General features: G+C 41.1%; 1 protein-coding gene across 1 annotated transcript; it reads left to right on the plus strand.

Moving 5' to 3' along the window:
• The first annotated feature begins 703 nt into the window (after positions 1–703).
• On the plus strand, positions 704–90,704 carry zc2hc1a (zinc finger, C2HC-type containing 1A). The gene is made up of 9 exons (XM_059983497.1): positions 704–758; positions 33,683–33,750; positions 43,832–43,948; positions 45,664–45,805; positions 52,859–53,001; positions 54,723–54,819; positions 56,141–56,264; positions 67,083–67,184; positions 78,981–90,704. The coding sequence occupies exons 1-9, from the start codon at positions 734–736 to the stop codon at positions 79,168–79,170; spliced, it is 1,008 nt and encodes a 335-aa protein (XP_059839480.1). The 5' UTR covers positions 704–733; the 3' UTR covers positions 79,171–90,704.
• Positions 90,705–144,179: the final 53,475 nt, after the last annotated feature.

Consider the following 144,179-nt stretch of genomic DNA (forward strand, 5'->3'; position numbering starts at 1 on the left):
TCAAAGGAGCACCCTTCATACTGGTGCCCAAAAAGAGGAAAGATGAGCTCCCTCAATGATAGTCACCCCATAGTATTCACATCTATCATGTGATGAAGAGGCTGGTCATGGCTAGAATTTACTCTGCCTGGGCCAGTTGCAATTTGCCTACTGCCAAAACAGGTCTGCAGCCTCAGGAATGACACAGCTGTTGCTGGCAGAATGGCGACAAGAGGCCCTTTATAAAGCAATTGACCTGAATCGCCAGCTGGTTCGCTGTCCACAGACGCTGCCTGACCTACTGAGCATTCCCGGCACTGTACCGAATTTCCTGGCTCTTCCAGTTCGCCATGAAAGGGACGGGAAAGGGGCTGCAGAAAGATAGGTGTACCTCTCTGTGGCTCTGCCTCTGCCTCTGGCGGCGCTGGTTGCCCTAGTAACGAACCAGAGCCTCCGCCGCGCGGGCTTTGCGGGACACCGTGGGGAGGGCGAGGCACGAGAGCCATTTGGTTCCTGCCCTGACTATTAAGAAGGGTATGAAGCCAGGTTAGAAACTTGAACGGCGACACATGAAACAGATATGTTAATTTCCAATACATTTTGGGTGTGTTATAAATAAAGGGACTGGTGCGCATGCCTATCATCGGGGTCCCCCCCCCCTCCCGACTGGGCGGGGCGGTGTCTAGACGCCATCCAATGGCACTGCTCGATGGTGTTGGGTGAGGACGCACTTTGTGTTGCCATTGACGCGAAGATGGAGGGTGTGCTTGGTGAGGAAGGTAGGCGAGCGAGTGAGCGACAAGGGTGGGGAGAGGATGCGACAAGCGGGACGCATAATTCTTACCCGATTATAGTTTCATAAACCAGAATGTGAGGAGATTTGTACACACGGTGCATAGACTGAGCTCCTAACCGTTGCTGTCCCTCTGTTCTGTTGTTAGTGATTCTACCGACGAGGTTTCCTTTGCTGCTTCAGGTTATTTTCCACTCATTTGTTAGAAGGCTCTCCATAACCGTGAATTCCATATTTGAAATACGTGTACACAGCTCACAGCGCGCTAATGTCCCCACCCTCCTTGTTCATTCTTGCATCGATTCAGTTAGCGATATTCACATCGTACCTTTTGATCTGGTGTCCTATCCAAAAACCCAAATTAGACGTTTTTGTTATGTATGCGAGTAAAGCTAAGGCATATTTTATATCTATAATCCACAACATTGCTATCAGAATCAAATATCATTGAATGTGTTTAGTTACTTGAGCGGTACATTTATTACGTCGATGACCTTTGTAGTAATGCTATTGATAAGTAATATTTCAAATAATTTGTCCTCGGTGTACATAGCGTTTAAGTTGATTGTCCAAGTGCAAGAGAGTAAATATTGGCGAAAATTTCAGTTTGAGGTTTTAAATTTGAAATGGAAGCCCTTTGTTTAAACCAGAAAGTCTCCAGCCTGTTTGGAGGCTGCCCCGATGAATGCGGTCGATCGTATCGTTAGGAAGCCAACTAGAGCTGGGAACGATGATCTTTCAATTTATCTGTTCATGTCTATTGGCAGATCAATATATTGACTGACTTGCACATTTACACATCTATCATTAGTTGCATTAATCATAAATCATTAATTTAGAGCTGTTAACTGTGTGGTAGTTTTAAACCATCAATTACTACAAATCTCCATTCAATGGATATTATTTTTTACTTTGAGTTATTAGGTTCTTCAATTCAGACTTTTTCCTGACGTCATCCAGGTACCTGCAGCTAACCCCAACGAGTTACCTAATATAAGCTTCCTATAGCTGTTGTTTCAAGTGGCCAAAGAGAATGAGCCAAATAGAGGTACCCTAAATGGAATCCTAAAGTGCCTTTTTAAGAGATTCTCCAAATTGTGGGCTACAGCAAACTGTGGCTACTCCACAACTGGTATTGAGTTGTAAATACTTGTGAACACTGGTTTTGTTCATATTGTGACTCTTAAATTTTCCACTGACTAGTTAGCATCCAGTTCTGTCTGATAAATTCCAATTATACCACTGCAGTGTAATACATATTACATTATTGTAAAATTCGCTTCACAGAATTTTGATTAATATATTGTGAACCTCATGACGCCGGTTTTTAATATTCTGTCTTCTGACCCAGAAAATAGAGTGAGTTAAGATCAAGGAAATTGTGTCCTTGAGCACAATGTTTTGCTTTTGCTCAATTTACCATCATTATTTCACAGAATGCAATAGTCCACTTCATAAATCACCTCTTTATTGAACTCTTACAGTAACTTTTGAGTCAAATAAGAGAAGAGGCCACATGATTATAGTTTGTTTGTAGACATAAGAAACCTGGACCTGGCTCTTGCCCACAATCAGCCCTATGTGAAACTACAACCACATTAACTTTTTGCAGACCATAAGAGGTAAGAGCAGAAATAGGCCATTCAGCCGATCAAGTCTGTTCAGCCATTCCATCGTGGCTGATCCCAGATCGCACTCAACCCCATACACCTGCCTTCCCGCCATATCCTTCAATGCCCTGACCAATCAGCAAACAATCGACTTCCACCTTAAATAAGCGTACACATGGACTTGGCCTCCACTGTAGTCTGTTGCAGAGCATTCACAGATTTACTACTCTCTGGCTAAAAAAAAATTCCTCCTTACCTCTGTTCTAAAAGGTTGCCCCTCAGCTTTGAGGCTGTGCCCTCTAGTTCTGGATATCCCCACCATAGAAAACATCCTCTCCACATCCACCTCTTTCAGCTCTTGGTAGGTATCAATGAAGTCTCCACGCATACTTCTAAATTCCAGTGAGTACAGATCCGAAGCTGCTAAAAGCTCTTCATATGTTAATTCTTCATTCCTGGAATCATCCTCGTGAACCTTCTCTGGACTAGGTCCAATGACAACATATCCTTTCTGAGATAAGAGGCCTAAAAGTATTATCAATACTCCCAGTGTAGCCTGACCAGTGTCTTTTAAAGGCTCAACATTATCTCCTTGCTTTTATATTCTAATCCCTTTGAAATAAATGCCAACTTTGCATTTGCCTTCTTTACCACAGACTCAATTTGTCAATTAACCTTCTGGGAGCCTTGCATGAAGACTCCACTGTGCACCTTTCCTCTGCACCTCTGATGTTTGAACCTTTTCCCCATTTAAATAATAATCTGCGCTATTGTTCCTTTTACCAAAATGCATTTCCAACACTATTCCGCCTGCCACTTTTTTGCCCATTCTTCCAATTTCTTCCAAGACCTGCAATCACACTGCTTCCTTAGCACTACCTATCTCTCCACCTGTCTTTGTATTATCTGCAAACTTTGCCCCAAAGCCATCAATTCCATTATTCAAATCATTGACAAGGTGGTGCAATGTGCCACCTTAAGACCTTTGAATTTGCCTAGCACTTTTTCCTTTGAAACAGTGATGGCACTCACTCTGCCCCCTGACACTCACGGAACTCTGGCACACTGCTGGTGTCTTCCTCAGTGAAGAGTGATGCAAAGTACTCATTAACTTTATCTGCCATTTCTTCGTCTCCCATTACTACCTCACCAGCATCATTTTCCCTTTTCAGCAATGGTTGCCTTCCCCTGCCATTTGAGAACTACTTCTGTGGGACATATTTATCCCGTGCCTTGTGAACTTTTCCTGAAAACTTCTGCTCTGTCATCATCCCCGTCAGTATCCCCCTCCAATCCACCTGGGAAAACTAGTTTTTCATGCATCTGTAATTCCCTTTACTCCATTATGAGACTGATACATGTGACTTACGCTTTTCCCTCTCAAATTGCAATAAGAATTCAATCATATTATGATCACAGCCTCCTAAGGATTTCTTTACATTAAGCTCCTTAATAAGATCGGGGTTATTACACAACACCCAATCTAAGATGGCCTTTCCCCATGTAGACTGAAGCACAAGCTATTCTAAAAAAGCCATCTTGTAGGCATTCAACAAAGTCCTTCTCTTGCGATCTGACACCAGCCTGAATTTCCCAATCCCCTTGCATATTGAAGTCCCCCATTACAGTTGTGACATTACCCTTGTTACATGCCTTTTCCAGCTCCCTTTGCAATATTTATCCTATGCCTTAGCTACTATTTGGAGCCCTATATATGATTCCCATAATTTTTTTTTTACTATTGCTGTTTCTTAACTCCACCCACAAAGATCCCAACAGCTCTAGTAAACCTGTCTGCAAGAATATTTGCCCCCCCCCCTCAGATTTAAGTGCAACTGATCCCTTTTGTACAGGTCCCACCTGCCCCAAAAGAGGACCCAATTATCCAGAAATTGGAATCCCTGCTCCCCTCCCCTACTCCAATTCTTCAGCCACAGATTTATCTATCAACTCATTCTATTCCTATCCTCACTGTCACATGGCACAGGCAGTAATCCCAAGATTACTACCGTTGAGGTCCTGTGTCTTGGCTTCCTTCCTAACTCAATGCATTTTTTTCAGGGCTTCCTCCCTTTTTCTACCTATGTCATTGGTACCAATTTGTATGACAACTTCTGGCTGCTCACCCTACCTTTTCAGGATATTGTGGATGCATTCAGAAGCATTGCAGGCCCTGGCATATCTGCAAGTCTAAACAAATTCAAATTAACCTGGTTGTCCCACAAGCATTCATTGGGACTGAAGTGAGAGATCCTGAAATTCTGCTTCAGGTCCACCTTGATAGTTCCAATAGTCAAAGGTGTGCTTTTCAAAAAAAGATGAAGTGGATTTAAATATAAAATTTTGGAAAAATGAAAACACATTTTAATTTATGTAAATTAAATCAAACTCCAAATCAAACTCATCACTTACTCCATTTACCTTTTCTGTCCTGGGTCAAGACCTGATTCAAATAAAAAGAGAGATCAGTGGCAAAGTGTACCTGCTCTCCTCATCATGCCTATCACCATGCTTACTTAAAGTGGAGAACATATTTAGGATACTATTGATAGCTTCAGCAATGCACTGAAAGTACACAGAAGCATTGCACAAATGTTCACACAGTCAGAAATCTGCTCCATGTGTGGAATAATTTGTGCTTTCAACATTGGCTTCTTAACCACCTCGGAACCCTTGAAACAGGAGTGGAAGCCCGTCATCCTGAGAGACTGTCTTAAAAGATAGATAGGCTGGAATACTGATTCTAACAGTCTTCTGTTTTGATGTAGAACAGTGAAAGTTTGGATGGCCTCTTTCACTTTAACCAATCATTACCGATAGTCATTTCCTGTAGTAGTACACTGTTGGAAGCCTAAACTTTCATGTTGTAATGCCTGGAACAAGAATTGGTCCTGGAACGGGGTACTGCCATAAAATCTGCAGTGGGTGAGAACTACAAATGTCTTTCACCTAATGGAAAGTTTTCCTTCTGATTCTCATTGGTGTCATGTTATCAGAGCTCTTTAATGATAATGAAATACTTGCACCTTAACTCTGGAGCTGTACATTTTATTTTTGCGGTTCTTGGTCCAAATCCACAGTGAGGCTGAAGCTGAGGCATTGTTAGTGGAATCAAACAGCAGATGTGTAAGCAATATTTAATAAACAACATCTGGCAGCACTTGTAGGCTGAGTTAACTGGATTGGATTTTTTAGTCTGTCATAAGTAGGGAAAAACGTTGTAATCAGTTATTCACTTAAAGGGTGGAATTGACATTTACATCAATACATTTTAATCTCTTGTCTTAATTTCTGGCATATCAAAGGAAATTTAGTTTCAAAAATCTTGGGTTTTATTTGAGATGGTAACCATCAAAGAGGAACAGTGAATGTGGTGTATTTTAACTTTCAGCAGGGCTTTTATAAAGTCTCACAGAGGAAACAACTGATATTAGGGACAGTATATTAGTGTGAGTGACAGCTGGCTGAAAGACAGAAAATGGAGATTTGGGCTGCATTAGTGATCCAGGGAGCATGTATTATATGAAAGCTTGCTGATGACAGTGCAGTTTGTGAGAAGAATGCAAAGGCTTCAAGAGATTGTGAGCTGGCGTGGTGAATGGCAGGGGACATGTTTAGACTGAATATAATGTGAAAAGTTTGATGTCATACACTTTGATATGCCAGAAATTAAGACAAGAGATTAAAATGTATTGATGTTCTGAGAAACCTGCATCTCCTTCCACACAAATTGCTGAAATTTAATAAGTTGGTTCAGCAAGAAATTAGGAAGATAAATGGCATGGTGCCCTTTATTGCAAGAGAATTTGAGGAGACTGCAGGGGACTCTAGGGTTAATGGCAACTCACTGTTATAAAATTCATACATTTCCCAAAAATCTGAAATTTGGAATGAAACTTCCTCTGTGTTAGGAAATAAAATTAGGACCATAAGACATAGCAACAGAAATAGGCAATTTGGCCCATCAAATCTATTCCACCATTTCACCATGGCTCATTTATTATACCTCTCAATACCATTCTCCTGCCTTCTCCCCATAACTGTTGATGTCCTGACTATTCAAGAATCTATCAACCTCTGCTTTAAGTATACTTATTGACCTGGCCTCCACAACCATTCGTGGTGATGAATACCACAGATTCACTATCCTCTGGCTAAAGAAATTTCTACTCGTCTCTATTCTAAAGGGACATCCTTCTATTCTGGGGCTTTGCCCTCTGGTCCTAGGTGCTCCAACTTTGGAAACATCTCCACATCCACTTTGTCTAGGTATTTCAATATTCGATAGTTTCAATGAGATCCCCACTAATTCTTCTAAAGTCCAGTGATAACAGGACCAGAATGATCAAATATTCCTTATGTTAACCCTTTCATTCCCGGAATAATTCCTGTGAACCTCCTTTGGAACCTCTATAATGCCAGCACATCTTTTCTTCGATAAGGGGCCCAAAACTGCTCTCAATACTCCAGGTGGTCTGACCAATGTCTTTTAAAGCCTCAACATTACATCCTTGCTCTTATATTCTAGTCCTTCTAAAATTAAAGCAGACTTTGCATTTCCCTTCCTCACCACCAACTCACCTTGCAAGTTAACCTTTGGGGAATTCATGAGGACTCCATATTCCCTTTGCACCTCTGATTTTTGAATTTTATCCCAGTTTAGAACATAGTCCACTCTTTTATTCCTTCTACCAAAATGCATGACCATACATTTCCTTGCACTATGTTCCATCTGTTGTTCTCCCAGTCTAAGTCCTTTTCCACATTCCTTTCTTCCTCAACACTACTTGCCCCTCCATCTACCTTTGTATCATCCACAAACTTGGCCACAAAGCCATCAATTCTGTCATCCAAATTATTGACATACAACATGAAAAGAAGTGGTCCCATTACCAACCTCTGTGGAACTTTACCAGTCACTGGAAGCCACCCAGAAAAAAACCTTTTATTCCGCTCTTTGCCTCCTGCCAGTCAGCCAATCTTCTATCCATGCTAGTATCTTTCCTCAAAGAATTCCAACAGATTTCTCAGGCAAAATTTCCCCATGCTGACTTTGGCTTATTTTATCACGTGCCTTTAAGTATCCCGAAATCTCGTCCTTAATAATGAACAACATCTTCCCATTCACTGACATCAGGCCAAATGGCCTATAATTTCCTTTCTTCTGCTTCCCTCTCTTAAAGAGTGGAGTGACATCTGCAATTTTCCAGTCATAGAACATAGAATAGTACAGCACATTACAAGCCCTTCGGCCCACAATGTTGTGCCGACCCTCAAACCCTGCCTCCCATATAACCCCCCACCTTAAATTCCTCCATATACCTGTCTAGTAGTCTCTTAAACTTCACTAGTGTATCTGCCTCCACCACTGACTCAGGCAGTGCATTCCACGCACCAACCACTCTCTGAGTGAAAAACCTTCCTCTAGTATCCCCCTTGAACTTCCCTCCCCTTACCTTAAAGCCATGTCCTCTTGTATTGAGCAGTGGTGCCTTGGGGAAGAGGTGCTGGCTGTCCACTCTGTCTATTCCTCTTATATCTTGTACACCTCTATCATGTCTCCTGTCATCCTCCTTCTCTCCAAAGAGTAAAGCCCTAGTTCTCTTAATCTCTGATCATAATCCATACTCTCTAAACTAGGCAGCATCCTGGTAAATCTCCTCTGTATCCTTTCCAATGCTTCCACATCCTTCCTATAGTGAAGCAACCAGAACTGGACACAGTACTCCAAGTGTGGCCTAACTAGAGTTTTTTAGAGCTGCATCATTACATTGCATCTCTTAAACTCTATCCCTCGACTTATAAAAGCTAACACCCCATAAGCTTTCTTAACTACCCTAACTACCTGTGAGGCAACTTTCAGGGATCTGTGGACATGTACCGCCTAGATCCTTCTGCTCCTCCACACTTCCAAGTATCCTGCAATTTACTTTATACTCTGCCTTGGAGTCTGTCCTTCCAAAGTGTACCACCTCACACTTCTCTGGTTTGAACTCTATCTGCCACTTCTCAACCCACTTCTGCATCCTATCAATGTTTCTCTGCAATCTTTGACAATCCTCGACACTATCTACAACACCACCAACCTTGGTGTTGTCTGCAAACTTGCCAACTCACCCTTCTACCCTCACATCCAGGTAATTAATAAAAATCACAAAAAGTAGAGGTCCCAGAACAGATCCTTGTGGGACACCACTAGTCACAACCCTCCAATCTGAATGTACTCCCTCCACCACAACCCTCTGCCTTCAGCAGGCAAGCCAATTCTGAATCCACCTGGCCAAACTTCCCTGGATCCCATGCCTACTGACTTTGTGAATAAGCCTACTGTGTGGAACCTTGTCAAATGCCTTACTAAAATCCATGTAGATCACATCCACTGCACTACCCTCATTTATATGCCTGGTCACCTCCTCAAAGAACTCTATCAGGCATGTTAGGCACGATCTGCCCTTCTCAAAGCCATGCTGACTGTCCCTGATCAGACCACGATTCTCTAAATGCCTATAGATCCTATCTCTAAGAATCTTTTCCAACAGCTTTCCCACCACAGACGTAAGGCTTACTGGTCTATAATTACCCGGACTATCCCTACTACCTTTTTTGAACAAGGGGACAACATTAGGCTCCCTCCAATCCTCCGGTATCATTCCCATGGACAACGAGGACATAAAGATCCTAGCCAAAGGTTCAGCAATCTCTTCCCTTGCCTCGTGGAGCAGCCTGGGGAATATTCCGTCAGGTCCCGGGGACTTATCCGTCCTAATGTATTTTAACAACTCCAGCACCTCCTCTCCCTTAATATCAACATGCTCCAGAACATCAACCTCACTCATGTTGTCCTCACCGTCATCAAGTTCCCTCTCAGTGGTGAATACCGAAGAGAAGTATTCATTGAGGACCTCGCTCACTTCCACAGCCTCCAGGCACATCTTCCCACTTTTATCTCTAATCGGTCCTACCTTCACTCCTATCATCCTTTTGTTCTTCACATAATTGAAGAATGCCTTGGGGTTTTCCTTTACCCTACTCGCCAAGGCCTTTTCATGCCCCCTTCTTGCTCTTCTCAGCCCCTTCTTAAGCTCCTTTCTTGCCACCCTATATTCTTCAATAGACCCATCTGATCCTTGCTTCCTAAACCTCATGTATGCTGTCTTCTTCCACCTGACTAGATTTTCCACTTCACTTGTCACCCATGGTTGTCACCCTACCATTCTTTATCTTCCTCACAGGGACAAATTTATCCCTAACATCCTGCAAGACATCCTTAAACATCAACCACATGTCCATAGTACATTTCCCTGCAAAAACATCATCCCAATTCACACCTGCAAGTTCTAGCCTTATAGCCTCATAATTTTCCCTTCCCCAATTAAAAATTTTCCTGTCCTCTCTGATTCTATCCTTTTACATGATAATGCTGAAGGTCAGGGAGCAGTGATCACTGTCCCCCAGATGCTCACCCACTGACAGATCGGTGACCTGACCCAGTTCATTACCTAATACTAGATCTAGTATGGCAATCACCCTAGTCGGCCTGTCAACATACTGTGACAGGACTCTATCCTGGACACACTTAACAAACTCTGCCCCATCTAAACCCTTGGAACTAATCAAATGCCAATCAATATTAAGGAAGTTAAAGTTGCCCATGATAACAACCCTGTTATTTTTGCACCTTTCCAAAATCTGCCTCCCAATCTGCTCCTCGGTATCTCTGCTGCTACCAGGGGGCCTATAGAACACCCCCAGTAGAGTAACTGCTCCCTTCCTGTTCCTGACTTCCACCCATACTGACTCAAATGAGGATCCTGCTACATTACCCACCCTTTCTGCAGCTGTAATAGTATCCTTGACCAGTAATGCCACCCCTCCTCCCCTTCCCCCCCTCTATTCCTTTTAAAGCACTGAAATCCAGGAATATTGAGAATCCATTCCTGCCCTGGTGCCAGCCAAGTCTCTGTAATGGCCACTACATCATAATTCCGTGTATGTATCCAAGCTCTCAGTTCATCACCATCGTTCCTGATGCTTCTTGCATTGAAGCACACACACTTTAGCCCTTCTACCTTACTACCTTTATACCCTTTATTCTGCTGCTCTTTCCTCAAAGCCTCTAGAATCATTCCAGAAACTAGTGATTCTTGAAAGATCATTACTAATCCCTCCACAATCTCTTCAGCTACATCTTTCAAAACCCTGGTGCATTACTGGTCTAGGTTATTTATCTACCTTCAGATCTTTCAGCTTCCCTTACCACCTCCCTTAGTAATAGCAATTGCACTCACTTCTGCCCCTAGACACACTCAAATTGCTGGTATATAGCTATTACTTTCCACAGCAAAGACTGAAACAAAATACTTATTAAGTTCATGTGTTATTTCTTTGTCCCCATTACTACCTCTCCAGCATAGTTTTCCAGTGGTCCGATATCATCTCTCACCTCTGTTTTACTTTTTGCATATCTGAAAAAACTTTTTGTATCCTCTTTGATATTATTGGCTGGGCTTACTTTCATATTTTATCTTTTCTCTCCTTGTGACTTCTTTTGTTGCCTTTGGTTGGTATTTAAAAGCTTCTCAATCCTCTAGCTTTCCATTAATTTTTAATATATTAAGGAGCATCATAAACAAGGCGGATGAACTTGGAGCGTGGATCAGTATTTGGAACTATGACATTGAGGCCATTACAGAGACTTGGATGTCTCAGGAGCAGGAATGGCTGCTGAGTGTGCCAGGCCTTAAATCAGTGGTTCCCAACCTTTTTTTGGCCATGTCCCACCTAATCACCTCTAAAATCCTGATGCCCCCTGTGGTGATATATAATTCTTATTATTCAGAAAGTGAACTCCTATTCACCTGGAGAAAGCCTAAAAGACCATTAACTTGGTTTAAACAAGCTTCCAAAGAACATGGCATTCATGAAAGAGAAAAATAAAAGAACCAAAGGACTGTTAAAGTTCTGAGGAAGAAATTACTAAGAAATTGTAAAAAAAAGAACATTGTGATATTAAAATAATAATAATAATAAATAAATAGGACAATGCCGATTCGTTTCTACAGCATACAAAGACAGATACACCGTTTAAAAGAGATGACGCAATGTACACACCTTCACACCACCAAGAACCGAAAGCTACTGCAAAAAGCAGCATTGGCACGACCTCGTACGAGTTTCTTACGCGTTTGGACTTGTTCATTCGTTCCTTCCTACATCAGTCAATTCATTAATTTAATTATGAAAGCCATTTGATGGTTGTAATGATGGTAAATACACTATATACAGTACATACACAATTACACATGTACATACACACAAGTATTTTTATGTATTCATACTGAATATACACATATGTATTAACTTGCACACACACTCGTACTCACACAGACTTACTAGAAAAAATTCACTGTTAGTAACCCATTCTCGAATTGCCCCCACTTAAAAATCAAATTACCCCCCTGTGGGGCGTAGGCCCCACGTTGGGAACCACTGCCTTAGATGTTTCAAAAAGAATAGGGAGGGAGGCAAAAGAGATGGGGGCGTGGCTTTGCTAATTAGGGATAGTGTCACAGATACAGAAAAGGAGGAAGTCATGGAGGGATGGTCTGCTGAGCCAGTGTGGGTGGAAGTCAGAGACAGGAAAGGGGCAATAACTCTTTTGGGTGTTTTTTATAGACTCTTCTCCCCCCCCCCCCCCCCCCCCAATAGTAACAGCGATAGGGAGGCAGATTCTGGAACGCTGCAATAATAATAGTGTTGTTATAATGGGATATTTAACTTTACTAATATTAATAGGCATGTCCTTGGATCAAGGGGTTTAGATGGGGTGGAATTTGTTAGCTGTGTTCAGTAAGGTTTTCTTATGTAGATAAGCCAACTAGAGAACCTGGTCAGGTGTCAGATCCCTTGGTGGGAGAGCATTTTGGAAGTACTGACCACAACTCAATCTCCTTCACCATGGCGCTGGAGAGGGATAGGAGCAGATAATTTGGAAAAACATTTAACTGGGGTAGAGGGAAATACGGTGCGATTAGGCAGGAACATGGGAGCATAAATTGGGAGCAGATGTTTTCAGGGAAATGCATGGCAGAAATGTGGCAAATGTTCAGGGAACATTTGCATGGAGTTCTGCAGAGTTATGTTCCGGTGAGACAGGGAAAGGATGGTAGGGTTAAAGAAGCATGGTGTACAAAGGATATAGAAAATCTTGTTAAGAAGGAAAAAAAGCTGATGAAAGGTTCAAGAAACTAGATACCGTTAGAGCTCCAGAAAGTTACAAGATTTCTAGGAAGGAGCTTAAGAAAGGAATTAGGAGAGCCAGAAGGGGCCATGGGAAGGCCTTTGTGGGCAGGATTAAGGAAAACCCCAAGGCATTCTACAAGTATGTGAAGAGCAAGAGAATGAGTAATATGAGAAAAGGGCCATTCGGGTGCAATTCTGGAGACGTGCATGGTTGGAGGAGGTAGCAGAGGTACTTAATGAATACTTCGCTTCAGTATTCACCAGGGAAAAAGACTTTGGCAGTTGTGGGGATGTCTTGCAGAGGACTGAAATGCTTGAGCATATAGACATTAAGAAAGAGGATGTGTTGGAGCTTTTGAAAAGCATTAAGTTAGATAAGTTAAGGACTCTCCTACACCCACCGATGACCCCTTCTCCTGTCTTCAACCCTCCTCCACTTCCTGGACACCCTGCTCTCGATCTCTTTATTGCTAATTGCTGACGGGACATCATCCAACTTGACTTCACCACACCCTGTTCCAATTCCAACCTCTCTCCTTCTGAACGCTCTGCTCTCCGCTCCCTCCGCACCAATCCCAACCTCACTATAAAACCTGCTGATCAGGGGGCAGCTGTTGTTGTCTGGCGTACTGACCTCTACCTGGCCGAGGCACAGTGACAATTCTCTGATACCTCCTCTTATTTACCCCTTGATCATGATCCCACTAAGAAGCACCAGGCCATTGTCTCCAAAACCATCACCAACCTTATTAGCTCTGGGGATCTCCCATCCACTGCCGCAAACCTCCTAATTCCCTCACCCCACACTTCCCATTTCTACCTGCTACCCAAGATCCACAAACCTGCCTGTCCAGGTAGACCTATTGTCTCAGCTTGCTCCTGCCCCACTGAACTCATTTCTGCATACCTTGACACTGTCTTATCCCCCTCTTGTTCAATCTCTTCCCACCTATGTTTGTGACACTTCTCATGCTTTGAATTTTTTCAATGATTTTAAGTTCCCTGGCCCCCTCCGTCTTATTTTCACCGTGGACATCCAGTCCCTATATACCTCCATCCCCCACTGAGATGGTCTAGAAGCTCTTCGGTTTTTTTTTTGAATTCCTGACCTAACCAAATCCCCTCTACCACCACTCTCCTCTGTTTAGCGGAATTAGTTCTTACACTCAATAATTTCTCCTTTGGCTCCTCCCACTTCCTCCAAACCAAGGGTGTAGCCATGGGCACCCGTATGGGTCCCAGTTATGCTGCCTTTTTGTTGACTTTGTGGAACAGTCCATGTTCCAAGGCTATACCGGTATCCATCCCCCTCTTTTCCTTCACTACATCGATGACTGCATTGGTGCTGCCTCTTGCACACGTGCCAAGCTTGTTGACTTCATTAACTTTGCCTCTGACTTTCACCCTGCCATCAAATTTACCTGGTCCATTTCCGACACCTCCCTCCCCTTTCTTGATCTTTCTGTCTCCATCTGTGGAGACGGCCTATCTACTGATATCTACTATAAGCCTACAGACTCTCACAGCTACCTGGACTATTCCTCTTCCCACCCTGTCTCTTGCAATAGGCTATCCCCTTCTCACAATTCCTCCGTCTCTGCCGCATCTGCTCTCAGGATGAGGCTTTTCTTTCCAGGACGAATGAGATGTCTTCCTTTTTTAAACAAAGGGGCTTCCCTTCATCCACCATCAACTCTGCTCTCAAAAGCATCTCTCCCATTTCCCGCACATCTGCCCTCACCCCATCCACCCGCCACCCCACTCGGGATAGGGTTCCCCTTGTCCTTGCCTACCACCCCACCAGCCTCCAGGTCCAACATATAATTCTCCGTAACTTCCGCCACCTCCAACGGGATCCCACTGCCAAACACATTTTTCCCTCCCCGCCCTTCTGCTTTTCGCAGAGATCGCTCCCTACGTCACTCCCTTGTCCACTCGTCCCCCCCATCCCTTCCCACTGATCTCCCTCCTGGCACTTACCCTTGCAAGCGGAACAACTGCTACACCTGCCCTTACACTTCCTCCCTCACCACCATTCAGGGCCCCAGACAGTCCTTCCAGGTGAGGCGACACTTCACCTGTGAGTCGGCTGGTGTGGTATACTGCGTCCGGTGCTTTCGGTGTAGCTTTTTATATATTGGTGAGACCCAACACAGACTGGGAGACCGTTTTGCGGAACACCTACGCTCGGTCCGCCAGAAAAAGCAGGATCTCCCAGTGGCCACACATTTTAATTCCATGTCCCATTCCCATTCTGATATGTCTATCCATGGCCTCTATTGTCAAAATGAATCCAAACTCAGGTTGGAGGAACAACACCTTATATACCGGCTGGGTAGCCTCCAACCTGATGGCATGAACATTGACTTCTCTAACTTCCGTTAATGCCCCTCCTCCCCTTCTTACCCCATCCCTGACATATTTAATTGTTTGCCTGTTCTCCATCTCCCTCTGGTGCTCCCCCGCCTTCTTTCTCCTGAGGCTTCCCGTCCCATGATCCTTCCCCTTCTCCAGCTCTGTATCACTTTCGCCAATCACCTTTCCAGCTCTTAGCTTCATCCCAACCCCTCTGGTCTTCTCCTATCATTTCACATTTCTCCATCCCCCCCACTACTTTCAAATCTCTTGCTATCTTTCCTTTCGGTTAGTCCTGATGAAGGGTCTCGGCCCGAAACGTCAACAGCGCTTCTCCCTATAGATGCTGCCTGGCCTGCTGTGTTCTGCCAGCATTTTGTGTGTGTTGTTGTTTGAATTTCCAGCATCTGCAGATTTCCTCGTGTTTGCAAGTTAGATAAGTCAGCAGGACCGGATAAGATATACCCCAGGCTACTATGGGAAATGAGGGTGGAGATTGCTGAGCCTCTTGCCATGATCTTTGCATCATCAATAGGGACAGGAGAAGTGCTGGAGAATTGGTGGGTTACCAATGTTGTTCCCTTGTTCAAGAAAGGGATTAGAGATAACCCAGGAAATTATAGACCAGTGAGTTTGACTTCAGTGGTAGGCAAATTGTTGGAGAAGATCCTGAGAGGCAGGATTTATGAACATTTGTAGAGACATAATCTGATTAGGGATAATCAGCATGGCTTTGTCAAGGGCAGATCATGCCTCACGAGCCTGATTGAGTTCTTTGAGGATGTAACAAAACACATTGATGAAGGTAGAGCAGTGGATGTAGTGTATATGGATTTCAGTAAGCCATTTGATAAGGTTCCCCATGCAAGGTTCTTTCAGAAAGAAATGAGGCATGGGATCCGAGGAGACCTTGCTTTGTGGATCCAGAATTGGCTTGCCCAAAGGGTGGTTGTAGATGGTTCGTATTCTACATGGAGGTCAGTGACCAGTTGGTGTTCCACAGAGATCTCTTCTGGACCCTTCCTCTTTGTGATTTTTATAAATGACCAGGATGAAGAAGTAGAAGAGTGGGTTAGTAGGTTTGCTGATGACACAAAGGTTGGGGGTGTTGTGGATAGTCTGGAGGGTTGTCAGAGGTTACAGCAGGACATTGATAGGAATCAGAACTGGGCTGAAAAGTGGCAGAGGGACTTCAACACAGATAAATATGAAGTGGTTCATTTTGGTATGTCAAGTTTGAAGACAGAATATAATATTAATGGTAAGATTCTTGGCAGTATGCAGGATCTGAAAGATCTTGGGGTCCGTGTCCATAGGGCACTGAAAGCTGCTGTACAGGTTGACAGTGTTGTTAAGAAGGCATATTGAGTGTTGGTATTCACCAACCATGGGATTGAGTTCAAGAGCAGTGAGGTAATGTTACAGCTATATAAGACTCCACTTGGAGTACTGTGTTCAGTTCTGGTCACCTCACTACAGGAAGGATGTGGAGAGTCTAGAGGAGTTTTCAAGGATATTGCCTGGATTGGAGGGTGTAACTTAGGTTGAGTGAACTTGGCCTTTTCTCCTTGGAACAATGAAGGATGAGAGGTGGCCTGATAGAAGCCTGGGAAAAAGCCTCTGGCTATCAAAACGATCAATGCCTCTCATCGTATACACCTCTATGTCATATGTCATCCTCCACAGCATTATCCAAAGGGGATATTTATTCCTGAGGGGAATAGGGGAACCCAGCACTGACTGCTTACTCTCCTTGTTTATCCTGGTACTCATCCATCTACTATCTGGAGCCTGCGCTCTGGGTTTGATGATCTCAGTAAAAGTCTTATGTATGAGGTTTTCAGCCTCTCATAGGGTCCTGAATATATCTCGCTCCAGCTCCAGTTTCTTGACCTTGTCAGCCTAGAGTTGAAGTTCAATGCTCTTAATGTAGATGTAATCATTAGGGAGACCATTAGGTACCCTGCAATTCCATATCTTACAGGAGAAGCATTCCACAGTCTTAGCAACTATCCTATCTACACTTATCATACCTTTGGCTCTAACTGCTTGAGCTTAAGTTCTGCAATCATCTAAATGATTCAGAATGACTCAGCACCCTCAGCTGCCACCTGTTCTTGGTGAAGCCTATTGAGCCAAAGCCTGACAACTCCAACACTGTCCTACTCCAACAAAGGCTGCTTTGCTTACACCTCACTTCTTTTTAATTGGCCTCTGTTAAGCTACTCATAACACAAGTAATCTCCTGCTTGGCAGACAAAATAGAGTATATAATACCAGAGGATTAATGATTAAGCATCAACTTTATTCATTATATACATTCAGATGTGGTGTGTTGGCATTGTGAGAGTGTGGAATGAGCTGCCAGCACAAGTGGTCCATGTGAGCTCAATTTCAGAGTTTAAGAGAAGCTTGGATGGGTACATGGATGGTAGAGGTATGGAGGGCTGTGGTCCCAGTGCAGGTCAGTAGGAATAAGCAGTTTCAATGGGTTCATCATGGGTTAGATGAGCCGAAGGGCCTGTTTCTGTGCTGTATTTTTCTGACTCTGATACGCAACAAAAAGTAATATTTAAGAATTGCAAAGAATTATACAAAATAAGTTAGAAGTATAGAAATGGAATAAAATGTGCATAAATACATAAATTACTTAAGCCCATTATCCCTACTGGGGTATGGGCCACCCACAGCAGCTTGGGCTAGTCTTTCAAGTTACCCCAGGTGTAGCCCATCTTGTCCTTCGTCTCCCAGGGATGAGCTCCTTTTGGTATTTCTGTAGCATTTCTAGGGTTTTTACGGGATGGGTTTGCCAGTCCAATATTTAACCCTCCTTCTTTCACTGCCAGGCTTGGGACCCTCAATGGTAGAGTTCTGAATACATAAATATCAACATATATTTACAATGTAAGCAACACTATAAAAAGTGGCTTATAAGGTGTTTACAGTGCAGTGTCTGAGGTAATAGAGGAGGGTGGCAGCTAACTGGAATGATTGATTACATTTTAAAAATTGAAACAATTTTTCCAACTCTTATTTCTTGACATAGAGATAATGTGACATATTTAGTGATGTAGATTTGTTTTGGTGTAGTTTTTTTTCAAAATTTTAATGTTGGTGTAGAGCATCTGACTTGTTGCTGTTACATATCCCGTAACTGGATAACTCACCAGCAAAGATAGAGAGGTCCGTTGGAGTCTGATGGGACTATTTTCAAACGTTTTATTCAAAAGGGGAGCACAAAAAGCAAGGTTAACACAAACATTCAGATCGTATATATCAGTAAAAACTCAATCTAAAACGCGGGTATAGCAATAATTATCATTATGAAATCATCTCGGCTGTTGTCTAAGGGATAATATATTGTCCGTTGGAAATATAAAAGTCACTCAGAAGTCTGCAGACTTTTGCCTTCCGGCTGGGTTTCACGTGTTTTAGAGGGATTGGTGAAAACGAAAAGAAAACTTGCCCGGGTCTTTACGCAGCCACTCCGTTAAATCAGGGGAGTGTTGTTTTCCCCTTTGTTAGTGCGAGGTCTTTCTCAGTATCATCAGCCACCCACTCCCTAGGCCAAAGGAGTTAGGAGCGCACGTGGCGTTGCACGGCTTCCAGCTCTCACGGGAGCATTGAGCGATCGAGTTCTTCGGGAGCGTCTCTCTCTGGGGGTACCGCCTCTTGCAGTCCCCTTTTATCTTTACTTGCAGAGTTGTGGCTGTCCATCAAAGTAGGGTGATGCAATCTCCACCCCCACATTGCTCGAGGGTATTCATGTCCATGGTAGTTGTCACATAGCCGGGACATGCACGTGACACAGGTGCCCCTACGAACAATGGTCAAAACCGTTGCATTGTCTCTCACTTCCGAGTCCCGAATTAATAGCGATCTTGCGATTCTCCGGAAGGAGGGGGCTGCTCCCGCTCCTTCGGCCCCTCAGAGCTGTGGTACCTTCATAACACCTCCCCTGTAAACAGCGTTTTTTTTTTACCAGCGGTTTAAAAAAAACGAAGTTGTACAGTGTCTTACAGAGTTTTTTTTTTACAATACCCAAGCTTGCTTTTTTTTTCCACAGAGCCATACAGTTACACCTTTTGTTCAGCATCTAGATAAACAATCCGCTAGCACATTATCACTCCCCTTAATGTGCTGTATCTTAATATCAAATTCCTGCAGCATCAGACTCCAGCTCAATAACCTCCTGTTTTTATTTTTCATATTGGCCAGGAATACCAATGGGTTGTGATCGGTATAGACCACTAGGGGTTTTTGCGTGGGACAAATGTACACTTCGAAATGTTGTATCACCAACACAAGTACCAACAATTCCTTTTCTACGGTAGAGTAATTCCTCTGGTGTACATTGAACTTCCGAGAGAAATATGCTACCGGGTGCTCCACTCCATCCCCTGCTTGCTGTAAGAGGATCGCTCCTGCCCCCTCATCACTGGCGTCCGTTGCCAAGGAGAAGGGTGCTAACAAATTGGGTGCTTTTAACACCGGGTGATGGCACAATACGGCTTTTAACTTTTCAAAAGCACTCTGACAAGAGGGACCCCACTCAAATCTTTCCTCCTTCCGCAGGAGTTTTGTAAAGGGGAGCGCAATGTCCGCAAAGTTTCTACAGAATTTCCGATAGTATCCCACCATGCCCAAAAACCTCCTCAGAGCCCTTTTATTGTAGGGTACAGGAACCTCAGAAATAGCCTGTACCTTCGCCTGCACAGGAGCCAACTGTCCCTCTCCCACCACATACCCCAAATAGGTGATAGTGGCATGACCAAATTCACTCTTGGCAAGGTTTACTGTAAGGTGGGCTGTCGACATTTGGGTAAACAGATTTTCCACGGCCTCCAGGTGCTCCCCCCAGGTGTCACTCCACACTACCACATCGTCAAGATAAGCCTTGGTGTGGGTTAGCCCCTTTATCACAGCGTCTATCATCCGCTGAAATGTCCCTGGTGCATTTTTCATCCCAAATGGCATAACGTTGTACTCGTACAACCTGGACGGGGTGACAAAGGTGGAAATCTCTCGAGCCCTGTCCGTTAAAGGAACACACCAGTACCCCTTTAGCAAGTCAACTTTTGTGATGTACCTCGCCTTCCCCACTTGGTCAATGCAATCATCCACCCGGGGAATAGGGTAAGCATCTGTCTGGGTGACCGCGTTGACCTTCCGGTAATCGGTACAGAATCTTATGGTACCGTCCAGTTTTGGGACAAACACGCAAGGAGAAGCCCACGCGGAAGAGGATTCGCGGATTATCCCAGCAGCTAGCATATGTTCAATCTCCTTTCTTACTAGCTGGCTCTTTTCGGAATTCATACGATAAGATGCCTGTTTTATGGGCTGAGTTGAGGTAACTATCACATCATGTTGCGTCCCACTGCACCTTCGGGGAACATCTGGGTATAAGTCTGCATGCCGGTGAATAAGCTGTATTATCTGCTCCCTCTGTTCAGGCTGTAAGTGTATAACTTTATCCGCAAGGCTTGCCAATACCATAGAGTTCTCCAATCTGGTGGGGACTATACCTATCTTTTCAAACCGCTCTGGTCCCTCCTGACCATCCCCCCCTACCTCATCGGTTTTCATGGCCGCCCCGACCACCGCGGAGGGGGTGTCATGGTACCTTTTCATCATATTCACGTGAACTAACTGGGTCAGCTTTCGCCGATCGGGGGTTTCAATCACGTAATTCAGTGAGTCTATTTTCTTACGCACGGTATATGGTCCTTGAAACCTCGCCTGAAGGGGATGGTTAACTACTGGAAATAGGACCAAAACCTTGTTGCCTACATTAAACTCTCGTTCTCTCGCTTTCAGGTTATACCACTGACTCATCTTTTCCTGGGATTCTTTAAGGTTTTCCTTTGCCAAGGCGCATACTTTATGCAGCCTCTCCCGGAATAGTCCCAGAATAGTCGATCACACTGACTTGAACGGTCAGGCTAGACCACTTTTCTCTCAGGAGGGTTAGAGGGCCCCTGGGCCTGTGACCGAAAACGAGTTCAAACGGACTGAACCCCAGTGAGCACTGGACTGTATCCCTGACGGCAAATAACAGAAGGGGTAAAGCCTCATCCCAGTCTCGAACGTTCTCCTGACAATAAGTTTTAAGCATGGTCTTTAGTGTAGCGTGGAACCTTTCCAACACCCCTTGGGATTCCGGGTGGTACGCGGAGGCTAGAATTTGTTCTATCCCTAGCTGGGTCATCATCTGCCTAAATACGGTAGATGTGAAGGTACTCCCCTGATCCGATTGTATCTCCTTAGGCAGCCCCACTGTGGTAAAGAATTTAATGAGGGCCCCTACCACCACAGCGGTTCTAATATTACCCAGAGGCACAGCCTCCGGAAATCGTGTAGCGGCACACATCATGGTCATGATATACTGCTGCCCCCTCGCCGTTTTTGGTAGGGGTCCCACAAAATCCACAATGATTCGGGAGAAGGGCTCTGCGCACGCGGGGATGGGTCGTAGGGGTGCCTTAGGGATAACTTGATTTGGCTTACCCACCATTTGGCAGGTATGACAGCTTTTACAATATTCAATAATCTCCTTTCTCAGGTTTGGCCAATAGAACTCTCTTTGAACCCGATCCACTGTCTTCGTTATTCCCAAATGCCCACCTAACGGTCCCTTATGAGCTAAGTTAAAAATTTCTTCCCGATACACTTTTGGGACTACTATCTGATGTACCACCGCCCAGTCCTCATCGACCGACACCTTGGGGGGCCTCCACTTCCTCATCAACACACCCTCCTTCAGGTAGTAACCTTCGAGCTCGGTTTCAACCTCGGTCTCCGAAAGAACCAGCTCTCTCAAGGCTATCAGCTCCTCGTCACTTTCCTGTTCCCGTACAAACTCTCATCTGGCTAGTGGCACGTCTACCTCCCCCCTCCTTTCTCTCCAGTTTCTCTTCCTCTGACCCTCGCTGGTACAGAGTCGGTAAAAATGTGTCGGCCAAATCAAAACTGGCCGGATTTAATCTGCTCTCTCTCTCAGCTGTCTTTTTCGACATGCTGCGAGTGACCGTGCAGGCGGGGTATACCTTCAGATCTGAGGGAGGGGCCTCAATCCTCGCAGGCTGGGTTGTTAGCTTCACTGCTGCTCCCATTTTTCCTCCCGCTAGGTCGTTCCCCAGAAGGACATCCACGCCTTCCCCCGGCAACTCCGGCAGGACCCCCAGCTCTACTGGTCCCGACACCAACTCACAATCTAGAATGACCCTATGCAAGGGTACCACTTCGGTCCCTTTTCCTATGCCTTTCAGGGCTACCTCTCCCGTCGGAGGTCCGAACTCTAGCACTTTACGGCTTATCAATGATAGCTCAGCCCCACTGTCTCTCCAGATCCGTACTGGAATTTGTGGGCCCCCCTCCTCCAGGGACACGGTTCCTTCGGAACTAAACGTCTCACGCCCCTCCTGTACTCCATCTACCAGGGGCCCTCTCGCCGATTTCCCGATTGACGCAATACATCCTACAGGAATAGCTGCTTTCCCTTTTTCTGGCTCCCTCTTAGGAGCGGAGCACTTTGATGCAATATGCCCCACCTTTCCACAATTAAAACAGGTCAAACCAGGAAATCTCCAGGTTTCTGGCCTGGTGTCCTCACTTTTTCGGCTAGCTCCCGGCTGAGTTTCCACCTTAGCCGGCGGGCTTTCCCTACCGTTCCCACGGTCTCACGGGTAACTTTTTGTCGAGGAAAACCTTGTCTTGTGAGTGAGGGCATATTCATCTGCGAACCTAGCAGATTCTGAGACGGACTTAGTCGGCCTCTCGGTCAAATATATCCGGATCTCCTCCGGAACACAACTTTTAAATTCCTCAATCAAAAGTAACTCCCTGAGATGCCCATAATCCTCGTCCACTCCTTCCACGGTGCACCAACGGTCCAAGAGCACCCCCTTCTCATGGGCTAGCTCGGTATATGTTTGATTCCACTCTTTCCTTAAATTTCTAAACTTTTGTCTATAGGCCTCAGATACCAATTTGTAAGTCCAGAGAATGACCTTTTTTACCTCATCATAATTCTCCGCTCCTCCCTCCTCCAGGGACAATGCCGCATATGCTCGTTGGGCTTTCCCCTTTAACACACTTTGTAACAACGCCACCCACTCATCTTTTGGCCACTTCTGATTTACTGCCACCTTTTCAAAAAGCAAGAAATAGCTATCGACATCTGTCTCCTCGAACGGGGGCACCAATCTCAACTCCCTACTAACACTAAACCGCTCTGCTTGGTCTAACCCTTGATCTCTTCGCTCGTTCTTCATCTTCTCAATTTCCCGGTCATGTTGCCTCTGTTTCTCTTTCTCGGCCCGTTCCCTCTCTTTCTCTTCTGCTTCTAGCTTCTTCAGGTGAATTTCATGCTGTCTTTGCCTTTCTCTCTCTCTCTCTCTCTCAGCCGCTTCCAGCTCTTTTAACTTAATTTCACGTTCCAACTTTAATTTCTTCACCTCTAACTGAACCATCCCACTTGATGGTACTTTGTCAAGGATATCGTCCAATACCTCATCTTCAAACACATTCTTCCCAACGTAATACTGAGTTATGGCCCTTCGTACCTCCCGCTTTTTCATGGACGACCTCACTTCTGTGAGGTTCAACCCCTTCACCAAATTTAACAAGTCTGATTTGGTGGCCGCCTCTAGCGCCCCCACCGTCGGGTTTTCCATAAATTCACCCACGTCCATCTTTGCTGGTTTCCCATCTGGCTACCCGCGTAACCAGATTCACGTTTTTGATTTACAAGCCCGATTCACTGGCCTCCCAATTTGGTGTCAAATCTCAAGACGAGAACCCCCAAGTTGTTACATATCCCGTAACTGGATAACTCACCAGCAAAGATAGAGAGGTCCGTTGGAGTCTGATGGCACTATTTTCAAACGTTTTATTCAAAAGGGGAGCACAAAAAGCAAGGTTAACACAAACATTCAGATCGTATATGTCAGTAAAAACTCAATCTAAAACGCGGGTATAGCAATAATTATCATTATGAAATAATCTCGGCTGTTGTCTAAGGGATAATATATTGTCCGTTGGAAATATAAAAGTCACTCAGAAGTCTGCAGACTTTTACCTTCCGGCTGGGTTTCACGTGTTTTAGAGGGATTGGTGAAAACGAAAAGAAAACTTGCCCGGGTCTTTACGCAGCCACTCCATTAAATCAGGGGAGTGTTGTTTTCCCCTTTGTTAGTGTGAGGTCTTTCTCGGTATCATCAGCCACCCACTCCCTAGGCCAAAGGAGTTAGGAGCGCACGTGGCGTTGCGCGGCTTCCAGCTCTCACGGGAGCGTTGAGCAATCAAGTTCTTCGGGAGCGTCTCTCTCTGGGGGTACCGCCTCCTGCAGTCCCCTTTTATCTTTACTTGCAGAGTTGTGGCTGTCCATCAAAGTAGGGTGATGCAATCTCCACCCCCACATTGCTCGAGGGTATTCATGTCCATGGTAGTTGTCACATAGCCGGGACATGCACGTGACACAGGTGCCCCTATGGACAATGGTCAAAACCGTTGCATTGTCTCTCACTTCCGAGTCCGGAATTAATAGCGATCTTGCGATTCTCCGGAAGGAGGGGGCTGCTCCCGCTCCTTCAGCCCCTCAGAGCTGTGGTACCTTCATAATATTGGCCATGATTGACAGTGAAACCCCCTCGGTTTCCTTGGGCTGCATAAGAATAGGGAATATACACTCCAATCCCGCCAAACCCATGAGATGGCTCTTCCACCCCAAAGACCAGTTTGTGTGGATACTGTGTAATTTGCTACCCTGTTACAAATTCAGTGCCAAGAAATAACGGACAGCACACTACATACAGACAGACAGACATACTTTATTGATCCTGAGGGAAACTGGGTTTTGTTACAGCGGCACCAACCAAGAACAGTGTAGAAATATAGCAATATAAAACCATAAATAATTAAATAATAGTAAGTTAATTGTGCCAAGTGGAATTAAGTCCAGGACCAGCCTATTGGCTCAGGATGTCTGACACTCCAAGGGAGGAGTTGTAAAGTTTGATGGCCACAGGCAGGAATGACTTCCTATGACGCACAGTGTTACATCTCAGTGGAATGAGTCTCTGGCTGAATGTACTCCTGTGCCTAACCAGTACATTATGGAGTGGATGGGAGTCATTGTCCAAGAGTATTGGCCTTCATTAATCATGGAATTGAATTGAGGAGCCGAGAGGTAATGTTGCAGCTATATAGGACCCTGGTCAGACCCCACTTGGGGTACTGTGCTCAATTCTGGTTGCTCTACTACAGGAAGGATGTGGAAACTTTAGAAAGGGTGCAAAGGAGATTTACAAGACATTGCCTGGATTGGGGAGCATGCCTTATGAGAATGAGTTGAGTGAACTCAGCCTTTTCTCGGAGTGACAGAGGATGACAGGTGACCTGATAGAGGTGTATAAGATGATGAGAGGCATTGATCGTGTGGATGGTCAGAGGCTTTTTCCCAGGGCTGAAGTGGTTGCCACAAGAGGATGCAGGTTTAAGGTGCTGGGGAGTAGGTACAGAGGAGATGTCAGAGGTAAGTTTTTTACTCATAGAGTGATGAGTGCATGAAATGGGCTGCCGGCTACGGAGGTGGAGGTGGATAAGATAGGGTCTTTTAAGAGACTTCTGGATAGGTACGTGGAGCTTAGAAAAATAGAGGGCTGTGGATAAGCTAGTAATTTCTAAGTTAGGGACATGTTCAGCACAACTTTGAGGGCCGAAGCACCTGTATTGTGCTGTAGGTTTTCTATGTTTCTTAAAGTCATATTCACCGATCCTCAGTCAACTGCAGACCCTTGCTCCATCGAATCACAGTACGCCACCGGGTCAAATCCTACGACTGGTTCTCTTCAGTGCTTTCCCTTTTCTGAACCAAGACCCAGCTCAAATTCCAAAGAACCTGTTATCTCTAACCATAACCCAAACATGGCTTCGACAGAAAGACCATTACGTTAGCAGTGAAACCTTTTCCAGAGTTACACTCTTTACCTCACCAAAATTAGTCATGTCCTCATGAGTTTGAGATAATTTGCCACCCCTTCATTACAAAGCACAAAGTCCAGCCCAGGTGTAAATGACAGTGACATGGGTCACCAAGGGAATAGGTGCCACACTCTGTTCCCCATCTGTTTGTCTGGGGATCTCTTGACTGACTCTTTGGGACCTCCTTACCCCATCATCTACCTCTTCATCTACTCTTTCCTGTCTACCTGTGGAGGCCTTTGTCTGTCCATTACTCGTACCTCTGCACAGCTCGGGTCCCCTCATCACTTGTCTGAGCTCATCCTCATGCCCAGTTACTTTATGCCTCATGCCTCCCGTTATTTTCTAGCCACAAACCTGCCTGTCCACCGCTTGATTTCCCCCCACCCCCCTTTCACTTGCAATGCGCAAGAAGGGTTTAGAATCTCTTCATCAATTATGGGGGAGTTTGTGAAGGGCAGCATATACCACACCCTCACTTTCTCAACCTCCACGTCCATATCACAATTGGGTAGGGTCCGGTCTAACCCTTCCTGCTGCCAGTACTTCGGTTCCCCCACATCGCTGTAGAGCCCTGTTACTAGGTGTAGGGCCCAGCTCAGGCTCTGGGTCAACATGTACCTCTTGTCTCAGGGTTAGAACATGGTTCCAATAGGGAATCTTGACAGGTCCCTTCCCATCCTCTAGTTTCACCTGGAAAACTGGTACATTTGGCATCTGACTCTCTACTACACTGGGTATATCTGCCCAGCAATCAGCCAACTTGTGCTTCCCGGGTAGCCCCAAATTCTTTATGCAGACTCCATCTCCAGGCATTAGTTGGGAGAACCTAACCTTTTGATCATACCTCCTCTTATTTCCTATATTCTGCTTATAGTTGAGACCTCAACTTGTTCATAAGCCTTTTTCAGCTCCCTTCTCATATCAGGCACATATTTCAGATAAGTCTTCTGTTGTAGATCTTCCCCACCCGTCCCAAAACAGAGGTCAACAGGTAACTTAGCTTGTGCCTGAACATCAGATAATACGAGTACCCAGTAGCATTATGCTGTCTACAGTTGTAGCAGTGGACCAGATGTCCAATATGTTAGCTCCACATGTTCTTTTTACTGATGTCCAAGGTTCTGAGCACATCTAGCAAGGGCTGATTGAACCTTTCGGACTGGGGATCATCATGTGACCAATAAGGTGTAGTCCTTGACTTCTGGACTCCAAACATGCTCAGTATCTCCTGTACGAGCCTACTCTTGAAATCCAGTTCTTGGTTGCTATGTATCCACCTAGGGAGACCATAATAAATGAAATGCTTCTCCCATAACACTTTGGCCATGATGGATGCCCTCTGTTCCTTGGTAGGGAAGGCATACGCTTATCTGGTGTAGTGATCCGTAATGATTTGCACCACCGCTCAATCCCTACAGCGTCCATAACTATGAAACTTGATCACTTTACTGAACAATAGTTGAACACAGGCTTAAGCACACAATGCACTGGATCAATGCTCAGGGCAATCGGACAGCATCCAACGAAATCGATCCCGAACGAGCCCCCACAACAGTTAAAATGCTACCTCAATTCTGATTACAGTAAATGATAACATGATTCATGAAACGGTAACATGGAAAAACCAACAGTGTTGCCAAAAGCAACCCAAGTCTAGGATAAAGCTACTTGACATGATATCCTGAAAGTGAAGCTCAGACAATATAACACAAAATACAGGAAATTTTCGAGGAGTTGGGCTGTTTAGTTACAATTTGACAAATGAGAGTGAGTGAAAATTTGAGTGGAATTACAGTGCCTATAAAAGGTATTCACCTCCCCCCCCCCCCCCCCCGCAGTGGAAGTTTTCATGTTTTACTGTTTTACAACATTCACGTTAATTTGGCTTTTATGGCATTGTTCAACAGAAAAAGTGAAAACAGATCTCTACAAAGTGATTAAATTAATTACAAATATAAAACACAAAATGATTAAGTATTCACCCCGTTCAGGCCAGTATCTTGTAGATGCACTTTTCATAGCAATTACAGCCTTGAGTCTGTGTGGATGGGTCTCTATCAGCTTTGCACATCTGGACACTGCAATTTTTCCCCGTTCTTGACAAAACTGCTCAAGCTCTGTCAGCTTGCATAGGAATCAAGAGTAAACAGCCCTTTTCAAGTCCAGCCACACATTCTCAATTGGATTGATAACTAGTCTCTGACTTGGCCACTGCAGAATATTAACTTTATTGTTTTTAAGCCATTCCTGTGTCCCTTTGGCTTTATGTTTGGGGTCATTGTCTTGCTGGAAAACAAATTTTCTCCCAAGTTGCTGTTTTCTTACGCACTGCATCAAAGTTTCCTCCAGAATTTCTCTGCATTCAGTATTTTGCTACATTTATTTCACCCTTCACAAGCCTTCCAGGGCCTGCTGCAGTGAAGCAACCCCACAGCATGATGCAGCTTATCACCATGCTATACAGAAGGGATGATGTGTTTTTGATGATGTGTGGTGTTTGGCTTATGCCAAACATAGAATTGTGTCTGATGACCAAAAGGCTCAATTTTGGTTTCATCAGACCATAGCACCTTCTTCCAGCTGACTTCAGAGCCTCCCAACTGCCTTCTGGCAAACTGGCCAAGATTTCATGAGAGTTTTTTCAACAGTGATTCTCTTTGACTTTCTTACGTAAAGCTGCAACAGGTGAAGCACCTTAGCAACAGTTGTTGAATGTGCTGTCTTTCCCATCTCCGCCACTGAAGCTTATAACTTCTTCAGAGTTGTTATAAGTCTCTCGGAAGCCTCCTTCACTAGTCCCCTTCTTGCTTGGTCACTCAGTGTTTGAGGATGGCCTTCTCTAGGCAGGTTTACAGCCGGGCCATATCCATTCCATTTTGTGATAATTGACTTTACTGTACTCTAAGGGATATTTGATGGCTTGGAAATTTTCTTGTATCCATCTCCTGACGTGCTTTTCAATAACCTTTTTATGTGGAGTTGCTTGGAGTGTTCTTTTGTCTTTATGATATAGTTTTTGCCTGGATATTGGTCTGCCAGGAGTTGGACCTTCCAGTGCAGGTGTATTTTCATTGAGACGCCTTGACTGTGCACAGATCTCCATTTAACTAATTATGTGACTTCTACAACCAGTTGGCTGTAGCGGTGATGATTTGTTGTTTCATATTAAAGGGAGTGAATACTTGTGCAATCAATTATTTTGTGTTTTATATTTGTAATAATTTAGATCACTTTGTAGAGATGTTTTCATTTTGACACAGAAGTCTCTTTCTGTTGATTAGTGTCAAGAAACCCAAATTAAATCCACTGTGATTCAGTGTTGTAAAACAATAAAACATGAAAACTTTCAAGGGGGGTGAATACTTTTCATATGCACTGTATTTTAAAAATAACTGATAGCCAGTTAAAGGTTTGTGGTAATTATATATAGAACGTAAGACATGTAAGAATGCCTTACAGGCCAAGTCTAATTGAGGGATTCTGAAAGTTTTTATATTGAATACTAGTCAACCAAGAGTGAGTTACAGGTGGATCTAGAGATGGGGCAGTGTTGGATCTCCTGTTAGGGAATGTGATAGGTCACCTGACAGATGTATGTGTTGGGGAGCACTTCGGGTCCAGTGATCACAATAGCATTAGCTTCAATATAATTATGGAGAAGGACAGGACTGGACCTAGAGTTGAGATTTTTGATTGGAGAAAGGCTAACTTTGAGGGGATGCGAAGGGATTTAGAGAGAGTGGATTGGGTCAAGTTGTTTTATGGGAAGGATGTAATAGAGAAATGGAGGTCATTTAAGGGTGAAATTATGAGGGTACAGAATCTTTATGTTCCTGTTAGGGTGAAAGGAAAGGTTAAAGGTTTGAGAGCACCATGGTTTTCAAGGGATATTAGAAATTTGGTTCAGAAAAAGAGGGATGTCTACAATAGATATAGGCAGCATGGAGTAAAGGAATTGCTCAAGGAATATAAAGAATGTAAAAGGAATCTTAAGAAAGAGATTAGAAAAGCTAAAAGAAGATACGAGGTTGGTTTGGCAAATAAGGTGAAAGTAAATCCGAAAGGTTTCTACAGTTATATTAAAAGCAAGAGGATAGTGAGGGATAAAATTGGCCCCTTAGAGAATCAGAGTGGTCAGCTATGTGTGGAACCGAAGGAGATGGGAGAGATTTTGAATGATTTCTTCTCTTCGGTATTCACTAAGGAGAAGGATATTGAATTGTCTAAGGTGTGGGAAACAAGTAAGGAAGTTATGGAACCTATGACAATTAAAGAGGTGGAGGTACTGGCGCTTTTAAGAAATTTAAAAGTGGATAAATCTCCGGGTCCTGACAGGATATTCCCCAGGACCTTGAGGGAAGTTTGTGTAGAAATAGCAGGAGCTCTGACGGAGATCTTTAATATGTCATTAGAAACGGGGATTGTGCCGGAGGATTGGCGTATTGCTCATGTGGTTCCATTGTTTAAAAAGTGTTCTAGAAGGAAGCCTAGCAATTATAGACCTGTCAGTTTGACATCAGTGGTGGGTAAATTAATGGAAAGTATTCTTAGAGATAGTATTTATAATTATCTGGATAGACGAGATCTGATTAGAAGTAGCCAGCATGGACTTGTGCGTGGAAGGTCATGTTTGACAAACCTTATTGAATTTTTTGAAGAAGTTACGAGGAATGTTGACGAGGGTAAGGCAGTGGATGTAGTCTATATGGACTTCAGCAAAGCCTTTGACAAAGTTCCACATGGAAGGTTAGTTAAGAAGGTTCAGTCGTTAGGTATTAATGCTGGAGTAATAAAATGGATTCAGCAGTGGCTAGATGGGAGATGCCAGAGAGTAGTGGTGGATAATTGTTTATCGGGATGGAGGCCAGTGACTAGCGGGGTGCCTCAGGGATCTGTTTTGGGCCCAATGTTGTTTGTAATATACATAAATGATCTGGATGATGGGGTGGTAAATTGGATTAGTAAGTATGCCGATGATACTAAGGTAGGAGGTGTTGTGGATAATGAGGTGGATTTTCAAAGCCTGCAGGGAGATTTATGCCGGTTAGAAGAATGGGCTGAACGTTGGCAGATGGAGTTTAATGCTGAGAAGTGTGCGGTTCTACATTTTGGCAGGAATAATCCAAATAGAACATACAGAGTAAATGGTAGGGCATTGAGGAATGCAGAGGAACAGAGAGATCTAGGAATAACTGTGCATAGTTCCCTGAAAGTGGAGTCTCGTGTAGATAGGGTGGTGAAGAGGGCTTTTGGAACGCTGGCCTTTATAAATCAAAGCATTGAGTACAGAAGTTGGGATGTAATGCTAAAGTTGTACAAGGCATTGGTAAGGCCAAATTTGGAATATTGTGTGCAGTTCTGGTCACCGAATTATAGGAAAGATATCAATAAATTAGAGAGAGTGCAGAGACGATTTACTAGGATGTTACCTGGGTTTCAGCAATTAAGTTACAGAGAAAGGTTGAACAAGTTAGGTCTCTATTCATTGGAGCGTAGAAGGTTGAGGGGGGATTTGATCGAGGTATTTAAAATTTTGAGAGGGATAGATAGAGTTGACGTGAACAGGCTGTTTCCATTGAGAGTAGGGGAGATTCAAACTAGAGGACATGATTTGAGAGTTAGGGGGCAGAAGTTTAAGGGAAACACGAGGGGGTATTTCTTTACTCAAAGAGTGATAGCTGTGTGGAATGAGCTTCCTGTAGAAGTAGTAGAGGCCAGTTCAGTTGTGTCATTTAAGGTAAAATTGGATAGGTATATGGACAGGAAAGGAGTGGAGGGTTATGGGCTGAGTGCGGGTAGGTGGGACTAGGTGAGATTAAGGGTTCGGCACGGACTAGGAGGGCCAAGATGGCCTGTTTCCGTGCTGCGATTGTTATATGGTTATATGATTTAATTGTGAGATTCTCAGGATTATATGTTGAATAACAGAAAATCAGAAAAATTGGCACTGCAAAGGTTAGCATCTGGAACAACAATATGCTGAATGAACTCAGCAAGTCAAATAATATCTGCATGGGTGAGGGTGGGTGGGAGAGGAAGAGTCAGCATTTCAGATCAAAACCGTGTATTAGGATTAAGAGTGGGGAAAGAAGAGCAGAGAAGGAGTGGTGAGGTGGGCTAGTAGGTGATTGATGGACCAAAGAGCATGGCAGCTAGATCAAACCAGGAATGGGAAGGGTAGAGTTGAGAGATGGAGGCAAGTAAATAACAGAGAGAAGCAGGTTTTTAAAAAAATGCAGATGTAGCCAGCTGGGGGCAAGTGAAGGTGGAGTCAGCTAGGAAGATGGTAAGCAGGAACAGAAAGGCTACCATTGTGATTTGATAAATAACAAGAGTCTTTTGAGGAAAGGACCAAGAACTGGAGGCTGGATGTTGATGAGTTAAATATATAGATAACAGGTGGATGGAAACCAAAGGAGAAAGGTGGAGGGGAATGAAAATTAACTATGGAGAGATGGGAAGGGGGGAGGCGGGAGAGAGTATCTAGGAAAAGGGTCAAAAGTAGCAGAGGATAGAGGGGAGGTTAATACACCAGAAGGGAGGGTAACCTGAGATTGAAAAACCCACAGCAGGAGGAGTCCCTGCAGAAGGCAGAGGGAGTGGGGAGGAGAAGATGTTGGCTTGCATTGGGATTGTGTTGCAGCTGGTGGAAGAATGATGGGCTGGATGCAGAGACTAGTGGGGTGAAAAGGGAACTGTGTCTCTGTTTTGTTTGGAGGAAGGTGGGGGGGGGGGAAGAGAGAAGAACCTTATTGAAACAGGGAATGTGAGAGCATTCTCTATCAGTGACAGTAAAAGGAAAGCCATTTTTCATGAAAAAGGCATTTTAGATATATTGGAATGCAATGTCTCATATTGAGAGTAGATGGGGGCAGAAGCGGAAGATCTGTGAGAAAGAGGTGACATCCTTAGAAGGACAGGCTGGAAAGGAGTGCAGTCTGGATAGCTATAGGGGCTAATAGGTTTATAGTAAATGTCAGTGGATAATTTGTCTCCTGAGATGAAATTGGAGAAATCTAGAAAAGGGAGAGACGATATCCAAGTGAATTCAAGAGTGGGTTGAAAATTAGTAGTGAAGGTGATAAAATTGACAAGTTCTCCATGGTAATGAAAAAGGAATTAGGGAATGAAAGTTTGTAGCAGGCATTGTTTCAGATAGCCAATTAAGGTGAGTGTCCTTTAATTTGTAGGAAGTGATTTGAGACGAAAGCAAAGCTGTTCAAGGTAAGAATAAGTTCGGCCAGGCAGATGAGTGTTTGTGGAGGGGAACTGCTTGGATTCCGATAATCAGGAATGAGTTAAGGACTCTTTTGTGGCCAGTAACTGCAGTTGCTTGTGTTTGAAACATACCTGCTGACCACATTTTGTGCATCTTTTGATAGTTCATAGAATAGTTGAGGTAGATTAATCTAAATATCACAAAATGGTAGAATCATTTATCACAAGTACATAATATCGGCAGAATATTATAGTCACCTTATTAAATTTGTCTTTGTTGTGATTCCGTTGTAAGAAAGGTTTGTTAAACCCTGAATTATGCTTTCCATTTGAAAGATAATAAAATCACAAATTTTAATTGGTCTTGAAATTAATATGATTTTTGGGAAAACATACAAAAACCATTTAGGAGATAGAAGACTGGGGTTAATTTAATAGTTTGCTTTTATAGATAATTAGTTTCTTGTAGTTTAATGTTGGTTTTCTGATTTTAAAGGTGGAAAGGTTGAACGTAATTTGATACCTTGCAGAATTTGTGGAAGAACTTTTTTGGCAGCAGCACGGGTGAGTTACAATATCATATGAATTTCCTTGTATTCTTTACTATTCCTTCATGATTATTCTGTTGTCAGATAATTCAGCTCCTTTGAGACTACGAATTGTTAATTGGATATGATAAATACAGTGGATTCCGATTAATTGGGCCATTGATTCATTGTGGCAACTGCTTATTTGGGACACTATGCCACTTCATTTGGGCAGGTGACTGTTGCCCAACAAGTTCTAACTAGTGTCAGTTTGTGTGGCGGTTAGATACTACACTGTGCTTAGGGCAAACAGTTTTTAAAATAGCGTCAGTTGTATGTTTTTGTGTTCAAAAGCAGTGATTTTTGTCACTGATAACAGGTGAGAAATAAGCAGTAATGTAGCGGTATGCTACACGCAGCGCTAAAATAATGACACGGAGTTAGTAAACTGCAGTTAAAAGAAAGATTTTATTCGAACTTCACAGCCTTGCTTTAAAGTCTCCCTGATCCCGCCGTCCCTGGACGCGGATGCCGTAGGGGCATGTACTCACAATCCCCCGCAGGCTTTCCCTTTGTTGGTGAAGCAGACCTGGCGCCCTTTTGGGACTGGCCTTTGTGCCAGTGCGCTGGCTATTTGTGAGCCGGTCCGAGTGCACTAGAAAGTGGGTCGCCACATAACCCCCCCCCCCCCAGAACCGGCGATACACCCCCCAATGTCCACAGTCTGTGCCGGACCCTGTTTGGGAGGTCGGCCTCTGCGCCGCGGTGCCAGGAACTCGACCGTTTGCGCCACATCCACATGGGCCGGTTTGAGTCGGTCCACCATGAAAACCTCCTCTCTCCCCCCAATGTCCAGAACATACGTGGACCCATTGTTCCTGAGCACCGTAAACGGCCCCTTGTAGGGCTGTTGCAGCCGTGGCCGATGCCCGCCCCTTCATACAAACACAAACTTACAGTTCTGCAGGTCTTGGGGTACACAGGTCGGGTTCTCCCCATGCTGCGCAGTGGGTATGGGGGCCAGGTCACCGAGCCTCTCGTGTTGTCTGCCCAGGACTGCTGTGGGTTCTTCCTCTTGCCCCCTTGGGGCTGGTATGAACTCCCCGGGGACGACCAGGGTGCGCCGTACACCAACTCGACCAACGAGGCGTGCAGATCGTCTTTGGGCGCCGTGCGGATGCCGAGTAGGACCCAGGGAAGCTCGTCCACCCAGTTAGCTCCTCACAGGCGGGCCATGAGAGCCGACTTCAGGTGACGGTGGAAACGCTCCACCAGGCCATTTGACTGTGGGTGGTAGGCAGTGGTGTGGTGCAGCTGAGTCCCCAAAAGGCTAGCCATAGCTGACCACAGGCTGGAGGTGAACTGGGTGCCTCTGTTGGAGGTAATGTGGGCCGGTACACCAAAGCGGGACACCCAGGTGGCGATCAGTGCCCGGGCGCAAGATTCGGAGGTGATGTCGGTGAGCGGGATCACCTCTGGCCATCTTGTGAACCGGTCCACGATAGTCAGGAGGTGCCGCACTCAGCGCGACACTGTCAGGGGGCCCATGATATCCACATGAATGTGGTCGAAACGCCGGTGGGTGGGGTGGAATTGCTGCGGCAGAGCTTTGGTGTGCCGCTGCACCTTGGCCGTCTGGCAGTGCATGCACGTTCTGGCCCATTCACTGACCTGCTTGCGGAGTCCGTGCCAAATGAACCTGCTGGAGACCATCCGGATGGTTGTCCTGATGGAGGGGTGCGCTAAGTTATGAATGGAGTCGAAAATGCGTCGCCGCCAAGGTGCCGGGACGACGGGACGGGGCTGGCCAGTGGCGACGTCACAGAGTAGGGTCCTCTCACCTGGGCCTATGGGGAGGTCCTGGAGCTGCAAACTGGAGACTGCGGTTCTGTAACTCAGGATCTCCTCATCTGCCTGCTGCGCCTCTGCCAGCGCCTCAAAGTCTACCCCTTGGGAAAGGGCATGAATATTAGGGCGAGAGAGCGCGTCCGCCAAGACATTGTCCTTACCCAAGATGTGCCGGACATCCGTCGTGTATTCAGAGATGTAGGACAGATGGCACTGCTGGCGGGACGACCAGGGATTGGACACCTTCATGAATGTAACGGTAAGCGGCTTGTGGTCCGTGAACGCGGTGAAGGGCATACCTTCTAAGAAGTACCTGAAATGCTGGATTGCCAGGTATAGCGCCAACAGTTCCCGGTCAAAAGCACTGTATTTGAGCTCGGGTGACCGCGGGTGTTTGCTGCAAAATGCCAGGGGTTGCCAGCGACCCGCGATGAGTTGCTCCAGTACCCCACCGACTGCCATGTTAGAGGCGTCCACTGTGAGGGCAGTAGGGACGTCCATTCTGGGGTGCACTAGCCTTGCAGCATTTGTCAAGGCTTCTTTCGTTTTAATGAAAGTGGCGGCGGACTCCTCGTCCCAGGTAATGTCCTTGCCCAGACCTGACATCAGGGCAAACAGGGGGCACATGATTCGGGCAGCTGAAGGGAGGAAGCGGTGGTAGAAATTGACCATACCTACAAATTCCTGAAGGCCTTTGATCGTGGTGGGTCGGGGGAAATGGCGGACCACGTCTACCTTAGCGGGCAGAGGGGTCGCCCCGTCTTTAGTAATCCTGTGGCCCAGGAAGTCAATGGTGTCGAGCTCGAACTGGCATTTGGCCAGGTTGATTGCTAGACCGTACTCACTCAGCCGGGCGTAGAGTTGACGGAGGTGGGACAGATGCTCCCGACGACTGCTGCTGGCTATGAGGATGTCATCCAAATAGATGAATGCGAAGTCCATTGTCCCACCATGTCCATTAACTGCTGGAACGTCTGTGCGGCATTCTTCCGGCCGAACGGCATGCGGAGGAACTCGAAAAGGCCGAATGGGGTGATGAGAGCCGTTTTGGGGACGTCGTCCGGATGCATCGGGATTTGATGGCGTCTCCAGACGAGGTCCACCTTGGAGAAGATCCGTACGCCATGTAGGTTTGCTGCAAAGTCCTGAATGTGCGGCACAGGGTAGCAGTCCGATGCGGTAGCCTCGTTCAGCCTGCGGTAGCCGCCGCATGGTTGCCAGCCCCCTGTTGCTTTGGGCACCATGTGCAGGGGGGAGGCTCATGGGCTGTCAGACCGCCGGATGATCCCCAATTCCTCCATCCTCTTGAACTCCTCCTTCACCAGTCGGAGCTTGTCCGGGGGAAGCTGCCGAGCACGGGCGTGGAGGGGTGGTCCCTGGGTCGGGATGTGGTGCTGTACGCCGTGTCGGGGCAAGGCTGCCGTGAACTGCGGTGCCAGAACCGATGGGAAATCCGCCAGGACTCTGGTGAAGTCGTTGTCTGACAGTGTGATGAAGTCGAGGTGTGGGGCTGGCAACTGGGCTTGTCCCAGGGAGAACGTCTGAAGGGTCTCAGCGTGGACCAGTCTCTGCCTCGGCAGGTCGACCAGCAGGCTGTGAGCCCGCAAAAAATCCGCACCCAGAAGCGGTTGAGCTACAGCGGCCAGTGTGAAGTCCCACGTGAACCGGCTGGAGCCGAACTGTAGCTGCACCATATGGGTGCCATAGGTCCTCACCGTGCTGCTGTTCACGGCCCTCGGGGGGGACCCGGTGCCCTGTTGCGGGTGTCGTAACTCGTCGGAGATAAGACGCTGATCTCGGCACCGGTTTCGATCAAAAAATGGTGTCCCGACCTCTTGTCCGTTGGTCCATTGTTTGTTGGTCTCCTCACCCCTGCCTCTGGGGTTAGCGGGCTCTGTGGCTGGTTTGCTGCTGGGAGCGTGGTCTGGTGATCTGTGCGATGGATGCCCCACTCTCCTTCTTGGCATTCCACAGTAAGTCCACCTGAGCTGCCACCTTCCAGGGGTCGCTGAAATCCGTGTCGGACAGCAGCAGCCACATGTCCTCGGGCAGCTGCTCCAGGAATGCCTGCTCAAACATGAGGCAGGGCTTGTGACCTCTGGCCAGGGACAGCATCTCGTTCATCAAAGCAAGGGCTAGCAGATCTTTATTCATGAGTCTCTGTGTGGTTAGCAGCATTCATCTTCACATCAATCCTGATCATATTTCCAGTCCCTGCTACTGAAAAGCATCCTCATAGCATGATGCTACCTCCACCATACTTTGCAGTAGGGATGGTGTTACCTGGCTGATGCGCAGTATAACATGTACTGCTTGGTGTTGAGACCAAAAAGTTCCACTTTAATTCGACAAACCACAAGACTTTCTTTCTCATTGTTACGGTATCTTTTAAGTATTGCTTTACTAAGTTTTTACAGGCAGCAAGGATATGCTTTCTTTTAAAGCTAGGGCTTCTTCTTTGCCATTCTTCATAATACCGTTTTGTATTAGAGTTCTTAGAGATTGTGGAGCCATGAACTTCATCTCTAGTTGCAGCCACTAACTTGTGCAGCTCACTCAGAGTGACTTGGTGTCACAGTAGCCTCTCTTACAATTGCCATTCTTTTCCAGCAAATAAGTTTAGAAGGGTGCCCTGACCTAGGCAGTGTGACTGTGGTTTCATATTTTTTCCAATTTTTCCTGATGGACTGAGGTCCAATGTATGTTCAATGCTATTGAGATGGTCTTGTACCCTTCTCCAGATTTATGTTTCTGTATTATCATTTCCCTGGCTTGTTTTGAATGCTCTTTTGTCTTTATTTTGGTTTTGTCTGTTGAAAATCCACAATACTGTTGGACCTTACAGAGAGAGGGGTTATGAATTCATTGAATTCATGATCCTGGAAACCAAATCTGTGTAAAACTCTGTAAAGAAAATTCCAATTAACTGAATCAAATGCCACAATTATTAAAACTATACAGACACTATATGACAACCCTACTGCTAGGATTAAAATCAATGGATATTTATCAAATAGTCTTACCCTAGAAAGGGGCACAAGACAGGGTTAATCATGGTCACCGCTACTCTTCGCATTATAACTGGAACCATTAGCTCAATACATCAGACAAAATGAAGATATCAGGGGAATTACTATTAAAGGGACAGAGCATAAATTGGCTTGTTACGCAGATGACATTTTGATCTATCTAGGGCAACCAACATACTCTTTACTTAGATTGATGCAATTCTTTGAACAATGTGGTCAATTATCAGGATGCAAGATCAACAAAGATAAAACCCAATTACTTTCATATTACTATAGCCCACCAAGAGAAATTGAAAGTAGATATCCCATGGCAAACAGAGTCTTTTTAATATTTGGGCATCATTATGCCAAAAGATTTGGCAAAATTATCAGAATGTAATAATCAGCCTTTTTATTAAAAAAAAATTAAGGAAGATATGCAAGATGAAACCTGATTCCTTTTTTCAAGGATTGAGTCTATTAAAATGAATATACTGCCGAGACTATTATATCTCTTTCAGACCCTACCAATAGAGATTAATCAAAATCAATTCAATGAATGGAACAAGATGTTACCAAGGTATATTTGGCAGGATAAAAGGCCTAGAGTTCATCTCAAAACTTTGCAATTAGCAAAGGAAAAAGAGGGATGGGGTCTACCTTCTCTTAGAGATTATTATTTTGCAGCACAGTTGAGAGCTGTGATATGTTGGTGCAATCCATCATATGACGCTCAATGGAATAACATTGAGGAGTGGGTACTTCCCATCCCCATACAAGCAATTTTGGCTGATAACAACCTAAAAAGGTACATAAGTATTATTGATAACCCATGGGTGAAATTGACTCTTAAAATATGGAAACCTACTATAAAAGAATATAATCTAGAGGGAGATATTGCAATTCTTAAATGGTGTGCATATGACTCGGATTTTACACCAAATAAATTGGATGCTAGATTTAAGGACTGGACAGCTAAAGGAATAACAGTTCTTTGCAACATAATGAAAGAAGGAACACTGTTCAGTTTTGAAATGCTTAAAGAGAAACACATTAGAAAAACAAGATTTTTATTGGTATTTACAGATGCGACAATACGTTAATAAGACACTTAAAAATGTAACCAAGGCAAATACATGCTTTATAGAGCTCTTTAGAAAAGCATATAATTCAGATAATAGTAGTAGAATCATTTCAAGCATGTATAAGGGGTTGTCAAATCTTAAAACACATTCGACTTCATACATTAAAACAAAATGGGAGAAGGAAGGAGGGATAATTATATCTGAGGAAAAATGGACAATAATATGGAGGTATCAATGGAAGTGTACCAATTCATAGAAATGGAGGGAGTTTGGATGGAAAAACTTGGTAAGATATTTTATCACACCCTCTCAGAAATCCCATTATGATAGTAACCTCCCTGTTTGCTGGAGAAATTGTGGAAATCAAAATGCAAACCATTATCATACTTTTTTGGGACTGCCCTGTTATCAAAGACTACTGGAGAGGGATACACAATGCCCTCCAAAACATCTTTAAATGTAAAATACCCTTAGAGAGTAAGACCATATATTTTGGATATATACATCAAGAATGGTTGAAAAGAGATAAATATTTAATGAATATACTGTTGGTGGCTGATAAAAAGACTCTTACTAGGAAATAGTTATCACAGGAGAGCCCAACTTTAAATGCATGGATGGAAATTACAATGGACATTTACAAAATGGAGAAGATAACAGCATCTGTTAATCATAAGCTGGAACAATTTGATTCATACTGGGAAAAATGGTTTAACTACATAATGCCTCATAGGCCTGATTTTATTCTCACAAATCAATGACTATGTTGTAAAAAAAAATCACTCCCTACTTGTACATAGTTTTTTCCTTTTGATTGTTTTTGCTCTCCACTCTTTTCTATAAGATAAAGACTATGTGGAGATTTGTGACATGTATGATTATATGGTATATATGTACAATGTCTGAAATACATTTATTATGGAAAATGTGGAAATGTTTGTTTGATGATGAACTTCAATAAAAAAAATTACAAAAAAAAAGAAAACAGGTGATCCTCCAATTTTCTATGTACTATGTCCTGTGTATGTTACTCAAAATGGCCTCTTTGGTTTGTTACAAGTAGGAATGCTTCTTTGTCGGATAAGTGTTTCTCTCGCCGTTGTTTCGCTTTAGAATGGCTGATATGGTAATTGTATTCAATTGTTAATCAATGGGGAATGTTATTGTGTCTTGTGATGCTGGGAACTTGGGGGAGGGGTTTTCGCAGGTTTTTGGGTGTGAGGAGGAGGCCGAGGAAGGTGGACGTGTGCTGGACTGCTCGTAAGACCACTGGGGTCCCAGGTGCGACGGCCGGATGGGTCGATTGGTTGGTTGATTGAGCTCCAACGAGTGCACTAAACAGACTGAACTTTGATAAGTTGGCGCCTTTTGTTTTTTCCTTGTGTGTGTGTATGTATGTGTGTATATATATATATATATTGTATTGCCTACTACTCTTTTAATTTTAGTAAACTCTTTAAAGTGTATTTCATAACGGTATTTGTTGTGGATTTGATACTGTTGGCGGGCGCGAGGCATAAACTTGATTCTCACAGCACCTGCGTGAACGGGAGGTGGGTTGGTGAGTTGCTGGATCTCCTTTTCCCCTAGACATATACCAGCCTTTTGGGTAAAGTGTTACATCTACATCAACATATTGGGAGAGTTGGTAAGGTAATACAGTCAACTTTCACTAATCCAACTACCTGTAATCCAGTTTCTTCTATAATCCGTCACTGATTTCAAATTTTCCGTGCAACTGTAATTTCAAATTTCCTGGGCCACCGTACCAATCTGCTGTGCATTGTTTTGGTTGCGCTAGATCTGTTCACGTGTTGGCACATTCTTGTAAGCACAGATAGGCGATTCCTGCTTAATTTCCTGCATCTATTAATATCATATGCGTGAGGCGCGGCCGCCCAGCACCCACCCATCTCACCCGCCAACGGTGGTGGAGCTGGCGCGCGCTGGGTCGGTCCACCTTCTCACTCACCTGCTGGCAGTCGTGCACTGCCCTCTGCCGTGGCCCGGCCGGTGCTCCATTCTCTTCTGCCTATGACCTCGGATCAGACATGGTGACCTGAATTTAAGCATATTACTAAGCGGGGGAAAAGAACCTAACACGATTCCCTCAGTAACTGCAAGTGAAGAGGGAAGAGCCCAGCACCGAGTCCCCGGCCACCTGTCGGTCACGTGAAATGTGGCGTATAGAAGACCTCCTTTGTGTCAGTTTCAGCATCAGTTCCTGATGCTTCACTTTTTTTTCAAGATGAAGATGTTGATGATCCTGACAACCCCACACTTGCAGACATGTAACTTTGCCTGAAGGTGTATTAAACGTCTCACTTTAGAAGTGGAAGTGCTCAGCTGTTCTGTATAAGTTAATTCCTGTACATTTATCTGTACGCTTTATTTTATCTGTGCCTGTATAGTACATTATTTTATTAAAATTTCACTTGCTACTCATTTAATATTTCTGTTCCATTATTATCTAGCTTGTACTGATTTACATGTTATTTTAAAGGTATGATGAGGCGGATAGCAATGCTTAATGTGATCCTTCTGTAATTCAGCATTTTCAATAATCCAGTGCTCCACAGGTCCCAGTGGTGCCAGATTAGTGAAGGTCAATCTGTATATTGCACCTGGGGAAAGTTAGCATCGTAATTATGAAAAGATTAATACTTTTTTGGCCTCAATTTTGTTTTTTAATTTTTTGTAAATTACTGACAGGTTTTGGAACTTCTCTATTGATTTGATATGATGCACTCTGTTATGTAGATCTGCTCAAAATCCTCAAATATATTTTAAATTTAGAAAGTGAGATAGTAAAATGTGAAAATATTTGTGAGGTCTGAATACTTTTTCAAGGCACTATATGTTAGATATTGCCAAAAGGTTTTGTTCAATGGAATGCTAGAAATAAACTACTTAAAAGGCTGTGACTATATTCCATTTGGCACATTCTTATAGGCCATTAGGTAACAATATTTTTGGCTCTGGGTTTGAAACCAGCTGGGTTAATGGGAAAAACTGCCTGCTGTCCTACAAGAATTCAGTTTGAGTTATCTTTGTCCAAACTGTGCAAACATGATAAAACTAATATCTATTGGGACTAGTTTGGTACCATGTTGTTATTTTTGTAGTGAATACAAATGAATGCAGGCAGTAAAAATTAGCACATCAAAGCCGGATCGATCATGGAGTTGAGCCACTTTATTTGGAGAGTGAACTTGTGTTTTAAATCTGTGTACATCGAGTTACACTGAATACTTGAGTTGTACTATTACCTTCCTTTGTTCCAAACACTAAAAGAAACAAGAAGCTGAAGGAATTTGGGGTTAAGCAGCATCTAAGCAGCATCAATGGAGGGGAATTAATTGACATTTTAGGTTGCTATTCTTCATTTGTGTCGAGTTGTAATGGTGGCCAGTATAAAGGGGTAAGGGGAAGGCATAGAGTAAGAGCTGACAAGTGATATATGGATCTGTCAGGCAGGTGGAGGAGGACAAAGTTGAACTAGCAGCAGAAGCTGGGTAGTGATAGCTGGAGGTGACTAATCAATGCACACAGGATGTCTTAAGGCCAAATGAATTGGTAAGAAAGGAAGATGGAACATGGAAGCACATAAGAAAAGTAGGGTGAGCAGATTGGTACACTAGGGAGAGGAGACCTAGTGGGAGGAATGGATGGGCAGAGGTGGAGTGGTGGTGAAAGGGAAAGAAACCAGGAATCTATAGTGGTTTTCAGGAAGAACTGGGTAGACCCAGAGAAGAGAGAAAAGAGGGGAAGCAGTTTATCTGAAATGGGAATTTCAGTGTTCATAACCATTGCATTGTAGACTGTCCAGGTGGAATACGAGGTGCTGTCTTCTACAGTTTGTAGTTGGTGTGTAGCCTTACCCCGGCAGTCAAAGAGGCTGAGGAAAGACAGGATGGTGTGGAAATGCAGAGATGAATCAAAGTGGCTGTAAACCAAGAGAAGGCCATGGTGGACAAAGTGGTTGCCAAGTTTGTGCTTTATCTCACTGATGAGACCATGGAAACCAGTTGTGATATTTTCCATTCACAATATTTCCCATTAGATTTTCCACCAGGAAGAAAATTGCTTGGACTTTTTCAGTGCAATCCAATTATGCAAGCTGTGATGTTAATAATGAAGATATCAGCACTAATGACACTAATAATTTTGTTTGCAGTTAAAGCATGAACCCATCTGTCAAAAAAATGCTAACAAGAAGAGGAAGACCTTTGACTCCAGTAGACAGAGAGCTGAAGGAACTGATATTCCCACCCTAAAACCTCTAAAGCCCAGGGTAGGTAGACAACAGTTTATAAAACTTTAGAAGTAAGGTATTATTTATTTCTATCACAAAAAAGCAATAATGTTTTTATTTCAGCTGAATTGACAATTTTTCATTATCATGTAGTGAAACCTCCAGATTGTGTCATGAAGAGCAGATAGTAGAATATATTAATTTTTCAGGGAAACATTGCAGAATGTAGTTAAGTCATATGCTCAGTTGAAAATTTTTATTTACTTCTGGCCGAAAATGCTACCAACATTCAAAGTAAATTTATTATGTAAGTACAGGTGTGTCATCATATATAATCCTGAGATTCATTTTCTTGCATGTAATCACAGTAAGTAAAAGGAATGCAATAGAATCAATGAAAATCTGCACCCAACAGGGTGGATAGCAACCAGTGTGCAAGCCATAAACAGCAAAAAGCAAATACAAAAAAAGAAAAAAAAAATAAGCAATAAATATCAAAGCATGAGATGAAGTGTACTTAAAAGTTTTTCCATAGGTTGTGAGAACAGTTTCATGATGAGGTGAGTGAAGTTTTCCCCTCTAGTTCAAGAATCTGGTGGTTGAAAGGTAATAACAGTTCCTGTAGGTCTAAATAAGGTCACCTTACTAATGGCAGTAGTGAGAAGGGAGAATGGCCTGGATGGTAGGGGTCCTTGGTGTTGGATGCCGCTTTTCTGCAACAGCACTACATATAAATGTGCTCAGTGGTGGAAAGGGTTTTACCCATGAAGGACTGGGCCACATCCACTACATTTTGTAGGCTTCTCTGTACGAGGGCATTGGTTTTTCCATACCAGGCTATTATGCAACCAGTCAATGTGTGGTACTCTTCACCACACATCTGTAGAAGTTTGTCAAATTTTAAGATGACATGCTGCATCTTAATAAACCTTTAAGAAAGTAGAGGCGCTGCCATGCTTTCTTTGTAATAGCACTTGCCTGCTTTACCCAGTACAGATCTTCCAAAATGATAACACTGAGGAATATGTATAGAGTTGAGAAGTTTGGGTAGTGTAGGAAACCAGCAAGGTCAGTAACCAAAGAGTAAAGGTATTTGTTATGAAAGGACCAGAGAAGAGTTGGAGCAGAACAATCCTAAGCAAATTTTACCTACTTGGAGTGTATTTAACTTTCCTGGAATGTGTCACCTGATGTGCAGTTGAAGTGATTTTAATAATAACTCAAAAGGGGAATGAATAAAGATTGTTGGGATGATTTGTAGCCTAATGGGAAGGAATAAAAACTAATGGGTTGTTTCAGTCAGTTAGTGTTTAGTTAATTGGCTTTGTGCCGTAATCTTATTACTGTTTCATGACTGCTTCTGCAAATAAGTTTTTTGCAAACATTATGAATAAGTGCTTTTTGAGAAATTGATTTGGGATATTAAACTAGCTTCTTCCTCTGTCATGAGGTTTCTGAATGGTCCATAAAACCCATGAACACTACCTTATACAAAAAGTGAATAAATACTTATTTCTGTAATTTATAGTGCAGCATGAAGTACATTAGAAATGTTCATTTTTGAAGGGGAAAATAGCTTTTTAAGATGCATTGAAAATTGCCAATGTATAGTTATCCATATTGAAACTGAACTTTTCATTTTGTCATGCTGATAGTGAGTTTCTATTGAAGCATGGAACAGGAAATAAGAATGAATATGACTACATGCAATACCTGTTCAAGTTAATGTGCCAATTCAATTTTATATCCTTTAGCCAGAGCCTCCCAAAAAGCCCTCAAATTGGAGACAGAAGCATGAAAGCTTTATTGCTACCATCAGAGCAGCCAAAAAGGCTACCCTAATAATAAAGGAAGGGGGTACTCCACCACCCCCACCACCACCCTTATATGATCCAGGTATGGCATTTCCAAGTAGTATTTCAATTTATTAGTTTTTAAAGAAGGTTTAATAATTTAGTTATTAATACAGAGCTAATATTTATTTGCCTGTTCTACTTTTAAAATTGGTTGATCCAATTTTGTTATTGTTTTTGCTTGTTAATAATTTTTCACTTTTTCTTTGGTCTGTTTATAGCAATTTCTATTTTTGCAGTTTTTATTCTTAATGACTACACTGTTTTGGTGGTGTTGGCGTGTGGTTAAGGTGTTTGTCTAGATATCTGAAGGTCGCTAGTTCAAGCCTTGGCTGAAGCTCTTAACAAGCACACTGAGCAAGGCACTTAACCACACATTGCTCTGCGACAACACCAGTGCCAAGCTGTATGGGTTCTAATGCCCTTCCCTTGGACAACATTGGTGTCGTGGAGAGGGGGGACTTGCAGCTTGGGCAACTGGAGGTCTTCCATAAAAAATAAAACCTTGCCCAGGCTTGTGCCCTGGAAACTTTCCAAGGTACAAATCCATGGTCTATCGAGACTAACGGAGGCCTACACACACACTGTTTTGGTTTTGTTTCCAAATTTAATTTTCTCTGGGACATTTCAATACATGTAAAACAAATGAAAGTTGTTCACTGTATCTTACTAGATATGTGTACAATAAAAGATTATCTTTGCTAAGGTCTACTTCTTCTAAAATAGTATTATTTCTAGACCATAACAGTGCAACTTAAGTTTTGTGAAGTTCCTATTTATATTTTGTGTCCTGATCACTGTAACCCATTTCTGTGAACGTATGATTTCCATAGAAATACACAAAAAATGTAACTTAATTCTGCAATACGACATAGGAAAATGTCAGTTTTGCAGAACTCTGGCTAATGATCAGATTTTGTTGTGGAAGTAGGTAGAGCAAAAAGACTCAAAAGGACACTTGAAGACAGGAAGTAATATTACAAAACATGGAGCTTGAAGAGGGAATTCTGAATGGTAGGGATAGTACGTTTAAAGAATGCCATCTTCAGACCCAACAATGGAATAAGGTGAAAAGAATCTATCAGCACCCCTTAATAAGAAACTTCAAATAGATCTTCACTTCACTTTCAATTTCAAAGAAAACGATCATAGCAGGTGTAACTTTTCTTCAGGACTATTTTATTCTTCCTGGAATTGTTTGTCTGATTTACAAGTACGTGTATGAAGTAAAAAACTTGTTTATAGCATCATCACTAGCACATATCATCATATATGGAGCATTCACAAGAAAAACATTAATTAATCATAAATTATCCACATTTTTTACCAAAAAAATGCAATTAGAGCAAAAAAAGTCTGTTTTAATGCAGGGCTGTTGAAGTGGTCACACTGCTGCTAAGCTGTAGTGATCAAGTTTTTGCTAGTTGGTTCAAGAACACATGGTTAAAGTGAAGTAGCTATAATAGATGGGAGCAAAATGAAGTAACTCAATCATGGCTGATTTATTTTCCTCCTCAACTCTTTTCTTTTTCCTATACTCAATGACTTGATCTCCATTGTCATTTGTGGCAACAAATTCTACAGATTCATCACCCTCTGGCTAAAGAAATTATTCCTCATCTCGCTGATAATGAGGGAGCTATTGTAGTCTGACATACTGACCTCTACCTGGCCGAGGCACAGCGACAACTCTGATACCTCTTATTTACCCCTTGATCATGACCCCACTAAGGAGCACCAGGCCACTGTCTCCTATACCATCACCAAACTTATCAGCTCTGGGGATCTCCCAACAACTGCCACCAACCTCATAGTTCCCACATCCCGCACTTCCCGTTTCTACCTCCTATCCAAGATCCACAAACCTGCCTGTCCAGGTAGACCCATTGTCTCAGCTTGCCCCTGCCTCATGGAACTCATTTCTGCATACCTTGACACTGTTTTATCCCCCCTTGTTCAATCCCTTCCCACCTATGTTCATGACACTTCTCATGCTTTGAATTTTTTCAATGATTTTAAGTTCCCTGGCCCCCACCATCTTATTTTCACCATGGACGTCCAGCCCCTATATACCTCCATCCCCCACCAAGAAGGTCTCAAAGCTCTCCGCTTCTTTTTGGATTCCAGACCTAACCAATTCCCCTCTACCACCACTCTCCTCCATCTAGCGGAATTAGTTTACTCTCAATAATTTCTCCTTTGGCACCTCCCACTTCCTCCAAACCAAGGGTGTAGCCATGGGCACCCGCATGGGTCCCAGTTATGCCTGCCTTTTTGTTGGCTTTGCAGAACAGTCCATGTTCCAAGTCTATACGGGTATCTGACCCCCCTCTTTTCCTTCGCTACATCGACGACCTCATAGGTGCTGCACTCATGCTGAGCTCGTTGACTTCATTAACTTTGCCTCCAGCTTTCACCCTGCCCTCAAATTTACCTGGTCCTTTTCCGACACCTCCCTCCCCTTTCTTGATCTTTCTGTCTCCCTCTCTGGAGACGGCTTATCTACTGATATCTACTATAAGCCTACAGACTCTCACAGCTACCTGGACTATTCTTCTTCCCACCCTGTCTCTTGCAAAAATGCTATCCCCCTTCTCACAATTCCTCAGTCTCTGCTGCATCTGCTCTCAGGATGAGGCTTTTCATTCCAGGATGAAGGAGATGTCTTCCTTTTTTAAACAAAGGGGCTTCCCTTCTTCCACCATCAACTTTGCTCTCAAATGCATCTCTCCCATTTCCTGCACATCTGCCCTCACCCCATCCGCCTACCACCTCACTTGGGATAGGGTTGCCCTTGTCCTTACCTACCACCCCACCAGCCTCCGGATCCAACATATAACTCTCTGTTACTTCCGCCACCTCCAACGGGATCCCACTACCAAGCATGTCTTTCCCTCCCCTCCCCCCCCTTCTGCTTTCCACAGGGATCGGTCCCTACGCGACTCTCTTGTCCATTCATCCCCCCCATCGCTTCCCACCAATCTTCCTCCTGGCACTTAGCTTTGCAAGCGGAACAAGTGCTACACCTGCCCTTACACTTCCTCCTTCACCACCATTCAGGGCCCCGGACAGTCCTTCCAGGTGAGGCAACACTTCACCTGTGAGTCGGCTGGTGTGGTATACTGCGTCTGGTGCTCCTGGTGTGGCCTTTTATATATGGGTGAGACCCGATGCAGACTGGGAGCCCGTTTCGCTAAACACCTACGTTCAGTCTGCCAGAGAAAGCAGGATCTCCCAGTGGCCACACATTTTAATTCCACTTTCCATTCCCATTCTGATATGTCTATCCATGGCCTCCTCTACTATCAAGATGAAGCCACACTCAGGTTGGAGGAACAACACCTTATATACAGACTGGGTAGCCTCCAACCTGATGGCATGAACATTGACTTCTCTAACTTCCGTTAATGCCCCTCCCCTTATTTAGTTTTTTTTTCTCTCTCTGCCCATCACTCTGCCTGTTCTCCATCTCCGTCTGGTACTCCCCTCCCCCTTCCTTTCTCCCTTGGCCTCCCATCCCATGATCCTTTCCCTTCTCAGCTCTGTATCTCTTTTGCCAATCACCTGTCTGGCTCTCACCTTCACCCCACCCCCTCCAGTCTTCTCCTATCATTTTACATTTTCCCCTCCCCTTCCTACTTTCAAATCGCTTACTATCTTTCCTTTCAGTTAGTCCTGACGAAGGGTCTCGGCCCGAAACGTCGACAGCGCTTCTCCCTATAGATGCTGCCTGGCCTGCTGTGTTCCACCAGCATTTTGTGTGTATTCCTCATCTCTGTTTTAAGGGACATTCAAATCTGGAGCTGTGCCCTCTGGTAGTAGACTCTCCAATTTTTGGAAATAACCTTCCCACAATCACTTTTTCTAGGGCTTCTATAATTGATAGATTTCAATGAGATCACCACTCATTCTTCTAAATTCCAGTGAGTACAGACCCTATTCATGAAACTGTTGGTGTAGGACTTTAGGCTTCTGTACCTTCTATCTGAAAAGATGGAATGGCCTGGATGGTGTGTTTTTTTTTTGATGATAGATTTTGCCTTCTTGAGGCAGTGTCTCCTGCAGGTACTACCAGTGATGGGAAGGGATATGCCCATCATATATTGGGCAAAGTTCAATACTCTTTGCAATTTCTTGTGTTCCTGTGCATTCCTGTACTAGACCGTGATGCAACCAGTCAGAATATTTCCAACAGTACAGCTATAGAAGCTTCTTAAGAGTGTTCAATGACAAGCTGAACATCCTAAGAAAGTATAAGTGATTTCCTTTTGATTATATCTATGTGTTGGGCTCAGGACTGGTCACCTGATATGTTAATACACAGGAATTTAATGCTGTAGACTATCTCCACCACTGACCCCTCGATGCAGACTAGCACATGTTTGCCTTTCTGAAATTACAATCTGTTCTTTGGTTTTGCTGGCATTAAGTGATTGTTCTTGCAGCACCACTCAACCAGGTAACCAATCCTACTCCAGTAAACTGACTTACTTGAGCGTTTGGGGTCTGATGTTCCTGTTGTTTCTCCTTGTGGGTAATCTGTTTGGCTTTTGTGAGAGGGAGGGGTTAGGGGCTACCATATAACTACTTAAATGATTTTCTGTATTTTATGGCTATCTGGAGAAGACAAATCTCAAAGGAGCTGTATTCAGCATACATACTTTGATAATAGCATAAACTTTTGAACTCGTTGTCACCTGTGATCTGGCCAACATCATGTCATTGACAGATTTGAAGATGACATTTGAGTCAGAACCACTCCCAGTTCTGCAAGCATGATTTTATCAGGGAATTGTATAAAATATTTTTTCTTTTGCCTGCCTGTTTTGCAGTTCTGTAGTTTTAAAAGTTCTTCATTCTTTTATCCTTCCTTATTTATGTAGAGCCCCTTGAGTCTTTTCTTTTTTCTTTTTCAATCTCGTTATTGAATTTCATATATAAAAAAAATAATATAATAATAAGTAGGTTATAAATGCATAAGACTTGAAATTGAATTAATAGTAGGATAACAATATCCTATTAAAATATCAACAGAAAAACATAGTATATTATCAATCAAGTCTATAATAATTATATGAAAAAAAATAAAAATAATCATCAAAAGAAAAAGAAAAAATTATAAAAATACAGGCAAAAAATATAAAAAAAATACTAAACTAACATGGGCAATAATAACAGTTTATTTGTATATGATAGTGCCAAAAACTCCGGAACTCCATACCTGAACAAGAATAAGAAAAGAGAAGGTCTGGAAGAGGCCAAATTAATTCATATGAAAATGTCGAATGAACGGTCCCCAAGTTTCTTCAAATTTAATTAATGAGTCAAAAATAGTGCTTCTAATTTTTTCCAAGCTCAAAAAAGAAATAGTTTGAGAGAACCACTGGAAAGTGGTAGGAGGATTTACTTCTTTCCAATTTTGTAATATAGACCTTCTGGCCATTAATGTTACAAAAGCAATCATTCGTCTAATTGAAGGGGAAAACTGATTATCATCCTCATTTGGTATACCAAAAATTGCAGTAATAAAATGAGGTTGTAAATCGATATTCCAAATTGAGGAAATGGTAGCAAATATGTCCTTCCAATAGTTATGTAAAGTGGGACATGACCAAAACATGTGGGTCAATGAAGCCACATCTGAATGACATCTGTCACATTGAGGGTTAATATGAGAATTTGAGTTACCTAAATCTAACTTTTTCAGATATTTGCAAATTAAAAATTTTTTACATAAAATTCTACCATCCTTCCCCAATTCAACTTCAATGGACTTTTTAGGTATGATTTTTACCTTAAATCCCTATCAGAAGGGATTAGTGGCTTTTATTTATAATATGATTATGAAGATACAACCAGAAATTTCAGGTAGAATTAAACAAGAATGGGAAAAAGAACTTCAATATAATATATCAATAGAAAAATGGGAAAAAATTTTACAAATGGTTAATTCTTCTTCTATATGTGCTAAACATGCTTTAATACAATTTAAAATTGTACATAGAGCTCATATGTCTAAAGATAAGCTTGCTCGATTCTATTCTCATATTAACCCTCAATGTGACAGATGTCATTCAGATGTGGCCCTTGAGTCTTTTTAAAGTTCTGATTTTAACTTTTCACTATTTTGAAAGTACTCCACCCCATCTTTAGAATGTCCAAAGTGGATTTGTCTACATTGAAAATAGTTTACTGCAATTTTGCGTATACATTTAATCATTTTATGCTTTCTAATTTTCTGCTTTTTCCTCCACTTTTAGCTGACTCACTTTGTATTTCGCAGTCCCACTACTAACAATACTTAACACAGGCAAGGAAGCAGAATGTGTTTCTAAATGCTACATTAAAGTCATTTGGTCTTGAATTAGAGATTTTCCAACTGTTCTACCCACATCTTCTCTGCTGCTGAAAGCTCTCTTTCCCAATTCTGACAAATGTTCTTGGATCTGAAGCATTAATTCACTTCCTCTTTTTTTTTCAGTGGCTTGTCCAACTTGCTGTTTCCAACCAATCCTAGTTGTGTGTGGGATATGTTTCTTGGCATGGCAGTGGTCAGAAAGGCCAGGAGAGTTGAAATAAGTGGAAATTTGGCAATAAACAATGGGTCTTTAAAGTAACATTATAGAAATTTAGTTGAAGAAATAAGAAGTGAACTACCCTGTAAACAGTTACTGATTATGGAGAGTCAAAGTTGACATACCTCTTTTAATGAGGTTTATTTTCAGTGACCAAAAGTAACCAACTGTGAAACAATATCTCAAAACAAGCAGAAATATAACTTGGAGTTGATTTTTTTTTTCATTTCAGCTTTGTTAGGTCCTGCTCATCTATTGTGAGCCAATTATTGTAAATTACCATGTGCCTCTACAAGTTGTCTGTTTTGTTGTAATGCTGAGTATTTTCTATCTAGGAAGGTTTTAAATAATATCGTGCTTTGGTTAGCTAGGCAAAATTGGGTTGCTTTTGTGAGCTATATTTTTCATATGCACGTGCATCATTGGTTTTGACTTCACATCTGAAAAGCCTAAAGGAATTTAACCTGTATTGACAAATAATCTCAGTTTTCTTAATGCAAATGTCCATTTTTATTCTTAAGATTATGTCCAGTGCCCTTATTGTCAGAGAAGATTTAATGAGAATGCTGCTGAAAGACACATTTCTTTCTGCAAGGAACAGGCTGCTCGTGTGACCAAACCCAAGCATTCTAGTGCAAAAGGGAAGCAAAGCTCTCCAACACAGGTAAAGGACAAAAATATTGTGTTAATTCATGATAATGTACTGTAATTTCTTTTGTTAATTTTTGAGACATTTAAAAGATTTTAGTACCTGAGAGTTTTCTTGCTAGTAACTAGAATATCAGTTTTAAGAATTCATGTACAAGGTTGTAAGTAAAATGGATTTCTTATGGACATGAATTAAAAACACAAAATGCTGGCAGGACTCAGCAGGCCAGACAGCATCAATGGGAGGGGGTAGTGTTGACATTTCGGGCCGAAACCCTTCATCACCCTCCTGATGAAGGGTTTTGGCCCCAAACGTCATCACTACCTCCTCCCATAGTTGCTGTCTGGTCTGCTGAGCCCTGCCAGCATTTTGTGTTTTTATTTATTTCCAGCATCTGCAGATTCACTCGTGTTTCTTATGGACATGTATGTGTGGCTGTGATGATTTTGAGTGCAGAGTCACTGATGAGGAGCTGAGCAGCATTGACACTAGCTTCCTGTTAGAGTAGAACTTCTGTGATCTGGTACAGGACTAGCAAACTTTTTGAACAGCTAGATGGTGCTTCCATCAATAACCCAGCACTTTTTTTTGTCTTAGCATATTACATGACAATACCATAAATTGTTCAGTTTGATTAATTTGATTCAGCATGTCAAAACAAACAATATACAAACGATCTTGTCCAAGTCTCACTTATACTATGAACTAAATTAATGAGATGCAGGCATTTTTGAGTAAAAGATCATGAGCGATATTGTACTTGTATTCACTGTGTGTGCTCCAGAAGCCACTTCCGACTAGCTGCTTAATGATGGTTACTGAAAATAAGTTCCTTGCTTGGCTTATCAAAAAATGTATTCTATATATAATCCAAAATTGATGGGCATTATGAATCCCATTTTATAATATGTCTCAACTGTCATTGAGTTTGGTTAGAATTGTATCAGATGACTGCCCTGAAACGTCCAAATGCTATCACGTTCATTTAAGATTATGATTATGAATTATGGTTGTTGAATGTGTTCATTGTAAAGGACTGGGAAAATAGAACTGGAAAATAGAACGAACAAAAGAAGATGAAACTGTTGAGGATTATCAAATAATTTAATTCACTAAAATCTCTGGTACAGGTAACTTAAAATTAGTTGTAGCCTGTGGCTCCACCTCCTGCTCTCCATTTCTCTTGACAGAAAATAAACGGTTTGCATTTTTTACTAGTCAATTATGCTTGGAACCAATGTCTTGTTTCTTTATTATTTTGTTCCACTTGCTGGGTTGAAGTTTTTATTTTACTGAAACACTGGCTTAGTGACTAGCACTGTCTTCTGATAGTCAGAAGACGGTGCGTTAATCCAGAGACCTGTGCCTCAAAATCTGGGCAGTGGCTCAGTCCTAGACTGCAATGCCTTACGGCTTTCAGATAAGCCAACGCAGTAATTCCTTTGACAGCAGAATCAGCAACTAGTTCCCAAGTTCAAAGCAATTAACAAATGAAATCAAAGAAATATAGATTATGTATTGAGTTGTGATCTTGAATATATTGCCTAATGAATGCTGATTCAGGAGTAGTTTTCTAAAGCAGAATTATTCCAGCAAACTGCAAAACGCAATCAATTGTTACATTCTGGAGGAGAGAAGCAAGGATGAGGGGCAAACTGAATGAGGCCCAATGAGTTCTTTCTGTGTGCCATACTGTGAGTTATGAATAACTAGTTCTTTGACTTGTCTTAATATAGTACAAATCTCCAGTGCTTAAGAAGACTAACTCTCCAGTTTCAACACCTAACGCATCAACACGTATTCCCCAACCTTCTCTTGGAAAAACTGTAACAGGTATATGGATTTTTATTTGTTTCTATTAGAGTATATGTTTTTCCTTTTAATTTTTGAACAGCAAATGTTTAAGGAGATGAGGTTGGTGGGGAGTGGGGTGAGTTGATAAGCAATGGATATGTATTCGGTTGGAGTGAGACAAAGTCATCTCAAGTCATTAGCTGTTGCCAATGTATGCCTCAGGAGTGTTTTAAGATGGGATGAAAAAAACTGTTAAGCAGATTGAAATCAAGTACTCAGGCACAGTTTGGAAGCATGTGAGACCCTTCTGGCCTGAATCAACTAAATTGTGAAAGAAAAAGATAATTTAAGATTTTCAGAATGTTCTTTCAACTATTTTCAATATGATGCTCAAACATAGGGAAAATTTTAACTTGTTTGCCACCTCTTATTAAATATTTAAAATTGAGTCATTTTCTGTAATTATACCCGTGCAAGTTGCTTATTTGATGAATTAATTAATTCTTAAATACAATATTTTAATTGTCAGTGTTTTGAAAACCCAACTGACACCACATTGCTATTGTAGGGGCTGGCTAAGGAGGATCCATTTTATTGTTATTTTCATATTTATATTGATTTGTAAATGTTTTAATGTGTTGTATATAATGTTGTCTGTTTTAATTTTTTTAACTGCATACATCACTTTTAATAACTTTTAAGCATTTTCTAAGACATTTATAAAGATGTTTTCTCACTTTGATGAGAAATAAAACCTGGTTATGAAATGATTGTCATGGTTTCTGGAGAACGTTCAAAAACCTAGTTATCCCTTGGGTTTTATTGCGTAATTCTGAGTGTGGAGAGTCATTTCATGTTTGGTCCAGGTAATTTCAAGAAGCAGGCAGTGTTTAGTCTGAGCTAGCTGACAATCTTTAATTGTCATTCTTAAAAGTGTGCACACTTAACTGTTATCTTCAAACAACTCCTTGGATATTACTTGCTGCACGTGTGCTGAAAATGTGGAGTAATTGAATATGGAAACTGTAAGCTATTAACTATAAACGTGTTTTGCTGCAATACAGCTGTTTCTTCATTCTTCAAACAATTTAACATGTGTGATCAGTTTCTGTTAAACAGCCTAGATTGGGACCTTTGGTTTTAAATAAAAGGTTGGAAGTTATATTATTACTCCAAATGATGTCTTAAGATACTGAATAAGAATTGTATCTTAAGACATCATTTGGAGTAATAGTATAATAAGAGTCGTAAAACTCTGAACTTCCATTTAGATACTGTACATGTGGGGAAAACATCAAAATGACTTGATGTTTGTAGCTGCAATAATTTATCAAAGTTGTAACAAACATTTTGTTTGCAGTATTTTCTACCGCCAAAAGTAACTTGCCATCAGCCAGTGAAAATAAGCTTCGAGATGGGTCACCAGTAAAACGGACTCCCTCTGGTGCTGGTAATATTTCTGGACCAGGAAGTCAACCCACTAGGTGAGGATGGAGCAATGAATATAGAGTAAACTCTATACTAAGCTTGTTGATTTACTTTAAATTGATACAGATCTACTGCAGAAATTTAAATAAAATGTGTAGACTTTTGTATTATCTTTTTGCTCCAGCAATGTGATTTGAACTGGGCAGAAGTTAATGAGTTGAAAGCAGTTTCTCAAAATGGCACGGTTTCTATTTGACTTTACACTTCATAAAGCAGTGCCATAAGACATAGGAGCAGAATTAGGCTATTCACCCCATCGAATCTGCTCCACCATTTCTTCATGGCTGATCTCAGATCCCACTCAACCCCATACATCTGCCTCCTTTGATGCCCTGACCAATCAGGAAACTATCAACTTCTGCTTTAAATACACCTACAGACTTGACCTCCATGACAGTCTGTAACAGAGCATTCCACATTCACTGCTCTATGGCTAAAAGAAAAGTCCTCCTTGCCTCTGTTCTAAAAGGTCACCCCTCAATTTTGTGGCTGTACCCTCTACTACTGGATATGCCCACCATACGAAAAACATCCTCTTCACATCAACCCTATCTAGTCCTTTCAACATTCGGTAGGTTTCAATGAGAACCCCACGCATTCTTCTAAATTCTAGTGAGTACAGGCCTAAAGCTGCCAAACATGCCTCGTGCATTAACCCCTTCATTCCTGGAATCATCTTCGTGAGCCTCCTCTGGACTCAGTCCAATGACGACACATCCGTTTTGAGATATGGGGCCCAAAACTGTTGACAGTACTCCATTTGCAGCCTGACTAGTGTCTTATAAAACCTCAGCATTATCTCCTTGCTTTTATATTCTATTGCCAGTAATTCAGTACTAAATTATTACTTTGTTAGAGCCATCAGCAGTTATGCCAATTCTATTTTAAATACTGGTATAGCAAATGAAATTCAGATCCACAAAAATAAATGGTAAAACTCTATCTAGTCCTTTCAGAAACCTTAATGCTTATTGTTGTTAGGAAAATCTTGGACTCTCCATAAGACCAAAAAAACATATGAGCAGAATTGGGCCATTTGGCCCATTGAGTCTACTCTGCAATTCTATCAATGCTGATTTCATTCTTCTGCCTTCACCCCGTAACCTTTGATACCCCTACAAATCAGGAATATATCAACCTCTGTTCTAAATATACCCAATAACTTGGCCTCCACATCTGTCTGTAGCAATGAGTTCCACAGATTCACTGCCTTCTGATCATAAAGAACGTAAGAAATAGGAGCAGAAGTAGGCAATCTGGCCTGTCGAGCCTGCTCTGCCATTCAATAGGATCATGGCTGATCTGGCCATGGACTCACCTCCACCTACCTGCCTTTTCCGTATAACCCTTAATTCCCCTATTATGCAAAAATCTATCCAAACTTGTCTTAAGTATATATACTGTGGTAGCCTCCAATGCTCCATTGGGCAGAAAAATCCACAGATTCACCACTCAGCTCCTCCTCATCGCCATCCTAAATCTACTCCCCCGAATCTTGAGGCTATGTCCCCTAGATCTAGTCTTAGCTACCAGTGGAAATAGCTTTCCTGTCTCTATCTTATCTATCCCCTTCATAATCGTATATGTTTCTATAAAATCTCCTGGCATTCTTCTGAATTCCAGCGAGTACAGTCCCAGGCAACTCAATCTTTACTCATAGTCTAACCCCCTCATCTCTGGAATCAACCTCGTAAACCTCCTCTGCACCACCTCCAAAGCCAGTATATCCTTCCTCAAGTAAGGAAACCAGAACTGTATGCAGTACCCCAGATACAGCCTCACCAGTACCCTGTACAGTTGCAACGTAACCTCACTGTTCTTAAATTCAATCCCTCTAGCAATGAATGCCAACATTTCATTTGCCGCCTTAATAGCCTGCTGGACCTGCAAACCAACTGTTTGTGATTCATGTATAAGCACTCCCAAGTCCCTCTGCACAGCAGGATGCTGCAATTTTTACCATTTAAATAATAATCTGCTCTTTCAAGTCAAGTCAAGTTGCTTTGATTGTCATTTTGACCGTAACTGCTGGTACAGTACATAGTGAAAACGAGACAACGTTTTTCAGGACCATGGTGCTACATGAACAATACAAAAACGACACTGAGCTACGTAAACCATCACAAAAACTACACTAGACTACAGACCTACCCAGGACTGCATAAAGTACACAGAACAGTGCAGGCATTACAATAAATAATAAACAAGACAATAGGCACAGCAGAGCATAGTAGGTTGGTAGTCCGATGGCTTGGGGGAAAATCTGTTACATAAATAAACAGCTGAATGGCGGTGGCCAGGGATTCTATCCATTTCTGTACTCACGCCGAGTATTTCGTTGCCACAGACGTAATCCAATTTAATGTCAATTGGAGAGCAGTATGGACGGGAGAGCCGGCCAGCTAGGACTTGCTTTTTTCCTGGCACAGACTCCTGCCCGCTCTCCTCGCTTCCGTTTCCTCGCACACTGCTTATGCTGTCCCCACCTCTGGCCACCGGCATCAGGTGACTTCGAGGACTGCAGTCAGCAAGCAGACATTGGAGAGCAGAGTGGACTTGAGGGCCGGCCGGCTAGGGCTTACTTTTTTCCTGGCATGGACTCCTGCCCCCTCACTTTGCTTCCGCTTCCTTGCATACCACTTATGCTGTCCCCACCTCCGGCCACTGGCATCAGGCGACTCCGAAGACTTTCTTTTCTGGACATCCCTCTATTCTGATGCAGTGCCTTCTGGTCCAAGACTTGCCTACTATGGGAAACATCCTCTCCACCTCCACTTTACCTCAGCTTTTCAATATTCGATAGACTGTAGTTCTGAACTAAGGATAAAGAAAACAATAACCTCCAGTGTACCTGCCATATCCCCCTTGGGAGCGAAGCTCATTTTAAACTGTAATGTCCCACTTCATTTTCATATATTAAAAATTGAGTGACTGGAAGGCAAGCAGAGAATGGAGGCAAACATAGGCCAAATATCAGAAGGTTTATAAAACCCTAAGTTATAGGAGCAGCATTAGGCCATTTGGCCCATCAAGTCAGCTCCTCCATTTCATCAAGGCTGATCCAATTTTCTTCTCAGCCCCTAGAACCTTCTCTCTAGACCATAAGACATAGGAGCAGAATTAGGCTATTTGGCCCATTGAGACTGCTCTGCCATTTAATCATGGTTGATCCTTTTTATTTCTGCTCAACTTAAGATCTTCTCTAAGAATTCCAACAGATTTTTCAAACAGGATTTTCCCTTAAGGAAACCATGCTGACTTTGTCCTATCTTGTCCTATGTAACCAAGTACTCCATCACCTCATCCTTAACAATTGACTCTAACATCTTCCCAACCACTGAAGTCAGGCTAACTGGTCTACCTCTTTCAGAAGCCCAAGGATCAGTTCATCTGATCCGGATGACTTCTATACCTTTTAGGTCTTTCAGCTTTCAAAGCACCTTCTCCCTTGTAATAGTAACTGTACCCACTTCTCTTCCTTCACGCACTACAACATCTGGCACACTGCTAGTGACTTCCACAGAGAAGGCGGATGCAAAATATTCCTTTAGTTAATCAGCCATCTTCTTGTCTCCTATTATTATTCCTCTTACCTCATTTTCTAGCAATCTTATGGACCTATATCCATTCCCATCTCTGTTTTATTTTTTTACCTATTTGAAAAAACTTTTTCCACTTTGATATTATTTGCTAGCTTGCTTTCATATTTCATCTTTTTCTTCTAATGATACTTTTAGTTGCCCTGTAGGTTTTTAAAAACTTCCCAATCCTCTATCTTCCCACTAATTTTTGCTTGTGTGCCCTATCTTTTGTTTTTACATTAGCTTTGACTTCCCTTGTCAGCCACAGTTGGACTATTTTATCATTTGGGTATTTCTTCATTCTTGGAATACACGTGTCCTGCACCTTCCTTGTTTTTTCCAGACATGCTAACATTCCTGCCAGCAGCTCCTTCCAATTTACTTTGGCTAACTCCTGTCTCATACCACTGCAACTTCCCTTACTCCACTGAAACACTGCTACGTTCAGCATTCAACACAATCATCCCTCAGGAACTGATTGGAAAGCTGAGCCTACTGGGCCTCAGGAACTGCGTGCTCAGTCCACTGCTGTTCACTCTGCTGACCCGTGACCGTGCTGCAACACACAGCTCGAACCACATCATCAAGTTCGCCGATGACACGACTGTGGTGGGTCTCATCACCAAGAACGACAAGTCGGCTTACAGAGAGGAGGTGCAGCAGCTAACGGACTGTTGCATCTCCTTTCAGTTTCCCCCTTCTCCAGCCCCTTATCACTCTTACCTGTCAGCTTCCCAGCTCTTTACCCCTCCCCCTCTCCCAGTTTCACCTATCACCTACCACCTTGTACAACTTTCTCCCCTCCTCCCCACCTTCTTACTCCAACTTCTCATCTTTTTTTGCCAGTTCTGATGAAGGGTCTTGGGTCAAAACATCAATTGTTTACTCTTTTCCATAGATGCAGCCTGGCCTACTGAGTTTCTCCAGCACTTTGTGTGTGTGTGCTGCTTGGATTTCCAGCATCTGCAGATTTTCTCGTAATTATTTATAGATGGTGGATTCTTGATTCAGAGAAAATAAACTTTTTTTTGTCTTAAATTTCTTGTTTTCGTTCTTGTTTTTCCTATCCAGGTTTTCATATTCATCCAAATTACATTTGCAACAAATATCACAAGAGCTACTGCACATTCCATGAACAATTCCCTTACACTTTCTCAGTCTTGTTTCTGTTGCACCTTTCAATAGTTTTTGGAATTCCACCATTATTGCATTCCACTGTGTTAGCCCTAACATTGTTGTTATTTCATCAGAGGAAGTCCTAAAGTTTATTAATTGTGAACTATATAGTTTTGCCATAGGTCTACAATTATATACCAGCTCTCATATTGCAGAACACATGAGTGTTTTTTTAAACCACATTAACCCAGACCTCTCAATTTTTTTGTCATGAAGTAACTGTGTTTTCTGTTACAAATATATCTAAATTATGTTTTGATGGTGGCTGTGGCAGAGAATTTTGCATCTTGTAACAAAAAAATTCATACTTTTTTTTTACATCAGTTTTGCTTCAATCTCTAGTAATCTTGAATTGAAGCTCTTCTTAACCAGCTGAATGTCACTTTGGTGTGAAAGCAATTGGAGCTTCCTAGATCCAATTTTTTAAAAATTTCTTAATATTCAAGTTCTACAAAAGCTCTCAGAAATGTCAATTAAATGGTGATGTAGAACATAGGTATCTACAGCACATTACAGGCCCTTCAGCCTACAATATTGTGCCAACCATGCAACCTACTCTAGGAACTGTCTAGAATTGCCCTACCACATAGCCTTCTATTTTTCTAAGCTCTATGTGCCTATCTAAGAGTCTCTTAAAAGATCCTGTTGTATCCGCCTCCACCACCGTTGCTGGCAGTGCATTCTTTGTACCCACCATTCTCTTGGTGGAGAACTTGCCCTTGACATCCTCCCTGTACCTACTTCCAAGCACCGTAAAATTATGCCCCCTTGTGTTAGCCGTTTTAGACCTGGGGAAAAAGCTTCTGGCTATCTCTACATCTTGTACACCTCTATCAGGTCACCTCTCATCCACTGTTGCTCCAAGGAGAAAAGGCCAAGACTTAATGATCATATGAACTGCTAAGATTAAATTTCTTAATGTATGAGGTAGCTACATCTTTTTAACACTTAGGTTTTACTAAGGGGTGGTGGTGTTTTGGGTTAGGGACTTCCAGAATTTCAATAACAAAGTTATTTTTCCTGCAAGACCTTTGAAAGTAAAGGTATTTGTCATAGCTGTAAAGTTATTTATAGAAAGATGCATGGGGGAAGGGCAGGTAGTGTTGAGGAAGCAGAGAGTCTGCAGAAAGACTTAGTGAAAGTTGGAATACAGTGTAGGGAAGTGTTTGGTCATGCACTATAGTAAGAGGAATAAAGGTGTAGACTATTTTCTAAATGTGGAGCAAAATCAGAAATTGGATGTGCAAAGGAACTGTGGGAGTCCTTGTGCAGGATTCCATAAAAGTTAACTTGAAGGTTGAGTTGGTGGTAAGGAAGGCAAATGCAATGTTAGGATACATTTCAAGAAGATTAAAATATAAAAGCAAGGCTGTAATGCTGTGGTTTTGTAAGGTATTGCTCAGACCACTTTTGGAGTATTGTGAGCAGTTTTGGGACCCTTATGTAAGGAAGGATGTGCTGACATTGGAGAGAGTCCAGAAGATATGAGAATGATCCCGGGAATGAAAGGGGTAATGTATGAAGCTCTGGGCTTGAACTCACTAGTGTTTAGAAGAATGAAGAAGACCTCATTGAATTGTATCAAATATTAAAAGGTCGAGATAGAGTGGACGTGGAGAGAACATTTCCTGTAGTGAGTGAGTCTAGGAAGGACCAGAGAGCACTGTCTCAGAATACAAGGACCTCCCTTTAGAACAGAGATGAGATTTCATTAGCCAGAGAATGGTGATTCTGTGGAATTCATTGCCCTAGACAGCTAAAGAGGCCACGTTATTGAGTATATTTAAAGTAGAGGTTGATAAGTTCTTGATTAGTAAAGTTGTCAAAGGTTAAAGGGAGAAGTTGTGAAAATGGGTTTGAGACAGATAATAAATTAGCTATGATGGAATGGTGAACAAATTTGATGGGCTGAATGGCTTAATTCTGTCTCGTGGTCTATTTTGTTACTATAGCCTAAAACTACAGAAGGCAATATATTACCTGTCCAAGTATCAATAGAAGTGATTGTTTGTCATTACTGAAGTATCTCAAAACTGATGCTTAATAGTACATACACACTGTTGCTACTTGAAGCAATTCATATTCACCCTCGATATCAATTTTTCAAAATATAGATAACATTCTCTGTGATTCAGATTAATTTATTTATCACATGTACGTCAGAGCATACAGTGAAAGTGTAATTTGTGTTAAGAACCAGCACAACTCGCAAGTGTCAGCACACATTTCAGCACCAAGATAGCATGCTTGGCAAAAGCAGCAAACAAGCCCTGTTCCTCCCAAATGCAGGCAACAGGGGCCATTAGGGAGAATGCTGTGGTTGACATGGACCAGTTGGGCCAAATAGCCTGCTTCCGTGCTATATTGCTCTGACTATGAATATGCTGTCCAGGCATGCAAACATAATGCCTGAGATGTTTGTGCCCTCTGTAATCTTGCCCAAATGACTGTTGACTTTTTACCATATAGTTCAACGTGAGTAACATCACAGCTGATTTCAAGTCTGATCTTGCCCATAATTAACAAAGTTACTTTTCTTTGGAGGCATTTAAATACATTTAGGAAAATGAATGCTGGTTTGTTTTCATCCTTCTGTCTTACCCTCTTTCCTTTGTTCATAACAACCTTGTTAGATCAGTTTTCATCTGATTAAGTGAACATCTAAATATATCTGTTTGCGAATGATCAGAACAGTTACTGAAAATAAACTTTAAAACAAGTGGTGAAATTATTTTCATCAATGTACACAGGTATCATTTTGTGAACTTTGCAGACAATATGAAGATACATGGAGGGGCAGATAGTTTTTGAGGAAGTACAGCAACTACAGAAGGATTAGGAGAATGGGCAAAGAAGTGGCAGATGGAATATAGTGTCAGTAAGTGTCATGCACTTTGGTAGAAAAAATAAAAGGGTAAACTGTTTTCTAAATGGAGATAATATTCAAACATCTGAGGTGCAAAGGGACTTGTGAGTCCTTGTACAGGTTTCCCTAAAGGTTAATTTGCAGGTTGAGTCTGTGGTGAGGAAGATAAATATGATATGAGCATTCATTTCAAGAACACTAGAATATAAAAGTAATGGTGTAATGTTGTGGTTTTGGTGATGCTTCACTTGGAATATTGTGTGCGGTGTTGGGCCTATTATCTTAAAAAAAATTATAAGGTGATGCTGGAGAGGATTCAAAGGAGGTTTACAAAAATGATTCCAGGATGAACGGCTTGTCATATTTCAAAGTGTTTGATGGCTCTGTGCCTATCACTAGAATTCAGAAAAATGAGGGGTGACCTAATTGAAAGCTATCCAATGGTGAAAGACCTTGATAGAGTGGATGTGGGAAGGTTATTTCCTATAGTGAGAGAGTCTGTGACCAGAGGACACAGCTTCATAATGGAAGGGCGACTTTTTAGAATTTCTTTAAACAGAGAGTGGTGGATCTGTGCAATTTGTTACCAAAGGTACCTGTGGAAGCCAAGTCTTTATGTCTATTTAAAGCTGGTTCATAGATTCTTAATTGTTCAGGGCATGAAGTGATATGGGGAGAAGGTAGAAGATTGGGGCTGAGAGAGAAATCATGAAATGTGCGAAGCAGACTCGTTGGACCATATGGCCTAATTCTGCTCCTATAGCTTATGGTCTTATGTTATCTGTGGATATTGTATGTATTGTACGTTCCGTCCATCTTAATACACTATATTTTTTAAAATAGGCCAATTTCTTTCTTTTTCAAACTTTTATTGAATTTTTCAAAAACAGATTCGTAACAGTCATAATAGTACAAAGGGAGTGAGATTACATTGTTGGCAGTTAACACATGAGTAAAAACTATAGGTAACAGTATATAATAGACCTTCCAAACCCTAAATATAAACAGGATACCAGAAAAAAAATTAAAAGATGGAGAAAAACCCCAAATTGAAAAAACAAAAACAAAATATACTGAACACAACTAGAAAAAAGCAAGCTGGGCTATTCTATTACATCCAAAAAAAATTATTAGTGTCATCAACTCCACTGCTCTACTCAAATTAATAATATAAAGGAATTGGAAAAGGTCAAATTACATTCTGTGAAAGTATTGGATAAAAGGCCTCCACATTTCTTCAAATTTAACCAAGGAATCAAAGGTACCACTTATAATTTTTTCTAAATTTAAACAGGATATGGTTTGAGAAAACCATTGAGATGTAGTTGGAGGATTTATCTCTTTCCAATTCAATAAATAGATCTTCTAGCCATTAAAGTAGCAAATGCAATCATCCGCCGAGCTGAAGAGGGCAGATCAATTATTGGTAAGCCAAAAATTGCAGTAACAGGGTGAGGATGTAAAACAATATGCAAAACTGTAGAGAACTGTATCAAAAATATCTTTCCAAAAGAGGGCAAGACCAAAACATATGAGTTAGAGAGGCTACCTCAGAGTGACAATTATCACATATTGGATTTATATGTCCTTCTGGTTGGGCATGTTAACAAAATTTATCCAGGCACTTAATTGGAATTGAGGGAGCGCTTTAACTTCCTCAGATCCATGATATCAGTTGGATTTCATATCCAACTGATAGTATGGAAAAAATTTTAGGCTTATCAAAAGGGTTTAATTGCAATCATCTATAATATGATTATGAATATACAGCCAGATATATCTGATTAAAATTAAAAATGAATGGGAGAAGGAACTTCAACTTTCTTTAGAGAAATGGGAAAAAAAATTTCAATTAGTTAATTTTTCTTCTATGTGTGCTAGACATACGTTGATTCAATTTAAAGTGGTACATAGGGATCATAATGTCTAAAGATAACTTAGCTTGCTTTTTGCCAATTTCTATTATCTGACTGGAAATATGAAATGTGAAACATGAACAGTTAAGACAAATATTGATTCTGTCAAAAGTAGGTCAATGAAAAAAAATGTACAAACCATTAATGCCATACAGAGTTGACAGTGCATCTTAGTGTCATGTTTAATTAATATTTATATTTTAATACTGTATATAATAAAACAATTATTGATCTATTTTGTATTTTAACAATTATGAATATTAACAATTTGGCATCAGAAATTATTGAATCATAATGCAATTGCAAGTTTGATCCATTGATCAAAAACAATTCACTGTATTTTTGTATTGCCCTCAATACTACTATAAGAAATATTGTCTTGCATTCTTCCAAATAATGAATGTTAATACTGGTAAATGAAACACTTCTCCATTCACCCAATGTAAGCATGGACCACTCCAGAAACAGGTCCTCGTACTTAGCCCAGTTTTATGCCATTCCTTTTTGCCCATTATTCCTTCATTTTTAATACTAATTTTCTACTATTTACCATGTTTTTTGAATATCCTTATTTCCCAACTAATTATACATCCAGCTCTCATTCCACATTCTCCTTTCTTTCTGCCCTTGCCTGAATTAATTCTGATTTTTATATTATCAGAGTGTAATGGATTCAACTTCTTCAAGCCAAAAACATTTCCAATGTGTCTTGATTTTTCAATTATTTTAAACAGCAAAATCCTCAGCCAGCCCTTCTATCCCCTTCTATCCAGGCACTTAATTGGAGAGCTTTAACATCCTCAGAGCCAATAAGCTTTCTTCAAGCAAACTAAAATTTTCTCATAATTAATCAACTAAATCTACAGTTCAATCATTGTCCCAACTAGTGCTCTCCATAGACTTCAGTTATATAGTGAATATAGACAGGTTTCTGTCAAAGCCTAAGAATGTGGCTGATGCACCATAAATCTATTTTAATATTGGAGCATTTTATTTCAAACATTACAAACTTATTATGAAGTTGGAACACTTCAGCTCAGAGTGCCCTTATTCAAACTGAAATGGTGGCTTACTGGAGCTCTGCAAAAGTGTTTATTCATAGCAAATCACGAGAATGCTTGTTGGCACTGGTATTCGTTAAAGCATAACACTGAAAAGATAATCCATTCTCTTGTACAAAATCTATCCATTAAACTGTTTTATTTTCTTATCACTTTGGAGTTCTGTTCACTTCCTTTGATGTATACATTAGTCATTTTTTGCTTTTATTCCCAGTAATAGCAGGTCTCGAACACTAGCGCCACCTAGTGGAACTAAAAGTACTGCAGCAGCAGGCTCAGTGAATAGAAAGACCCACAATGCTGAGAATTATGTAAGGTAGGGTGCTGTTTAATTTCATGTAACTTGGAAGGAAAATGTTCTGTGACATTTATTTGAAGAATTATTTTTATATCCAATGTGAACTATAGTGGCAATTCTCCTGTTTACTTTGAAACGCACATATAGGTTTGGGTTTGTGGGATTTTCAATGTATTGGGAGGAATAAAAGCAGAAAATAATTTGTGAAACCCACTGGCTATCGATGGAGTAGCAGCGTTTTTATAGTTGCTCCTACTCTACTTAATTTACTGTTTCCAACTTGTTTTGAATACTTACTTTTAAACATAATATTGTTTTACGATGAGGGGCACCAAAGCTACTGAAGAAAGAAGAGGATCCTTCTATAACTTTGAAATCTATTATGGAGAGACTTCAGAAGCATAAAAAATGAACTTTCAGAGGAATTCCAGCAGGAGTTCCAGCAACTTAGCACTGAATTTAAATGAATGGATGTAAAATTGGATTCTATTCAAAAAACTTTAAGTGAACATGATAAATGGATAAAAGAGAATGAAGACACTTTGACGATGTTGAATGTGAAGATTGATGACCTGGAAAAGATCTGTGATAAACAGTCAAAGGTGAATGAAAAATTAAGACAGAAGATTATCGACTTAGAAAATAGAAGCAGAAGAAATAATTTATGAATTCTGGGTTTTAAAGAGTTAATGAAAGGCAATCAGCCTTCAGAATTTTTTGCAAACCTTTTGGCTAACTTATTTCGGAATATTTTAAGATCTTCACCTAAAATAGACCGAGCTCATAGATCGCCAGTACCCCAAGACCTCCTCCAAAAAAACGACCCCATTCAGTGATAATTTGTCTTCACGACTTTCAAACAAAGGAACTTTTAATTTGTGAATCTCGTCGGAAAGGTATGATTGATTACAAAGGCCAGAAAATCAGAATTGTGGAGGATTTTTCACCCAAGGTGTTGAATAAATGCTTCAAGTTTAAAAAGGTATTGTCAGAATTGTATAATAAAGGTTTTAAACTCTCTCTTCGTTACCCCGCTCGTCTTAGAATCATTTTGAAAAATGGCTCTCAGAAATGGTTCCATTGGACTGGAGAGGTGCAGGATTTTTTAATTTCAAAATCAGTATCAGAAGTTTAACTGTTCAATAATTCCCTCCATAAATCTATATTACATCTGCCTGATGGATCCTTTTTTTTTTAAGAATCAGCAGTCTAACTGTTCATTACTTTATTTTATGAACAACTGTCTTTTTTTACTTTTGCCATACCTTCGCATCTAATTTTTTTGTAGTTTTATTTACATAGAAAATTAAGGATTTAACATCAGTAAGTTTTTATTGTGTTAATACTTTCCAAGTTAATATGTTCTGAATTTTCTTAGTTCTTTTTAATATTTTATACTATTTTTTCATGAGGTTTTTTTTAATAAGTTTTGCTCTGTTTTTTATTGTGTCTTGTTGGAATGCAGTTAGCCTTGAAATCTCTTTGGAGCTCAGCCAGTGGATTATTTTGGGAGGGTAATGTTGGTAGGTTTGGCTGTCGACTGCCCTTTGGTCGACTGTCTCTCTTTGGGTGGGAGGGTGGGTTTCTTTTCTATCAGCTGTTCAGTTCTCTTCGCTTAATTTGTTGCTTGGTTACTTTATCTTAAAGCTCACTGTTTGGATTTAATATACTTTCCAGCAGTTTTTATTCTAACCTCTCTTTGAAGTAATATTTAAAATGGACCATACTATTAATTTACTTAGTTTTAATGTGAAAGGATTAAACCATCCTGTGAAACGTAATATTAAATTATATTAAGAAATTGTCTCACTTTTTTTAACAAGAAACGCATGTTTGTAAATGTGATAATTTACATCTTTTCAGCCATTGCAAGGGCTTATCTTTTCATTCCTTCTTTCAGGCTAAGGCCAGAAGAATTTTGATTCTTATAGACAATTCAGATTTTTTCGTTCAGCATAATGTAGTGTCTGATACAAATGGGCATTTTGTTATAGTGTCAGAGAAATTAGATAATAAATTAATGGTTTTTGCTAATTTGTTTATCCCAAATATAGATGATCCACGTTTTTTTGAACGCTTTTTTTTCCACTTTTACCAGATTTAAATCTGTATTCTCTGTTTTTAGGAGGAGACTTCAACTGTTGTTTAGACCCTGTTTTAGATTGCTCATCTTTTAAATGATTGACTTTTAGTAGATCTGCTTCCTTTATCCATTTTTTTAATGGAATGTGATATTTGGAGCTTTTTGCATCCGACAGATAAAGAGTATTCACTTTTTTTCTCTTGTTCATTATATATATTTTAGGATTGATTATTACTTTGTTGATAGTCAATTGATTCCTTTGGTTCAATCCTGTGAATATAAAGAAATTGCGGTTTCAGATCATGTTCCTTTGTTTTTATCTTTAAATCTTCCGGGTGTCTCCCAAATAAACAGATTCTGACATTTTAATCCAACTGTGTTATCTGATAAGGATTTTTTTTAATTTTTAGAGAGACAAATTACTTTTTTTTTTGAAGAGAATATGCTAGAAGAGACCTCTAGTCTTATTTTATGGGATGCTTTTAAGGCTTATATTGGAGGACAAATTATTTATTTTACCGTAAGTGTTAAGAAAAAAGCTAATGAGGGGATTGAATTTACCAATCAGTTGAAACAATTAGACCAAAAATATGCTTTGGCTCCAGATCCTTTTTTATATAAAAGACTAAGATTAAAACTAAGTACGATCTGCTTTTAACTTATCCAATTGAAACTCAACTTTTTATAAAGATAAAAGTCAGTTTATGTTCATGGAGATAAAACCAGTAAACTATTGGCTAACCATTTAAAGACCTTTATAGTTAAGTGCCAAATTAAAGAAATTTGTAAAGCTAATGGTGATAAAACATCTGATCATTTAGAAATAAGCGATACTTTTAGAGAATTCTATTCTAAACCTTGTAGTTCTGATCCTCCTAAAGATAACACTGTAATGAACAATTTCTTAGATCAATTAAACATTCCTACACTTTCTGATGATAATCAAAAATTGTTGGATCAACCCATTTCTTATGAGGAAATTGCCAAGGTTGTTCACTCTTTGCACTTGGGGAAGGCTCCGGGACCTGATGGTTTTTCTGGAGAGTTTTACAAGGCTTTTTTTCCTCTTTGCTTATACCTCACTCATATTTAGTCCTTTCAGACTCTTTTAAATTAGACAGGTTGCCACAATCTTTTTATGAAGCCTCTGTTTCGCTTCTTCTTAAAAAGAATATGGATCCAACTGAATGTTCTTCTTATAGACCAATTTCCTTCCTTAATGTTGATACTATAATTTTATCTAAACTTTTGGCTCGTAGGATTGAAAATATTTTGCCACCTATTGTTTCTGATGATCAGACTGGATTTATCAAAAATCGACACTCCCACTTTAATATTCATTATTTAATGAATGTTATTTATTCTCCTTCTAAAGCGATATCGGAATATGTGATATCCTTAGATGCTGAGAAAGCCTTTGATCAGGTTATATGGAATTATTTATTTAAAACTTTAAAAAAATTTAACTTTGTGCCCGATTTTACTCAACGGATTACATTACTTTATCTAGCTCCCTCCGCTCAGGTTCTTACTAACTCTCAGAATTCTAAACCATTCAAGCTTCAATGTGGAACTAGACAAGGTTGTCCTTTGAGTCCTTTGCTTTTGATTTGGTCTTAGAACCTTTAGCTATTGCTTTCTGGGAATCTAATGATATCACTGGTATTTTAAGGAGGGGTATTACCCACAAAGTTTTGCTTTATGCTGATACATTTCTAATGTGGAGTCTTCTTTACCTTACGTACTTTCTTTACCCTTCTGCTTTAGTCAGTTTTCAGGATATAAACTTAACTTTCATAAGAGTGAACTTTTTCCTTTGAATAATTTGGTATTAGTTAATACTAACCTTCCTTTTAAAATTATAAGAAATCAATTTACCTATTAACAATTACGAGGAATTATAAATTCCTTTTTAAAGAATGTTTTTATACTTTTGAATTATGTTAAGAAGGCACTATCAAATTGGTCATCTCTTTATCGCTGATTGGCTGAATTAATTTTATTAAAATGAATATTTTGCTTAGATTTTTATATTTATTTCAGGCCATACCTATTTTTATTCCTAAATCCTTTTTTGATTCTCTGGATTCTATTATGTCTTATATATGGAAAAATAAAATTTCTTGATTAAATAAAGTTCGTCTTCAAAAATATAAAAAGAATGGAGGTTTAGCCTTACCCAATTTTAGGTTTTATTACTGGGCAGTCAATATATGGAATCTTAGGTTTTGGTTATATTAATGGAGAGAACTGTCTGGTCTGGGTTTCTTTAGAAGCTAATTCTGTTAATAAATTTTCTATCATTTCTCGGATCCTCAATTCCTTTATCTTTAAGTCATTTAACTGATACTTTTGTAGCTAAACACACTTTGAGGATTTGGGTACAATTTAGAAAATATTTTGGTTTATTGAGGTTTTCACTTTCAAGTCCCATTTTTTTCTAACTTTTTTTTAAACCTATGACTGATGTAGTTTTTAAAGAGTAGAATAGATTGGGTATTAAATGTTTTCAGGATTTGTTTGTTGGAGATAGTCTCTCTTCACTTGAACAACTGTCAGCTTAAATTTACTTGATACAATTTTTAATTTGAAACTCTTCCATAATAGATCTATATCTAATATTTATGGTATGTTGTTGGGAACGAGAAATATTCCTTTAGACAAAATTTAAAAACCTCTGGAAACAAGATTTACAGATTCCAGTTTCTGACGATACTTAGAATGAAATTTTTAAATTGGTTAATACCTCATTGTTATGTACCCGTCATTCCCCATTCCCTTCTATAATTTAAAGTGGTTCATAGGGCCCACATGACTAAAGATAAGCTGTCTCGTTTTTATTCTGCTATACCTCCCTATTGTGATAGATGTAACAATGGAGAAGCTTTACTAATTTATATGTTTTGGACTTGTCCAAGTCTTGAAAAATATTGGAAGGAAGTATTCCAAACTTTTTCGTGCTTTTTAAAGTGAATCTTAAACCTAATCCTTTAACTGCCTTATTTGGTATTGTTGGAGGAAATTATATTATTTTGGAGACACATGATTTGCACATTTTGGCTTTTATTTCTCTTATAGCCAGGAGGGCGTTGTTGCTTAAGTGGAAGGATGCCACTCTGCCTACTCATTGGTTACATGATGTTATGTCATGTTTAAATTTAGAGAAGATTCAATGTTCAATTTCTGAACCTAGACAAGATTTTTTAACATTGTGGGGATCTTTTTTCCATTATTTTCAAAATCTTTGATTTGCTATTAAGCACAGATGTTGGCTAATAATATGTTTTACTATATGATAAGGGTCTTTTCCTTTTCTTTCTTTTAACCAAACAGCTGTTTTTTTTCTGGTAGTGGGTTTAGATTTTTTTTGTATCTCTTTTATCTCTTTTCAATATTATGTTTAAATTTAATTTACATGGATATGAGGTAATGAGACTATATTTGTGATTACAATAAATTGTAATCAATATATTATATATCCTACTGTTCTCTGTATTCTTATGTAAGAAATCAATAAAATATTGAAAAAGAAAAAAAGAAAGAAGAAAATAATTTGTAATATTCAAGGAAATGCTGCAAATGTTTATAGTTAATTATGTCCAACTTCCAATTTGTGAGATGTGGATTCCTCTGGCAAGGCTAGCATTTACTGAGTAAGCCAGGTTCCCTTGAGTAGTTGTGCATTGATTTTATTAAACTAAAGTCACATATGTGCTACTGAAGCTCTTTAATTTTTTTCAACATTAATATTGGGTTTTGAAAATCCAGAACTTGTATCCAACAACTATGTAAAGAGAAATGCTAGACATATGTATCTATATGGCTTGAAGGTACTCCAGGATCTTGTTTCTTTTGTTCATACTTTAAGTTTGTATTTTTGACATGTCACTTTTATATACTGAACCTGGTCTAATTTGTTCTTGTCATATGTATGAAGTACAGTGGAAAAACTTGTCTTGTATACCATTCCTACGGATCAATTCATTACAATGTATTGAAGTAGACAAGGTAATACAATATCAGAATGCAGAAAAAAAATCATTACAGCTGCAGAGAAAGTGCAGTGCATATAGATGATAAGGTGCAAGATCACAACGAGGTCAATTGCAAGGTCAGGAATCCATCTTTTCCCAGTACGGAACCATCAGTAGTGTTATAACAGCGGAGCAGAAGCTGGCCTTAAGCTTCGGATGGTACATACGAAAGGGGAGAAAAGAAGACTTTGAGTGAGTGGAGTCTTTGATTATGCTAGCTGCTTTACTGAGGCAGCAAAAACAATAGGAAAAGTCCACGAAGAGGAGGGGCTAGTTTCTTGCAATCATAGGCACAGCAGTTCCCATACAAAACAATTGTACATCCAAATAGGATTCAGATTCAGTTTATTGTCATTTATAAACCACAAATATAATGCAGTTTAAAAAATGAGACAACATTCTCCGGAATGATATCACGAAAAAGCACAAAACAGACTACGCAAGAAAAACCACAAAACGTTTGGTAATCCCCAATCCAGAGTCCAGAGAGGCTGCTGCGTATCGATATTGCGCTTTCTGGATGCTTTCTGGGGCACCAAAAGAACAAGGTAGAGTGCCTTAGTTTCCACCTCCCAGTGTCTCTGACATCTACCTTCATGAAGTGCTTCAAGAGGCATAAAATACATTCAACCCAGCTGCCCAGACAACCTTGACCCAGTGAAATTTGCCTACTGTCAAAACAAGCCTATGGTGGACACAATCTCAGCTGCAAGAAAAAGTTTGTGAACCCTTTGCAGTTACCTGGTTTTCTGCATTAATCCCATAAAGTGTGGTCTGATCTTCATCTAAATTTTTCATCAAAGCTGAGTACACCATTTAAATAGTCATAGTCAAAAAAGGATGTGAACCTCTGGGATGCCCTGCCGTATAAAAAAGACATACCAAGTCAGGTTACTGACAAAGCTTGCTCTTCTTAAGAAAGATTTGTTTAAGTGCATCACTTAAGAGCAACTTTCAGAGGACCTTAGAAGAAGAATTGTAAAGATGCATGAAAATGGAAAAGGCTACAAAAGCATTTCTGAAGACCTGAGTGTTCATCAGTCCACAGAAAGAAAAGTTGTCTACAAATGGAGGAAATTTCAGAATTCTTCTTACTCTCCCAAGGAGGGGTGTCCTGCAAAGATCACACTAAGAGCACAATGTGCAATGCTGAAGAAGATGAAAAAGAACCCAAGGGTAACAGCAAAAAACCTGCAGAAATCTCTAGAACTTGCTAAAGTCTTTATTCATGTGTCCTATAAGAAAAACACTCAACAATAGTGATGTTCATGGAACAACACCACAGAGGAAATCACTGTTCTCCAATAAAAGCATTGCTGCACATCTTAAGTTTGCAAAAGACCGCCTGGATGTTCCACAATGCTTCAGGGACAATGTTCTGTTGACAGATGAGACAAAAGTTGAACTTTTTGGAAGAAATTTAGAGGAAAAAGGGCACTGCACACCAACACCAGAACCTCATCCCAACTGTGAAGTATGATGGAAGCAGCATCATATTTTGGGGCTGCTTTACTGCCTCAGGGTGTGGACAGCTTGCAATCATTGAGGCAACAATGATTCAAAATTGTAGCAAGATATTTTGCAGAAGAATATCTGTGTAGCAGCCTATCACCTGAAGCTATGTTAGAAGTTGGATGTTGTAACGACAATGATCGAAAACGCAGGAGTAAATCAACAACAGAATGGTTTAAAGAGAAGAAAATTTGTGTTCTTGACTGGCCAAGGCAGGCTCAAGACCGTGATCTAATTGCTGTGGCATGACCTAAAGAGGGCTATTCATACAAGGTATCCCAGAAATATTGATGAACTGGAACAGCTTTGTATGGAGGAATAGTCTAAAATTCTTTCTCGCCGTTGTGAAAGTCTGATCAGCAGCTATAGGAAATGTTTGGTGGAAGGTATTGCTGCTAAAGGAGGTTCTACCAGTTCATAAATCCAAGGGTTCACATAATTTATCCACACACAAAATGCTGGAGGAACTCAGCAGGTTCAGAAGCATCTGTGGAAAAAAACAGTAGTCCATAGTGTTACGTATCCCGTAACTGGATAACTTACCAGCAAAGATAGAGAGGTCTGTTGTCACTATTTTCAAACGTTTTTATTTATAAAGGGACACAAAAGTAGGGTTAATACATACATACAGATAGTGCACATCATCAACATTCAATCTAAAGCGCGGGTATAGTAATAATCATCATTAAGAAGTGAGCTCTGCTGGTGTCTAGGGGTTAATAGATTGTCCGTTGGAAATATAAAAGTCACTCTGAAAGTCTGTAGGCCTCAGCCCTTTGAAAATCGCTGGGTTTTGTGTGGGGCGACCGAGAGAGAGAGATTGGGGGGGAGAAGAGAAAGAACTTGCCGAGTCTTGATGAATCTTCCGTGAAATCGGGGGAGCGTTGGTTTCCTCTCCCCGATGTGAGTTAAAAGCGGTTTTCTGTGATTCCAGCCACAAATTCCAATCCCGGAATCTAACGCACATGGCTTCCTTCAGAATGGCTTCCCGCTGCTGCGGGATCACTCTCTCGTGTCTTCTGGGTGCGTCTCAGGGGCTGTCCCCCTGAGACTCTCCTTTATACTTCCTCACAGGGTCACAGGTGTCAATCAGGTTGGTATGATGCAATCTCTCTCTCAACCAGCCCACCTTGCCCGAGGGCTTTTCACGTGGTCTCCATGAGACAATAGTTGCTGGCATCTTATTCTGTATTCCTGGGGGGGACGTGCAATTTTTCACGTTTCTCTCTCTCTCTCACTTCCTGGGTCTACTGGACCCCCCCCCCCCAAACGGGTGCTCTTGCGATTCTCACAAAGGAGGGGGCTGGGATCATAACAATAGATACTGCCTGGCCTGCTGTGTTTATCCAACATTTTGAGTGTGTTGCCAGCATCTGCAGATATTTTCTTGTTTCTGATTTGACATACTTTTTCCAACCTGGACTGTGAATGATTAAACAATGTGTTCAATAAAGCCATGAAAATTACAATTGCTTGTGTGTTATTAGTTTAGGCAGATGGTGTTTGTTTTTTTATTGTGACTTAGATGAAGATCAGACCACATTTTATGAGTAATTAATGCAAAAAAGTGTTGGCGCATGACCTAGTGGATAAGACATCAGTCTAGGTCACTGGTTCACTGGTTACTGGTTCGAGCCTCAGCTGAGGCAGTATGTTGTGTCTTTGAGCAAGGCATTTAACAACACATTGCTCTGCGACGACACTGGTACCAAACTGCTTGGGTCCTAGTGTCCTTCCCTTGGACAACATCGGTGGCGTGGAGAGGGGAAGGCTTGCAGCATGGGCAACTGCCGGTCTCCCATACAACCCTGCCCAGGCCTGCATTCTGGAAACCTTCCAAGGCACAAATCCATGGTCTATCGAGACTAACGGATGCCTATAATGCAAAAAAGCAGGTAATTTGAAAGGGTTTCACAAATTTTTTCTTGCAACTGTATTTCTGGAAAATCTGGACAGTATAGCTGCCTACATCGGACTATTGTCTATTGACCACAGCTTTGCCTTTGATACTATAACTCGAAGCAAACGCATCATCAAATTCAAAGTTTAAAGTAAATTTATTATCAAAGTGCACCCTTTGTATGCTTTCTTCATGATTGCACTTGTCTGCTGGGCCAAGGCCAGATCCTATGCAATGATAACACTAAAGAATTTAAAGTTGCTTACCATCTCTACCTCTGATCGTGGACCTCCAGTTTTTTGCTGACATTGAGTGAAAGGTTGCTGTTGTGGCACCAGTAAGATTTTCAATCTGCCTGCTATATACTGATTTGTCAACAGCTTTGATTCAGCCAATGACAGTGGTGTCGTCAGCAAACTTAAAGATAGCATTGGAGTTGTGCTCTGTCTTAAAGTCATAATATAGATCAAGTAGAACAGGGGACTAAGCACACAGCCTTGTGGTGCATCTATCCTGGTGGATATTTTGGTGAAGATATTTTTGCCAATCTGAACTGACTGGGCTCTGAAAGTGAGGAAATCAAGGATCCAGTTGCACAAGGTGGCATTGAAGCCTAGGACTTGGAGCTTATTGATTAGGTTTGAGGGGATGATACCATTGAATGCCAAGATGCATCCTGATGTATGCATCTTCACAGTCCAGATATTCCAGGGGTTGAGTGAAGAGCCAATGAATAGCATCTGTTGTTGACCTGTTGTGATGATAGGCAAATTGGAGCGGATTCAAGTTGCTCCTTTGGCAGGAGTTAATATGTTTCATCACCAAGCTCAAAGCACTTCATCACAGTGATGCTAAGTGCTACTAGGCAATAGTTATTGAGCAGGCTACCATGTTCTTCTTAGGCACTGATATAATTGAAGCCTGTTTAAAGCAGGTGGGTATCTCAAACTGCTAAAGTAGAATCAGTGAACACATCAGCCAGTTGAATAGTACAGAACTTCAGTACTCAGCCAGGTACCCCGTCTGGCCAGGATGCTTTCCTTGGGTTCACCCTCTGGAAGGATGTTCTTACACCAGACTCAGAGACTGAAATCACAGGATTGCCGAGGGCTATGGAAGTTCATGAAGATACCTCCATGTTTTATAGACAATAGGTGCAGAAGTAGACCATTCGGCCCTTCGAGCCTGAACCGCCATTCTGAGATCATGGCTGATCAATTCCTATCAATACCCGGTTCCTGCCTTGTCCCCATATCCCTTGATTCCCCTATCCATAAGATACCTATCTAGCTCCTTCTTGAAAGCATCCAGAGAATTGGCCTCCACTACCTTCCGAGGCAGTGCATTCCAGACACCCACAACTCTCTGGGAGAAGAAGTTTTTCCTTAACAAAGTTAAGTTTCCTTAAGTTTTTCCTGACCATCAAAGTGAGCATAAAAGGCATTGACCTCATCTGGGAGCAAAACCTATGTCACTTGGGTTCACTTTGTAGGAGGTGATAGCATTCGAGCCCTGCCACATCTGTCAGCACCTCCCTCTGCAATTGGATCCTTGACTTCCTGACCAACAAACTGCAATCAGCAAGGATAGGCAGCAACACCTCTACCATGATTATTCTCAGCTCTGGTACTCCACAAGGCTGCGCCTTCAGACCCCTACTCTATTCAATCATTGACTCCAGCCAGATTTTGCTCTAACTCCATCTCCAAGTTTGCACTGTAGTCACTGTATCTCAAATAGTGATGAGTTGGAGTACAGGAAAGAGATGGAGAGCTTAGGAGCATCATGTCGTAACAACGTTTCTGTCAATGTCAGCAAGAGCTTGTCATCAACTTTGGGAAGGGAGAGGTGCACGTACTCCTGTCTACAACAATGGTGTAGAGATTCAGAGGCTGGGAGCTTCAAGTTCCTAGGAGTGAATATCACCAATAGCCTGCCCTGGTCCAACCACAGACATCACAGCCAAGGAAGCTCACCAATGCTTCTACTTCCTCAAGAAGCTAAAGAAATTTGCATGTTCCTGTCAACCCTTACCAATTTTTTATCAATGCACTTTGAACAATACTTAAGAGATGTGCTTTCACTGAAAAAAATTATTTTTTGATCTTAATGATCATAAATACTGGAATATATTTACACTAAGGAGATTGGGAATGATTATGGATATGTCGATGTAAGTTATTGAAAATTAATATTTGACATTCTGACTTATTTTTGAAATATTGCATGATGAAGTGTGCTATTCTGTAATTTCATTGATAATAAATTATACTTTTCCTTTTCAGAAACAATATTAAATCAGGTTTGGACACAAGAGATAGTTCCTTGACCATAAGTGATGGCAAAATAAAAGGAAACATCAGAAATTCACCTGGTCAACAACTGCCAAGATTTTGTCATCAATGTGGAACCAAGTATCCTGTGGAAGGTGCAAAGTTCTGCTGTGAATGTGGAATGAGAAGGTTGATGCTTTGATCATATAATATGAATATTTTCCAAAGAAAAGATTAGTACAATTTTCAAAGCATTTTCATAAATGAGCATTGCACTGTTCAACATTACAAAAATTTATCCAAGATCAAAATACATCATTTAAAGACAAATTACAATAACTAAAACAATAGAGCAATCTTTGAATTATATGCAGTGCAATATAAGCAATTATGAAATTGTGTTTTGTAAAATTGCTATTCACAGTGTATCAGGGTGCTTGTTTTTCCAATTGGCTGCTGTACATTGAGTAATCTGTGTAACAGAGAAATTCCTCTGTTTATCAGGTGAAAGTAAAATCTAACATCCTTTGGTGATCTAATAGAGGAGCAATGAAATGTAACATTTGGAAAATGAATTCCCGATAAATATGTTGCAACTCAGTTGTTCAAATATAATGGCAAGTTCATCATTTCTTGAGTACAGTATAAACTTGATAATGCAAATAATACATTGCTCAGCAAATTATAAAAATGGATTGTATCAAATGTAGTGAAGTAAATTCATTCTACAAAAAATAGGAATAGGAGAAAAATGTCAAGATGAAAGCATTCACTTTACCTCTTGTATCAGTTTAGTTTACACACATCACTTCGTCACAAACTATGCTGAATATTTGTATGGCTGCTGCAAATTATACATATACGATGCCAATTTAGGGCTGTTATGTTGGTAAATGTCTATGACCAGCTTGTTGGGTAGATAGCCATTTTCTCTTTTGGCAAGGCATTTTAACTTCTGACACTGAAAATGTAACTGCATGATATTGTGGTGTGAAAGTAAATCTACCTATATGCAGATTATTGTGACAATGCAGGATTAAGATTTAAGGTCCTCAAAAACAAACATTTATACAGAAACAGATTCTATACTGGTACAAGCTTACATATATTTGGTCATTGTGCTGAATCACATTTCTCTTGTAATTAAGTGTTAGAAATTGCAATTTAGTGTTCTGTTAGTACCAGTGTGCAGTGTTTATTCATGTAACTAGAGATGTTTTATGTAAATGATCTGATATTTCTAAATATCAAAAGGTAAACCCAATGATATTGAAATGTTAAAACACTCAGCCCTGCAGACCTTTTTGAATAAAATGAATCCTGAAAACCATCCAGCAACTCTTAAATATAGAAAGAAGACAATATAGATGTTTTCTTTTGTTCATGATGTATATTTATTTGAATTTGTTATCTCAGTGTAATGAAAGTTCACCTATCAGAAAGAATCTTTTTTTATTTTTGTTTTTGGAATCTCTAGAAATAGTTATTTAGGGTTCCAGTCCTGATCTGATATGAATCATGAATCAGAAAGTTATGGACCATACAGTACATTGTTCCCAAGACATAAGAATGTATTGAAGCTGGCAATCATTGCAGTACTGGGTTCAGTAATCAGTGGTGCTGACTTACTTTCACATGAGACTTTCAAGGACGTGTTAACCTTCTCAGATGAAATTAAAAGATTCCATGCCACCATTTAAAAGTTAGTAGCATTTGTCTTGCATCCTAGCCAATGTTTATACCCCAATCAATATCACATTTGTTTTTACTGATTATCTGCTCACTGTTTGCCATGTTTCTCTAAGAACACTGACTCCATTTAAAATGTATTTTTGATGTGAAAGTATGGCAAGACACCTATTGTCTTGAGCCAAGTGGCTTAATTCTGCTCCTATGTCTTATAGTCTGTAATATAAAAGGGGGTTGGCTGATTGTGAAAGTAACCTAGTAATGAATTACATCACATTTTGGTAGTAAATGCATTAAGTACCACTGAAGTTGCTCAGTGGAACAATTTTATAAGGAACTTTGTTTATTTTAATGGAATTCCTTGTAATAACTTGTTTATTTATTAAAAGAGTAGAAGATAGAATTTTCCTTTTTGTACACTGGTATATTATAGGGACAGGGTTTTATATATGGGAAAATAATCTGTGTTAGGTTAACTTAATAGTTGTTGTTCCTCTTCACCTTAAAATCACTTCGTGCTTGTTCAGCCTTAAAGCTTATAAGAAGCACAGCACTGTGAAAAGGTCTGAATTTAAAAGAATTTGCGGATCTTGAAGCAAGTTTCTGGAGATGTTCATGAATCTGTGATGGCCGCACTTGCCATTATGTTATATCTAGATACTTAGTAATTGAAGATAGTGCTTTATTTTTAAAAATGGGCTTTCAATCTGCCTACTTCATGGTGTCCAAGAAGAGCTGAAGCACTGGGGAATGTTCGTTTAGGAGAATGTTCAGAGGTGTCACATACAATATTTAGTATAGGAAAAGGCTATACAACCCAATTAATATCTTTCGGGGTTATCCAGCATGAAAATAGGCCTTTCCACCCAACTGGTCCATACCAACCATGTTGCCTACTTGAGCATTTTCCATTCGCCTGCTTTTGGCCCATGTCCCTCTAAAATCTTTCCAAACCATGTACCTGTCCAATTGTACCCATTTCTACCGCTTACTTAGACAGTTCATTCTATACCAACCTCTGTGTGGGAAAAATCTGCCCCTAGGATCTGCTTTAAATCTTTCCCCTCTTACCTTAAACCTACATCTTTAGCTTAGACTCCCCTAGGAAAAAGGACTGTGTCCCTCATGATATATCCTTCTGTGAGGTCACCTTCCAGCTTCCTACACTGATGTCCATATTTATTCTCCATGCAGGTATCTTTCTTTCCATTTCTCATCTTCCTCATGCCAGCCTTTGAGGATATCGGTATTCCCAGTTCTCTCTTACGTACACTCGATTTCATTGTGAAAGTGCCTCAAGCATTTGCTGAGATAGGGAGTACCAAGTTTTTTGCATTCCTGAGTAAAGAAAGCTTCTATTAGATTCATCAGCAGTATTTATACTCCACTTGTTGAAGACTGCAAAAATTTAAAAATGTTTCATTTTTCCCCATCTAACCACCTAATAACATTAAAGTGACCTTTATATTTACTGGAGACCAGACATAAAGTGTGGTCTTATCAGGATAAGCCATAAGTTTAACTGTTAGAATTTTCAATTTCTTGCCAATCTCTGACACTGCACTAATAGATCTGTCTGTATTCCTTTGATCCTGCATCCCTTTCAGTTTCTCTTTTAAAGATAGGGATTATTTTTCTGTTTTTCCTATCAAACAGCCACATGTAATGCTTATAGATTAGAAGTCAAAGAGCTGTTCAGTCTATTATCTTGCCTTCTTTGGTCTTATACATAATCACTAATTGGGAACATACCTTCAAGTTTGCTTATTACAAAGGTCAAAGCAGTCAATGAAAATTATAAATAACTGTTCTGGCAGCACCAATCCCGTGTAGGATATCACTCACAGCCTTCTGGTTCTAAACAGGCACGCCTCACTGTTTTAGGCATTCCTAAATTACAGCTGTTTGTCTTCTAACTCAGTATGCCTTAACCTGTTACCTTAAAGAACATTATCAACAGCCTTCTGAAAATCCAAGCACATAATCTTTTTCATTCTCCTTGTTCCTCTGCAACCTATGCTGACTTTTATTTTTTTTTTATTTCTAGATGTTGTATTTTTATTTTGGTATGAATTGTTATCTTTAACTGATGTTAAGCTAAGGACTGTAACTCCCAAGTCTTGTTCCAATCTACTTTTACATATAGAACTATATCAACTGTCCTCTAGTGGGGCTGTCTTTAATGGAACCTGTTTCTAACTTACACCCAACGAAACTCAGTAGACAATCCCTCCATGTCATCCTCCTTCCCTGCAGCCGCAATGCTATCTCTGATCAACAGTACCATGCCCCCACCTCCTTTGCCTCCCTCCCTGTCCTTTCTGAAAACTCTGAAGCCTGGCACTGAAGTAACCATTCCTGCCCTTGAGCCATCCAAGTCTCTGTAATGGCCACAACATCATAGCTTCAAGTACTGATCCACACTCTAAGCTCATCCGCTTTGTTCACAATACTCCTTGCATTAAAACAGACACCTCTCAAACCTTCAGTCTGAGCACGTCCCTTCTCTATCACCTGCCTATCCTGTGTCTCACACAGTCTCCAAGCTTTCTCTATTTGTGAGCCAACCACCTGTTCCTCAGTCTCTTCAGTTTGGTCCCCACCCCCCAGCAATCCTAGTTTAAACTCTCCCCAATAACCTTAGCAAACCTCCCTGCCAGGATATTGGTCCCCTGGGATTCAAGTGCAACCTGTCCTTTTTGTACAGGTCACTGCTACCCCAAAAGACGTCCCAATGATCCAGAAATCTGAATCCCTGCTCCTTGCTCCGATCCCTCAGCCACACATTTATCCTCCCCCTCACTCTATTCCTATACTTACTCTCGCATGGCGCAGGCAGTGATCCTGAGACGACTACCTTTGTGGTCCTACTTCTCAACTTCCTTCCTAACTCCCTGTAGTCTGCTTTCAGAACCTCCTCCCTTTATCTGCCTATGTCATTGGTACCAATATGTACCACAACTCTGGCTGTTCTCCTTCCCATTTCATAATATCTTGGACATGATCAGAAACATCCTGGACCCTGGCACCAGGGAGGCAAACTACCATCCATGCTTCTTTCCTGCGTCAACAAAATCTCCTTTCTGGCTCCCTAGCTATAGAGCCCCTACCGCTACTGCCTTTCTCTTCCTTTCCCTACCCTTTTGAGCCACAGGGCCTGACTATATGCCAGAGGTGCAGCCACTATTGCTTCCCCCTGGTAGGCCTTTCCCCCCCAACAGTAATGACGTAGGAGCCACAGGGGTGCTCTCTAGCCTCTGACTCCTGCCCTTCTTTCTCCTGACTTACCCACTTATCTGTCTCCCCAGGGTCTGGTGTGACTACCTGACTATAGCTTTTCTCTATCACCACCTCACTCTCCCTGACCAACGAAGGTCATCGAGCTGCATCTCCAGTTCCCTAACACAATCCCTAAGGAGCTGCAGCTTGAGGCATCTGGCGCAGATGTGGTCGTCCTTGAGGCTGGGAATCTCCCGGACCTCCCACATCTGACACCAAACACAGAAAACCGGCCTCACACACATACATGTCTGTATTCTACTCAGGCAACCTACCTCGCCTTGACCCGTTATCGCCGAAGCCCCGTTGAGCCACAGCCTTCCTACGCTGTCTCCCTCTACTCAGATGTCCACTCTATAAGATGTATTCTTTTAAACTCTTCTCACTGTTTTCACTAGCTGACGTCCATGTGCTTGCACAGTAGTGCCTCGATCAAACCGCTGAAAAAATAACCATAAGAATTAAACATAATTTCTTTTGTGAGATGGTAATGAGCAGTGGAATTGGCTGCTATAGGGGCAGTAGAGACAATGGGATAAATTTAAATTGAGCTTTTTATTATCTTTATCAAATCCATTTTGCCCTTCATCTTTCCTGCCTATGTGTAATCTCTGCTGTATTATTTTGGCATGCCCACTGTTTTGGTTGCTAAGGCTGTAGCACTTGCTGATTGATGTTGTACACCTGATACTACTTGGTCTAAATAGCACATGACCAATCTGTCCCATCATGATATTTTTACTAAGACACCCCTTGGGCTTGTTGATTCTTCACTCTAAAGATCAGATCCCTGAGCTAGAAAATTTAGTATTATATGCAACAATATAACTCAATTTTCTGCTTGCATGTAGAAATTGCCTTTCTCTTTCAATTTTGTTGAAATTAATCTGTTGCATTCAAACTGCTCTAAAGGTCAAGCAACAGTTGTGGAGAAAGAAATAACATTTCAGGTCAGTGCTCTAACTTCATGAAAGGTCATCTGCTTAAAATATTAACACCATCGCTCTCCATAGATGCTACCTAATTTGCTGAGTGCATCCAGCATGTTTTTTTTTGTTTGTTTACAGAACATAGAACAGTACAGCACAGGAACAGGCCATTCAGCCCACAATCTGGTGCTGAGCCAAGTCGGTAATCAAATGGCCAACTAAACTAATCACTTATGCCTACACGGTGTGTATATCCCTCCAATTTCCTTATATTCATGTGCCTATCTGAATGCCTCCCCTCTCACCTTAAATACATGCCTATTGGTATTGAACATTTCAACTCCAGGGGAGAAAGATACTGTCGATCTATTCTGTGCATCTCATGATTTTGTAAACCTCTATCAGACCTCACTTCAGCCTCACCCATTTCCCACCCATCACCCATAGAAATCAACCCGTTTCTCCAACCTCTCGTTATAGCACAAGCCCTCTAGTCCAGGCAGCAGCCTGGTAAACCTCTTCTGCTCCCTCTCCAAAGCCTGGACATCCTCTTTATAAAGGGTGACCATTATGTATGCAATACTCCAGATGTGGCCTAACTAGAGTTTTATAATGCTGCAATGTAACTTCCTGACTTTTGAACTCTGTGACTCAACTAATAAAGGCAAGAATGTCATATACTTTCTTAACAACCCTATCAACCTTTCAGAGAGCTATGAACTTGGACCCCAAGATAATCTGTTCACAACATCGTTAAGGATCTTGCCCTTAACAGTGTACTATTTCTTTACATTTGACCTACCAAGGTGCAACACTTAATATTTGGCCAGGTTAAACTCCATCTGCAACTGATCTATATCCCATTGTATTCTTTGCCTGTCATCCACAACACCATCTATCTTTGAATCACCTGCAAACTTACTAACCCACCCACTTTCATCCAGGTCATTTATATACATTATAAACACCAGAGGTCCCGGTAGCGAAGAAGGGTCTTGGCCCGAAATGTTGAGTTTACTCTTTTCCATAGATACGGCTCCACCTGCTGAGTTTCTCCAGTATTCTGTGCATGTTGTTTTGATGTCCTAGTACAGATCCGTGTGGAACACCACTAATCACAGTCCTGCAGGTCCCTTCGACAGCTACCCTCTGTCATGTATGGGCAAGACAGTTCTGAATCCAAACAGCATGCGTTTAATCTTCTGGATGAGCTGCCCATAAGGGACCTTACTAAAATCCATGTAGGCAACATTCACAGCTCCACCTTCATCATCACCCTTGTTACCTCATCAAAAACCTCAAGTTAGTAAGACACAATTTGCCCTGCACAAAGCTGTGCTGGTTCTCCCTATTTAAGTCATGGTTTTCCAAATGCTCATAAATACTATTCCTAAGAATGCTCTCCAGTAAAAGCTCCCTACCACTGGCATGAGACATTGGTCTATTGTCTCTAGGATTATCGCCGGTTGCCTTCTTGAACAATGGAACATTAGCTATTTGCCAGTCCTCTGAGGAATTAACTATGACTAAAAAGGACACAAAGATAGTGATCAAGGCCCAAGCAATCTTTTCACTTGCCTCTCTCAAACCTAAGGTATATCTCATCACACCCTGGGAACATCCACCTTCATGCTCTTTAAGAGATACCTCCTCCTTTTACTTCAAGATGCTCTAGCATATTAACACTCTTGGCACTGATATCCTTATCCTTCACATTCTTCTCCTAGGTAAATACTGATATAAAGTGCACATCCTCCACAAGGTGGAGTATTATTGTGTATGAAACTACAGTTTTTAAATTAAAGCAGTATTTAAGTTGTACAAGACCTGGTGTTGCAGTTGTAATAGGGATGTGAAATTAGAAATGTAAAAGAAAAACAAATATTTTCTTTTGCAGCTGAAAAAAATGGATGATCTGATATTTTTTAAATTATGAAGTGGTAATTCATAAGTATTTAAGGCGATTGTTTCCAGTTGTCAACTTGATAACTAAGAATGCAAGTTTTAAAAAAAGAGAAAATTAATCCGAGTAATTGTAAAGGCTTTTGAATTCTCTGTACAAATCATAACTGAAGTGCAGCCAATGCTCCCTCTAAGATGTGAAGGCACTCATCTTTTGCTGTTAGTGCACAAAGGAAGTTAAGCTGCGCACAAAAGATGTCACTCTCTAGCTCGTTGACATAGAACCATAGAACATTACAGCACAGAAACAGGCCCTTTGGCTCTTCTTAGCTGTCCCGAACCGTTTTTCTGCTGACTCCCACTGGCCTGCACCTAGCCTATATCCCTCCTTACACCTCTCATCCATGTACCTGTCCAAGTTTTTCTTAAATGTTAAAAGTGAGCCTGCATTTACAACTTCAGCTGGCAGCTCATTCCACACTCCCCCCACTCTCTGTGTGAAGAAACCCCCCCCCCCCATGTTCCCTTTAAACTTTTTCCCCTTCACCCTTAACCCATGTCCTCTTTTTTTTCTCCCCTGTTAAGTACATTTCATGATCGTACACAATCACATTCCTTTTCCGGTTTCTGATGCAGACAGTATTAACAATGAGGAGTTTATGATGAAATGTCTGCAGATTTTAGAACTGGCTTATTTATACTTTTTTAATTGAAGAAGTTATTCATCCTGTTGACTCTGGGCAAAAAAATTGCACAGCGCAAGATTTTTGTGCACACTGGTCATTACAAGTTAGATGGAACATTGAATACAGCCTACACATTCTTTTAAAATTGTAGGTACGTGGTCAGCACAACATTGTGGGTGAAAGGCCTGTAATGTGCTGTTGGTATCTACATTCTACATGGTGATTGTAAAGAATCAATAAAAGGTATAGAGAGGGTGTAACTGATAAGGCAAATTAAGAAAAATTCTGTTGCAGCCATTGAGTGGTTTTTATTTATTTAATCACCAGGTATCTATATCTTTATTTTCACAATACAATATTTTTATATACAATATTTCTGATACTTGAGACTTCTCAATAGTAATACAAGTCCCAAATCAGATGTTATATAATAAAATGCAATTGTTGCAATTACCATAGCTCCAGAAAAACATTTAATATTGCACTGGGGTAACATTTATGCTAAGCAAGATCGGAAGAAAAATCATTAAACCGGTTTTTGTATTGAATGTTGAGAGTGAATATGATTGGGGTTAGACAAGAATGTCAGGCTGCAGCTACTGATAATTATTTTTCCTAGACAATTACAACCCTACTTTTGAAGAGCTTAAAGACATTACTGTTGAATTTGAACAATTCTTTGAGATCAATGGTACTGATTTAAAATTATTTTACACTGAAGAAAAATGATAGGCTATTAAGATAAATGTCACCACACTGTAATTGTTTAAGTATAAGATGTTGAGTTGTTCTGTTTTTGGAAGTGCAGCTCAAGCAGAGCTGGGAGTGATACCAAGGTGTCAGCTGGTTGAAGATTAACTGAGCTTCAGCAGAAATCTCTGGAGTGAAGTTTTATGTTAAAGTACAGTGCACAGAAATGTACAAGTGAAAAATGTTATTTATGTGCAGCCAAAAGGAATCACTGCCCATGGATCCGAAGCATTTTTTTTTTAAAGTTAAATCATGTAGACATATAGGCAAGTAAGCTTAAATAGTGTCTGAGCTGAACAGGGATGGATAGAGGAAAGTGTAGTAATTAAAGAAATCTAGGTTTTTAAAGAAGAAAATAGAATACTGGATTTAATAAACCAGAGACCCAATATAACAGCAGTTTTTAATTGTTCAAAGTTTAGTGACTGATAGAAAATGCAAGTTTAATCATCAGAAAAACAAAGGTACAAATTGTGCTTGGATTTAAAATTCATGCCCCTTTATGGCCTTAAAACTAAACTTATTAGAGTGCCACCTATTGGAACATAAAACAATCTGCTAGTAGACCACAGTGAGTCAGGCAGCATCTGTTGAGGGGAATGTTCAATCATTGTTTCATGTTTAAGATCATTACATCTCCAGGGATCCATCAGTTAAACAGATGCAGTGTGTGGACGACACATTGGACTAAATAGCAGAGGCAACAAAGCCAAGAACCACCAGAAAGTAAACAAGCCAGTATCCTGGCACAATCACAACAATTTACCCTCAAAACAGTAAAGATGCATATAGACTTAAGGAGAAATCTGAGAAATCACATTCATCATAAATGCTTTGCAGTTAGCACCTTTTCAACATTCAGGTTCCCAGGCATCATATTTCACAGGACCTCCTGAGAACCCTATCTTATTCATAACAAAAAGGTTCAGCAGAGGATGGACTTCTTCCCCAGAACATTCTGGTGCAATTCTACACTGCTATCATAGAGAGCACCTTCACGTTAGCCATTACTGTCACATCTGGCGCAGCATCCTCTTGCAATATACAAAAACTACAGTGAACCGTTAGGTCAGCAGGAAAGTCACTGGGGGTAGTCTGCAATCACTGTAGGGCTTGTATGTGCCCAGGACAAAATAGCAAGCAGAAAAAAAATCATTGTGGATATCCCCACCCTGCAAACTATATTTTCCAAAAGCTCCCTTCTAAAAAGGGATACTTAAACAAAAACTTCCTGGCATCTTAGAAGTTTCTTTCCCAAGGCAGTTTGACTATTCATATTAGCTACCCCACCTACCCCTCCACACATCTTTATTATCTCAGTCATGCAATGCACAGTAAAAACTTTAAATCACTTATAATGCTGTTTACATTGTAAATACATGCTAATATTTATGTACATTTTATTCCATATCCATCCTTTAACTTATTTTTATATAAATCTCTATATTTGTTGAATGTTTTTTGTTGCACCAACGCACCATAATAAATCCCTAATATATGTAACTGTATATGGCATACATCGTGCTTGTTGGATGACAGTTGTCCCAAGTCATTTCTGGAGAGGGCAATGCAAACCTTGAGTTTGGCTCTATTTTGCTTGTTCTGCATTTCTGCTCCATGCAACCTAACACTCCCAATTTCACAAGATACTCTTTATAATGTAGAGAACTATATTGGATCATAACCATATTTAGGTTTAGGAAGAGGCTGATTCCTGCATTTTTGCATCTCTGGTACCTTATATTGAGGTGTCACCTATTACATTCATTGTTCAATATTAGCCTGAATTTTGGCGTTTGCCACTTTTGCTCAAAAGCAAATAAATGGAACAAGGAGTTTTTTCAATCACATTTGGGGAATTGTGTGCACATGTCATCTATTAATAATGATTTACATTTGATATCAAACATCACTACAAATATCAAAGGGTTAACCTTCTGAATAATTGTCCCCTGTATCACTAGTGGTAATGTATGTGTCTGTGTTTCAGGTGATCACTTTTATTCTAATGTTACATTTTTTTCGCAAAGTAGAACTATTGTAATATGATTTATTCTATACTGGGAGTTTCATGACCTAGGATAATGTGCAAAATATAGTGAGAATTAGAAGACAGGAATCAGAAGCATTGTGAGTACTGCTTTAACTGCAAGCCTTATGTTAGTGGAAAAACATGCTGGAAGTCTGCTTTTGTCTTTAAATGCATTTTTACTCTTCAACTGGTGTTATGACCTTTTTTTTAATAGATAAAAGTCTTGCTCATTGCTTCATTCTTGCAAGAATTCTGCTGAACTGTTATTTTTAATTAATAAACATTAAATTTTGTTCCATTAACATCAGAAACTTTTTTTAAACAGCTATACATTTTTCTTTGAAATTTCATTTTAAAATGTGGTATTCCCAAATTAATTGTATAACATGCATTTTAATTTTTGTAAATATTTCTATCCATTGAAATTTTATTCTGGTATCATGTGCATTTTTATATTTTAAGCAGTCAATAAATTGCATGCTTTAACTGAATTTTGTGTTCTTTTGTATCTGATTTGTTACGTACCCCGTAACTGGGTGTCAGACCAGCAAAGAAAGAAGTATCCGTTGGAGTCCGGTGGTACCAAAACTAAAGGTGTTTATTAGTAAACTATACAATACAGTATCAAAAATGCAAATATACATATAAAACAAGTTAGCAGTAATAAATCTAAAAGTGTAGGAATGATAATAAGCAATAATAAACAAGCTCAGTTCAGACATGCTGAGGTAGTTATGATTGTTGTGTTGTAAACGTTGGAGAGAGAGAGAGAGAGCGAGCGAGATGTAACAGCTGCAGCAGACAAACCTATTGCGTTCTTATTCCGTCGTATTGTTGTGGTCATTCAGCTATGACCCAACTGTCCTTCAGCTAGACCATTCTTCTGTGGTGGACTCGTCACTCTGGCATGAGTGGACACACACACACATGTCCCCACCGGCCCTGCCGTAACACTGTGAGCTTTATTGACCGATCTCCTGATTCGGTCCCCGAAGCCCCCACCTTCCTGTGGGTTCACAACGCTCAGTCAGTGTCCACTGGTGTGTCTGAAGGGTGTCTCTCCAGACCCACTCACGGGGTTTCAGCTATCCATCAACTCTGAATGACTGTGTCTATCAAATCAGACCACTCCTGCTGTCTCCTGAGGAATGTTAACGAGCAAAGTAAAGTCCTTGTAGTGAAAGGTGAATAATCCAGGAAGAGTCATAATACAGTAAATCAACAGTCTCTCTCCCTCTTATCTGTAGCAGATGTTCTTGCCCGGGCATCATCTCTCTCAGTAGCAGCATAGCAACAGCAATAGTTCGTAGTTCTCGGGGGGGGGGGTGTTGGGAATGGTTAACTCTGCACCCCATTTCCATTAAGTCTGTCCATCACTCATAGCAGATTGTTTTATTAAAAAAAAACAGGATGTTCTTGGATAAGAATATAATTGGCATCATTCATTTGCAGGTGACGCCAAAATAAGTGGTATATTGGACAGTGACAAAGGTTACGCATAATTACAATTAGATCTAGGTGAACTCAGGAGATTGGCCGAAGAATGGCAAATAGAATTTAACTCAGATAAGTGCAAGGTTTTGCACTGTCTCTTTTCTGGTCATTAAACTGGAAAGATATGGAAAAGAATCATAAAGCTGTTACCAGAACTGGAGAGCTTGAGTCTGGATAGGTTGGGTTATTTTTCTCTGGATGCTGAGGGATGACCTTATAGAGATGTAAAATCATGAGGGGTGTGGATAAGATGAAAGGACACAGTCTTTTTCCAGGGTAGGGGAGTCTAACGCTATAGGGCATTGGCTTATGATGAGAGGAGAAAGATCTAAAAGGGACCTGTGGGGGAATCTTTTGACACAGATGGGTATATGGAGTGAGCTACCAGAGGAAGCTATTGAGGCAGGTACAATGTAAACATGTAAAAGACATTTCGATTGGTACATAGATAGTAAAGGCTTAGAGCAGGGGTTCCCAACCTGAGGTCCATGGACCCCTTCCTTAATGGTATTGGTCCATGGCATAAAAAAGGTTGGGAACCTCTTGTTTGGATGGATTTGTGCCAAGCACAAACAAGCAGGGCCAGCTCGGGTAAACAACTGTTGGTATAGACAAATTGGGCCAGATTACTGGGAACATTCTCCAAATGAGAGTGTTATGCATTTCCTACCAATTTGCACTGATTTAAGTTTTTCCACAACAGTTGGATATTGTTTTGAGATTGATGCAAAGGCAGAAGTAGGAGATAGACTGAACATATGAACATTAAGTCGGTCGGCAAAACTGGATACTAAGTTTCACTATGATTTAGGAGTTCTATAAATACTGGAAATCTTCAGCAACACACAAGTGCTGAAGGAACACAGCAAGTCAGGCAGCATCTACAGAGGGAAATAGTATGGTTCAGAGCAAGACTTCTCAGCATGAGAAAGAAAGGGTCTTGGCCTGAACATTAGCTGTCCATTTCCCTCCATAAATGTTGAGTTACTCCAGCATTTTGCATGTTGCCATAGTTTCATTATTTAAATAAATTACATCTGAAGGTAACGAGGCAGAATATTTTTAGAATAGTGGCCTGGAAAAAGCTAATGGAGCAGGTCACGTACTATTTGAATACACACCTCCATTCAATAAGGTCATGGATGATCCAATCATTACTCAACTCTACTTACCTGTCTAATTCCTGTAACCTTTGGATCCCCCCTAACATTACAAACTTAATCTAGCTATAATGTGTTCAATGACTTCATCTCAACAACTCTCTGGATAAATGATTATAAAGATTCACAACTCTCAAATCTTAATTTTTGTTTCATAATTAATTTCTAAATTGCTGCCAATGTAAGGATATGCTCCATGAAGGACAGCATAATTACTTTTGTACTTTCACCAATGGTTGCAGCAATTGGCATTCCTCCTCATTATAATAAAGGCCAACATTCCATTTATCTTCCAAATTAATTGCTGCACTTGCATTTTAACTGTGACTCATTTTGGAGCACACCCTGTTTTCTGTGCAGCAGCATTCTGCTTCTCTATTCTTCCCGCTATCCTGCCCCATTGTCCTACTCTTAATCAGCAGATGAGTAGGAAAGTGCTGACGACGCCATTGAAGTGGCCTTCTGCAGTAACGCATCGGCTGCTGCTTGGCTGGTGTTCTGACATGTTTGCAACCTTTATCTAAATCCAGACAAAAAGGCTGAATTCTACAGATCTGTCCTTGATTCTCAGATGGCATTTGACCAAATATGGCAACAAAGAACCCTGTAAAAATCAGAAATGAAAAGTGAAAACTCTCCACCTCATAACCACTTTAAAGGATGATAATGATAATTGTAGAACGTAATAATTTCAACTTCAAGAGAACCTTGGTCTGAGGTCAAAATATCCTTAAGTGCTTCATCACTTCAATCACAAAGTCCAAGAGGAAGGCTGGATATAAATTTCCAATCCAGTAATATATCATCCATCTGAACATGTTACTATTTTCTTCATTCATAAAGGGAGAGAATCCTACAATTCCTTCATAGCGCACATGAGTACTTTCACTACGCCAGCTGTATTTCAAAAAGGTGACTGACACATTCTCAATACAGCAAAAGATGACCAAGAAAGCTGGTCTTGCCCCTGAGGTGTCCACCATCTATGAATGAACAAAGAAAACTATGTTGGTTAAATGAAAAAGTAATGGAGAGAATTTAAATGCATAAGGTCTCTTATAGCAAACTAATGAGTTAATAGACAACACACAAAATGCTGGAGGAACTCAGTTGTCCAGGGAACATCCATGGTTGATACTTAAGTGAACCACTTCTTCACCGAGTTCCTTTAAACACATTTGGTGGGTTACTCCAGATTTCCAGCATCTGAAGTTTCTCACATCTCTCTAATCAGATAGTAAGGTTGTTGATTAAACTGATGCACATTAGATCTAGAGGTAAGGTGACTGGGGATTGGTATAGTGATGAAATCAGTGGTTGGGTTGAAGGATTTGGAGGAGTGGTGGTGAGGGAAATGTACATACATACTTCCCGCCACCTTAGATTTAAATAAAACGGTCTAGAGAATATAGAGTCTTAACTTGTCATGAAGTATTTACTCCCTCAACATACTCCTCCTTAGCTCACTGCCTTCCAGCATGGATCCTTGCCATACACCAGATGCAGTGAACGGCAGCTGTGGTTGGAATAGAGGTGGACTAGTGGATCAGAGCCCAGCATTTGGGGCATGCCAGAATGCGGATGGCTAAAAATGACTTGGAGGGAGAGGATGGTGCAGGTGACAGGACCTACAAATAGTTGGTATTGCAGAGGATAATCAAAGGGTGATCAGCAAATGTGATGGTGGAGAAAGAAGAAACAGGGTTGCTCATTTCAGTATTGGAACACAATGAGAAAGGGGCTTATAACAGTACAGGACTAAAATTGGGAGGGGGTGCAATGCATTTGAAAGGAAAAGCCAAGAATGTTGTTAAGTAAACTTAGCTACACTGCAGACTGCAAGGTACCCAAACAATTTTCACACTGGTCTAGTGTTGCATTATTGAAAATAACTAGGTACACTAGCATTTCTAGGAAATTCTGAATATGAATTTTTTTACTTCCTTGTTTAATTGATTATACCTAAACTTTGCACATAACTTTTAACTTTTGTAGATTTTCTTTGCTTATTGTTGTTGTTCCTTTCTATGCCTTATGTCACATTGGGTAACAACCTTGCTGTTTCTTTAACATTTGTCTGTCGTTTTTTTTGTATGAGGCTGAGTTACTAACTCGGCACTCAACACAGCACGGATGGAAAGTATGCAAGGAACCAGCCGGATTCCAACCCAGGGTCACTTGCCTCGAAGTCCAGTGTGGATGCCACTACACCACCAGTCATCTGTCCCTTTGCTTGTAATAACATACAAGATGCAAACCTGTACTTGGACTGTAAGACAGGAGCAGGGTTAGGTCATTCAGCCCAATGAGTCTGCTCCGCCATTCCATCATAGCTGATCCCATTCAACCCCATATACCTGCTTTCTCACCACATCCTCTGATGCCCTCACTGATTAGGAAACAATCAGCTTCTACTTTAAATATAGTAACAGACTTGGCTTCCACTGCATTCTGAGGCAGAGCATTCCACAGATTTACTACTGTCTAAAAAAAAAATCACTCCTTGCCTCTGTTTTAAAGGGTCGTCCCTCAATTTTCAGATGGTTCCCTCTAGTTCTGGATACCCCCACCATAAGAAACCTCTCCATATCCACCCTTTCTAGTCAGTTCAACTTCAGTAGGTTTCAATGTGATCCACCCACATTCTTCTAAATTCCAGTGAGTACAAGCCAAACGCTCCTCATGTGTTAACCCCTTCATTCCTGGAATCACCCTCAAGAACCTCCTCTGGACTCTCTCCATCCTTTCTGAGATGTGGGGCCTAAACCTGTTGACAACACTCCAAGTGTGGCATGACTAGTGTCTTGTAAAGGCTCAGCATTATCTCCTTGTTTTTATATTCTATTCCCCTTGAAATAAATGTCGACATTGCATTTGCCTTCTTTATAACAGACTCAGCCTGTGAATTAACCTTCTGGGAGTCTTGCATGAAGACTCCTAAGTCCCTCTGCACCTCTGATGTTTGAACCTTCTCCCTATTCAGATAATAGGCTGTACTATTGTTCCTTTTCCCAAAATGTATTATCATACATTTCCCAACACTGTATATATTCTGACACTTTTTTGCCCATTCTTCCAATTTCTAAGACCTGCAATCACACTGCTTCCTTAGCACTACCTATCTCTCCACCTGTCTTTGTATCATCTGCAAACTTTGCCACAAAGCCATCAATTCCACTATCTGAATCAATGACAATGTGAAAAGAAGCGCTTCCAATACTGACCCCTGAGGAATACCAGTAGTCACCAGAAAAAGCCCCTATTATTCCCACTCGCTGCCTCCTGCCTGTCAGCCATTCCGCTATCCATGGCAGTATCCTTCCTGTAATGCCATAGGATTTTATCTTGTTAAGCAGATTTTATCTCGTTATTTTGTAACTTACCCATCGGGGTGTGGTGCCTATGCAAAATGATCCATCTAACAAAAATCCAAACCTGTTGCTTGACGAACTGTAGCTTCCATGTAATTAAATGAATCTTTGTTGTCAAAAGATTGTTTTATTCTCCAAAAAAATCCATCAATTTCATAATCTTACAAAAGACAGAAGATATATAAAATATTCAGTTTAAATATAAAGCCATATTAAATGTAAAAATGTGGATTATTTATGTACAATTAAAAAGCTCTTATTGCAAGCATATAAAGTGAATTCCTGCTGCAAATAAAAATGGTATATTCTGATCAGTAAATAGATGTTTAAAGCATTGTTCAAAAAGTGCTAACATTTAAAGAGAATAAAGGGCAATATTATACTTGCCCAATAATAATTTACACAAAAGGCAAAATATATTCTATATATGCAAAATATATACTTTATAATACTGTTCCTGTAATTGATACAGAAAACTCTCAGTAATCCACATGAATTAAATACAATTCTAATTTAACCAAATTACTTCAGACCTGTGTAAAAGCATTCTTGCTAATTTGAATACCATCAGTGAATGAGCACTTTTATTAATTAATATGATTCTGCACACAAAGATACAAAATGCATCCAGAGATTCACCACATATTGAGAAGAACTGTATAATAAGGCAGACCATTGGTTAAGGACTAGAAGTGAAATATTATTCTCTTTAGTGTAACTGGCAGTCCATGAAACCACTAAAGTTGTATGTTTAGATTACTGCAGGAAAGCTCATAAGAAAACTAATGAGGAAATCAGACTGCCAATACATAGCCTGTTTAGAGCATGTTATTTTATGGCTAGAGAATAAAGGATCAAATTCAATCATAACATAAGCAATATAAATCAATAGAATTAAATTTCTGGAAATTGCATCTTCATAATGTGCGATGTATGTACTCTTAATAATTTGTGAAATATCCAGTACTTTCAAAGAAAACTAAAGTGCCTGCAGGTTCTAATTTTATTGGAACAGTGGTAAAATTAGCAATGTCCCACTGCAAGACAGACCAAAGACAATCTTATAAAGGACCTTGCTTTAGATGTAGCCCCTTTAAACTGATGGCAATCTAGAAAATGGGTGTGTTTCCACTTTTTTCTACTGTAGCTGTCCAGCGTTAGTAATGTTATTAAGAATCCAGCTGATGACCTGTACTCAACAACCTTACAAGTCCAGAATATTAAATCTTTTGATCTAATTCAGCAACCTTGTGTCAATCTTATGAGCTGCACTTCTTCTAATATCAAAAGAATATCATTTTAAGGCAAAGTTAATCTGACACAAACAAATTCATATTAAATTTCAAAGGAGATAATCAGGACATTGTATTCTTGCCTGCAGATTAGTACCCATTGGCATTATCCTATTAGCAAGTTGGTCTATTTGTGTCACTTGTGCAAAGGTACAGTGAAAAACTTTGCTTTGATGTTCCAAAATGGTGTAATTGTAGTTCAATATTGCTTTCATGCCAATGCAGCAACTGAACAGGAAGTGTAAGTGGAGAGATTAGCACAGGAGAAAAACCTGAATTGCAGTTACAGATAAAGACTGAGATTAATATTTTTCAGATCTTTGAACTCAACATGAATGTCTGGAAGCCATTGATTCATTGAAAGGAAAACACAGAGGAACAAGAATAGCCTGCTGTGTCAGTCTTGTCACTCAGCAAGACTGACTGATCTGTATCTTGATTCCACTCACACACGTCATCTCCAAATCAATTTGTCAGAACAGAAAATAGCAGGAATGGGCCATTTACCCTTTACATCTTCACAAACATTCAACACAATCTCTTCAGTGTTTTGTTCCCACCTTCTCCCCCTACCCATTTAACTAATATATATTAAAAATATTATGTATTCTTCTTGAATATACTGAATACCTTGACCTCCACTGGCTTCTTGAGAGACAATCGCACAGGTTCACCACACTCAAGGTGAGGAAACTTCTCCTGATGCTAATTAGAAATTGTCTAGCCAATTTCCCAAGGCAGTGAGAACTCAGGCTACCCAGCACATCCTCCTTGTATCACGTCTGTTTATACTGCTGAATTTATAAACCTTTTAAATGTGATCTCTTCTTATTCATCTATTCTCAAACTTACAGAGTCTCTGGTTAAACATCAGTCCTGCCATCCATTAAACCTTTATTGCACTTTTTCCAAGGCAGGGACTTAAGATAAAGGAGAACAGAACCACAAAACAAAGCTTCAGATGTAAACTTATCAAGACCCTCTGCAGCTGTAACATCCTTAATCCATTCTTGCAGAAGTCTTATCGCCACAAGTTTGAAAATTATTAACCAGATTCAGAATCGGCTACTTTTGAAGTCACACACTTCCATCATTCGTTACACAAAAGTTTTTCTCATTCCTCTTCCAAGTCTCCCAGCTCTTAACTGACTTAGCAAATCTTTACATAATTATTTGGAAAAAAAGACCTCATACCACACTGACAGTACATGAGAAAATCTACAGACGCTGGAAATCCAAAGAAACAGACACAAAATGCTGGAGGAACTCAGCTGGCCAGGCTGCATCTATGGAAAGAGTAAACAGTCGACGTTTAGGGCCTTGACCCTTCATTAGTCTGGATCAGTCCAGCCCAAAGTGTGTCAGCTGTTTACTCTTCTTCATTAAATCACATTTAAACTAGGTGTGGGCACAGAAATATGGAAAATTATGGAATCCTTCCTCATTGGTATCAATTTGAGACCTGACAACATCTTTGCATTCTAAAACTAATGCAACAGTTTATATAATGTGATGCCCAGACCATTTTGAACACCAGAGCTTTTCAGAACTGTGCAACATTTTCAACTCCTTTATATTTGAGCCTTTTAAACTACCTCAGACTTGGGCTCAGCCTCATCAGACTCAATCACCTTCTGATCATGAATATCTTCCCACCCAGAACATCCTCGCTGAATTCAGACTTAATCTTCTTAGCAAAGGTTATTACAGCAAAATCCTTGTGGTTTCCTAAGGCAGTCAGAAATTCTCAGGAATTACATAGAATGATAAAGGTTGAAGCTGCACCAGGAAACTGTTCCAATACAAAATTCCCCCTCTGGACAAAGGAAATCAGGGGTTGACAGGAAGATGAAGTAGTCTTTAAAGAATGTCGTTTGACCTAGTTTTATTTCTCCATTCTGCAGAGCAGAAATCTTTCCCCAAGATCATCAGCTTTTTTAAAACAGATCTCTCCTTCAGTGCTGGTTTCAAAGATATAACTGGTTTGAAGTACTTGAAAATTGTCAAATGGGCCCAATGTAATCTACCTGCACTGTGCAAAAATAAAAGGGGTTATAAGAGTGCAGTTCTTTTGCAATACAAAACAATCACAGTGAGAAGTAGCCTAGAAAATTTTAACAAGCTGCTTCCCCCTTAAATGTAAAAAAATGTACATTCTGCATCATCATCCACTTCTATTGTTAAAGAATCTCACATTAATTTAGGTCAAAGGTGCAAGTTTTAAGATTCATCTTAACAGGAAACAGAGGTTGTGAAAGTGTACTTTCAATAAGTAAATAAAAAATATATTCTTAAAAATATATTCTCTCTCTTCATCATGCATATCTTATGCAAAATACCTAAATTAGCATTGCAAGGTAGGGAAGAATCTTTAATAACATAAATATGTCCTAATGTGCTTCGCCAATGAGTTAAATCATTGTTGGAATTTAGAGTAAAGTGGCAGCCAACTTGTGACTGCTAATCTTCCCAAAGCCACAACAAGGCAATGAAAGAACTGTCCCAATTGTCTTTGGATAGGGACCAGGAGGTTTAAATGCCCAGCATTAAGAACAGATGAGGCCTTGATTTAACTCCTCCTCAGAAAGCCTGATGTGGTTGCAATTACCACAATGAATGACACAACATAGATCACACAAATGCATTCAATTCAAACCTGCAATGCTATCGTGCATCATGAACCCAAATTCAACAAAGCCATCAGAACAGATGCTTTAGTTGCAAAGGTATACAAATATTGAAATTATAATAGGCTAATCATTTTGTGAATTTATACATTTTCTGCCAGCATACATATAAATTTGCAATTTTATTTTTAATCCTTAGGAACTTCTTTTGTGCTGATTTTCTCTTCCTCCGGGGAATGACCTCGGTTGGAGTCTTTGATTTTCTGATATTAGTTTTCTGACGCTGCCAAAGTGTAAGCAGAGAGATGAAACATACATAATCAAAATAACATTTTATTTAAGACTAAACAAAACATACAAGTGTAACCATATCCTCTGTTATTACTTAAATATTCCTATCTTCAAAATAAGTTATAAAAAGCAAGTGGCATGATGTATAGAACTTAAAAGGAACACAGAATATTGCAGCACAGTAATAATGTTCTACGCACCAGTGGCCCACAATTTTGTGCCGACCTTTTAACCTACTCTAAGATCAATCTAGCCTTTCCTTCCTAAATCCCCTTCCATTTTTCTATCATTCATGTGCCTATGAGTTCCTTAATTACCCCAAATCCATTTGCGTCTACCACCAAATAAATCAAATCAAATCATTACTATCAATAAAATTAGATGCAATACAAGCATGTACCACAGGCTTAAGGACAGCTTCTATCCCACCATTATGAGACTATTGTACAGTTCCCTTATACGGTAAGATGGGTTCTTAGCCTTTACAATCTTCCTAATTGTGTCTCTGCAATTATTGTCTTCTTGCACTGTACTTTCTTTGTGATTGTAACATTTATTAAGCACTCAGTTATGATTTTACCTTTTACTCCCTCAATGTTGTATTGTAATGAATTGACCTGTGTAAACATAGAACAGTGACACAGTACGGGCTTTTCAGCCCACGATGCACTGATCTATATAAACTTACTTTACGATCAATCTAACCTTTCCCTCCTACACAGCTGATAACCCTCCATTTCTCTTACATCCATGTGCCTATCTAAGAGTCTTTTAAACGTCCACATCATATCAGCCTCTACAATAGCTCGAGCAGTACATTCCAGGCATTCATACTGAAGAATGAAAATAAACAATCTTGAATCTTAAACATTAGCTGAGAGTTCTTGAACTCAAACCCGTAACTAATGAAAGCCACACATTATATGCCTTCTTAACCACCCTAACAACTTGAGTGGCAATTTTGTGACATCAGTGGAGTTGTAACACAACATCTCTCTATAAGGTTCCTGCCTTTAAATCTGCATCTGTAATGACCACAACATCATAAATCCATGTACTAATCAATGCTTTAAGTTCACCAACCTTATTCTTAATACTTCTTGCATTAAAGTAGACACATTGTAACCCATCCAATTGATTGCATTTATGCCCTACCCTTCATCAGTCTTTGCACATTACACCAACATCTGACCTAACATTCTGATCCCCAGTAGCTCCAGCAAACATGGACATTGGACCCTCTCAATTTCAGATATAACCTGTCCTTTTTGTACAGGTCATACCTTCTCCAGAAGAGATCCCAATAATCCACAAACTTAAAACACTGCCCCACCAACCTGACTCCTCCCACCCTGCACCAACTCTTCAGTCTCACATTTATCTGCAAGACAAGCTTTTCACTGCACCTTGGTACATGCAACAATAATAAACCAATTTAACTTTTTATCTTCAGTAACAAGTAGAAGTAATAATTGTACTTAATGAAGTACAATTTATAAAGGTTGTATAATAATAGTGAAGTGAGCAGAGTGCATTTATCATCATGTAATGAAAGGAAGGATTTAACTTGTCAAGAGAATACAGATGTGAGAAACAGGTTCTGTCTACTTGGAATTAGAAATTACAGAAAAAAATTTAAAGGGTAATGTAATTATCTCTTTTCTTTTTTCAAAGTAAACAAGGTCAATCTAGTTCATGGTTTCAAATTATGAAGAGAATCCACCAAACCAAAGGGAAGCGAATTACTGTGAATGGGAAGAAACCGAAATTAAAGAAAACCTTCTTCATCATTAAAGACTATGATTAAAGGGAAACTGTAAAATAAAGAAAAATAAACTTCTACATTTTTCCTGAGATGTTTAACACTTCAAGTATCATAATTTTGAAGCAAACACGATATTACACATAGGAGCCTTGGGATGAATCAAATCCATGTTCAATATACTGTACTTTCTCATTCAAAAATCAACCCTATCAACAGGAAAATTTTTCACTTTTCTCCAAATAGAATTTGGCTTATCATCATTTGCAACAACTGTATTACTTCAGTTTTGCATTAGACTGTCAACAAAGAGTACCCAATTGCTCACTGTCAGACTGAGTCATCACCAGGAATGATGACGAATGATCACAAGGAATTTTCAGAAATCTCAGCAGGTGGGACATAATGCTTTCCAGCAGCTAATTGTAAGGTCATGAAATTAACCTTTAATGTCATTCAGTTCTTCACTGGGATTTGACCTCACAGCTTTCCAGTTCAGATACTATCACAACAGTGACTGAATTAAGCTGCCACTCTGAAAGGCTTGGTTCATGAGACAACTGGATGTATTTTGGTAGAGAGCTGGCTGGTACATTTAGTACAAAGATGGACTATTACCATCAAATATTGAATTGTAGGAAATGTGGACCAAAGAACCCAGACAATAAAATATTTAACTACATTCTGTGAAATCTCTAAAGTAAATAAAAAACATTTACATATAGAAAATTTTGCCAACATACCTTTTGTCTTTTGCAATGGCATTTTAGCACTCTTTCAGTTTTCCTGGATAAGGCCATTATTTCCAGAGTGAAATCAAAATTAATTTTCTTGGTAATATTAACAATCGAGCATGTCATGCGATGGATTGAATTAATTTCCTGTAACTCAAAAAGAAAACAATTTTAGAATATTGTTTGCTGCATATTAACACTGTTTGCACAGTTTAAAATCAGTGGCTATTATTGAGTGTTGTAAAACTTAGTGCTTTTTAGAAAGTATTATGCAGCAGAGAGTTATACAAAGACAGTCCCTTGGTCCATTCAAATCTCATTCTTCCAGAAATTAATTTAATGCATCACCATGAAAGCATCTAACCATTTCTGAAATGAACTCAAATGGCTTTCTCATTTTCTATAAACTGTAATAATAATTTACAGAAATTGCATCCTGGCATCTACTTCAAACTTGGCTTCAAAGAAAAAAATAATATTACCATGTTAGTGTGTTTCATTCTACACTATTTCTGGTACAATATCTACCCTAGCCAAAACCCAGTGCCAATCAAAACTCCATCATTTCCCTGAGCACTATACAATTTATGCTTCACTTATGGATGGGATGCAACTGTTTAGACTATCCAGTCATCCAAATCATTTAATTTATTGCCAACTTCCATTGTTTGAAAATATTAATATCGAACTTGGGTCTTTACATTCTCCCATATGTGGAGTACCACAATTTAGAGTAGGAGAGAGTTGTCCTTTCAGCCTCCTTCATCATTCCTCAAAATCAGCCTATCATTTGCTCTTTTTTTAAATCCTACGATTCACCTTTTAGAAATGTATCAAATCTGTTTCAAATTAACACAATGGCTGAGTCTGTGCAGCCTACCTGGAGGGAAAATTCCCGACATTAACTACCATCTGAATGAATAAATTACAACTCATCTCAATTCTAAACAGTCTAATCTCTGGTTCTAGCCTCCTCAGGCAGGGAACCGCCTTCCCTGCATCTGTGATTTGTACAAGCAAAACACTAACAACCCCTGGAAAAAAATCAATACATACGCCACTCATTTTAAATTCAGATATGCAATACCATGAATTTATCATTGGTTTTAAATGATAAAACCGATGCCAGTCCTGTAAAAAAATTCTTGTGTAAGAGACAGGCTGTTCCTTCTTTATATCTAGAGGAAGGCAAAAGAGGTGGTATGGCTCTGCTGGTAAAGAATGGCATCAAATCAGTAGAAAGATGTGTTGTAGGAGCAGATGTTGTTGAATCCTTGATGATTAAGTAATAAAACTGCAAGAAGAAGAGGACCCTGATGGTGGTTATATACAGGCCTCCAAACAGTAGCTGGGCTGTGGGCTACAGATTACAACAGGAAATAGAAAAGGCATGTCAAAAGGGCAAGGTAATGATAGTCATGGAGATTTCAACAGAGGTCGATTGGGAAAATCAGGTTGGGAATGGATCTCAAAAGAGTGAATTTGTTGTATGCCGAAGAGATGGCTTTTTAAGAGCAGTTTGTCATTGAGCCTACTGGGAGATCAGCTATTCAGGATTGGGTGTTATGTAATGAACCGGCGGTGATTAGGGAGCTTGAGGCAAAGGAACCCTTAGGAAACAGTGATCACAATATGACTGAGTTGAACTTGAAATTTGATAGGGAGAAAGTAAAGTCTGACATAGCAGTATTCCAGTGGAGTAAAGGAAATTACAATGGTTTTCGAGAGGAGTTGGCCAAAGTACATTGGAGATGCTGGTCGGGATGCCAGCAGAATAGCAATGGCGTGAATTTTTGGGAAAAATGAGGAAGATGTAGGATAGATGTATTCCAAAAACAAAGAAATATTCAAATGGCAAAATAGTACAACAGTGGCTGACAGAGGAAGTCAAAGCTAATGTAAAAACAAAAGAGAGGGCATACAACAAGGCAAAAATTAGCAGGAAGATAGAGGTTTGGGAAGCTTTTAAAAACTTACAGAAAGCAACAAAAAGAATCATTAGGAGGGAAAAATGAAACATGAAAGCAAGCTAGCAAACAATATCAAGGTGGATTGAAAAAGCTTCTTCAAGTATATAAAAAATAAAAGAGATGAGAGTGGATATAGGACTGCTAGAAAATGAGGCTGGAAAAACAATTAACAGGACACAAGGAGATGGCAGATGATCGAAAAGAGTAAAATGAGTACTTTGCATCAGTCTTCACTATGGAAGACACTGGTAGTGTGCCTGGTGTTGAAGGGTATGAGGGAAGAGAAGTGAGTGCAGTTACTAACAGGAGGAAAAAACATGCTCATAAAGCAAAGACCTAAGGGTACACAAGTCAGCTGGACCAGATGAACTGCAACCTAGGTTCTGAAAGAGGTAGTGGTAGAGATTCTGTGTAGGCCTCCGTTAGTCTCAATAGACTATGGATTTGTGCCTTGGAAAGTTTCCAGGGCGCAAGCCTGGGCAGGGTTTTTTTTTTAAATGGAAGACCAGCAGTTGCCCAAGATGCAAGTCTCCCCTCTCCACGCCACCGATGTTGTCCATTAGGGCATTAGGATAAAGACAGTAGAGGCATTAGAAATGGTCTTTCAAGAATCATTGGACTCTGGCATGGTTCTGGAGAACTGGGAAATTGCAAATGTCACTCCACTCTTTAAGAAAGGATGGAGACAGCAAAAAAGGAAATTATAGACCAATTAGCTTGACCTCAGTGGTTGGGAAGATGTTGTAGTTAATTGTTAAGGAGGAGGCTATGGAGTACTTGGTGACACAGGACAAGATGGACAAAGTCAGCATTGTTTCATTGAAGGAAAGTCCTGCCTGACGAACTTGTTGGAATTCTTTCAGGAGATTACAAGTAGGACAGATAAAGGGGATGCAGTGGATGTTGTATATTTGGACTTTCAGAAGGCCTTTGACAAGGTGCCACACATGAGGCTGCTTACCAAATTAGGAGCCCATGGCATTACAAGAAATTTACCAGCATGGCTAGAGCATCAGCTGACTGGTAGGAGCCAGCAAGTGAGAATAAAAGGATCCTTTTCTGGTTGGCTGCCCATGACTAGTGGTGTTCCACAGGGGTCAATGTAGGGACTGCTTCTTTTATGCTGTACATCAATGATTTAGGTGATGGAATAAATGGTCTTGTTGCCAAGTTTGCAGATGATATGAAGATTGGTGGAGGGGCAGGTAACGTTGAGGAAACAGGAAGGCTGCAGAAGGACTTAGACAGATTAGAAGAATGGGCAAGAAAGTGGCAATTGAAATACAATGTTGGAAAATGCATGGTTATACACTTTGGTAGAAAATGTGCAGACTATTTTCTAAATGGGGAGAAAATCATAAAATCTAAGATTCAGATGGACTTGGGAGTCCTTGTGCAGGACAGCCTAAAGGTTAATTTGCAGTGCAGATTGAGTCAGAAGTGAGGAGGGCAAATGCAATTTTAGCATTCATTTCAAGAGGTCTAGAATACATGAGCAGGGATGTGATGTCGTGGCTTCATAAGGCACTGGTGAGGATTACTTTGAGTATTGTGGACAGTTTTGGGCTCCTTATCTAAGAAAAGATGTGCTGGCATTGGAGAGTATTGTCCTCACTGGAATTTAGAAGGATGAGGTGGGAGAGGTGGGGATTCTTATTGAATCTTTTGAATGTTGAAAGACCTAGACTGAGTAGACATGGAAAGGATGTTTTCCATGGTGGGGGAGTCTAGGACCAGAGGACACAGCCTCTGGATATAGGAGCATCCATTTAAAACAGAGATGTGGAAAATGTTATTAAGCCAAATGGTGGTGAATTTGTGGAATCTGTTACCACAGGCAGCTGTGGAGACCAGGTTGTTGGGTGTATTTAAGGCAGAGATTGATAGGTTCTTGATTGGACATGGTATCAAAGGTTATGAGGAAAAGGTCAGGGAGTGGGGCTGAGGAGGGGATAAAAGAATCAACCATGATTGAATGGCAGAGAAGACTCGAAAGGCCAAATGGCCTAAATCTGCTCTTATGTCTTATGGTCTTAGATAATCAAGTAGCTTGCTACATCAATAGGCATGATAAGGAGCACATTGGGGTAACATTAGAAAACATGGGGTAAAGGAGTAAAGGATCCCAGAGCAGATTAGTCATGATCATGTTGGATGTCAAGCAAACTTGAGATGACTGGCTTATGACAGGAGTTCTTATATTGAAATGAGCTGCAATTACAGAAAGGAATGCAAAACGTCATATAGTTCAGTTGCAAGCAATCAGGATGAGGTAGGAAATTAGATTAAGCATTGGCTTTGTGGGAAAAACTAGAGAGTGGTAGTATATGATTGCCTCTTGAATGGAGGCCTGTGGCTCGTGGAGTGCCACAGGGATCAGTGCTGGGTCTGACTTTTGTCACCTTTATCGATGATTTAGATGATAATGTGGTTAACTGGATCAACAAGTTAGCTGATCACACCAAGACTGGGGATGTAGTAGACAGAGAGGAAGGCATCGGGATCTGAACCAACTGGTAAAGAGGGCTGAAAAAAATGGCAGATTTAATTTGATGAAGACAAGAGTGAGGTGTTGTTGCACTATGGTGAAAGGTAGGGCACTGACCAAAGGGATCTGGAAATACAGGTCCACAGTTCATTAAAAGTGGTATCACAGGTAGATAAGGTTGTAAAGATAGATTTTGCCACATTGGTTTTCATGAATCAAAGTGCGGGATGCAGCAGACAGGATGTTATGTTGAAATTGTATAAGATATAACTGAGGCCTAATTGTGTGCAGTTTTGATCACTTGAAAGAGTACAGAGAAAATTTACAAGGATGTTGCCAGGTCTGGAGGACTTGAGTTATAAGATAAAATAGGTTAGGATTTTTCCTTGGAACACAAAAGACTGAGAGGAGATTTGACAGAGGTATACAAAATTATGAGGGGTATAGAAATGGTAAATGCAAGCAGGCTTTTTCCACTGAAGTTGGGTAGGACTTCATCTACAGGTAATGGGTGAAGGCTGAAAGGTGAAAATTTAAGGGGAACATGAGAAACAAATTTCTTCACTCAGAGGGTTGTGAGAATGTGGAACGAGCTGCCAGCACGTGATGAATGCAAGCTCAATTTCAACATTTAAGTTTTTATAGGTACATGATGGTAAGGGAATGGGTCATGGTCCCGGTGCAGGTCTACGGGAGTAGGCAGTTTAAATGGTTCAGCTTGGACCAGATGGGCCAGGGAGCCTGTTTCTGTGCTGTACTTTTCTATGACTCTTTGACTTTAATAACAAAACTGTACTCTGGAATAAAATCTCGGTATATTCCTGTTCTCACTAAGAGGCTGTCAGTGTCCTTTCACTAGTGCAGACAGGATAACAATAACAAAACCCGTCAGAAATACTAGTCACTTTGCCTACTTCTGAGGCATATAAACTGCAGCACTGAGAGCCACATATTAATAGACATTAGCTAAATCAACAAGCCAGGAAATTGAAACTCTTATACTCTACAATACTATACAATACAAAATCTATCTACATAAGCTAATCTTATATATAATATTTATTGCAAACAACAGAATATCTGCAGATGCTGGAAATCCAAGCAACACACACAAAATGCTGGAAGGACTGAAGTTCCTCCAGCATTTTGTGGGTATTAATATTTATTGTACTTTATTTTATGCTGCATTGGATTCAAAATATTAATCATTTTGCTCTTCTTTATGGTTGTGTACTGTAGAACGACAACAGCAATCTTGAATCTTTCTGTCTGTATGACTGCACAATTTACTTTCACATATATTCAAGGTGGGACAACAACAACAAAGATCTTGACAGAAGCAAATAGGAAGAACTTAACTATAAAGACATCAACCGTCCAAGATGGCGCCAGCGAACAATGTGACATCCTGCAGAATGTTCCCAAAGCTTACTTCTTTTACTTCTTTCAAATATGATTCTACTACTAAGCTGTGTACAATTGGAATTTGTAATGTACATTTTGATGGTGTGTTTTTGGGCTGATTGAGTAACCTGGTGCTTTGCTGTCTCCAAGGGAGCTTGGTGAGGTTTGAAGCAGAGTGTGGGGCCTGGAGGCCTGGAAGCCAGGACACAGGGTGCAGGCCCGTGATCAACTCCATTGCTTCCCTTCCATTGAAGCCTCAAGAGTGGAGGACAGGTGGGTGTTTGGTGCCAACTGCCCACATATTGCCCACCAACTGCCCACAAGAGAGGATCTTCCTCTCTTTCTCGCTAGTTGCAAGGATTAATAAGCAAAGTCTGTGGCTATGGACCCATTTTGGGGACTTTGAGGTTTATGTTGCATGTGCCTCTGTATTCTAGTTGCTGTTTTTTGAGCACTGATCGGGGCAATCGATGTGGACTGGGGTACTTCAGTGAAAGCTAGCTCTGTGGCTGGCAGTCAGCTATCGGCATGGCGCTGAACCGAACTGAAAGAGGATGCTCCTGCGCAGCTGGCTTGATGTTAATAATCTATGTGCTGTTCACTCACTTTTAGCCCGTTGAGCAATTTGTTCTTTTTGTGTGCATTGGGAGTTAGATATTTTTCTCTGAATGGGTTCCATGGTGTTCCTTTGTTTTGTGTCTGCCTTCGGGAGGACAAATCTCACAGTTGTATTTTGAATACATACTTTGATAATAAATGTACTTTGGTAAATGATTCAAAGAGCTAATGTATTAATCCGATTGGTACATAATGGTGTCTACAACACTGGAATAAAATTTGAAATAAAACTACAGGTGATTGTTATTGAATGGTTGTAAATGTATTTTAATAATATTATTATTAAGAATTCTGCAAACAATTAGACCATTCTTTACTACACAAACCAGTTAAGATTATTTTTCTTATTTTCCCAGAATATAAGAATGCAGGGCACCATAAAAAGGCAATGGTTGTTTACAAGGCCGTGACATAACACAAGACATCAAAGCAAAAATAAGCCACTCAGCCCATCATCTCTGCTCCACCATTCATCACAGCTGATTTATCAACCCTCTCAACCCTATTCTCCCGCCTTCTCTCTGTGACCTTTGACACCCTTACTAATCAACCTCCACTTAACATTTACCCAATATCTTGGACCCCACTCCAAAGTATAAAAATTAGACTTAATAACATTCAGCAAACACAGGACTTAAAAATCATCTTACCCTTCCATCAGAGCAGAGAGAACGCTTTGATTTTTGTGGCTTGCTGTAAAAGCTATTATAAATCTTGGAATCCAAAAGTGTTTTCTAAAGACAAGACAAACATTCAATGCATAATGTTCTAACATTTTCAACATCATTAACAAGTTAATATAATTTCTTCATTCCTTACCAAATCCTCAAAATCTTGAGATATGATGTACTGGAAATCATTCATTACTTCTGTCATATTTAAGTTTCTGTTCTTACAAGAGAGTGCAATATTTGGAATCAGAAGAATCACCAGGAAAGTTATATCAAGGAGATACCTAAAGAAAACTGAATTATAGTAAACAGGACTCAAAATATGACTGTGACCTTACTGAACTGAAAATATTTTATAGTGCTGATGCTTTTTATTCCACAGAAGTTTATGGTATAAGCACATTGATACTATAATCTGAACTGATATTAAAATCAATTCAACTACCTATGAATTCAACATTAAATCATGCTAGATTGCTTTTCAGCTCAGAAGCACGTGAATAGAATTATTACCCCAATAAAAGATAAAGACAACAGTGATAACTTTAGGACTACTCAACACGTTTACTCACATTAGAAATTAATGGCATGTCACAAATATCTAAAGAGCCAGGCAAAAGGCATACATATATTAGTTATTGCCTTTTTGCTTCTAGATAAAAATATAACTAATAACTCATTTAATATGCATTACTGACAATTATACCATAAAAATTAAAGAAATAAATCTTCCCAATCTATCATGTCTAGCTTGCAATAACTCTTGGGGAGCAGAACAGTTAAAACCGAAAATGAACTTCCATACCTGCGATGCTGATACCCCAGCCTTGTGCAACGCCATGGGAAAGGTTTCACTGCTAACCTAATGGATTTTCAGTAGAAGTAGTGATTGGGTTATGGTTCGAGATAATGGGTGCTCTGGAACGTGTACCATCCAATCAGGGAGGTGGATTTGTTTTGTGTGTGCCTGACACCGGTGTGAGCTGGGGCTTTGTTCTGCAAGAGAGGAAGAGGAGGGACACCAGAGAGAACCTGTCTTCGGATTCAACCTGGTGGGGGACCATGATTCAATGGGGCAAGGTGCTGGGGTCTACTGAGGTTCAGAGAACATGTATGACTTTTGGAGGATTTGTGTTCCAACTTGTGCACATTTGACTGTTGTATTATAATGCACCCATTTTGGTGTTTCTTTACCAACTCTATAGTTAAGATTCATAAATATAATTCCTTTAATCATATGCAGAGTACTATGTATTATTTCTTGGCACTGAGTTGTAACGGGGTTTGGGGTGGGACAGCTGTCTCAATCTCACGGGTTTGGTGGGACCAGACTGGGTATTCCCTAGACATCGGCAGCCAAGGAAAGCAGGTGGGATTCACTTGTGTTTCACCTGATTAAGACCCAAGAATATGCAAATATGGTGTCATTTGTTTTACACGTTGAAACCATCATTGAAGTCTTCCTATGACCACCAGAGGAAAATGTTGTTAATGCAATGATCAGATAGAGCAATGGATTTGTTCTACTGACTGCAGAGATCACTGGTGACCTGGACTGCTGGTATTTGCCAGTGATTTTCAATGGAACCAAGAGCATGTACTCACTTAACTTATTTATATTTACTTTGCATTTTCACTTAATTGTTGATGCAGCACAGTAACAGACCCTTCTGGTTAAATGTGGATAAGATGATGGGGCAGCTCATTAGCACATCACTTTACAGCAATCACGGATTGGGCTTCAATTTCCACTGTAAGGAGTTCATACACTCTCCCCGTGACCATATGCATTTCCTCCAGGTGCTCCGGTTTCTTCCCACATTCCAAAGACACATGGGTAAGTCGGGAGCATGCTATGTTGGCACCTGAAATGTGGTGACCCTCGCAGGCTGCCCAGAACAATCCTCACTTATTTGATTTGACACAAACGACACATTTTACTGTGTATTTTGATGCACATATGACAAATAAAGCAAATGTTTATCTTTAAAATACACAGTGGAAATAATGAACCGTACAAAAAGAGGAACAAATACAATGAATTACCAAAACCTCAGTGAATGCAGATCATCAAACTGTGACCAAAGAGAACCTCTACCTCAAAAACAATAAAATTTAGCCTCTCAGCATCTTTTCAGCACTTCTTCCTGATGGATTGTTTACTTTTGTTTTGCATGTTGCTCGTGAATTCCTTCTGTGCACTAACATGATACACCCACCCATTCAAAAATAGCAAATGTTTCTGTTTAACAGCATAAACAAACTTAATTGCCCATTAAATATGTTGAAACATGCCGAGTAGATGGAATCTGCAACATAACCATTTCTCCCAAGAGATCCTGAGCCACAATGGAGAACAAAGCAGGACTGCAGTGAACAGCGAGGTCTGCTGAAGGTAAGTCATTCGCAAATGTGCCACTGATTATGCTAGTGACCAAATATCACTCAAAAACCATCAACTGAATCAATGCACTGTCCATCATCATTACAAAAAGATTAGCAGTCCTCTTTGCTGGAATATTTAGGAACTGATAAGCATTCTTGTTTCTATGGATCACAACTCTACAAATTTGGTATTTCTGAAATGGGGTCAGATAGATACGGTCATTCAACTGCAATGACACAAAATTTACAAAATTACTGCAATTGATCCTAGAACATTAATGGAAATTCTGCGCTTGCAAGTAACATTATACCTACCTCTAGACACAGGGATTCCCAATTGGGGTCAACGGCCCCCTCGGTTAATGGTAAGGCTCCATGGCATAAAAAGTTTGGGAATGCCTGCTCTATAGTTAGTACAATGGCATAGTTAGCAAAGCAGCTGCCTCACACCACCTGAGACCCATATTCGATCCTGGCCTGAGCAGAATTTGTACATGCCCCTCTTGACTCCAGTTTCCTCCCACACCTCAAAGAAAGATGGAACATAGAACAAGACTGGCCCTTTGGCCCATGATGTTGTGTTGACCTTTAACCTACTCTAAGATCAAGCCAAGCTTCCTTTCTACAAAGCCCTCTATTTTGCTATTAACCATGAAGCTAAGAGTTTATTAAATGTCCCTAATGTACCTATCACCCTTGACATTGTGTGGCATAAGACCAACCAGTCTGTAAAAAAAACAACTTGCCTCTGACATCCCCCTTATACTTTCCTCCAATCACCTTAAAACTATGTCCCCATGTATTACCCATTTCCAGCCTGGGAAAAAGTCTCCGACTGCCCACTCAATCTGTGCCTCTTTGTCATCTTGTACACCTCTATTTGTGGACATTGCAGCAAGGCAAGGGTTAAATGGTATGCTGACAGAAGAGAGTGCATTCCATACTGCCTTTTCAGAAAGGCAGGGTGATAAACTGACAGTCACTCCGGCTGAACATAGCCCTTGAAATCATAAAGATTCCTTTGAGTCAAACCTGGGATTCAAGGTCACCAGGCATACCAAAACAAGATAAAGTGCAAATGAAGAATTGCTGGGCAACTACTGGACAGTTATTTCATTAATGCTTAATTATTATTGACACTCTTCCAAAATAACTAAATTCCAAGTCAAAAAAATTACATTTGATCCTTTATTATGGCATCAGCAAAGACGAACAACCTTACAGCGTTAAAAAAGCTAATAAATTAACGATATATCAAAATAAGAATAACATGTAATTAAACATGATTAACAAAACTAAGCAAAGTCAGTAGGCAACAAAAAGTCACACATGGCCCACTCCCTGTCAAGTAGGCTAAACTGAAGTAAGGCAAGGTATGAATATGCAACAATTCTCATTTATTCTACCACACCCAAACCACACGACAAATTACCCATAATAAATGCACAACACAAAATACAATGCAATTAGCTACATGACTCCAACAACCCAGCCCCTAATTATTACACAATAATGATTTCAATTACATACTACAAAAATTCTATCTCCTATGATCTCCTTTACCATAGCATTGGAGAGGAATAGGAACAGACAAGTTAGGAAAGTGTTTAATTGGAGTCAGACAGAAACTTGGAAGCATAAATTGGGAACAGATGTTCTCAGGGAAATGCACAGAAGAAATGTGGCAAATGTTCAGGGGATATTTGCGTGGGGTTCTGCATAGGTACTTTCCAATCAGACAGGGAAATGATGGTAGGGTACAGGAACCGTGGTATACAAAGGCTGTTGTAAATCCCAGTCAAGAAGAAAAGAACTTACAAAAGGTTCAAAAAAACTAGGTAATGATAGATATCTTGAAGATTATAAGGTTAGCAGGAAGGAGCTGAAGAAAGAAATTAGGAGAGCCAGAAGGTGCCGTGAGAAGGCCTTGACCGACAGGATTAAGGAAAACCCCAAAGCATTGTACAAGTATGTGAAGAGCAAGAGGATAAGATGTGAGAGAATAGGACAAATCAAGTGTGACAGTGGAAAAGTGTGCATGGAACCGGAGGAAATAGCAGAGGTACTTAATGAATACTTTGCTTTAGTATTCACCACAGAAAAGGATCTTGGCAATTGTAGAGATGACTTACAGTGGACTGAAAAGCTTGAACATATAGATATTAAGAAAAAGGATGTGCTGGAACTTTTGGAAAGCATCAAGTTGGATAAATCACAGGGACCAGATGAGATGTACCCCAGGCTACTGTGGGAGGCAAGTGAGTAGATTGTTGAGGCTCTGGTGATGATCCTTGCATCATCAATGGGGATGGGAGAGGCTCCAGAGTACTGGAGGGTTACAGATGTTGTTCCATTATTCAAGAAACGGTGTAAAGATAGCCCAGGAAACTATAGACCAGTGAGTCTTACTTCAGCGGCTGATAAGTTGATGGAGAAAATCCTGACAGGCAGGATATGAACATCTGGAGAGGCCTAATATGATTAAGAACTGTCAGCATGGCTTTTGTCAAAGGCAGGTCGTACCTTACGAGCCTGACTGAATTTTTTTGAGGATGTGATTAAACACATTGATGATGAAGGAAGAGCAGTAGATGTAGAGTATATAGATTTCAGCAAGGCATTTGACAAGGTACCCCATGCAAGGATTATTGAGAAAGTAAGGAGGCATGGGATCCAAGGGGACATTGCTTTGTGGATCCAGAACTGGCTTGCCCACAGAAGGCAAAGAGTGGTTGTAGATGGGTCAGGTTCTGCATGGAGGTCGGTGACCAGTGGAGTGCCTCAGGGATCTGTTCTGGGACCCCTTCTCTTTGTGATTTTTATAAATGACCTGGATGAAGAAGTGGAGAGATGGGTTAGTAAATTTGCTGATGATACAAAGGTTGAAGGTGCTGTGGATAGTGTGGACAGCTGTCAGAGGGTACAGCAGGACATTGATAGGATGCAAAACTGGGCTGAGAAGTGGCAGATGGAGTTTAACCCAGTGTGAGGTGGTTCAGTTTGGTAGGTCAAATATGATGGCAGAATATAGTATTAATGGTAAGACTCTTGGCAGTGTGGAGGATCAGAGGGATCTTGGTGTCCGAGTCCATAGGACGCTCAAAGCAGCTGCGCAGATTGACTTTGTGGTTAAGAAAGCATACTGTGCATTGGCCTTCATCGATCGTGGGACTGAGTTTAGGAGCTGAGAGGTAATGTTGCAGCTATATAGGACCCTGGTCAGACCCCACTTGGAGTACTGTGCTCAGTTCTGGTCACCTCACTATACGATAGATGTGAAGACCATAGAAAGTGTGCAGAGGAGATTTACAAAGATGTTGCCTGGATTGGGGAGCATGGCTTATGAGAACAGGTTGAGTGAACTTGGCCCTTTTTCCTTGGAGCGACAGAGGATGAGGGGTGACCTGATAGAGGTGTATAAAATGATGAGAGGCGTTGATCGTGTGGATAGTCAGAGGCTTTTTCCCAGGGTTGCAATGGCTAACACGAGAGGGCACAATTTTAAGGTGCTTGGAAGCAGGTAAAGAGGAGATGCTAGGGGTAAGTTTTTTTTTATTAAACACAGAGTGGTGAGTGCAAGGAAAAGGCTGCCAGCAATGGTGGTGGAAGCAGATCTGATAGGGTCTTTTAAGATACCCCTGGACAAGTAAATGGAGCTCAGAAAAATAGAGGGCCATGGGTAACCCCAGGTAATTTCTAAAGTAGGGACATGTTCAGCACAGCTTTGTGGGCTGAAGGGCCTGTATCGTGCTGTAGATTTTCTATGTTTCTGTACTACAAAAATAGGAGACATGAAATCTTCAAGGATGACATTCCTGTGCTGAAGTAAGTACTCCTGACCCATTGTTTCCAAAACAAGTTTGACATGCGTTGGACTTGCTTCCATCTACGACAAGCGTAAATGTCTACCTTGTGGAACTCTTCTGATGGTGAGGATGGTGAGGGCTTCAGATGCAACAGATGGTTTAGTGTTGGTGATTCCAAGTCATTGGAATCTGAGGATGCCTTTGTAATCAGAAGACTATTGATAACAGCCTCTGCTTCACAAAGGACTGTATGGAAACCCTCTTCATCAAGATTCTGTATCTTCATGGTAGAATTAAGGACATTTTGCACAGACCTGATCAGTCCCTCCCATGATCCTCCATGATATGAACCAGCAAGTGGGTTAACAAACCAAATTAGTTGAGAGACTGAATACGGGAGTTGATCATATATATCATGCTTCTAAAAAAGTTCCTAGTCTAAAAGACGACATTCGATCTTTTATTATGACACCAAAGATGAACCATCTTATGGCAGTAAAAAAACTGTATTGGAGATATAGCAAAATAAGAATAATTAAACATAATTAATAAAACTGAGCAAAGTTAGCAGCCAACAAAAAAATGGCCCACTCTCTCCCAACTGGACTAAACTAAGACAAAGAGTAAAAACATAACTACACACATTTACTTCCACCATGCCCCAACCGAGGTGACAAATTACCCATAACAAACACCCAAAATAAAATATAATACAGACAGACATAAAATAGATACGTGCCCCCTACACAAATGATGGGATTCAGAAATACACACATTTTCTATTGGACCATATTTGTATACAACTGGTCTATTTCTGTATGAAAATGGCATTTCTTTGTTCAAACTTCAGAACAGTTTGGTGACAGGGGCCACGCTGTTCTCCTTGTCCGTAAGTAAATAAAGTGAGATAAAGGAATGAGAGCAAGTTGTCAGAGACCAATTAATTGACAATAGCACGAACAAGTCACCTCTCTTTTTCCTTTTTTTCTGAAGAGAAAACCCCACCTCATCAACCTATCCTCATAACATATGCTTCTACCCCTGGTGTCCCTCCTCTAAACCCTCTCTAAAACTTGCACATCCTTCCTATATTGAGACGGCAAGAACTAAACAAAATATTCCAAGAGTAGTCTAACCAGGGTTTTTAATAGAGATGCAACATTACCTCGCAATTCTGGAAATCAATCCTTTGACTAATGAAGATCAACACATCATATGCCTTCTTAACAACCCTATCAACTTGTGCAGCAACTTTGAGGGATGTATGGATGTGAACGCCAAGGTACCCCTGTTCCTCCACAGTCCTAAGGATGCTGCCACTAACCATGTATTCTACCCTCAAATTTGACCTTCCAAGGAGGATCTCTTCATACTTTTCACATCTACTTTCTACCCTCTCATCATCGACAACTCTGAAGTTAACACTGTTTCAACATTCAAGTTTCTGTGCATCATTATGGCATAGGACTTCATGTTAGAGAACCACATCTTCTTCATTAACAAGAAAGTTTGGCAGAAAATGTATTTCTTGCAGCAGCTGGGAAAATTCCACCTTCCCCAGAATATACTGTTGCAATTCTAGTGTACACTACCATCATCAACCATTACTGTCTGGTTTGGTGCAGTACTACAATATACAAAAACTAGAGCGCCCTGTCAAGGCAGCAGAAATGGTCATTGGATGGAGTCTACCACCACTGCAGGACTTGTATGTGTCCAGGACAAAGAAACGGGCAGGCAAAATGATTGCGGACACTAACCAGCAAAATGCCTTTTCAAAAACCTTCCTTCATGGAAAGTGGTATTGGGCTATCAAAACAAAAACTTATCATCTTAAAAACTTATTTGCACAGGCAGTCCACCTGATCAACAATTCTATTTAATTAACCACATCACTGCACTCCACAGTAAACAGTTGAAACCATTTTTTATAAAGCAGTTTACATTGAAAATACATGCTGGTATTTACGTACGAGGGCTGATTGATAAGTTCATGGCCTAAGGTAGAAAGAGTCAATTTTAGAAAACCTAGCACATATATTTTTCAACATAGTCCCCTCCTACATTTACACACTTAGTCCAGCAGTCGTGGAGCATATGGATCTCGGACTTCCAGAAGGTGTCCACAACATGTGTGATTGATAAGTTTGTGGCCTAAGGTAGAAGGAGATGAGTTATACAGCTCTCATTACATGCACAAGCAGTTCAACTCTGGGTGATTATACAGAAACTTTCTGTATTAACATAATTTCTGTATGTTAATAACTCAACTCCTTCTACCTTAGGCCACAAACCTATCAATCACTCCTGCTGTGGACACTTTTTGGAGGTCCAAGATCCATATGCTCCACAAATGCTGGACTAAGTGTGTAAATGCAGGAGTCAAAAAATACATATGCTAGGTTTTCTAAAATTGACTCTATCTACCTTGGGCCATGAACTTATCAATCATCCTTCGTATTTATGTACATTAATATCTGTACTTCAACCTCTAACTTAATATTCTATATAATTCTTTATTCGTTATACAGGGCCTTGATAAAGTATTCAGCCCCAACCCTTTGTTCACATAAATGAGTAATACAACCAGGGACTGATCCATTTAACTGAGAATTTTTATTTTATCACAAGCTCCTTTTTATCCCACAGTGGAGCCCAAGAAAACAGAGGAAATTGTAAAGCATGAAAAAGTACAAACACAAAAACTGAAGTGTCAACATTTCAAAAGTATTTATCCCCCTTGCTACACACCTGTTGAGCTATCTCTTGCAGCTATTACAGCTTGTAGTTTTTTTTTGGATAAGTCTCTGTTCACTCTGGACAATATGACAGAGCAAGACTTGCACATTCTTCCTTGCAAAGTTGCTCAAGCTGTGCCAGATTTCTTGGAGGGTGGTGGCAGACAGCAAGCTTGAGGTCTTGCCAGAGACCTCACTTTAGGCTATGATCACTTAAGGCTATGGGCTCTGACTGTGCCTCTCAAGGACATCAATTTTCTTCATTTGAAATCACTCCACGGTTTCTCTGGCAGTGTGCTTTGGGTCATTGTCCTGCTGAAAGACAAACCTCCTCCTCAGTTTAAGTTTTCTGGCAAAGGCTAGCAGGATTTCATCGAGGATCTCTCTGTGCTTCCATCAGTACTGACTGGTTTTTAGTCCCTGCTGCTGAAAAGCATCCCCACAACATTATGTCCCTTCCACAATACTTTACAGGAGGGATACTGTTACTTGGCTGATGCATAGTATTAGATTTTCACCACAAGTATTGCTTTAACAAAAGCATATCCTTGCCTTTACAAAATGTCACTTAGAAGGTGCTGTGAAGATATGGATGAAGGTCTTGTGGTCGGATGAGACTAAAGTGGAACTTTACCTCCACCATACTTTACAGTAGGGAAAGTGCTACCTTGCTGATGTGCAGTATTAGATTTACGCCACACGTACTATTAGTGTTGAGATCAAAAAGTTCCACTAACAAGGTCATTTTTAGCTTTCTTGGCAAGTGATTCAAGTGTGGAATGCTTTTAAAATGCTTCTTTCATCTTCTGGAACTGAGTAATACCACAAGTAGCCTTTTCAGTGTGTCTTTTAACGGAAGTGTTCCTGCAATCTTGGTGGCTTCATTAAGCAGTACAGCACTGTCTTACAAATAAAACACATGGGGCATTGCTGATCTGACGGGAATGGGATAAAACCATATTCCTGGTATGTAACATTCTATTGACGCACTTACTGTGGTTTCTGTTTCTTAGCAGGATTAGAATTCAAGGCTTCACTGCCTTCAGACTCAGATCATGCAGTACATATTTCTCCATTATTAACAGGACTAAATTGAAATGAAAAAGTAACACAAACTGAGAATGCCTATCGGATGTTAGTGACGGATGGAATGATGGTAGCGGCATGCAAAGGAACAGCAAGGCAAAGATGAAGATGGCAATGGTGAAAATTACATTGACAAGGATTCAGATGGAATCTGGAAGTTAGTCAGGATAGAGCTGGTGTTCGGCAAGCTACCTTTATATTATTCGAGTTAGTGTATTTGACCAATCACGTAAGGTCTCATAATCCCAAAGATGTGTCTTGACCACACATATGAAGCTGAGGATGTTTTGCACACCTCAAGAGGAATCCTTGGGGTTGGCAGGTTCACTGATTGGCCAGAAACAAATGATGAAATAGAGCTAGCGCTGTATCATTGTGTGACCTGTTTTCTGTAGATCTGTAGAGAAAGTTGAGTGGGCGTACTTAACTTACCAACTGTTAAATTGCATGAACTCATTCCGTGCTGCTAGTCATGGGGAACTGTATGCATTCCCAATGTCCGTTTGGTTGGTAAGGTCGGAAGAGATTGCTGAGTTTCAGACCTGTTGTGACGATGAGTGCTCACTGCCTGTAGAGCTATGGTTCTTCCTGTGTTCCAGTGCCTCATCCTTTTTTTTGGAAGTGCCTGCTCTACTAACGGTCAGTTAGTGCCGTTAACTCGTGCCTCAAGTTAGGGTCCCACTTACCGCCCGTCCCAAGAATCTTGAATGCCGCCCTGATGACCTCTATTTCCCCTAACATCCCCTTAAGACACATAACTTCCCCCTTGGGGGGGGGGGAGGTGGTACCGCCCCCATTGAGAATTACTGTCATTCATCTTTGAAATGTGGGAGGAAACTGGAGCATCCGGAGGAAATCCACACAGTCACGGGGAAAACATACAGATTCCTTACAGACAGCAGCAGGAATTGAAGCTCGATTGCTGGTATTGTAAAACAGTTTACCAAGTTACTGTGCTATCACTGACAAGGTGGTGAAGACTACACAAGGCACACTTGTTTTCATGGAATGCAGCACTAAGTACAAGAATCAGGACAACATGTTTCAACTGTACAAGACACTAATGAGACCTGAACTGGAATTTCACGTGCAGTTCTGATCACCATACTGTAGGAATCACATGATTAAGGCAGAGAAGGTACAGAACAGATTCACAATGATATAGCCAGGACTGAAAGTTTTCAGTCTGTGGTAGATACTCACTTGTATCTCATAATTGCTAAGTTTACTTTCTAAAGAGCAGCTGCCATTTGAAACGTCACAGTTGAAAGTAGTCTTTCATCGACGTTGCTTTGTATAGCTTCCAGTCGTAAATGGAAATCAGACTCGGTTCTTAAATGTAAATAATAGACATTAGCTTGAAATTAAAAAAGCGCTTCTACTTTTTAAGTTACTGCACCTACTTTATTACTGCTCCAGAGTAGAGTACAAGATAATGGGCTGTTAATTTGAATTGTTTTAAAAAGAAAAGCTGACTCTTACGTTGCTTAGTTCAATGTAGCTTGCAGAACCAGATGGATAATATCATTTACCATATCAATAACTGATGTGTTTATAGTTGGAAGAGTTTAATGTACTTGAAAGTTAGCTTTACAGTATTAATGATAGCTAGCTTAAATCCATGTCTCTGAAAATGCTTTTAAGCCATTTGTGTTAGAAGACTATCTGAGGAAATATCACATGCTTGTGAAGTCAAACAAGCCAATGGAAAGGGCATAACTGTAGAGAGCAGTACAGGCATATTAGGAGTGTGGTAAGGAACATAAAGAAGAATGGAAGAACTAGAATCCATTCCTCCAGCTTCTGTTTCTGCGGTGAACAACTTGTTTGTCTGCATCTTTGAAATGCCTTTTTAGTTTAGAAGAATTGTATCCAAACTTTGGAAATCCTTAATCCTTTATGTTTGAGAAACGCTTTGTGTTTTAGAAATGGTTTGTAATTGGAAAATGTTTAAGATAAGAAAGTTCCTGAGTTTTAATGTGTTTTAAGAGTTTTGTGTGCTGTTTAATGTGTCTCACTGTAAATAAATGAACTGTGTTTTCAACTACTTTATTCGCTGGAAGTATCTTCTCCTTGGTAGAGAGAGAGGACCCACCACTTAAGTAATGAAAGATTGGGTAGTTACATTATAATCTCTCCTTAGTGAGAATATTTGTCGGTATTCAATATCTAAAAGGTCTTAAAGTCTTTGTTTGAGTTTAGAACTTTGCAATCAGCAAACCCAATACCATCACATTTGGCACCCAAAATGGTCACATTATACTAAAAGCATTATTTTAGAAACAAGTTTTAGCAATAGTCCAACTCTGAGCACACTCAGTAAGTGCTGCAGCACTCCACCTAGTATTAGAAAATGGTCAATATCTGGTTTCCAGTAATTGTGCAGGTAAATGCTGGTCGATATTATGAATGTATTAATGCAATTACAGATATATGGGACAATACCCAACAACTCCTCAAAATCATTAAAATACTCCTCAAATGATCAAAGTATGTATACATTATACAACCTTGAGATTTGTCTCCTTACGTACAGCCACAAAACAAAGAAACCTCAAAAGAACCCATTTTTAAAAGCTGTCGAGCACCAAATGTGCAGGGAGAGAGAGAGAGAAAAAAAACAGATTGTGCAAATAATAAAAGTAAGCAAATAGCTATAAAAGACATGAAGCCAGACATCACTACAAGTGGAGCAGCCTCAGTTCATTGCAGAGCTGGGTAGTCATCAAGAAGCAACAAGCAGAACTGGCCCTCGCCTCACTTCCAGTCCTGACAACCTGACCTTTTCAATCTGGCTCAGAGCTTAGATCGTCCAAACGTAGGATTGATCCTCGCTCTTGGACCACTTCTGGGCCTCAACCCCACCACCACAATTTGGCCCTTGAGGACGCCACTCTGCCTTGACTCTGCTTCAACCCCGCCTCCACTTACCTCGAACACACCTTCCCTGTGCCTCAGCCTCCCTTGATCATTTCTCGCCTGTGCCTCTGTCAGTACTCGACTCTCCTTCGTCAGCTTTGATCGTTATTAACAAAGTGTTATTAATGTTACTTAGTAGTTTTCTCTGTTTTGTTTCTGTCACTGCTAAGTTAGTTGCTGGACTAGCACCATAGTAAACTGGAAAGGGAGTAGGGATAACTCCCTTTCCAGAGTAGGGATTAAACACAACGAGTATTTTATTCTTCAAGTCAGAGACTGGATTTATGAAGGGATAGAACAGAAGGTAGGATGCAGATTAGACAGACCAAACCCCACTGTATGACCTGCTGGACTCAGCCCATCACAATTTGTACACAAGGTAGCAATAATTCACACCAGAAGACAATGAATTGGCCCCTTTTTTTGATAGAAATCAAGCACACAGGTGGAGACCACCTGCTTATGTAAAAGAACCTGGCGCTGCAAACATCTTAATTCTGATGCATGGGGATATCATGCATTCCTTAAAGGCGCACGTGTTGGTGTGGTGAACTATGTGCCTGTCGGGACACGCCCCCTGCTGACTGCTCCTGTGGCTCCTCCCACAGGCCCCTGTATAAAGGAGATCTGAGGCCTGACGCTCGGCCTCAGTCTCCAGGACATTGTATGATAGACACTCACTCCTGGTTACTTCTTCCAGTCAATAAAAGCCGATATCTCGCCTTACGTCTCAGTGTGAGTTATTGATGGTGCATCAGTTGGCGCATGGCCAAGTGGTTAAGGCATTGGTCTAGTGATCTGCAGGTCGCTAGTTCGAGCCTCAGCTAAGGCAGCATGTTGTGCAAGGCACTTAACCACACACTGCTCTGCGAGTACACCGGTGCCAAACTGCATCAGTCCTTGCCCTTCCCTTGGACAACATCGGTGGCGTGGAGAGGGAAGACTCGCAGCATGGGCAACTGCCGGTCTCCCATACAACCCTGTCCAGGCCTGAGGTACTAATGAAAACTGGAGAACAGATGCTTGGGAACATACATTAGAATTACTAAAAAGTTTGATCATAGCCTGTAAAAGAAGAGTACAGGGACAGGCTCCTGTACAGGAAGCCGCTGCATCTTCCCCAGTACAAACATCCCATCAACTTGTTAAACCTTTGACTAATCAGAGTTTGCAGGCAGTATGCACCACACCTTCAAATAATGCTGAAGGAATTCTGAAATTAACTATTTCAGAATGCCAGGAGGTTACAGGCCATCTAAGAACCTGACAAGACAGCTTGCGGAGCACAAAAAGGGGACTGAGAAAGAAATGCCATAAAAATAATTCCAACTCGGGTTTCCATCCTAGATGTTGAGCACTGACCGCAACATCAGAAGTATGAGAGGAGGGGATTCCAGCACTGTAGTGGACAGAGTTAGAGTGGTGAGGCTTTCCCTCTTTGAGGTTTCACTTAGAGAAGGCAAAAGGTAGTGTTTTCTCTCTTCCCTTCTATACATCTGCTCAGTCGGCATACCAGGAAGGATGGCTGAATGCTTCTCTTGCAGGATGTGGGAAGACAAGGACACCTCCAGTGTCCATGAAGACTACATCTGCAAGAAGTGCATACAGCTGCAGCTTTTAACAATCCATATTAAGGAGTAGGAGCTGGAACCGGATGAACTCCAGATCATTCGGGAGGCTGAAGGGGTGATAGATAGGGCATAGAGAGAGGTAGTTACACCCAAGATGCAGGACATGGGAAACTAGGTGACAGTCAGGAAGAGGAAAGGGGTTAAGGAGCCAGTGCAGAGTACCCCGTGGCCATTCCCCTCAACAAAAGGTATATCACTTTGGATACTGTCAGGGGATGACCTAACAGAGGAGAGTCACAGTGGCTGGGTCTCTGGCACGGAGTCTGCCTCCATGATTCAGAAACAAACTAACGTGGGGTGGGGGAGATGAAGAGGCATGATGTGGTGATAGGGGATTCATTAAGGGAATAAACAGGAGGTTGTGCACAAGAACAAGATTCCCAAATGGTATATTGCCTCCCCAGGGCCTGGGACATGTTGGATCGAGTTCTTAGCATTCTTAACTGGGAAGGTGAACAGCCAGACGTCATGGTTCATGTAGGTACCAAAGACATGGGTAGGCCAAGTGATGAGGTTCTGCGTAGGGAGTTAGGTGCTAAGTTAAAAGGCAGGATCGCCAGGGTTGTGATCTTAGGATTGCTACCCATGCCACATGCTAGTGAGTCCAAAACTAGGAAGATTAGAGTTTAACACATTGGTTGGTGTAGAAGGGCGGGGGGCATAAGATACTTGGATCATTGGGCTTTCTTCCAGGGAAGGTGAGACCTGTACAGAAAGGACAGTTTTCACCCAAACTGGATATGTAATAATAACTTAGTAGGGAAGTTCGTTAATGCTGCAATGTGGTTTAAACTAGAGTTGCAGGAGGCTTGGAACCAGAGAGCCAGAACAGTTAGTGGAGAGGCTGTGGAAATAGATGTTGGTAAGGCCTCAGGCAAAGTCAGGAATCAAAAGGTTGAGCATGGTGCAACTAGTGACCTGAGCTGTGCATATTTCAATGCAAGAAGTATCGTAGGAAAGGCGGATGAACTCAGGGCATGGATCAACACCTGAAATTATGACATGGTAGGCATTAGTGAGACATGTTTGCAGGAGGGGCAGGATTGGCAGCTCAGTATTCCAGTATTCTGTTGTTTTAGACACAACAGAGCAAGAGGGATTAAAGGAAGAGGGATTGGTGTACTAGTAAGGTAAAATGTCACAGCAGAGCTCCATCAGACAGACAGGAGAACTCAACTAGTGAGGCATTAAATATGGAACTGAAAAATAAGAAAGGTATGACTACATTAATGGGGCTATAATTATGGACCACCCAACAGTCCTGGGGATTTAGAGGAACAAACTTGTAAAGAGATTACAGGCTGTAGCAAGAAACACAAGGTTGTTATAGTAGGTGATTTTCCACATATTGACTGGGAATTGCATACTAGATGGGACAGAGTTTATCAAATGTGTTCAGGAAAATTTCCTTCACCTGTACGTAGAAGACCCAACAAGAGAGTCTGAGAAACTGGATCTGATATGAGGGAATGAGACAAGGCAGGTGACAAAGATTTGTGTAAGGGATCATTTTGCTTCCAGTGACCACAATGCCATTAGTTTCAAATTAAATATGTAAGTATATAGGTCTCATCTGCAGGTTAAGATTCTAAATCCGAGAAAGGCAAGTTTTTATAGGATCAGAAATTATCTGGCAGATTAAATGGTTTTGGCATGGATTAGATGAGCTGAAGGGACTGTTTCTGTGCTGTACTTCTCTATGACTATGGCTGCATATTTCATTGCCCAGGTTATCAACAACAAGGTTTTGGCAATCGAGGCTGGGAGGGGAAACAAGATTGCAATTAAAACTGTCTCCATAAAGAACATCAGAACTGACCCAGCAGCCTTTACTCTCCCAGAGCAAGTGGAACCCTTATATTAGACTGGTACATTGGTCCACCATGGAACCCCTATACCCCGATACTGGAGGGAGTGAGGTGTACTATAAAAATGAAATACAACTTTAGATCTGAAAAGCAACAAAAAAACATCCTGTTCACTTGAAGACCTCATTGCCCAGGAATATATGTATACAGAATGCATTGTTTTCAGAGTAAGACAGACTCAGACTCCAGGAAGAAATGCTACTTTTGCTGTATTATTATAAGCACAAATATTAAAAGTAAAATACTGTTCAGTGCTGCCTTACTTACCATTTGTTTTTTCGCAGATGAAGTCACATTTACCACGGATAATGTCTTATCTGGCTTGGATATGCCTAAAACTTAATGACTCAGAATATTATTTACAGGGGTTCTGAGAGCAATGATGATTCTAATTTATATATCACTAAATGGCCCTTACCTTTTGGTCATATGTGAACTAATACACTCGAACCCTTAATGCTTGCCCCTGCCAAAGTGATTGTTCCCATCCACATAAGCATTCAATCTGACTGCATTGCAGGTGAAATGAACGTAAGGTAAAGAATCACTTACACAAATTATTAATAGCACCCTAACAAAACTGAAAAATTGCAGCCCAGATATTGATGGTAAACTAATAAAAAAAATCCCTTGACATGGATACCTCTACACTTGAAGAAAAATACAGACTCCATTATGTCATTGAATGGTCCCACTCATGGGAACATGGCATTGAAACTGTTAGACTAGAACATTGTGCAAAACCAAAATTGTTTTAAAGAAGACTTCACCATCCAACAGGTATCTTACTGCACTTTCCCTTTATGGCCAACTAGGATATGAGCATATTTACTACAAAGATTTTAGTCATTTCTATATCTCCAATTATGGCTACTAATCCACTCCATTGTTAAATGTCAAGCTAACATGACAATTTTCTGCATTTTGGGATTATGTTCCAAAAGGGTTTAACTAAGCCCTCAATCTAGGTCTTTGCTTGTTAATATGCACTGAAGCAGAAGCGAAGATGAAGCAAAAATGTTTTAGACTATAATACCATGAGCGATAGGAGCAGAATTAGGCCATCGAGTCAGCCCCACCACTTCATCATGGCTTATTCAATTTCTCTCTCAGCCCCAATCTCCTGCCTTCTCCCTGTAACCCCTTCATGCCCTGACTAATCAAGAATCTATCAAACTCTACCTTAAGTATACATAATAGACTTGGTTTCCACAGCTGCCTTTGGCAAAGAATTCCACAGATTTACCACTCACTGGCTAAAAAAAATCCTCATCTCTGTTCTATTCTGAGGCTGTCCCCTCTGGTCGTAGATTCCCCCACCAGAGGAAACATTCTCTCCTCATCCACTCTATCAAGGCCTTTCACCATTTGATAGGTTTAAATAAAGTCACCTCTCATTCCTGATGAAGGGTCTCGGCCCGAAACGTCGACAGTGCTTCTCCCTATAGATGCTGCCTGGCCTGCTGTGTTCCACCAGCATTTTGTGTGTGTTGCTTGAATTTCCAGCATCTGCAGATTTCCTCGTGTTTGCTTTTGAAATTCACCTCTCATTCTTCTGAATTCCAGTGAATACAGGCCCAGAGCCTTCAAACGCTCTTCATATGACAGGATATTCAACCTTGGAATCACCTTTGTGAACTTCCTTTGAATCCTTTCCAGTTTCAGCAAATCCTTCCTAAGTGACCCAAACTGCTCACAGTACTCCAAGTGAGGCCTCACCAGTGCTTTATAAAGTCCCAATAGTACATCATTGCTTTTATATTCTCATCCACTTGAAATGAATGCAACCATTGCATTTACATTCTCACCACAGACTCGACCTGCAAATTTAGGGAATCCTGCACAAGTCGTTCAGTGCCTCAGTTTTCTGTATTTTCTCTCCAGTTAGAAAATAGTTAACCCTTTGATTTTTTTCTACCAAAGTGCATGGCCATACACTTCCCGACACTGTACTTCATCTGCCACTTCTTTGCTCATTCAACTAGCCCTTCTGTTGCCTCTCTACTTCCTCAAAACAACCTACCACCACCACCACCCCCCCCACCTATCATCTACAAACTTTGCAATAAAGCCGTCAATTCCATCATCCAAATCACTGACATGTAACCTAAAAAGAATCAGTCTCAACAGAGTTTTCCTCCCTGGTCAATGGAAATTGATATGAGCCCAATAAGCATTGTAAAGATTTTAGGCCCAGAGGCTATTGTCACTACCCAGATTTCATATTTGCCCAAGTCAAACAGTCATAAATAGTTCACACTATGGTGCATATAATACCTTGCAATGAAAATTACTTCAAAGTTATTGGTGTCCTTATGAATTCAATTATATCTCTGAGAGACTTCGACTTCAATTGGAAAACAGGGAAATAAGCCTATAACAAATTTTACTGTTGAAGACTAATTGATTCTGCTAAAATTTTGGGGTTACACACAGATAACATTACTTTCTAAATAGACAATGCTACATACATAGGCAAGCCTTCAATCGTTGCTGCATATTCAGTTGCATGCTGTTAACATCACATACAGAAAGAGAAAAAAAACTATCCCCAACCCTGAACAATTTCCATGATTTCTAACAGTAAAATACAATAGTGAAGCTGCCTGTACAGCCATGCCTTGGCACTGCTCACTCTCATAATCACAATGATGTGATCCCTCAGTTCACTCAGAAGGTGGACAGTGCTGATAACAAAAGTTGTTCAGACATACTGCTATCAGAGGGTCATTTACTTTTTAAAGCTTATAAAGGAAATAAATCTTGGAATAATTTGATGAGTTAACCCATGTTGCGTATCTCAAGGTAGAAATACAAGTCCAGATTGAAGGAATGATTTATGATGGATGCAGAACAAAGAATGTTTTTAAAGGACTAGATATTTGTTAACAATGGCTAGAAGAAGCTAGGTCAAATTAAAAGAATATTTCTTTATTCATCAAGAGTAGCAGAACTGACAATCACGTGAGCAGGCACTTTTTTTTTTATTTTCGCAAGTTCCATCTGCAGACTCATACTAAACCCCTAACTGGATTAATGCTGCAGCTGAAACAATAGCTAAGATCTTTCTAACTGTTGCACATTTAGATTCCATAGCTGTGGATAGTTTCTGGGTGGATTGGCACTACGTTAAATTAGGCTATAGGATTTTCTTTTGCAGTTTTCTGGAGAACTCCCTTAGCTGTTAGAATTACTACTCATTTTGTTCAGATGTTGAAATCTGCAAGGATGGAAGTTTAGTGGCTTCTGCTTTTTGTGTAACAGCTCCACTCCGAAGACTTTGTGAACTCACCTACCCAATCAGCAGTACCATGGGTTATCTCTCACATTCTGTAACTGCTTTACTGTCCCCACACCAGACTCGCCTCTTCACTTAGTCCTCTGGTTCATCCTCAACCGTGGAAGAACGAGGAGCAGGGACTGCCCTGATCATGTTATCCTTGCTCCTTTCCCTTTCCTATTCTTGATCACTAACATTGCATCCAGGTATGTATGTTTCTCACCTCATCTTGAGGGTGGTTGGGATTTATTTGTTGAGAATAATGGGTTTAATAACACAATCTTACAAATAGAAAGATGAGTCAACAAACATTATTTTTACTTACCTGTTCAGAAGTCGCGTTTACTTTTTAGCATGGGTAACTTTTGAAATACATGGTTAATATTTTACATAATGTACTTTGCAGATGCGTTATTCATTGCTAATGATGGCATTATACCATCATGATTTGCACCTTTGAATTTAAAACCATCTCTTGCTCTATTTTGTATGTTACATTATACAATGGTGGAAGACTTACCAGGAGGAGAAAGAGAGCTGCCCCGGTAACCTTTTTAACCTATTCTATTATGATTTCTTCAGAAACAGAGACGTAATCCTAGAGCCTTCAGGGTGTACAAAGTGTTATATTGTCACAAGGTAGAACTGTTTGAACGTGCTTTACTTACTATTTGGGTATAGGCATATTTTGCATATGTGGTACTCCTGCAACATCACAACTAGGGCCACCAAGCCTATTAGTACTGCTAATCATGTTATATTTGTTACTAGAACAATTTGTATGTCTGGTTGATAAAATCCCAAGGTGTGGGTGTTGCAAGGACGAGGCTGAGGACGAACCCAAGTGCAAGACACAGGCACGGAGGCAGAGTCGTGAGGCGTTAGCACCACCGTGAACGGGGAACCGGTATCCAGGAGAGTCCTTACACAGAGACAAGGTTTACGTAGAGTATCTAGGAAATGATGCGGAGCTTAGAACTGCCAGTCCTAAGGAATCAGGAAACGAGGTTTACTCACACTAGAGTCGACCAACGAACTGGCACAGCATGGCTGTGATGCTGGAGTTTTATCCTATGTTCACCAATGGGAACCAGGTGTGTGGTAATTAGTGGAACGGGGAATGACTGGAAAACGGACAAAGGGATTAAGGCCCAATTAAGGAGGTAATAGCAAGATGGGGAATTGCTAGCTAGGACCATGACAAAAGGTTTGACAGGATAGACTGGATAGCCCTTGTTCAGTTAAAGCTTTCTGGGAAAACGCACAAGTTAGTGGGGGAAGGACTGAACAAACATATACAGAGTTCAGAATCGCCAATATAGGAAGAAATATGGTTGGTATTAGAAGGTTAAGTTACAGGATACCAAAGTGTGTTCACTTCCATGGGAGGGCCATGACCAACTCTTGTGTTGTGACATTTTTTTCTGGGAGCTTAGAGTTAAAGGTATATGGAGAGAATTCTTAACAGGGGAATTGCACTGTTCCTTACTTTTGTAAATGTTTCATTTTTATGTATATTATTATATTGTACAGTCATGTAGCTGACAGATATAACTTTCTACAATTAAAATGTGAGATTACTGATCTTTATGCAAAAGAAGACAATATTACACTATCAGTAACTTGTTTACAAGACTGGTTCTCAGGAAACCTGAGTAAAGTTGTGCACTGCATTGAAAGCAATGTGAACAGCGCTGTCAAAGAGATGAACTACCTTCAGCTTACTGAAAGAATGACCTGATGACCAGATGAACCAATGATAACAGAGACAGTGATTTGAACTTGCATCGAGGAAGTGGCAAAAGTTGTTTGTGGGGATGAAGGTTTTAAAGATGGACCTGTGTGGACATAATATGGGCATTGATGCATCTTTTATGGAAAGTTATAATGGTGTCTTTCCTTTGAAGTTTGGGAAATGTGTGCGGCTCAGATTAAGGAAGCAAGTACTCTAAAGAAGAAAAAGAAATCACACTTTGAGCATCGGATCAAAGAGAGGAAAGAGAGACTTTACTAGTACTATTTAACTAATGGAATGATTGGAGGAGTGTTAGCCTGTTCCCAAGAGGAGTCTCGGCAGGACTCTTGATCTCAAAGTGAAATCAGCAGGAAGAAGCTGGATTAGAAATCTTCAATTTACCAAGAGGGGAACGTGATAGATATTTGCTTCTATCTCATGTTTGCTAAGCTTGCTTTCTAAATAGCAGCTGCCGTTTGAAAAGTCACAAACAGTTGTAAGTAAACTTTCAATTACAGAGCTGTTTAACTTCTGCTTATAAATGGAAGTCAGTCTTCTGTTCTTAAAATGGAGATGGAAAGCAACTTGAAGTTAAACAGATACTCTTTATAAAACAGCTCTCTATTTTGAAGACACTGTCTGTAAAGAGTCACTGCACCTGCTTTATTATTTCTCAAAAGTGGAGTACAAGACAGTGGGGTGTTTAACTTGGATTGCTTCAAACAGACAAGCTGATTCTTAAGTTGCTTAGTCCAGGGTAGCTTGAAGAAGCAGAAGGATAACATATGTTTATAGTTGGAATAGTTTATGCACTTCATAAGCTTTATTCACTGCCGCTGGGCACCCAGTCTCCCCTTCCCCCAGCACTGTGTTTTTCAGGTCCCACTGGAGACCTCTTGGGTTCATGAAGCCTTCATCTTTCTCCCACCCTATCTTCCCTGAGCACCCCAACCCTCCTCCCTCTGATTCCACCTCTAATCCTCTCCCTGTCTTTACCATTCCCTCTGACTTCCTCTTCTCTGAAGCAGAATGTCCTGTCCCCAGAAAGGGCCTCACCTTTGTCCCCTTTCACTGCCATGACATCAAGCTCTTCATCCTTCGCCTCTGTCTCTGAGCCCACTTCTTTGGCAAGAATTCCACACCCTGCATGGATGAATCTTTCAACCGCCTTCAACCCTCCTCCACTTTTGGACACCCCGCTCTGGTTCTCTGCCTGCTCTGGATCTTTTCATCTCAAATCGCCAATGAGACATCAAGCATCCTGACTTCAACACATCTCTTTCCACCTCGACCCTTACCCACTCTGAATGCCCTGTCCTCCACTCTCTCTACACCAAGCCCAACCTTACTTTCAAAGCGGCAGACTAAGGGGGTGTTGTTGTAATGTGGCGCACTGACTTGCTGAGGCCAAGCGGCAACGCTCAGGCACCTCCTCGTATCTTCTTCTTGAAAAGGATCACACTTTAGACTATCAAAAAAATTGTCCCCTGCTCAGGACCATCAGAAAACTCACAAACACCATCACAGACTTCATCATCCACTGCCACCAAACACACTTACCCCACACTGCTCGACTGCTTTCTACCCATGATCTACAAACCAGACTGCCCAGTTAGGCCCATAGTCTGCCTGCTCCTGACAAACTGAACTTGCGTCCTCACAACTCAATTCCATTCTATACCTCTGGTTCAATCCCTTTCCACCAACATCTGCAACACTTCTCATGTCCTTGATTGCCTCAGTAACTTTCAACTCCCTAGCCCTGACTACCACATCTTGACCATGGATGTTCAGTCCCTATACATATTCTCCCATCAAGGTCTCAAAGGTCTCGGATCCCTTCTTGACAAAAGAATCAATGAATTCCCCTCTACTACCACCCCATCCTTCTGAAAGAAATGCTCCTCACCTTCAATAGTTTTTCCTTGATTGCTCCCACTTTCTCCAAACTCGGGGGGGGGGGGGGGTGGGAGGGTAGCCATGGGACCCCAGCTATGCCTGCCTCTTTGTTGGCTACCTAGAATGGTCCATTTTCAAAACCCCCTTCAATTCTTCCTTTGCTACATCGAGGACTGCACTGGTGCTGCTTCATGCACCCATGCTGAGCTCGTCAATTCTATCACCTTTGCCTCTAACTTCCACCCTGCCCTAAATTCACCTGGTCCATCTCTGACACCTCCTTCCCCTTTCTCCATCTCCGTCTTCATCTCTGGAGACAAACTGTTAACCGATATCTTTTAATAAAGCCACTGATTCCCACAGCTACCTTGACTATGTCTCTTGCCACAATATCTCCCATAAAAATGCTGTTCCTTTTTCTCTGTTGCTTTCACTCTGCCACATCTGTTCCCAGGATGAGGCTTTCCTTTTCCGGACATCTGAGATGTCCTCCTTCAAAGAACAGGGTTTCCCATTCTCCACCATTGATGCTGCCCTCACTGGCATCTCCTCCATTCCCTAAACATCTGTGCTCACCAATTTTTCCCGCTGCCTTAGAACTCTTGTCCTTACATCTAACAAATCATCCTCCGCAACTTCCATCATCTTCAAAGGGATTCCCCACTAAACATATCTACACCTTCCCCAACCTCCCATTTCTCTCTGCTTTCAGCAGGGATCATGCCCGTTTGTGCCATGATGAGGCCACAGTCAGGGTGAGGGAGCAGTATATTACATTCATTTGGGTAGCCTCCAACCTGATGGCATTAATATTGATTTCTCCTTCTGGTAAAACAAAATCCTCCCCCCCCCCCTCTATTTCCCTCCCTGACCTTTTGCCTCTTCTCACCTGCTTATCACTTTCCTCTGTGTCCCCTCCTCCTGTGATCCACTCTCCTCTCCTATCAGATTCCTTCTTCTCCAGCCCTTGACCTTTACCATCCACCTGGCTTCACCCATCACCCTCCAGCTAGCCTCCCCCCCACCCCCACTTTTCACTTTGATGTCTTCCCCTTTCTTTCTCAATCCTGAAAAAGGGTCTCAGCCCCAATCATCGACTCTTGAATCATTTCCATGGATGCTGTCTGACCTGCTGAGTTCTTCCAGCATTTTGTGCGTTTGGATTTCAAGCATTTGCAGATTTTCTCGTGTTTTTGTACTCAGAAGTTAGCTTTACAGCAGTAATGGTAGCTAGGGGAGATCCAGGTCTCCGAAGATGCTTTAAACCGTTTGTGTTAAAAGGCTATCTGAATAAATATCACATGCTTGTGAAGTCACCCATATGGCTGGAAAGGGTATGACGAGAGAGCAGTTCAAGCTTATTGGAAATGGGGTAAAGAAGATCAACAAACAAGTGGTCAAACCCATTCCTCCAGCTTTCGTTCCTATGACAGACAGCTTGTTCATCTGCATCTATAGTACATCTTTTTAGTTTGTAGGAATTGTAGCTATGTTCTGGAAATCCTTAATCCCTTATAATTGAAAAATGCTTTCTGCTTTAGAAATGGCTTGTAACTGGGAAATTTTTAAGATAGAAATCCGAGTTTTAGATGTGATTTAAGAGTGTTTTGTGGTGGTAAATGTGCACTGTAAATAAATGAACAGTGTGTTATCTGGAAGTATCTTCTCCTTGGTAGACTCGCCATGGAGAATAAACAGGGAAGTGAACTAGTCTTTGAAGATTGGGTAGTTACAGTATAACCTCCCTTTAGTGAGAGTACTTGTGGTTATCTATAATCAGATATGGCTTAAAGTCTTTGAATTTAGATCTCTGTGGTCAACAAACCCAATACCATTACAAGTTATCAGGAGAGACTGGATAGGCTCTGAGTGTTGTCCCTGAAGCAAAGCAGGCTGAGAAGTGGCCTGATAGAATCATGACGGGCAGAGGTACGATGGACTGATGTCTTATCTAAGATGGACTCCTCCACAAGTCTTAAACTAGAGGGCACAGATTTAAACTGAGGGGAAAGATTTAAAGGGGACATGAGAGGCAAGATTTTCCCCCACAGAGAAAATGATGGAACAATATATGGAACAAGCTGCTATGCTGGAGACAAGTACAATTACATCAACATTTATATTGTTTAATAGACATGTTGACAGGAACATTCATAATAGAGTTTCAAAGAGATATGAGCCAAATTCAGAGGATTATGGGACCAGCTAGGAAAATATTTTAATCCGTATGGATGACATAGGACCTGTTTCCATGCTCTATGACTATCAGTAAAAGTCATTATACAGTAATAATACTATCTATACAATTCAAACCATACACAATAAAATCACAGGCCCATATTGCCTATAAGACCACAGGACTTAGGAGAGGAATTAGGCCATTTGGCCCATCGAGACTGCTCCAGAATTCAATCATGTCTGATCCTGTTTTTTCTTCCCCACTACCCGGCCTTCTCCCTGTAACATTTGATGATATGGGCAATGAAGTACCTATCTGTCTTAAATACACCCAACAACCTGACCTCCATAGCTGGTAACAAACTCCACAAATTCATTAACCTCCGGCTAAAGAAATTTTTCCAGGTCTGTTTTAAATGGACACCCCTCTAACCTGAAGCTGTGACTTCTTATCCTACACTCCCCCACCATGGGAAGCATCCTTTCCATATCTACTCTGTCTACGCCTTTCAATATTCAGAATATTCAATAGAGATCCCCCCTCATCTTTCTAAATTTCAGTGAGTAAGGACCCAAAGCCATCAAACATTTCTCACATGATAACACTTTCATTCCCACAATCATCCTTGTGAGCCTCCTCTGAAACTTCTCCAATGCCAGCACAACCTTTCTTAAATCAGGACCCCAAAACTGTTCACAATACTCAAAGTGAGGCCCCACCAGTGCCCTATAAAATGTCAGCATCACATCCCTGTTCTTGTATTGTAGATCACTTGAAATGAGTGCTAACATTGCATTTGCCTTCCTCACCTCTGACTCAACCTACAAGTTAGATATTCTGCACAAGGACTTCCAAGTCCCTTTGCATCTCAGATTTTTGTATTTTCTACCCATTTAGAAAATAATCTGCATATTTATTTCTACTAACAAGTACATGACCACGCATTGTCCAGCATTGCATGGCCAAATTTGCCACTTTCTTTCTCATTCTCCTAATCTGCCTACGTCTTTCTGCAGCCTTCCTACTTCCACACACTACCTGCCCCTCCACCAATCTTTGCATCATCTGCAAACTTGGCAACAAAGCCATCTATTCCATTATCTAAATCACAGATATACCGCATAAACATGCAGTCCCAACACCGACCCCTGCAGAACACCAGTCACAGGAAAAGGATCATTTCATTCCCATGTGCTTCCTCCTACCAATCACCCAATGCTCAAACCATGCTAGTAACTTTCCTGTTACTTTCCATGGGCTCTTAACTTGGTAAGCAGCCTCATGTGTGGCACCTTGCCAAAGGCCTTCTGAAAATCCAAACATGCAACATTCGCTGCATCCACTTTATCTATCCTACTTGTAACCTCCTCAAAGAATTCCAACAGGTTTGTCAGGCAGGATTTTCCCTCAAGGAGACCATGCTGACTTTGTCCTATCTTGTTCTGTGTCACCAAGTACTCCATTACCTCATCCTTAACAATTGACTCCAACCACTGAGGTCAGACTAACTGGTCTATAATTTCCTTTCTGCTACCTCCCTCCATTCTTAAAGAGTGGAGTGACATTTTCAATTTTCCAGTCCTTCAGAACCAGGCCAGTCCAGTCATTCTTCAAAGATCATTACTAATGCCTCCCCAGTCTCTACTGCAACCTCTTTCAGAAGTCTAGGGATTGCAGTTCACGTGGTCTGGCAGTTATATACAGCCACTGTTTGGAGACCTGTATATAACTGGCATCAGGGTCCTTTTACCCTTGCAGTTTCTCAACTCAACCCACAAGGATTCAACATCTTCCAATCCTATGTCACATCTTCCTAATGATTTGATGCCATTCTTTACCAGAGGCACCACGTCATCCCCTCTATCTATCTATCTGCTACAATTCATCCTATCCTGAGTCCCTTCACTCCGGTTGCCATCCCCCTGCCAAATTAGTATAAACCCTCCCAAACAGCTTTCACTCTTCTAAGTTCCAGAGAATACAGACAAAGACCCATCACTCACATGAGAAGCCTTTCATTCCAGGAATTATTTTTGTGAACCTTCTCAAATGCCGCCACATCCTTTCATAAATAAAGGGCCCAAAGCTGTTGAAGTGAGGCCTCAACAGTGCCTTATAAAGCTTCAGCATTACATCAATGTTATTCTATTCTAGTTTTCCCAAAATGAATGCTAACATTGCATTTGCCTTCTTCACCAATGACTCAACGTGCAAATTAACCTTCAGAGAATCCTGCACCAGGATTCCCAAATGACTTTGCACCTCAGATATTTGAATTTTCTCTCCATTATAAAACAGTCTCGGTTTTTATTCCTTCTACCAAAGTGCACGACCTTGCACTTCCCGACACTGCATTCCATCTGCCACTTCTCTGCCCATTCTCCTAATCGGTCAAAGTCATTCTGCTTGCCCAAATCATCTTGTCCCTACACCTATCTTTGTATGATCTGCAAACATGGCCACAAAATCAGCAACTATCATTCAAATAATTAGCATATCATGTAAAAAGAATCAGTCCCAACACAGATCTGTGTGGAAAATCACTAGTCACCAGCAGCCAATCAGAAAAGGCCCTCTTTATTACCACTCTATGCCTATCCACTCTGGTATCTTTCCTGTAATACCATGGGTTCTTATCTTGTTAACCAGCCTTGTGTGTAGCACCTTGTCAAAGACCTTCAGAAAATCTAAGTAAACGATGTCTACCAACTATTCTTTGTCTATCCTGCCTGCTATTTCCTCAAAGAGTTTCAACGGATTTGTCTAGCAAGATTTTCCCTACTGGAAACCATGCTGATTTTGGCTTATCTTACCATGTGCCTCTAAATACCCTAAAACCTCATCCTTAACAATCAACTACACCATTCCCTCAACTACTGAGGTGAAGCTAACTGGTCTATAATTTCCTTTCTTCTGTCTCCCTCTTGAAGAGTGGAGTGACACTGGCATTTTTAAAGATCAAATGCTACTGGAACCATAGCAGTGGAGTCCACCCTGTACAAATTCAATTCTTTTCTGAAACCTTAGAATCAGAATCGGATTTAATATCACCAGTGTATGTCATGAAATGTTTACCTTAAGGCAGCAGTATAATGAAATACGTGCTAAATAAATATAGAGAAAACTGCGTTACAGTGGGTACCTACATGTGTCTATTAAATAGTTAAGGTAAAACAAATAGCGCAAAATAACAAACAAAAAAGTAGTGAGGTAGTGTTCATGGGTTCAATGTTCATTCGGAAATTCGATGGCAGGCGGGAAGCTGTTTCTGAATCGCTGAGTGCGTGCCTCCAAACATCTGTACCTTCTTCCCGACAGTAACAGTGTGAAGAGGGCAGGTCCCGGGATGGTGGGGTGGGGGTGGGGGCGGGGGATCCTTAATGATGGACGCCGCCTTCCTAAGGCACCGCTCATTGAAGATGTCTTGGATACTACGGAGACTAGTGCCCATTATGGGGCTGACTAATCTTCTGCAACTTATTTCGATCTTGTGTAGTCCCCCCCCCCCCCATACCAGACAGCGATGCAGCCAGCCAGAATGCTCTCCGCCACACACTTGCAGAATTCAGATTTGTAGATTTCAGCAGGAATCTGTAGAAATTTCTGCTGAAATCTGCTTTTACCATCATTTAACTGAGTGCACCCGAAATCGTACGAACTCTCCGCCCTAAACAAAACCCCAACACTTCCGGCTAATAGGTTCCACAATAAAATACCGGCAATACCATTACAACTACAAATTCAGCAACCCCATATTACCGGAAAAAAGGATTTCCCTAAGCAGGGCGGGAGGGAGCGAAATATAGGCCTATTGTTTATTTTGCTAACTTATTTGCAAATGACTTGAAATAGTCTATCAATAAAGTTTTGTCCGCATTTAGATGTTAACATTTTTTTAAAACAAAGTGGTCTCTTGTTCACGCCTACCCAATACAAGGGAAAACAAATATCTTCACTATGTTTAAGTCAACGTGATTTATTCTACTCACACATCTGTGCTTTATTTTACTGTCAAGTTGGAAAGGAGCTCACTGTTTTATTTCCAGTTCGTTGACTTCAGATCCAGGCACGTTAATATTATTAAATATACTCTTTCTTGTAATCATTACCAATCAGTAAATCATTAATTATATACCGTAACCAGTGTGTCGTTCTCACTTAACTGCTCAGGTTTCCATTAATCACCTGTTCAGGCTTCTTCCTGCTCTTCTCTCCATACTTCAGCTGGAGAACGGGCTTCATTTCTGCCGCCTCTCTTCCGTGACGCTTGGCAAATTGGAGTCCTTTCCCTGGGGAAATTCAGAGAAGGACGCAGCTTCCTATTTGAGTTTCCACTTTTCGTTAAATCCCGGTGCAAACCGAAAATGTGATCGGTGATAACTCACTCTCTGAACTGAACTGAACTGAAGTCAGTCACCCACACATCAGCCACCACCGCCACAAGCACAGCCAAGTGCCTTTAAAGATCCGGATAAGACCTGGGTCCGGATTTTCCACCGGGGTTGCAAATTCCTATGGGGAAGCCTAACTGATGTCAGTGCGGGATCCGGATCTGAAGTCGCGTGTTATCCCCTTCTCCCTGGGTTCCAACAACGCAGGACCCCTGAGGCGAGCAGCTTTATAACTCTAATCAGGTTACTTGTCGCACTCGACTGTCTCCCCGGCACTTACCATTTCTCATTTTAGCCGGAGCTGCCTGTGAACCAAGGAAGTGCGCTCAGGGCCGAAATCGGGCGCAACACGGAGGCGTTTCCTCGTGAAGCCCAGTGCTCGCCGAAACCGCCCACTTTCGGGGCTTTCACTTTTCCGCGCTCGGGCGGGCGGCGTGGTTGCGCGTTCCCGCGACCTCGCTACCCGCGTGCACGCAACATTTACCGGCGCGCTTTCTTCTCTGACTATATTTCAGAAGTGAAGTCGCGTCTCTGAAGCTTCAGGGAGCGATCCGTGCAGTTTTGCGGGCACATGGGGTTGTGTTCGCGTATGAACTCCAACACCTGGTATACTGCAAATGTAGAGAACAGTGGAGAATTTGCGGACTTTTCCACTTGCTAATGATTCTTTTTCCATGTTGGCGTATCTCGTTTCTGCCCGAGTAAGTACAGGCGAACTCCTTTTATTGACACCTTGTAATATGGTTGTACCTTGGTCTTCTTTAGAGGCATCTACATTTAAAATAATAGGTTTTATACCATTTAACACACGCAAAATGCCGGAGGAACTCAGCAGGCCTGGCATCTCGGCCCAAAGAGTCGACTGTACTCTTTTCCATCGACGCTGGCTGGCTTGCTGAGTTCCCCTCATTTTGTGTGTATTTCTTGGATTTCCAGTTTTTGCAGATTTTCTATTGTTTGGAAGGGTTTATACCATAATAGTTTAACAAACTCGATACACATAATTTCCTTCAACCCCAGTCAAACTTGTGTTTCGTAGGGCTGTGACTTCTGGTATTTAGCATATTTTATTGCCTTCTTCGGGCTTTACATTATGTTCTAAGCGTGCGATGGAAAAAAACATCCATTAGTACTTAAGAAGGGGACATCCTGTCCGGGACCTGCCATCCTCTCGTTACTATCTTCAAGCAGAAAGTACAGGAGCCTGAAGACCCACTCTTACCGATTTAGAAACAGCTTCTTCCTTTCTGCCATCAGATTTCCGAAAGGTCCATCTCATTTTGCACTATTTATTGACTTTGATGTGTTTGCATTGTAATGCTGCCGCACAACAAATTCCACATCATACAAGGCAGTGACAATTTCACGTCATATAAGACATAAAATAAACCTGATTCGGATATTGTGGACGAGTGGTTAAATTTAGGTTGATGTAGATTAGTAGCGTACAACTCTCTCTATCAAACTTCTACGGATGTAGCGTTTTAAATATCCTGACCGCATCACGGTCTGGTTACGGCACTTCAAAGACACAGGAATGTACTCTGCCTAGTGCATCACGGACTCATCTCTCCCCACCATAGACAGTATCTACAGAAAGCGGCCGCATCCATCACCCCTTTTGAGACTCGATTCACTGCGTTAGCCAGAGAGGACTTAGTCTACTTGATGGCTTAGTGATTTTTGAGTATTGTCTGCGGCCACACTGTCCCTTAAGAATTCTCTTTAAAGTTTTGTGATCAAGTTGAGTGGAACTTCACATTGCAGTGGGTGGTTGGTGTAGATGAGTTTGGGGGGAATGGGTGAGACCTGCGGTAATGCTATGGCGAGCAGTTGGTCCATAATGACAGACGAGGAAACTCGTTGAACTCAACAAACGTTTTTTTTAATTAAACAAAATATACTTTATTCCAAAATAAAATTATATACAATAACCACTCAAAGACTTTCAATTCTTTAGGGTTGGTACCATTACTGGCTTTACATTTTCAAAGTTCTAATGTTTTGCCACTCACGTGGCACTTTGTTCTTTCATATTTACATTCAGAGGGTACACCCCCAACCCCCCCCCCAACACCTCAACTCCCACGGACCCTAGACTGTGGTCCTTCCCTACCGGGCCCTTGCGGTGGCTGCACCGAGTTTGAGTGCGTCCCTCAGCACGTACTCCTGCAGCCGAGAATGTGCCAGTCGGCAGCGTTCCCCCACGGACATCACCATGTGCTGGTAGACCATCAAGTTTCGGGCCGACCAAAGAGCGTCTTTCACCGAGTTGATGATCTGCCAGCAGCACCATATGTTGGTCTCCGTGTGCATCCCCGGGAACAGCCTGTAGATCAGACAGTCCTCTGTTACGCAGCTGCTGGGGATGAACCTCGACACTGTCCCTCCCATCCTCCTCCACACCTTCTCCACGAACCCACAGTGTGCAAAGAGGTGGGTCACTGACTCTTCCTCACTGCAGTCCTCCCGTGGGCAGAGGGGTGAGGAGACGACGTTCCGGGCGTACAGGAGGGATCGGACTGGGAGGGCCCCTCTCACCGCCAGCCAGGCGAGGTCTTGGTGCCTGTTGGTGAGGTCTGGCAATGAGGCATTTTGCCAGATGAACTGGACAGTCTGCTCAGGGAACCACCCCACTGTGTCCATCTCGTCCTTCTCCTGCAGGACCTTATGTGCTGACCACTGCCTGATGGCCCTGTGGTCAAAGGCGTTGACCTGAAAGAACTTCCCTATGAAGGACAGGTATGGCGGCAACGACCAGCTGACAGTGGTGTTGTGCGGGAAAGGGGCCAGACCCATCCTTCGTAGCCAGGGCGACAGGTAGAACCTGGGCACCAAGTACCACTTGGTGCCCACGTACCTGGGATCCACACACAACCTGATGCAGCCACACACGAAGCTGGCCATCAGGGTGAGGGCGAAAATTGGGGACGTTTTTGCCCCCGTTGTCCAGGGACTTGTGCATGGCAGCCTGTCTGACCCGCTCCATCTTGATCCCCAGATGAATCTGAAGACGGCTCGGGTGATTTCCGAGCTGAAGGAGCAGGGGACAGGCCACACCCGCGCCAAGTACAGCAGCCCTGAGAGCACCTCACACCTGATGACCAGGTTCTTGCCCGCTCCGTCCTCCCCACAGTCCCAGTTTCTGTTTCACCTTGGCAGTCCGCTCCTGCCAGTTCCTGTTGCACGCCTCAGCCCCTCCGAATCAGATCCCCAACACCTTCACGGGATCAGACCTGATGGGGAAAGGGTCGCTGGATCGGTCGGGCCAGTTGCCGAAGAGCATGGCTTCGCTCTCCGTGCGGTTGACCCTGGCCCCCACGCCTGCTCGAACTGTTCGCAGATGCCGATCAGCCTGCGAACTGACCTCGGATCAGAGCAGAAGACGGTGACGTCCTCCATGTACAGGGAGGTTTTGACTTGGGTCCTGATGCACCATCAATAACTCACACTGAGACGTAGGCGAGATATCGGCTTTTATTGACTGGAAGAAGGAACCAGGAGTGAGTGTCTATCATACAATATCCTGGAGACTGAGGCCGAGCGTCAGGCCTCAGATCTCCTTTATACAGGGCCTGTGGGAGGAGCCACAGGAGCAGTCAGCAGGGGCGTGTCCAGACAGGCACATAGTTCACCACAGGTCCCTCCACTGCCTGACAGCGTCACCCCTCTTATGCTCTCATCCCTCCTGATGGCTTCGGCAAAGGGTTCTGTGCAGCACACGAACAAGCCAAGGGAGAGAGGGCAGCCCTGCCTGGTTCCAGACCTGATGGGGAAGCTGTCTGTTTCCCACCCGTTGACCTGCACTGCGCTACAGATGTCCGTGTAGAGCAGTTTGATCCAGATCCGGATTCCCTCCCCAAATCCCATTTCTGAGAGTACATCCGCCATGTACGTGTGCGATATCCTGTCGAAGGCTTTCTCCTGGTCCAAGCTGACCAGGCAGGCGTCCACCCCCGTCCTGCATGTAGGCGATGGTGTCCCTCAGCAGCGCGAGGCTATCTGAGATCTCCCTGCCCGGTACAGCACAGGTTTGGTCCGGGTGGATCACCTGCTCCAGTGCAGACTTGACCCTGTTGGCGAGAGCCTTGGACAGGATCTTGTAGTCCACCTTCAGGAGTGAGATGGGCCTCCAATTTCTAATG

Source organism: Hypanus sabinus, chromosome 1, assembly GCF_030144855.1.
Source record: "Hypanus sabinus isolate sHypSab1 chromosome 1, sHypSab1.hap1, whole genome shotgun sequence".
In the NCBI taxonomy this organism is placed as follows: Eukaryota; Metazoa; Chordata; class Chondrichthyes; order Myliobatiformes; family Dasyatidae; genus Hypanus; species Hypanus sabinus.

What these genes read in the sequence shown, in the direction of transcription:
- zc2hc1a (XM_059983497.1), top strand. Translation starts at nt 734, where the DNA reads ATGGAGGGTGTGCTTGGTGAGGAAG. An exon ending in CTTTTTTGGCAGCAGCACGG is followed by an intron (nt 33,751 to 43,831) that starts GTGAGTTACAAT and finishes TTTTGTTTGCAG; the next exon opens with TTAAAGCATGAACCCATCTG. An exon ending in TCTTGGAAAAACTGTAACAG is followed by an intron (nt 54,820 to 56,140) that starts GTATATGGATTT and finishes TTTTGTTTGCAG; the next exon opens with TATTTTCTACCGCCAAAAGT.